The 102675-nt window shown below is 39.8% G+C and overlaps 2 protein-coding genes and 1 non-coding gene across 20 annotated transcripts; all 3 read left to right on the top strand.

The window, feature by feature from the left end:
* The first annotated feature begins 11484 nt into the window (after positions 1 to 11484).
* C4BPB (complement component 4 binding protein beta) lies at positions 11485 to 31480 on the top strand. Of its 7 annotated transcripts, XM_024976026.2 has the most exons (7): positions 11485 to 11671; positions 12122 to 12320; positions 14689 to 14776; positions 15406 to 15582; positions 20712 to 20805; positions 21919 to 22042; positions 23011 to 23221. In XM_024976026.2, exons 2-7 carry the CDS (start codon positions 12318 to 12320, stop codon positions 23152 to 23154), a joined length of 630 nt encoding a protein of 209 aa, XP_024831794.1. In that variant the 5' UTR covers positions 11485 to 11671; positions 12122 to 12317; the 3' UTR covers positions 23155 to 23221.
* On the top strand, positions 15169 to 15241 carry TRNAE-CUC (transfer RNA glutamic acid (anticodon CUC)). The gene has a single exon. It is a non-coding gene; the product is annotated as a tRNA-Glu (tRNA).
* On the top strand, positions 31267 to 77408 carry C4BPA (complement component 4 binding protein alpha). 12 transcript variants are annotated; one of them, XM_059875235.1, is made up of 14 exons: positions 31296 to 31480; positions 36571 to 36689; positions 39059 to 39174; positions 40654 to 40817; positions 41918 to 42100; positions 42786 to 42885; positions 60516 to 60601; positions 60778 to 60972; positions 61215 to 61397; positions 62892 to 63092; positions 64473 to 64664; positions 74804 to 74974; positions 76248 to 76423; positions 76942 to 77408. In XM_059875235.1, exons 4-14 carry the CDS (start codon positions 40676 to 40678, stop codon positions 77143 to 77145), a joined length of 1833 nt encoding a protein of 610 aa, XP_059731218.1. In that variant the 5' UTR covers positions 31296 to 31480; positions 36571 to 36689; positions 39059 to 39174; positions 40654 to 40675; the 3' UTR covers positions 77146 to 77408. The 12 variants fall into 12 exon arrangements, with proteins under 12 accessions (NP_776677.2, XP_059731218.1, XP_005216703.1 ...); XM_005216646.5 differs by having other exon boundaries at positions 39074 to 39174; XM_010813008.4 differs by having other exon boundaries at positions 39074 to 39174; positions 40663 to 40817.
* Positions 77409 to 102675: the final 25267 nt, after the last annotated feature.

The raw sequence follows: 102675 nt of genomic DNA on the forward strand, positions 1-102675 counted from the left end.
GGCCCAATAAACACAGACATACTACTTTTAAAAATAGGTAGAAACTTCAAAGATTATCAGGATGAGAAAATGACTGATTGTAGAGTACTCCAAGTGTTGGGTAATGGTCATCGTTCGCTTTATTTCTGTAGCTGTAACTACTACATGTTTTGAATCTGTCCAAGTCTTCCCTGGGGACTTGCCGTGAGGAGGGGCAGCGTTTGGTTCACTAGCTTGTCCTTCTGGTGACCACCCTACTGGCACTTCTGGTAGTCTGGCAATAGACTGTTACCATGCCATATGATCTCAAAGTATTCTGCACCAACAACCTACAGTCATTGTCTAGATCATTTGACAACTTGATATAAGCTAAGGAGTCTCTCCACAGAAAAATGTTCACACACATAAGTTGTGCATACAGTTTAGGGGTGGTCGTGACCTCCCGAAACCTATTCTTGGACCTCAGAGTAGGAAACCAGGAGGTAGGTGATAATCTCCACACTTACTCATAACCCCATTTTCCTTTCTTTGACATAAAAAAAGAGACATCTACTTGGTATTATGCTTGCTTTTATTTTCTTTAACTGGCCTTTGTGGAATTTGAGTAGACTGTATTAAGATAACCGGAGAAGGCAATGGCAACCCACTCCAGTACTCTTGCCTGGAAAATCCCATGAACCGAGGAGCCTGGTGGGCTGCAGTCCATGGGGTCGCTAGGAGTCGGACACGACTGATCGACTCCACTTTCACTTTTCACTTTGATGCATTGGAGAAGGAAATGGCAACCCACTCCAGTGTTCTTGCCTGGAGAACCCCAGGGACGGGGGAGCCTGGTGGCCTGCCATCTCTGGGGTCACACAGAGTCGGACACGACTGAAGTGACTTAGCAGTAGCAGTAATAATATAACATTGCTCTTCATGGAAAGTAATATTTTCTTTTTCCTAAAAACTTCAAGAAACAAAGTCTTCTTTTATTTTCATCAAGCCAATTGCATTATGGGCAGAATAACTCCCTTCAGAATTCCCTTCTGAATTACTAAAGACACTTAAGTACCATTTTTGGATATATATGTGATACCTCACATTTGAAAACTAGGTTATATTCTATAGGTGAGTTTCTTCTTGCAATTAAGTGAAATAATTTCAGAGGCATAGGTACTCTTGGGAAGAGCATTCCAGATCTAATGGGGCCTTGCCTCAAAAAGTGTAATGCCCTTCACCAAGTACCTAACCCACTTTCAGGGAATAGCTTGTTTATCCATTTGGGTTTTCTTCATTAGTAATCCACTTACCTTATTGTTTTTCTTTTCTTTTTCCTTAATATATATATATTTATTGAAGTATAGTTGATTTACAATTTTCAGGTGCACAGCAAGGTGATTTAGTTGTACATGTATGTACAAATATATTATTTTTCAGATTATTTTTTTATGATAGGTTATTACAAAATATTGACTGTAGTTCCCTGTGCTATATATACAGTAAATCTTTGTTGCTTGTTGTGTATCTATTTTTTTAAAATTAGAAATTTGGCATTCTATTCATCCTAAATGAAACAAGTAGAATCAAAATGTTATAAATTTTTTAGCTAGGCAACAATTTAAAAGTTTTCTAAAGTATATATATACATATATATATATATATATATATATATAATAAATACTATTTATATATCAGTTCAGTTCAGTTCAGTTGCTCAGTCGTGTCCAACTCTTTGTGACCCCATGAATTGCAGCACACCAGGCCTCTCTGTCCATCACCAACTCCTGGGGTTCACTCAAACTCACGTCCATCGAGTTGGTGATGCCATCCAGCCATCTCATCCTCTGTTGTCCCCTTTTTCTCCTGCCCCCAATCCCTCCCAGCATCAGTCTTTTCCAATGAGTCAACTCTTCGCATGAGGTGGCCAAAGTACTGGAGTTTCAGCTTTAGCATTATTCCTTCCAAAGAAATCCCAGGTCTGATCTCCTTCAGAATGGACTGGTTGAATCTCCTTGCAGTCCAAGGGGTTCTCAGGAGTTTTCTCCAACACCACAGTTCAGAAGCATCAATTCTTCGGCACTCAGTTTTCTTCACAGTCCAACTCTCACATCCATATGTGACCACTGGAAAAACCATAGCCTTGACTAGACAGACCTTTGTTGGCAAAGTAATGTCTCTGCTTTTGAATATGCCATTTAGGTTGGTCATAACTTTCCTTCCAAGGAGTAAGCGTCTTTTAATTTCATGGCTGCAGTCACCATCTGCAGTGATTTTGGAGCCCCCCCAAAATAAAGTCTGACACTGTTTCCACAGTTTCCCCATCTATTTCCCATGAAGTGATGGGACCAGACGCCATGATCTTCGTTTTCTGAATGTTGAGCTTTAAGCCAACTTTTTAACTCTCCACTTTCACTTTCATTAAGAGGCTTTTGAGTTCCTCTTCACTTTCTGCCATAAGGGTGGTGTCATCTGCATATCTGAGGTTATTGATATTTCTCCCGGCAATCTTGATTCCAGCTTGTGCTTCTTCCAGCCCAGCATTTCTCATGATGTACTCTGCATATAAGTTAAATAAGCAGGGTACCGATATACAGCTTGACGTACTCCTTTTTCTATTTGGAACCAGTCTGTTGTTCCATGTCCAGTTCTAACTGTTGCTTCCTGACCTGCATGTAGGTTTCTCAAGAGGCAGGTCAGGTAGTCTGGTATTCCCATCTCTTTCAGAATTTTCCACAGTTTATTGTGATCCACACAGTCAAAGGCTTTGGCATAGTCAATAAAGCAGAAATCGATGCTTTTCTGGAACTCTCTTGCTTTTTCCATGAACCAGCAGATGTTGGCAATTTGATCTCTGGTTCCTCTGCCTTTTCTAAATCCAGCTTGAACATTTAGAAGTTCACAGTTCACATATTGCTGAAGCCTGGCTTGGACAATTTTCAGCATTACTTTACTAGCATGTGAGATGAGTGCAATTGTGTGGTAGTTTGAGCATTCTTTGGCATTGCCTTTCTTTGGGATTGGAATGAAAACTGACCTTTTCCAGTCCTGTGGCCACTGCTGAGTTTTCCAAATTTGCTGGCATATTGAGTGCAGCACTTTCACAGCATCATCTTTCAGGATTTGAAATAGCTCCACTGGAATTCCAACACCTCCACTAGCTTTGTTTGCAGTGATGCTTTCTAAAGCCCACTTGACTTCACATTCCAGGATATCTGGCTCTAGGTGAGTGATCATACCATCATGATTATCTTGGTCATGAGGATCTTTTTTGTACAGTTCTTCTGTGTATTCTTGCCACCTCTTCTTAATATCTTCTGCTTCTGTTAGGTCCATATCATTTCTGTCCTTAATCGAGCCCATCTTTTCATGAAATGTTCCCTTGGTATCTCTAATTTTCTTGAGATCTCTAGTCTTTCCCATTCTGTTGTTTTCCTCTATTTCTTTGCATTGATCGCTGAAGAAGGCTTTCTTATCTCTCCTTGCTATTCTTTGGAACTCTGCATTCAGATGCTTATATCTTTCCTTTCCCCTTTGCTTTTCACTTCTCTTCTTTTCACAGCTATTTGTAAGGCCTCCCTAGACAGCCATTTTGCTTTTTTGCATTTCTTTTCCATGGGGATGGTCATGATCTCTGTCTCCTGTACAATGTCACAAACCTCAGGCCATAGTTCATCAGGCACTCTATCTATGAGATCTAGTCCCTTAAATCTATTTCTCACTTCCACTGTGTAATCATAAGGGATTTGATTTAGGTCATACCTGAGTGGTCTAGTGGTTTTCTGTACTTTCTTCAATTTAAGTCTGAATTTGGCAATAAGGAGTTCATGATCTGAGCCACAGTCAGCTCCCGGTCTTGTTTTTGCTGACTTTATAGAGCTTCTCCATCTTTGGCTGCAAAGAGTATAATCAGTCGGATTTCGGTGTTGACCATCTGGTGATGTCCGTGTGCAGAGTCTTCTCTTGTGTTGTTGGAAGTGGGTGTTTGCTATGACCAGTGCGTTCTCTTGCCCTTTGCCCTGCTTCATTCCGTATTCCAAGGCCAAATTTGCCTGTTACTCCAGGTGTTTCTTGACTTCCTACTTTTGCATTCCAGTCCCCTATAATGAAAAGGACATCTTTTTTGGGTATTAGTCCTGAAAGGTCTTGTAGGTCTTCATAGAACCGTTCAACTTCAGCTTCTTCGGCGTTACTGCTTGGGGCATAGACTTGGATTACTGTGATATTGAATGGTTTGCCTTGGAAACGAACAGAGATCATTCTGTCGTTTTTGAGATTGCACCCAAGTACTGCATTTCGGATGCTTTTGTTGACCATGATGGCCACTCCATTTCTTCTGAGGGATTCCTGCCCGCAGTAGTAGATATAATGGTCATCTGAGTTAAATTCTCCCATTCGAGTCCATTTCAGTTCGCTGATTCCTAGAATGTCGACATTCACTCTTGCCGTCTCTTGTTTGACAACTTCCAATTTGCCTTGATTCATGGACCTGACATTCCAGGTTCCTATGCAATATTGCTCTTTACAGCATCGGACTTTGCTTCTATCACCAGTCACACCCACAACTGGGTATTGTTTTTGCTTTGGCTCCATCCCTTCATTCTTTCTGGAGTTATTTCTCCACTGATCTCCAGTAGCATATTGGGCACCTACTGACCTGGGGAGTTCCTCTTTCAGTATCCTATCATTTTGCCTTTTCATACTGTTCATGGGGTTCTCAAGGCAAGAATACTGAAGTGGTTTGCCATTCCCTTCTCCAGTGGACCACATTCTGTCAGACTTCTCCACCATGACCTGCCCATCTTTCACTTCCTAGGTTTTTTCTTTCACACATTGCCTTTTTAGAATTTAGGCATGGGATGGAAAACAGTCTCTGGGCACAATTTGGTGGTATTGACTTAGTCACTAAGTTGTGTCCAACTCTGGCAAACCCTTGGAGCCTGCCTGGCTTCTCTGTCCATGAGGTTTCCCAGGTAAGGATACTAGGGTGGGTTGCCATTCCCTTCTGCAGAGGATCTTCCCGACCCAGTGATAGAACCCACATCTCCTGCATTGCAGGCAGATTATTTACCAACTCAGCTACCAGGGAAGCCCTGGGCACAATTTGGTAAAGTTTATTATAATGATCCCCACCCCCCCAATTTAAATTCTAGGTCATTTCATTCAAACACCAGTTGATCCTTATTTTCTTGTATTCATCAGTATTTCATATTAGAGTTGGTTTTAACTGAAGGTGTCACCAAATCCAAAATAATAGCACCTTACATATGTAGAAGGTTACTCTCACCTCCAGTGTCCTGAATTCTATCTCATAGTACAGTATAGCTACTCAAACTGCCAGAATCATGTCTACATTCAGATCAGCAAAAAGGGAGCATAACTCCCTCTCATAGCTCATGGCTATATGTGATTGCAAGTAGAGTGAATTGTATTTTTTTTTTTTTAATTTCATGTGACCTTATGCCAGCTATAACTGGGGTCTAATTACTAAAGAAGAAAGATGGAATAGATTTTAGGAATGAATAACAATCTGCTTTGGGCTTCCCTGGTGGCCCAGTCAGTAAAGAATCTGCCTGCAATGAGGGAGACCTGGGTTCGATCTCTGGGTTGTGAAGATCCCCTGGAGGAGGGCATGACAACACACTCCAGTATTCTTGCCTGGAGAATCCCCAAGGACAGAGGAGCCTGCGGTCCATGGGGGTGCAAAGAGTTGGACACAACTGAGCGACTAAGCACAGCAATCTGCTTGAGTAGGTAACAGGGACTTTGTGGCACGTCTGAAGGGACAAAACAAAGTGAACAGTAGTCTTTGAAGAGTTATACTGCCATCACTAAAGACACATTAGTTGTCATTCATGAAGTTTGATCTTGCCGTAGTGCATATTTATCATGACTCACAAGCAAAGCTTATTCAACAGTGTTTCATGAACTGTTTGACTTTTTAAAATTTATGTATTTTATTCTCATGTGCATAAAGGATGCTTTACTGACCCAGGTTTTTCTTGGAGAGGCATTCAAGAAGTATCAGCTCAATAAACAAAAAATAATTTGAAGCAATTCAGATATTTTCTGAATTGTCTCGACAAAGACCAAAGGGAATCCATTCATAACATAGTGTAGAAAAAAATCTTTTCCCAGTTCTCTTAAAATCTGTTTCTCACTCACACACACCCATAGGGTGTGTTCCTCTTGTTTAGCTTCCCATAACTCTTCCCACAGCCTAGGCATTGAGGACTTTTGTTTTTCTACACCTCGACCCATATCTCCTAACCTCTTCCATTAATTATTGGCCACCATCCCTTTGTAAATTAATCAAACCAGTAGGAGTACAACTTCTGCACCTGGTTTATTACTCCAGTTTCCAGAAAACAATCTGGATTAAATCAAATTGTTCAACAGTCTAGAAGAGTCTGTTAATGCTCATTTATTAGTTTATTCAAACTTGGACTCTCATCATAAAACATGTAATCCTTTATATGGAATTACAATATTTAATATGCTTTGATGACAGTTTTTTTTTTTTTTTAACTTAATGACCATAAAACCTGACCTGAACTTTGTGAGGATATTTATAGTCTCTACATATCCTACTCAATGTAAATATTTTTACATTTCATGGGGAAATATTAGGAAGACAATATTATAAGCAATATAGTACCTTTCTGAAGTCTTAATCATTCTGAATCTGAAATAAGCCATTGAGATGAAGATTTATTTGCAATTATTTCCTTAATAATACTCTATTTTATACCCATGCTTTTGTAGCAAAACTTCTATACTTCTAAAACTCTTTCAAAAAATTGCAGAGGAAAGAACACTTCCAAATTCATTCTACAAGGCCATCATCATCCTGATACCAAAACCAGACAAAGACAACACATGAAAAGAAAACTACAGGTCAATATCACTAATGAACATAGATGCAAAAATCCTCAACGAAATTTTAGCAAATGGAATTCAGCAACACATCAAAAAGCTCATACACCATGATCAAGTTGGGTTTATTCCAGGGATGCAAGGATTCTTCAATATATGAAAATCAATCAATGTGATACACCATATTTACAAATTGAAAGATAAAAACCATATGATCATCTCAATAGATGCAGAAAAAGCTTTTGACAAAATTCAGCACCCATTTATGATGAAAACTCCTCAAAAAATGGGCATAGAAGGAATCTACCTCAACATAGTAAAGGCAATATATGGTAAGCCTACAGCAAACATTATTCTCAATGGTGAAAAACTGAAAGCATTCCCACTAAGATCAGGAACAAGACAAGGGTGTCCACTTTCACCACTATTATTCAAAATAATTCTGGAAGTCCTAGCTGCAGCAATCAGAGAAGAAAAAGAAATAAAAGGAATCCAGATCAAAAAATAAGTAAAGCTCTCACTGTTTGCAGATGACATGATACTGTACACAGAAAAACCCTAAAGATAGTATCAGAAAATTACTAGAGATAATCAGTGAATTTAGCAAAGTTACAGGATACAAAATCAATGCACAGAAATCACTTACATTTCTATATACTAACAATGAAAAATCAGAAAGAGCAATTAAGGAATCAATCCTATTCACCATTGCAACAAAAATAATTAAATATCTAGGAATAAACTTACCTAAGGAGATGAAAGAACTGTACACAGAAAATTATAAGACACTATTAAAGGAAATCAAATATGACATAAACAGATGGAGGGATAATCCATGTTCTTGGGTAGGAAGAATCAATATGGTAAAAACGACTATACTACCAAATGCAATTTAGAGATTCAATGTAATCCCTATCAAATTACCAATGGCATTTTTCACAGAACTAGAACAAAAAATTTCACAATTCATATGGAAACACAAAAGACCCCGAATAGCTAAAGTGGTTTTGAGAAAGAAGAATGGAGCTGGAGGAATCAAGCTTCCTGACTTCAGGTTATACTACAAAGCTACAGTCATCAAGACAGTATGGTACTGGCACAAAAACAGAAGCAAAGACCAATGGAACAAGACAGAAAGCCCAGAAATAAACCCATGCACCCATGGGTACCTTATTTTTGACAAAGGAGGCAAGAATATACAATGGGGCCAAGAAAGCCTCTTCAATAAATGGTGCTGGGAAAACTGGGCAGCTACATGTGAAAGAATGAAATTAGAACACTTCCTAACACCATACAAAAGATAAACTCAAAATGAATTAAAGACCTAAATGTAAGATCAGAAACCATAAAACTCTTAGAGGAAAACATAGGCAGAACACTTGATGACATAAATCAAAGCAAGATCCTCTATGACGCACCTCCTAGAGTAATGGAAGTAAAAACAAAAATAAACAAGTGGGACCTGATTAAACTTAAAAGCTTTTGCACAACAAAGAAAACTATAAGCAAGGTGAAATGCTTATGAATATCAGAATGGGAGAAAATAATAGCAAATGAAGCAACTGACAAAGGATTAATTTTCAAAATATACAAGCAACTCATACAACTCAATACCAGAAAAACAAACAACCCAATCAAAAAGTGGGAAAAAGATCTAAACAGACGTTTCTCCAAAGAAGACATACAGATGGCTAACAAACACATGAAAAGATGCTCAACATTGCTTATTATTAGAGAAATGCAAATCAAAACTACAATGAGATATCACCTCACACAGGTCAGAATGGCTGTTATCAAAAAGTCTACAAACCATAAATGCTGGAGAGGGTGTGGAGAAAAGGGAACACTCTTGCACTGTTGGTGGGAATGTAAATTGATACAGTCACTATGGAAGATGGTATGGAGATTCCTTCAGATCAGATCAGTCGCTCAGTCGTGTCCGACTCTTTTCAACCCCATGAACTGCAGCATGCCAGGCCTCCCAGTCCATCATCAACTCCCGGAGTTTGCTCAAACTCATGTCCATCGAGTCAGTGATGCCATCCAGCCATCTCATCCTCTGTCATCCCCTTCTTCTCTTGCCTCCAATCCCTCCCAGCATCAGAGTCTTTTCCAATGAGTCAACTCTTCACATGAGGTGGAGATTCCTTAAGAAACTAGAAACAAAAGCACAATATGACCCAGCAATCCTACTCCTAGGCATATACCCTGAGGAAACCAAAATTGAAAGAGACACATGCATCCCATTGTTCATTTCAACACTATTTACAATATCTAGAACATGGAAGCAACCTAGATGAATCGACAGATGCATGTATAAAGAAGTTATAGTACATATACACAATGGAATATTACTCAGCCATAAAAAGAAACACATTTGAGTCAGTTCTAATGAGGTGGATGAACCTAGAACCTATTATACAGAGTGAAGTTTATAAGAAAGAGAAAGATAAATTCCATATTCTAACATATACATACAGAATCTAGAAAAATGGCACTGAAGAATTTATTTACAGGGTAAAAATGGAGAAACAGACAAAGAAAGTAGACTTATGGACATGGGGAGAGGGGAGGAGAGGGTGAGATTTATGGAAAGAGTAACATGGAAACTTACATTACCATATGTAAATAGATAGCCGATGGGAATTTTCTGTATGGCTCAGGAAACACAAACAGGGGCTCTGTATCAATCTAAGGGGTGGGATGGGGAAGGAGATGGGAGGGAGTTTCAAAAAGGAGGAGATGTATGTGTATCTATGGGTGATTCATGTTGAGGCTTGACAGAAAACAACAAAATTCTATAAAGCAATTATCCTTCAATAAAAAATAAATTAATTTTAAAAATTACTGAAAACTTGGAACTAGGGAAAAAGAAATCAATGGAGACATTTTCTGATGGCTTACTGAGTATTCTGTAGCAGACACTCTCTAGGAATTATTGATTCCATAGAGTGTGTAATTTTGATTGTCTTTTTTTTTTTTTTTTAGATTAGGCTTTTTTACAACTGTATAAGAGTAGAGTTAATTTGTAGAAAATGGATGGGAGTGAAAATGATTCCTTTCAGAGAACTATACAAGTGATTCCTGATCACAGAAAGCAAATGAATTTTGTCCAGTAGAGATTCAGCTAATTTCCATCAGTTAGAAAAGCTGATTTCAAATATTACAAGTTGCTGCTCAGCATATTAACCAGTTTTGCCTCTAGTAGAAAAGTCATTTTGGAATGCCTTTGACTGACTGACTATATATTTCATATCTCTGTTCCTCAAATTCTTTAAATTAGTTGTAGCATCTTAATAATGCCCTCATTAAATAATGAATAATGTAAAATCTTTGACACATGTTCATTTTTATAATTACATGCTGCTGCTGCTGCTGCTGCTGCTGCTGCTAAGTCGCTTCAGTCGTGTCCGACTCTGTGCGACCCCATAGACAGCAGCCCACCAGGCTCCCCCGTCCCTGGGACTGTCCAGGCAAGAACACTGGAGTGGGTTGCCATTCCCTTCTCCAATGCATGAAAGTGAAAAGTGAAAGTGAAATTGCTCAGTCGTGTCTGACTCTTAGCGACCCCATGGACTGCAGCCTACCAGGCTCCTCCGCCCATGGGATTTTCCAGGCAAAAGTGCTGGAGTGGGGTGCCATTGCCTTCTCCAATAATTACATGAATGACATGTATTAATTTTTTGAAAATTATACTTTAAAAGATGCTTGCACTATAAGATCTTACATATTAGTTGACCAAAGATAAGGAAACACTACAAAAGCAATATATAATCAATGATGAGCTATCTATGGATTTGAGGAGCTGTGGTAGAGTTTCTGGGTGACTGTTCTTTTTATTTACCCTGCGTTGCTTTTACTTCATTTAGCAGCTGATTCTACTTTGTATTAAGCAATGCAGAGGAAGGGATTGCAAACACAGATGAGGCCACACTCCTGTTCTAGAGTTGTTGACAGTTGTTAAAGGGAGAAACACAGGTCCCAAATGGCGTCATCTCTGTTAATGTCCTGATGCCAAACCTAGATTTAATACTTGACCTAATTGCAATTTTGACCTTCCCCAGGAATATAATTATAATCGGACCACTTTGGAATTTTCTGGTCAGCCCAACTGAAATAAACTGCATGATTAGATTCTCATCATTTCCCCCAAAGAAGGTGACCAACCCTGAAACAATTATTCCTTTTCTTTTGTTAATAACTTCCTTGCCCCACTCTTCTTTAATAAAACTCTGCATTTTGTACAGCTCCTCAGAGGGCCCTTCTGTTTACTAGACGGTGTGTTGCCTGATTCATGAATTGCTGGATAAAACCAACTAGGTTTTGAAATTTACTCAGGTGAATTTTGTTTTTTAACAGTCTAGTGTGGGAGAAAAACATTAATAAATCATTAACAGTATGATAAAGGGTGGGGATGAGACTCACATTTGAGACTTTACTGTATCTTTATGCTTTATATTTATTATGATGTTTTATATTATTTTATTTAAACCTAAAATTTTGAGTAATTTTATCCCAGTTTTATAATTGGTGCACAGACAACGAGTTAATGGCTGTAATCATCATGAACAAGAAACTATGGGAAACCAAAAGCAAATTTACATGCTTTCATTCCTAAGACCAAGCGTTCCCCTCCTTTCTCATTTCATTTGGTTGACTCTGGACTCAGGTCAAATCCTGCTCTAAAGAGCATGGAATGGAAATCTGGTGCGGAGCTGGCCAACAAGGACTGTGTTGTCGCTGCAGGACTCTGGAGTCCTCCTCAAGTTTGGAATCCACCAGGACCCGCTCCTTTCTGGGAGGCAACACTGTCTGGAGGCTGTCAGAGACGGGCAAGGTTAGTTGACTTCCTTGAGCTTTGGGGCTTCAATGTTGCTTGCAGCCTTTGGATACCTGGTATTTGAAGCGGGAGGGTGGGCGGTAGCACCCAGAGTCAGGTTGTGCTCTGGAGATCACCAGGAATGCACTTCTCCCCTCACTTCCCACCTCCACCCACGGTGCTGGAGAGAGCGGCACAAGGTGGACTCAAACACTGGCAAATATTGACAGAAGTGAAGGTCACAGTAGGACCATTTAGCTTGAATCTGTTGAGGAATGATTGGCTTGCAGTTCAAAGGGATGGTCAACTGGATTTGCATAAACAACACAGGCCATTTCTGAAACTGAGTTTTAGAACTAGCAATTCTTTTTATCACCCCCTTGTGTCTTTGCAAAGTCTCTCCTTGTACCAACTTCCTTACAGCTATTCTTATTTCCTATCATAGAATTTTTTTCTTTTCCCTTTCAGGGAAGAAAAAAATCAATACAACCCCGTCTCTAGAAAGGAGTGATTGGTCTGATCTTAAGTGGTGTGAGAAGACCTATTTTGATCCAAACCAGGGTCTTAGGCTGGGTTATTTCTAACCCGGTTCGAACAATTGATTGTAAGATGTTTTTTTGGCTTATGTGCTATCTTGTGGATGTGTGGCTGATTTCTGCCTCAGATGGTATGTATGCTTTTCTTAAGTTCAGACTGTAAGGCATTTTATATCAGCATGTGGATTATGAGGCATTCTGTCTAAGATTTTAATGAAATTGAAATTTATAAAAACATATTTCCTTTATTGAATAATCTCAGGTTACTTGGTGTTATGCTCTGTACTCAACAGTAAATATTTAATGACCTGGTTCTAAGAAGTGAGTCATTTTTTGCTACTTTCCCTTTTTGTTCTGGAAACGAAAAATGTATCAATTTCAAAATCTTGAGAGGTCTTATTTATGATAAACTCTGGTACCACTATTTGGAAAGGGGATTGTAATTTTAGGAGTGGATAACTAATGGCTGAATTTGAGTCAAACTCTTGTTTTTCTTTTGAAAACAAAACTTTGGGAATCCTTGGGGAGGAAAGGATGTGGATGTCCATGGACATGGGAGAATACCAGGAGTCAGAATACAAGGAGTCAAGCAAAAAAGACACTATGATGGGGACTCCAGTAAGTGCTTCCTCAAGGCATGTGACATGTCAAGAGAATCTCGTTTTTTTTTCCTTCCAACAAAGAGCTATCCAAAACTTCCCCCAGTGAATGATAGCATATTCATTGCAAACGAGGGAAAAGGACGAATTCTGGGGACTTAACTTATGTAACGATTTTTCGATGCCTCTAAGGGATGGAATGCCCTCACTCCTGAGTGCTGCTGTAAGTTTGATCTTTCTGCTTCTTTGTTCATCTTGTCATCCCACTGTATACTTTCACATCATACCTCTAGTAGGCCATGGTAAGACTTTATAAGAAAAAAATTCTCAACTTTTAGGAATCCATTTTTAAAGTACTCTAGTGGCAGTCTTTCCTTTGAAGGTATGTAGTCAGCTCTTGCGGAGAAGGCGATGGCACTCCACTCCAGTACTCTTGCCTGGAAAATCCCATGGACAGAGGAGCCTGGTAGGCTGCAGTCCGTGGGATCTCGAAGAGTTGGACACGACTGAGCAACTTCACTTTCACTTCTCACTTTCATGCATTGGAGAAGGAAATGGCAGCCCACTCCAGTGTTCTTGCCTGGAGAATCCCAGGGACGGGGGAGCCTGTTGGGCTGCCGTCTATGGAGTTGCAGAGAGTTGGACATGACTGAAGCAACTTAGCAGCAGCAGCAGCAGCAGTCAGCTCTTGTGTGTGTGTGTGCTCAGTCATGTCCAACTCTTTGCAACCGCATGGACTGTACCCTGCCAGACTCCTCTGTTCATGGGATTTCCGAGGCAAGAATACTGGAGTGGGTTGCCATTTCCTTCTACAGGAGACCTTCCAGAACCAGGGATCGAACCCAAGTTTCCCTCATTGGCAGGTGGATTCTTTAATACTGTGACACTTGGAAGCCCATTCAGCTCTTGAAAGTAAAGTAAGAGTGTTAGTCGCTCAGTCTTGCCCTACTCTTTGTGATCTCATGGACTGTAGCCTGCCAGACTCCTTTGTCCATGGAATTCCCCAGGCAAGAATACTGGAGTGCATTGCCATTTCCTTCTCCAGAGGATCTTCCTGACCCAGGGATCAAACCTGGGTCTCCTGCATTGCAGGCAGATTCTTTACTGTATGAACCATCAGCTTGTAGTCAGAATTAACTTAGCTGAATTAGTAGACCCAGTCACCCGTACAAGAAGGAAAGGATTTCTATGTATTAAAACTACTTTTTTTTTGTGGGGGAATTTTAGTTTATTTAATATCACAGTGCTTTAAAACTTTTAAGTTATGAAAAAATTTAAACATATACAAAAGACAGAAGTATAAAATGAACTCATTTGTGGGGCTTTTGAGGTCATCCAGTATCTAAGACTGTATGCTGCCAATGCAAGTGAGGTAGCTAAACCCCCCAGGCTCCAACTAAGACCCAGTGCAGCCAAATAAATAAATAAATTAAATATTAGAAAAGGGAACTCATATGTATTATCAATACATGACTTTTTTCATCTACAAGTCTGCTTTGCATTATTATTTTGTAGTAAATATATCATACCATTTTATCCATCATTTACTGTTTGAATTGGAAAAATTTATGTTCTCAATTTATAAATGTGATACCTGAAATCTGAGTGATTTGCTTAGGTTCACAAAACTCATTTGTAATGTCTATAAAGATGGAGAATAACTAGTCCACATGCTCTTTATTAATACTGTTTTTAGGAATGGCTAGATTAGTTTTGCTTCTTACCTAGAGTGAAAATTTCTCCTTTATACATAGAGTAAAGCAAACCTGTATATTTGTCCTTTATTCATATTACCAAATTCACATCCCTCTGTATTCTTTTGTTTTTCCACCTGGGGAGAACAACAACAACAACAACAAAAAGTAAAAAAAAAATAATGACTAATGTGTGTATCTGACAGGATGAAAGGGAAGGAGACACTTGCCTTAAACGTGGGCTCAAGAATTTTGAGCAATGCTTAACAGAAGAGAATGATGAACGTGCTATTGGTAATTTCCAGTTACATGCTTAATTTCAGTAAGTTCTAATGTCAGTTGTCACTCTTAGATGTTTCCCTACTTAGGGCAACCCAGTCTTTTCTTATCCTGCACTGATATGGTTTGGCTCCTGGTACCAGTCCGTAATGGGCTCCCCCGGTGGAACTAGTGATAAAGTGCCAATGCAGGAGAAGTAAGAGATGTGGGATTGATACTTGGGTAGGGAAGATCCTTTGGAGAAGGAAATGGCAACAACTCCAGTATTCTTGCCTGGAGAATCCCATGGACAGAGGAGCCTGGTGGGCTACAGTCCATGGGGTTGCAAAGAGTCAGATATGACTGAAGCGATTTAGCAGCAGCAGTAGCAGCAACCAGTCCATAATAAAAGGTGAAGTTTTGGGAATTCCCTGGTGGTCCAGTGGTTAGGACTCTGCACTCTCACTGCTGAGGGCCCAGGTTCAATCCCTGGCTGGGGAACTAAGATCCCACAAGCTGTGTGGTGTAGCAAATAAATAAATAAACAAAAGATGCAGTTTTACTTCTTGTTTTCACTCTTCTTGATGAAGCCTGAGGAAGTCTACCCTTTGCTGTGGTGGGTTTCAACTTTGCCCTTTCAGCTCTCTGACTGTTTTCTTGTTCAGTGGGCCACTGTCCTGACCCCTTGCTGGTGACTGATGAGTTCAGTTCCTTGGAGCCTGTGAATGTGAATGACACTTTCATGTTTAAATGCAATGAGCATTGCATCTTTAAGGGCAGCAATTGGAGCCAGTGTCGAGAAAACCACACCCGGGTGACTCACTCTCCTGTCAGCAAAAGCAGTAAGTATAAGAGAAAAGAGTGAAAATCCCAAAGATACTGATCAGGAGTGAAAATCTAGACATTTGCCACAAATCCAAAACACTGTCCTCTTTCTTGTATCTGGGGGGAGGGTTTTAGGATCTAGCAGGCAGTCAAGAAAGAGTCAAGCCTCAACTCAAGCAATGGATTCTAATGAAATGATTGGTACCCAACAATAATCCTCCTGAAGTAGGATTCCTAGTAGGTCTAAAACAGGGTAGTTTGGGACATCTGACTATGTTTTATTAAAATTTCAAGATTAAGCAGTAACTTTTCTTGAAAGATACACAAAACAGGGGAAAAAACCATAATTCATTGCAAAATTACATAAAATAAAAATTGAGCATATTTTCTTTGTCAGTACAAGTTATAGCTCTTAGAGGTAATTGGTTGGATGTGTTTAATGACTTTTATTCTGTTCACACAGATATTTAAATAAATGCACACACACATGAACAGACATTTGTTGCTGTTCAGTCGCTCATTTGTGTCCAACTCTTTGCGACACCATGGACTGCAGCACACCAGCCTTCCCTGTCCTTCACCATCTCCTGGAGCTTGCTCAAACTCATGTCCATTGAGTCAGTGATTTCATCCAACCATCTGTCCTCTGTCATTCCTTTCTTCTCCCACCTTCAATCTTTCCCAGCATCAGGGTCTTTTCCAATGAGTCAATTCTTCTCATCAGTGGCCAAAGTACTGGAGTTTCAACTTCAGCATCAGTCCTTCCAATGAATATTCAGGACCGATTTCTTTTAGGGTGGACTGGTTTGATCTCCTTGCAGTCCAAGGGACTCTCAAGAGTCTTCTCCAACACCAAAGTTCAAAAGCATCAGTTCTTTGGTGCTCAGCCTTCTTTGTGGTCCAACTCTCACAACTATACACGTCGACTGGAAAAACCATAGCTTTGACTAGATGGACCTTTGTTGGCAAAGTAATGTCTCTGCTTTTTAATATGCTGTCTAGGTTGGTCATATCTTTTCTTCCAAGGAACAAGTGTCTTTTAATTTCATGGCTGCATTAAATGATTTTGGAGTGGTTTTGGAGCCTAAGAAAATGAAGTCTGTCACTGTTTCCATTGTTTCCCCATCTATTTGCCATGAAGTGATGGGACTGGATGCCATGATCTTTGTTTCTTGAATGTTGAGTTTTAAGCCAGCTTTTTTACTCTCCTCTTTCACTTTCATCAAGAGGCTCTTCAGTTCTTCTTTGCTTTCTGCCATAAGGGTGGTGTCATCTGCATATCTGAGGTTAACTGATATTTCTCGCGGCAATCTTGTTTCCAGCTTATGCTTCATCCAGCCCGGAATTTCTCATGATGTACTCTGCATATAAGTTAAATAAACAGGGTGACAATATATAGCCTTGATGTACTCCTATCCCAATTTGGAACCTGTCAGTTGTTCCATGTCTTGTTCTAACTGTTGCTTCTTGACCTATGTCATATGGGTTTCTCAGGAGGTTGGTAAGGTGGCTTGGTATTCCCATCTCTTTAAGAATTTTCTGCAGTTGTGATACACATAGTCAAAGGCTTTAGCATAGTCAATGAAGAAGAAGTAGACGTTTTTCTGGAACTCTCCTGCTTTTTCTATGATTTCATGGATGTTGGCAATTTGATTTCTGGTTTCTCTGCCTGTTCTAAATCCAGCTTAAACATCCGGAAGTTCTCTATTCATGTATTGTTGAAGCCTAGCTTGGTTAATTTTGAGCATTGCTTTGCTAGCATCTGAAATGAGTGCAATTGTGTGGTAGTTTGAACATTTTTTGGCATTGCCCTTCTTTGGGCTTGAAATGAAAACTGACCTTTGCTAGTTCTGTAGCCAGTGCTGAGTTTTCCAAATTTGCTGGCATATTGAGTGCAGCACTTTCACAGCATCATCTTTTAGGGTTTGAAACAGCTCAACTGGAATTCCTTCAGCTCCACTAGCTTTGTTTGCAGTGATGCTTTCTAAGGCCCACTTGACTTCACATTCCAGGATGTCTGGCTCTAGGTGAGTGATCACACCATTGTGGTTATCTGAGTCATGAAGATCTGTTTTGTATAGTTCTTCTTTGTTTTCTGGCCACCTTTTCTTAATATCTTTTGTGTCTGTTAGGTCCATACCATTTCTGTCCTTTATTTTGCCCATCTTTGAATGAAGTGAGCCCTTGGTATCTCTAAAGTTCTTGAAGAGATCTCTAGTCTTTTCCATTCTATTGTTTTCCTCTATTTGTTTGCATTGATCTCTGAGGAAGGCTTTCTTATTTCTCCTTGCTGTTCTTTGGAACTCTGCATTCAGATGGGTGTGTCTTTCCTTTTTCCCTTTGCTTTTCACTTGTCTTCTTTTTAGCTGTTTGTAAGGCCTCCTCAGACAACCATTTTGCCTTCTTGAATTTCTTTTTCTTGGGGATGGTTTTTTATCACTGCCTCTTGTACAGTGTTATGAACCACATATTTACCTACAAAGATGGGATTTTACTATCTGTATTTTTGAATTAGCTTTATTTTTTCATGTAACAATATACATGAGAGCTTTTTCAGATCAGTATGTAAAGCTCTGTCTCCTACTTTTTAAGTATATGTGGCTATGCCATCTCTCATATTGATGAACATTTATTTCTATATCTTATTTCTATTTCCATAGTTTTGCTTTACAGTGATGAAATGAATGTGTGTGTGTGTGTGTGTGTGTGTGTGTATATATATATATATATATATATATATACACACATACATGTGTATACACATACAACTTTATGCTATTATTTTTACAGGATAGATTCCTAGAGTGAGTCACATGATATCATCATTTGAAAAATATACATAAAAAATCCAAGTAATTCTATTAATTACTCATTCTTGGATACAAAATAAATATTGAAAAATCAACAGTTTCACTTCCTGGTAATAGTTATTAGATGAATATTGAAACGTAAAAATAATTCCATTCATGAGACCTTATCAAAATTCATCAAAGAGTGGAAAAGAAGGTATGAATGAAAGAAAAGATCCAAGACACACAGACTCAGTATTACAATGTAATCCTAACCAGAGTTTTCAATTTAAAAATAAAAAAAAGTAATTAAAAAATCTCATTTGGAATGGTACATATCTGACACTGCAAAATTTTAATTCTTTATTTCAACACTTCATGTTTTGGAGCAGTTTTAGGTTTCTAATAAAATTGAGAGGAAGATACAGAGATTCCCCCTGCTGCCCCCGCACCCACACATGCACAGCCTCCCTCCCATTATCAACATCACTCACAGAGTGGTACATTTGTTATAACTGACACATCATTATCATTCAAAATCCAGAGTTTACCTGAGTTCACTGTTGGTGGTGTACATTCTATGGATTTGGACCAATGTTTAAGGACATATGTACATCGTTATAACCTCATGTGGAGTAGTCTCACCACCCTAAAAATCCTCTGTGCTCTGCTTATTTATAACTTCCCCCACCCTTCTCAGCCACTGATCTTTTTGTTGTTTCTCTATTTTTGCCTATTTCAGAATGTCATATAGTTAGAATCATACATTTGTAGCCTTTTCAGATAGGCTTCTTTCACTTAGTAACATCCATGTAAGTTTCCTCCATGTCTTGTCATGGCTGATAGCTCATTTCTTTTTAGTGCTGAATAATATTTCTGGATGTACCACCATTAACTTGTCCATTCACTTTCTGAAGGACGTCTTGGTTTCTTCCAAGTTTGGGCAATTAGAAATAAAGCTGCTAAAAATATCCATGTGAAAGTTTTTGTATGGATGTAAGTTTTCACCTCCTTTGGGAGTTGGATTGTATGATCAGCATATATTTAGTATTTTTAGAAACCACCAAAATATCTTCCAAAGTGACCCCAAAGTGCAAAATACCATTTTGCATTCCCGTCAGCAGCGTATGAAAGATAATGTTGCTCCAAATCTTTCCTAGCATTTGATGTTGTCAATGCTCCAGAATTTGACCATTCTAATAGATGTGCAATGGTGTCTTGTTGTTTTAATTTATATTTCCCTGACATATAATGCAAAGCATCTTTTCATATGCCATCTGTCCATCTTTGGTGAGGTGTCCATTCAGAACACTCTAGTTCCTCAGTCAACTCATTGCAGTTCTTCTTCCTTTCTTCCACATAACTTTGAACTCAGGTTTTGATCTTTTGAAAATTTATTTGCTAATTGCTCAAGCAATACACCTCTGTTGTAGAAAAATATAGAAGATAAAAGAAGAAAATATTTAATTACCTACAGACCTATCACTCTAGAATAACAGAGTACTTTCGTATATAATTTTCAGACTTTTTTTTTCTATTCATAAATGTTGGTATATGACTGTTTTACAAAAATAGTATTATATTACGCATGCTTTTTTATGCCTTGGTGTTTTAGTTATCTTTATGTTTTGAAGACCTTTATTTTTCAATAAACATACCTACATAATTACTATGAATTTAGCCACTAATCTTGATCAACATGTTTAGACTCATGTAACCTCAGAGCTGAAAGTGACCTTAGGAATAATATTATTTAGCCTGCTCATCTTATAGATTAAGGAGGAAGCCAAGAAAGGTGAAAAGGCTTGTTTCATGCCATATGGTTAGTGGGAGGGCCAAAAACAAAACTCATAACATCTAGTACCTAGCCTGATTCTCTCTCCACAATTTTACAGACTCACTCTCTTTCCTCCCAGTTCTGTTCTCTTTTTTCCTGAAGCTCTCATATAGTACAACTGTCCCACAGGGGCAGTCAATCTCCATCTGAGCTCACTCTATTTATCTACTGTTTCAAGAGTTCTTCCATCTCTACCTAAAATCTAATTTTTCTTTCTTGTACACTGACAGTTAGCATCTCTACAACTTAACCTTCCTTTCCTCACACTCCTGTCAATCAGAAAGTACTTTCAGATCTCTAATGACCCAGAGAATGAGCCAGGGTGGGGAGTCTTTCCCATGGGCAAATATGATTTTGACCAGAAAGAAATAAATGGAGAACACGTCCGAGATCCCACGTGGGCTGCTCTGAAGATGGCGGGTGCTGGTCTAGACCATTGCACTGTGGTGGCTGATGTTGTGCTCTGAGCATTATTCCAGGAGTGCTTCACAACTGTCACTCTTATAATCCTGTCTACTAGGAGACTGTGGCCCTCCTGAGACTCCAACTCATGGCTATTTTGAAGGAAGAGATTTCAAGTCAGGATCTACCATCACTTATTACTGTCAAGCAAGGTAAGTGTACTGCAGACTTTTGAACATAAGACTTTGCCCATTGACTGGTAGCCTTGTTTTAGAAATGCCCCAGTCTGTCTTAACCTTGTCCGCTGGTTATCAGGCACATTCTGATTTTGAGAGCTGCTTTACCCACTGCCAGGTCTCCCCAAGTTCTAGAAGACAGTCTAACTTTCCTATTTATCCTAACTTATGTATCACTTTCTTTTCTCTTAGCTAAGACAAAATGGAATGTTAAAAGTTTTTCTAAAAAATAGCAGAACAAAAAACTAAACCACCCCCCCCCCGCCCAGAATATATGAAAGTATAGGAATAGAATTATTTAGATCCTTGCTGTTAGTGTTTAGTCTCTAAGTCATGTCCAACACTTCATGACCCCAGGGTCTGTAGACTGCCAGTCTCCTTTCTCCATGGGACTTCCCAGGCAGGAATATTGGAGTGGGTTGCCATTTCCTTCTCAGGGGATCTTCCTAGACCAAGGATTGAACTCGTGTCTCCTGCATTGGCAGGCAGATTCTTTGCCGCTGAACCACCAGGGAAGCCCATAGATCCTTAGGACATCATAATTAAAGCCTAACCTTAACTTAGACTGCCTGGTCGCCCCTTTAATGATCTCCTAGCCTTTTCTTTTTCTGGCCTCAATCTTATTAACCCATAGTCATGAGGCCTCACAGGCATTTCTATCTCCAGTGGATTTTTCCATCAACTCTCCTGTTTTTCTAGTTGATTTATTTGAAAGCTGTCTCTAGGTTTCTACTGCTTTTTGGAACATAGATGACAGTTGATTTTAAAAATTACTGAATGATGAAGAGTTTCCTCCCTTACCTTCCCCAGCCCAAACTCTGTGTTTAAAAACACATGTTTAGAATTTTTCATTCCTCCATATCTTACATGCTGATATATTTCTTGGGTCCTCTCCATCCCCAGGACAGTGGTTTTACTTTATGATTGTTGTGTGATACTGAGATAACTTAAGAATGCATTAGAGCTCTGGGGCAAGAAAGTAGATTCTAGTATTTCTATTTCACAGTGTGAAATACTATTAACCAACTTTAGTTGCCCAGTTCAAGAAATGGAAGGGTAAAAGTTGTTTCCATTTTACCTTGTGCCCAGGTACCGCCTGGTGGGCACACAGCACCAACAGTGCATTGATGGGGAGTGGACCAGTGCCCCTCCCATCTGTGAGTTGATCCAAGAAGCTCCCAAACCAGCTGAATTAGAGTTGGAGAAGGCATTTGTAAGTAGTGGGCTCTTTTCTGTCTTATTCACAGTGGTGACCCCAGGGCCTGATTTCGGTGCTGGCACATGCTCAGGAAATAGCTGTTCATTTGCAATGCCTTTGAATGGGCTCATCTTGGCCTGTTTGTAGAGTGGGACTCATAAACTACTAACTCATGTTTTTGTATATGAGTTCCCATTCTCCACCATCACCATTAATGTCTCATGAAGCTCTGTTGGTAAGAACTGTTGTCTCATGTGCTTTAAAGAGCAAGATACATGATTTCATGTCTTAGACTTGGAAGTATTGCTATGAAAAGTCTCTAAAATTTTTCCAGACTTTAATAAAAATCACAAAAACACGGAAAGATCTGTTTTCATTGAGACTCCTCTCTTTTTGTTGTTGTTTAGTTGCCAAGTCATATCCAACTCTTTGAGACCCCACAGACTATGTAGCCCACTAAGGTCCTCTGTCCATGGGATTTCCCAGACAGTAATACTGGAGTTGGTTGCCATTTCCTTCTCCAGGGGATCTTCTCAATCCAGGGATCAAACCCACACCTCTTCCCACATCTCCTATGGGCAGGTGGATTCTTTACTACTGAGACACCAGGGAAGCCTGTCTCCTCTCTTAGTCTATATTAATTACTAGGATGATGAGTAAACTTAAATCTCTAGATTTTATTTTTTGCAAATAAAAAATGACCCTAATGGCAGACAGTGATGCCTTCCCCCAAGACACACCTAATTGCAAGGTTTTATATATATCTCTGTGCCCCTGTGGGAGGAGAGTGACACTTGGCAGCATCCTGGAAGGGGCTCAGGCAGTCCACAGCCATCCTGCAAATTTAGATGATTCATCATATTGAAGACCCAGATTCCCACTGAAGCCTTCATTTGGGGACCTAAACACCACTCATTAGCTTCTGAGGGGTAGCACTGGGTCTCAGTTCTTAAACTGTAATTTAAAAAGGTGTTTTTCTTCAGCTTGCCTTTCAGGAGAGTAAGGAACTTTGCAAAGCTATAAAGAAATTTACACAAAGGTTAAAGAAAAGTGACTTAACAATGGAGAAAGTAAAATATTCTCTGGAAAGAAAGAAGGCTAAATTGAAGGCAAAAATGTTGCTCTGACCTTGTAGCTGAGCAGACTGGGTAATAGAAATACTCCCATGAATAAAATTTTCTCTTGGTTCTGAAATTGGTTTCAGATTTTTCTCTTTTTGGACTGAAATGCATTTTCATAGTAACCAGCTGCCGTTGTATAATACACTGTGTGTGTGTGTTTGTGTGTGTGTGTGTGTGTTGAAAGTAGAATGACCAAGTGTGGTGATTGTTTAAGACCAGAATTAACTGGACATGGAACAACAGACTGGTTCCAAATAGGAAAAGGAGTACTTCAAGGCTGTATATTGTCACCCTGCTTATTTAACTTCTATGCAGAGTACATCACGAGAAATGCTGGACTGGAAGAAACACAAGCTGGAATCAAGATTGCCGGGAGAAATATCAATCACCTCAGATATGCAGATGACACCACCCTTATGGCAGAAAGTGACGAGGAACTCAAAAGCCTCTTGATGAAAGTGAAAGTGGACAGTGAAAAAGTTGGCTTAAAGCTCAACATACAGAAAATGAAGATCATGGCATCTGGTCCCATCGCTTCATGGGAAATAGATGGGGAAACGGTGGAGACAGTGTCAGAATTTATTTTTTGGGCTCCAAAAGCACTGCAGATGGTGACTGCAGCCATGAAATTAAAAGACACTTACTCCTTGGAAGAAAAGTTATGACCAACCTAGATAGCATATTCAAAAGCAGAGACATTACTTTGGCAACAAAGGTCTGTCTAGTCAAGGCTATGGTTTTTCCAGTGGTCATGTATGGATGTGAGAGTTGGACTGTGAAGAAGGCTGAGCGCCGAAGAATTGATGCTTTTGAACTGTGGTGTTGGAAAAGACTCTTGAGAGTCCCCTGGAGTGCAAGGAGATCCAACCAGTCCATTCTGAAGGAGATCAGCCCTGGGATTTCTTTGGAAGGAATGATGCTAAAGCTGAAACTCCAGTACTTTGGCCACTTCATGCGAAGAGCTGACTCATTGGAAAAGACTGTGATGCTGGGAGGGATTGGGGGCAGGAGGAGAAGGGGACGACAGAGGATGAGACGGCTGGATGGCATCACTGACTTGATGGACGTGAGTCTGGGTGAACTCCGGGAGTTGGTGATGGACAGGGAGGCCTGGTGTGCTGTGATTCATGGGGTCGCAAAGAGTCGGACATGACTGAGCGACTGAACTGAACTGAACTGAACTGAATGGGGTGTGAAACCACAAGGCTTCCCTTGTGGCTCATATGGTAAAGAATCTGCCTGCAATGCAGGAGACCTGGGTGTGATCCCTGGGTCAGGAATATCCCTTGGAGAAGGGAATGGCTACCCACTCCAGTATTCTTGCCTGGAGATTTCCATGGACAGAGAATTCCATGGGCAGAGGAGCCTGGTAAGGTGCAGTTCTTGGGATTGCAGAGTTGGACACGACTGAGTGACTGACACTTTCACTTCAATGAAGAGGGAAGGGTTTAATTTTCTGTCTAAAAGAGGATGGGAAACTTAGATCACAGCTAAGGTATAAGGTATTTATTTTTTTTTGGCTGCACTGCATGGCTTGTGGGATCTTAGTTCCTTGAATAAGGGTTGAACCCCAGCTCTCCACAATGAAAGCGTGGAGTCCTAATTGCTGGACTACTAGGGAATTCCCACCTCATTTTTCAATATGAAATGCAAATGATGAGGCAAAAATTAACCTCAAATTAACCAAAACTTATGAGGCAAATATTAATGTCTTATTTTAGGAAAATAGGTCAGCACATTTGTATCTTATCAAAACAAAAGTAGAATTAGAACACAAACTCTCACCTGGGCCTCCCCAACATCCTGTTTATAAAACAAGGCTTCCAAATCTTCTGCAGTAACATTGCTTACTGCCTTTTGGATGAAACTTAGATCTATATGGTCAATTTGAGATGCTGCAACACCTATGAATATGTTATCCTTTTTTCAGAGGGTGGAAGAAATAGGAATCCTAAGGTTTTCTTGCCAAGATTTTATATTATCTGATATGACCAGCTTTTTCCATCTCTCACTCTGATCTCTGTAGGAAACATGTAGGAACTCTGGGTAGGATACAAAAAAAATACAGAAGAGAGCTGGTAACCACTAGCTTGTTGTCTATAACTGTGAATTTATTTCCTCTTTATTGTACTCATTCATTTGTTTTAGTTTTTAGATTCCATATACAATTGATGACATAGAAGATTTGTCTTTCTCTGCCTGACTTCTTTCACTAAAGCATAATACCCTGTAGGTCCATCCACACTGTTGCGAATGAAAGTCATAAGCTTTTTAACCAAGTAAATCCACTCCTAGGATTAATCTAACTTGACCAAAATGATTTTAAATTTAAAGTTGTTCATTATATTATTGCCTATATTGTCTATATAGCAACTAGCAAGACCTTGTGAGCTTTAGAAATGTCCAATCTAAGGAAAATTTTTAATAAATTATGATACATCAAATGTAATGCAGTCTTTCACAGTGATAATTATGGACAGAAAATTTAAAAAATATAATCTTATAATCTTAAGTAAAAATAAAGTACAGAAGAGCAAGTACTTATAATAGCATTTATATAAAACCTTTATTCTTATAGAAAAGGACCAGGCAATAATAGGTGCAGATGAAAACAGTTGTCTTAGAATGGTGAAATTCTCTTCAAGTTCTTTAATGTTTTATATTGTATTTTTAATATTAATTTTAAAAAAATGTTGTGCAAAGAGGCAAGAGAAGGGTGGAGCATGTTTAGGGTAACCCGCATAGCCTGGATAAAGCATGAGAGGTGATGAGAGAGAAGGAAAGATATATTAAAGTCAGTTTATGGAGGATTTTAAATGTCAAGTTAGAAAATTTGAACTTTATTTTGTAGACAGTGAGTAGAGATGGAAAACTTTCAAGCAAGGAAGTGATAAGGACAGAACATAGATTTCTCTCACAACAGTATGTTGTAGAGGTATAGGAGGAAAAGGACTAGGACAGAGAAACCAAGGAAAAAGCCATAGCAACAGTCCACCTAAGAGACAATGAAACCCGAACCAGTTTGATGGCATGAGAAATAGAAAAGAAACAGCAGACTTGAGAGACATTGTGAAATCAAAACAACTTGTCAACTTATGAAAACATTGGAAGATGAGGGGAGGAAAGGTTTAAAGGTGAGTCTGAAATTCCATTCCAGGAAGCCTGAATTAATCTTGTGGTCAGAAGGTGAAGTTTCTGGGCAGGAAATGAGAAGTTCTTCCTTATTGTGTATAAAGGTGCTTATAAGATTTCTAATGGGCAATAAAAAAAAAATCAGTTTGAGTTTTAAAGAGAAATGAAAGATAAAGGTGTATTACGGGGTAGTCCCTACAGGAAACAGTTAAAGCCATGAGAACAGGTGAGATAAAAAGATGTAAAGAGAAACAGTTTTAAAAAGAAGAACTTGGGATGTATCTGCATTTGGAGTTGAAAAGTAGGAAGAGAAGGTAATAACAAACAAGGAAGGACAGGGAAGTTTAGGGTAATGGCAGTCGAAGGAGAAGCTTCAGAAAGGAGGTGAGCCACAATTGCTAGAGGCTGCTGAGAAGCCAAAATTGATGAGTTAAAGAAATTTTGGATTTGGAGACAAGGGCACATGTCACAGAGGTGTGTCAGTAGAGTGGGAGGAAGCCAGACTGAAGACCACAATGGGAGGGATGAAGAGTGACTGTAGAGAAAAAGTGGGCTTGAAACATAGGAGATTCTTTTGAGAAGTTCAACATCTCACAACAGAAGAAAACTTGAATTTGAGGTTTGGTAAGACTGAGGGAACATTTCAGGATGACACACATTGAAAATAAGTAAGGAAAGAAAACAAATCTCTTCTGACACAAGAGTAAATAGGGAAGACAATTTGAGGAAGAGAGAAGCTAATGTGGAATGATTTCTTAGTAAAGTAGGAGGCAAGATTATCTGCTGAGAGTAAGACAGTTTGGTAAACTGGAGAGAAAAATTTGGAACAGTCACTATGGAAAGTAAAGAAAAGAACTCAGACTGAGAAATGGAATTTGATGACCCAGCTTTAAAGGTTATATTTCCGCTAACTTCATTGTCAAGACTGCATAATTTTGGATCCTCTTTTATTCTCAGTTCAGATCAGTCACTCAGTCATGGCTGACTGTTTGCGATCCCACGGACTACAGTATGCCAGGCTTATTTTTGTTAAATCCCCAAATCAGCTTCACTTTTGTGACTTGGCCCATGTTCTCTCTCTCTCTTTCTTTTTTTGGCCCCACAACATGGCTTGCAGGATCTTAGTTCTCTGACTAAAGATTGAACCTGGGCCCTGGCAGTGAAAGTGCTGAGTCCTAACCTCTGGTTGTTGTTATTCAGTCACCCAGTTGTGTCTGACTCTTTACAACCTCATGGACTTCAACCTCCCTATCCCTCAGGCCTCCCTGCCTTCTCTGGGAGTTTGCCCAAGTTCATGTTCATTGCATCGGTGATGCCGCCCAGCCATCTCATCCTTTGATGCCCTCTTCTCCTTCTGCCCTCAATCTTTCCCAGCATCAGGGACTTTTCCAATGAATCATCTATTCACATCCAATGACCTAAATAGTGGAGCTTCAGCTTCAGCATTAGTCTTTCCAGTGAATATTCACGGTTGATCTTCTGTCAGATTGACTGTTTCGATCTCCTTGCTGTCCAGGAGACTTTAGAAATCTTCTCCAGCACCATAGTTCAAAGACATCAATTCTTTGGCGCTCTGTCTTCTTTATGGTCCAACTCTCACAACTATACATGACCACTGGAAAGACCATAGCCTTGACTATATGGACCTTTGTCAGCAATGTTTCTGCTTTTCAACACACTGTCTAGGTTTATCATCATTTTCCGGCCAAGAAGTAATTGTCTTCTGATTTCATGGCTGGAGTCACCATCCACAGTGATTTTGGAGACCAGGAAGAGGAAATCTGTCACTACTTCCAACTTTCCCCTTCTATTTGCCATGCAGTAATGGGGCTGGATCATGGAAAAAGCAAGAGAGTTCCAGAAAAGCATCTATTTCTGCTTTATTGACTATGACAAAGCCTTTGACTGTGTGGATCACAATAAACTGTGGACAATTCTGAAAGAGATGGGAATACCAGACCACCTGATCTGCCTCTTGAGAAATCTGTATGCAGGTCAGGAAGCAACAGTTAGAACTGGACATGGAACAACAGACTGGTTCCAAATAGGAAAAGAAGTTCATCAAGGCTGTATATTGTCACCCTGCTTATTTAACTTCTATGCAGAGTACATCATGAGGAATGCTGGACTGGAGGAAGCACAAGCTGGAGTCAGGATTTCCGGGAGAAATATCAATCACCTCAGATATGCAGATGACACCACCCTTATGGCAGAAAGTGAAGAGGAACTCAAAAGCCTCTTGATGAAAGTGAAAGAGGGTAGTGAAAAAGTTGGCTTAAACTCAATATTCAGAAAACAAAGATCATGGCATCCGGTCCCACCACTTCATGGGAAATAGATGGGGAAACAGGGGAAACAGTGTCAGACTTTATTTTTCTGGGCTCCAAAATCTCTGCAGATGGTGACTGCAGCCATGAAATTAAAAGACGCTTACTCCTTGGAAGGAAATTATGACCAACCTAGATAGCATATTCAAAAGCAGAGACATTACTTTGCCAACAAAGGTTTGTCTAGTCAAGGTTATGGTTTTTCCTGTGGTCATGTATGGATATGAGAGTTGGACTGTGAAGAAGACTGAGAGCCGAAGAATTGATGCTTTTGAACTGTGGTGTTGGAAAAGACTCTTGAGAGTCCCTTGGACTGCAAGGAGATCCAACCAGTCCATTCTGAAGGAGATCAGCCCTGGGATTTCTTTGGAAGGAATGATGCTAAAGCTGAAACTCCAATACTTTGGTCACCTCATGCGAAGAGTTAACTCATTGGAAAAGACTGTGATGCTGGGAGGGATTGGGGGCAGGAGGAGAAGGGGACAACAGAGGATGAGATGGCTGGATGGCATCACTGACTCGATGCACGTGAGTCTCAGTGAACTCCTGGAGTTGGTGATGGACAGAGAGGCCTGGCATGCTGTGATTCATGGGGTTGCAAAGAGTCGGACATGACTGAGCGACTGATCTGATCTGATCTGATCTAATGGGGCTGGATGCTATGATCTTAGTTTTTTTTTTTAAATATTTAGTCTTAAGTCAGCTCTTTCACTCTCCTTTACCCTCATCAGGAGGTTCTTTAGTTCCTCTTTGCTTTCTGCCATTACAGTGATAACATCTGCATATCTCAGGTTGTTTATGATTCTCCCACCTATCTTAATTCTGGCTTGTAACAGCCAGTGCGCATTTCTCCTGATGTGCTCAGTGTATAGATTAAACAAACAGGGTGATAGCAGACAGCCCTGTCCTACTCCTTTCTTGATCTTAAACTAATCAGTTGTTCCATACAGGGTTCTAACTGTTGCTTCTTGACCCACAAATAGGTTTCTCAGAGACAGGTAAGATGATCTGGTATTCCCACCTCTCTAAGAGCTTTCTGCAGTTTGTCATGATCCACAGAGTTAAAGGAGTTGGCATAGTCGATGAAACAGAGATAGATGTTCTTCTGAAATTCCCTTGCTTTCTCTGCTGCTGCGTCACTTTAGTCATGTCTGACTCTGTGCAACCCCATAGATGGTAGCCTACCAGGCTTCTTGTCCCTGGGATTCTCCAGGCAAGAACACTGGAGTGGGTTGCCATTTCCTTCTCCATTGCATGAAAGCGAAAAGTGAAAGTGAAGTCGCTTAGTCGTGTCCGACTCTATTGACCCCATGGACTGCAGCCTACCAGGCTCCTCCGTCCATGGGATTTTCTAGGCAAAAGTACTGGAGTGGGGTGCCATTGCCTTCTCCATAATCCATCAAATGTTGGCAATTTGGTCTCTGGTTCCTCTTCCTTTTCTAAACCCAGCTTGGATATCTGGAAGTTCTTGATTCACATAATGCTGAAGCCTAGCATGCAAGATTTTAAGCATGACCTTACTAGCATGGGAGATGAGAGCAACTGTCCAAGGGCTAGCATATTCTTTAGTACTTCCCTTCTTGGGAATTGGGATGAGGATTGACCTTTTCTAGCCCTGCTGCCACTGCTGCTAAGCTCTGGACCACTGGGGAATTCCACATTTATGCTCTCTTTACTTCTAGTATCTAATAATTTCCACTTTTCATTCAACGCCCTGCTCAGATTTCCTATATTTTGTCAAAACCTCTTCCATGGTTCAACTCCTTTTCTGAAAATTTTATGAGATTTTGGGCACTAGTGGTAAAGAACCTGCCTGCCAATGCAGGAGGCCTAAGAGACCCAGGTTCAGATCCCTGTGTCAGGAAGCTCCCCTGAAGGAGAAAATGGCAACTTACTCCAGTATTGTTGCCTGGTGAATCCCACAGACAGAAAAGCATGGGGGCTATAGTCCATACGGTTGCAAAGAGTCAGACATGACTGAAGTGACTTAGCATGCACGCATGCAGAGAAAAAGCGAAATGGTCATGAGAAATTTCTCTTAATAGCAGTCCCCTGAGCACAAAACCTTAATCCTGAGGATTAAGAGCTTAAATGGATAAGGTTGGAGTGCATTCTTAGGACCGCATTTGATAACAAACATGGCTGACCCTTCACTGCATCCTTCTGAGCAGTGCTCAATGGTAGACCAACTTCTGGAGGTCATGCAATTTTGAAGTACTAATTATGTTCCAAGCAACTCTGCACATTGCCGGGAACTCAGTAAGTGTGTTAAGCTCCTCACCTTCTGTACTTCCTTGGAGTGGGTTGGAGACTAGTACAGGGGAAGGCCAGCCATCCCATGAGCCCCAGGAAAGCCTGTTGGGCCTAGAATCTTGGAAAGTGTATCACTTTTGTGGACCTAGTTTGAACCCTGCACTATCCAAAGTTTCCAGGATAGCTGATTTGCATGTTGTATAACCCTCTTTTGTTTACGGGAAAAAAAAAAAAAAAAAAAGAATTCTGGCATCAAATTTATATTACCCGTCTACTTAGGGGAAATGGTTGGCAGAGAAGAAAATAAACAATTGCAACATATTATCAAGAAAGGGCTAGTGAAGAAGAAGGAGATTAGATAAACACTACTGCTTTATTTATGCTGTTAATCATTCACTGGGTCACTAGAGAGTGTCTGCCCATCCATTTCTACCTGGCCGTCCCTGGACAGCCAACCACATGGCTGGAAGTGAGGGAATTTTTGGTGAGGCCAACTTCAGGGTGTTCTTGTAAACTCTTATCTGAGGAGGAACTAATGCTATTTCAGATCAAAGCAGTCTTCCTCCCTAAGAAACTACCCAAGGAACAATGATAGAGTCTTCTTCCTCGGCTGTCTGCAGGTCAGTGGATTATTTGGGGTATTTTGGGGGAAAGGCTGGTGGTTTGGCCCTTTAAAGAGAACATGATTATATGGATAATATAGAGACAAAACTTGGAGTGTTTTCAACAGAAATCTTTTTAGGGATACTGCATTAGGAGACAGTGTGACTTGAAAAGTACTTGTAATTCCTACTGAGCCTTGATTTTCTATTATAAGTGGGGGAATAATAATGCATACTAATAGACTGAAGAGAGAAAGAAGTAAGAAGTTATTCTTATTATTGCTCCTAAAAGTTGAGAGTGTTGGTTTATAAAGCCTTTACCATCACTCCGCATGGGGGAGTTGAGACAGGAGGTAAGCCAGATGTCCCAAAGAGAGACATGGGAGACCGGTTTCCAAAGTCTACATTCTGAAAATTGGTGCAATTTCCTTTAAAGATTTTATGATCCCCTTATCTCCTCCACCAGTGACAGCAAAGACCTTTAGATTTACTCAGAAGGAGGATATTGGTCAGCGTCCAGTTAGTATCTGAAGCTAGAGGTCTGAATTGTCCCGATTTCTTTTCTCTCCCTCAGTTTTTGAATCTGGTTGTTGATTAGCTTTCCTTCTTGAAATTCCCTTCTCTTTTCATTGGGCAAGACATAGTACTCCTCTGGTTTGAGTTTTAATTCTTCAACCACCCTTCTGTTTGCTGACTCTTGTTCTGTCCCTAAATGTAGTAGTAGACGAGAATACAAAGTAGAGTGCCCAAAAGGGGAAGAAAAATCAAAGAGGATTTACATTAAGTTTAGAGATACATTATAATATGGCTCAGAAAGAAGGAGCTGATGAGAGTTAAAGAAATTCTAGGAAAGAGAAAATTGTGGAAGCAAGTTCTTTCTGGAGTCTGCAAGGAATGTAGGAGACACTCACTTAGACTGGAGAAAAAAAGTTATTTTTTCCAGAGGTATCTGAATTTTTAAAAAGGGAATTTTAAAGAAATAAAATTTAATATTTAATACTTAAATACATTAATAATAAAAAAATTAGTTAACTTAAAAAAGTAATCTCTAATGAGAGGGGAAATTTGGAGGCTGAGGATTTTCCCAGAGCCTCTCAAACTGTACTGCCTTGCAAATGCCAATGGTATTTTTCACGAGACCCTCCATGGTGACCATAGTGCTTGAGTTGGTTTCATTTCTATAGGAATTTAAAAGGTGATAGTGAAATATCAGGGCATTTGCTAAGGAAGTCTTAGCTTTTCAGTGGGTAATTCATAATTCTAGGGTTTGTAGGGAATATAAGGAAAATCTAAGTTTAATGTCATCATTTTAAGGATGAGAAACTGAGACTGGGCAGCTGATATAGCTTCTTCAAGATCACAGAAATTGACTGGCACTGCTGGGACTCAAATCAGGTCTCCTCAGCTCGTAAGTCCGAGCCTCCATCTCCATACTCTGTGGTTTGCTGAGTCCTGTGCAGGCTCTGCTGAGGGACCACAGTGAGTCATGGTGATGAACTGGAAGTGCTCCGCCGGGCCCAGTGAGCCACCACACACCCTGGGAACCGGCAAGGGGAGAAGAATCACTGAATCATCTCTTTAAAATTTACAAAGCACTTCCGCACAGATTATTTCATTTGGTCCTCAGTAGGTGTTTAGTCATTCTCACTCTAAGGACAAAACTAATTCGCATTTCATTTGTTTCACATTTATCGGATAACTATTATTATGCCAGTTAATATTAGGTTAGAAACTGGAAGATTGGGCAACCGGCAACTGGGTAAACACCTTTGCTTTCAAGGGTCCTACAGTCAAGGGGCAAACGCGAATAGATAGTTACAGTACAATATAGTGTTACAATTAACATATCAGCAAGGTAATTAGGGAAGCATAGCAAAGATTGATATTTCTTGGGTGTAGGGGTTGGGCAATTCTTCACCAATGAGGTGACATTTGATCTGGATAAGCCACAGTTATCAAGACAGTATGGTACTGGCACAAAGACAGAAATATTGATCAATGGAACAAAATAGAAAGCCCAGAGATAAATCCACGCACATATGGACACCTTATCTTTGACAAAGGAGGCAAGAATATACAATGGATTAAAGACAATCTCTTTAACAAGTGGTGCTGGGAAAACTGGTCAACCACTTGTAAAACAATGAAACTAGAACACTTTCTAACACCATACACAAAAATTAACTCAAAATGGATTAAAGATCTCAACATAAGACCAGAAACTATAAAACTCCTAGAGGAGAACATAGGCAAAACACTCTCCGACATACATCACAGCAGGATCCTCTATGACCCACCTCCCAGAATATTGGAAATAAAAGCAAAAATAAACAAATGGGACCTAATTAAGGAACGCGGGTATACCTGTGGCGGATTCATTTCGATATTTGGCAAAACTAATACAATATTGTAAAGTTTAAAAATAAAATAAAATTAAAAAAAAAATTAAAAAAAAAAAGCTTCTGCACAACAAAGGAAACTATTAGCAAGGTGAAAAGGCAGCCTTCAGAATGGGAGAAAATAATAGCAAATGAAGCAACTGACAAACAACTAATCTCAAAAATATACAAGCAACTCCTACAGCTCAACTCCAGAAAAATAAATGACCCAATCAAAAAATGGGCCAAAGAACTAAATAGACATTTCTCCAAAGAAGACATACAGATGGCTAACAAACACATGAAAAGATGCTCAACATCACTCATGATCAGAGAAATGCAAATCAAAACCACTATGAGGTACCATTTCACACCAGTCAGAATGGCTGCCATCCAAAAGTCTACAAGCAATAAATGCTGGAGAGGGTGTGGAGAAAAGGGAACCCTCTTACACTGCTGGTGGGAATGCAAACTAGTACAGCCACTATGGAGAACAGTGTGGAGAGTCCTTAAAAAACTGGAAATAGAATTGCCTTATGATCCAGCAATCCCACTGCTGGGCATACACACTGAGGAAACCAGAAGGGAAAGAGACACATGTACCCCAATGTTCATCGCAGCACTGTTTATAATAGCCAGGACATGGAAGCAACCTAGATGCCCATCAGCAGATGAATGGATAAGAAAGCTGTGGTACATATACACAATGGAGTATTACTCAGCCATTAAAAAGAATACATTTGAATCAGCTCTAATGAGATGGATGAAACTGGAGCCTATTATACAGAGTGAAGTAAGCCAGAAAGAAAAACACCAATACAGTATACTAACACATATATATGGAATTTAGAAAGATGGTAACAATAACCCTGTGTACGAGACAGCAAAAGAGATCAGTCTTATGGACTCTGTGGGAGAGGGAGAGGGTGGGGAGATTTGGGAGAATGGCATTGAAACATGTATAATATCATGTATGAAATGAGTCGCCAGTCCAGGTTCGATGCACGATACTGGATGCTTGGGGCTGGTGCACTGGGACGACCCAGAGGGAGGGTATGGGGAGGGAGGAGGGAGGAGGGTTCAGGATGGGGGACGCAGGTATACCTGTGGCGGATTCATTTCAATATTTGGCAAAACTAATACAATATTGTAAAGTTTAAAAATAAAATAAAATTAAAAAACAAAACAAAACAGGAAGTTCAAAAAAACAAAAAACAAAAAACAAAAAAAAACAATGACACAGGGTGGAGTGAAGGAAACTCTGAGAACATAAACCCTGACCATGGAAGTAGGTAGAAGAGAGAATGACAGATTCTTAGTGTTTCTGCAGCCAATGTGACAAGACTTGGTGACTTTGCATATGGAAAGGTGACAAGAGAGAGGAAGCTGGGTTTCCCAGGTTTCTAGTTTGGAACACTGAGTGGTGATTATTATCTTAGTTGAGACAGAAAGCAAAGATCAAGCAGTGTTGGAAGGAAGATGGTATGTTTAGTTTTGGATATGTTAGATTCAAGATATCTGGGAGATACAAATAAATCAGTTGGAAATACTGAGCTGAACCTTGAGATTTATTAGAACAAATTTTAAAAACATTTTTTTTCTTAAGAAATCTAAGAAGTGGTTGCCAGGGGCTCGGGGATGGGAAAAACAAGGAGAGTTTGGTAAAAGGGTATAAATTTTCAGCTATAAGATGAAGGTTTAAGGATTTAATGTAAAACATGGTGGTAATACTGTAACATACAATTGAAATTTGCCAAGACAATAGAACTTAAATGTCATTCCTAGAAAGAAAAGGTAGACTTCTTTGTGGAATCTAAAACAAAACAAAAAACCAAAACCGTCCAAAACAAATTTATAGAAAAAGAGATTAGATTTGTGGTTACCAGAGGTGGAGGGCATGAATTGGGTTGGGGGGAGGAGTTGGAAGAATGTGATTAAAAGGTGTGAACTTCTATTTATGAGATAAATAAGTGCTAGGCATGTAATGTACAGCACGATGACCATGACTAACTGCTTCATGATGTACTGGAAAGTTGTTGAAGATTCATCATGAGTTCTCACCATTAGGAAAAATTTTGTCTTTTTTTCTTTGTTTTCTATTTATTGTATCTATATGAGAAGATGAATGTTACCTGGACGTAGTATGGTAATTATTTCACAATTTGTGTGAATCAAATCGTCATGCTGTATATCTTAAACTTATGCAACGATGTATGTCAATTATTTTTTAATTACACTGTGGGGAAAAGTCAAATATGTGATATAATGGATGTGTTAATTAATTAGAAGGGGAGCAGGGAGAAATACTTTCATAATGTATACCTTTGTCAAATATCACGATGTACACTTTAAGTATCTTACAATTTAGTCACCTATGCCTCAATAAAGCTGAAATTTAAAGAAAAGAAATCCAACAGTCAAAAGTGTTAATTTATGTTCAGGATTGCAAGTGAAGAAAGTGTAACAGTTTATTTTTGGACTTGCTAAGAAGTTCACAAGTATTTATAACTTTCAAAACCAGAATAATTAATTTAAATATTATCTAAGACAAAAAATAATTTTCTAAGATAACCAGTTACAATTTTAGACTTTAAAAGGTTAAAAGTTATGTTCAAGTGTCGGAAACCATCCCTTTGTTAGATATAACATTTGCAGCTCAATTTATGATGTAGATATCTGCTATTCTGTAATTTCAAGGGAAGAGAAAAATAATTCCTCCTTATTTTGCAGAGATTTTTTTCACAGCCTTTTGTAAAACTCCAGTCATAAGGCTCAGCACAGGAATTTTATAGTTAGCAACAAGAATAAAGGAGGCACGCCTGAAAGGCTCAAAATTGACGTGACATGTGGTAAGTAACAGTGCAGAGTTAGATTTTTTTTAAATTAATAATTGAGTTTATGGTACATATAAGTTTTTGTACCCATAGGAGACAGTTGGGCCCAGAGGTCTGTGAGTGATTCATAGGTGATGGTCATAGAGTGAATGAGTTCCTTCCAAGAAGAGAGTTAAGATGAGGGAAGCAGAAGTCTAGGAGGGACCCCTGGGGATGCCATTGTTATTGCTTTGGGTGTGGTCCTGGGTCTCACTTCCCGGGTGGCTCTAGTGGTAAAGAATCCGACAGCCAATGCAGGAAATAGACAAAAGTTAGATCCCTGGGTGGGGAAGATCCCCTGGAGAAGGAAATACCAACCCACTCCAGTATTCTTCCCTGGAGAGTCCCATGGACAGAGAAGCCTAGTGGGGTATGGTCCACAGCGTTGCAGAGTTGGGCAGGACTGAAGCGACCTAGCATGTAGCACGCACTGGGCCTTACTATTACCATGGGCCACAGTGGAAACCTGACCAAGACTTCTGACCCAAGTCCAGAGTGTTTTCCTCATTATCAGGGCTTAGCTAAAGTCTCCTGGAATTGTAGCCATTATGATTTTATGTCATTTTTGTGATGATGTTTTGACTCTAGGAGTTCTGGTTCCGTTAGAATCACATTCCAACACCAACGCTGTTATCCTCTTCCTTAACATTTCTCATGGATATTTACTATGTGCTGTCCATGCACCAAACCAAACCCTCCCAGCAATTTTGGGAGATATGTATAGTTATTTTCCATTTATAAATATGGAAATCGAGAGCATAGGGGGAACCAGGACTGAATCCACATGGCCTAGGTCTGACTTCAGTGTTCATACCCCAGGGTCTGGCCACATGCTGTCTTGCTGTGTCACAGCTGTGACTGTGTCACAGTCCCCAGCCCTGTGTCTGTGGCCATGCCATTAATCTCACCACAGTATGGGGTCTGTACGTGTATGTGGCTGCCTTTTAGCTCCTGTCATAAACTGTGGAGTTTGTTTATTCTTTCCTTCACTACTAACCTATGTTTTATAGTTGACGATATGGTAACTTTGGGTTAAGGATGGGGAACAGCCTAGAGTAAAATCACTAGGATCTGCTGTCATTAAGATAGCAGATGTGCCTTGTTTTAAAATCAGCTAAAATCTGACCTTGACAAAGCAAGCACTGTAAGAGTAGACATGGAATGGTATTATTTTTCTTGAAAACATACTTTTAGCGTTTTAGCACTAGGTACTTTTGAAGTAAATGCAACAAACATTTTTTGAGCATTTTGAGTGAGGCACAGGGCTAGGTATCTTGGAGGGCCAAGATGACTAACAGCCCACCTTCTGACTTCAAAGAACTTGTGGTCCAATGGGGAAGACAAACCTCAGCTGTCAGTTAAGCCGAGTCAGAATCGGAATTATAAACACTCAGTTGTAACTGGAAGCTGGAGACTGGTCTGGAGGACAGGAGGGGACCCTGGAGAAGGGACGGCTAGAATGAGTAGGAACTAAAGAGGAAATGGCGAGAGGGAAGATGATATGGGCAGGCGTAGAAGGTAAGAACATGTTTAGAAATGTCAGGGATCTGGGTTGTCCAGATCAGCTGGTTTATGACTAAAAAGTTAGTCATCAGAAACCAGTATGCCCATTCCTGAAGGATCAGTTCACTGAAATCAATTTGCTGAACTTACCACATTATCAGTTTAGTTAATATCATTCTAAGAAGTATTCATTTTGAATGTATTCAATGGTTATAAATATATAGTTTGAACATAACTAATGAATATTATCTTTGAAATAACATTTTAAGTATTGTTCAATTTCCTGAAACTAAGGATTCAATCTATGGCTATATCTTTATAAATATACTCACAAATATTTTTCTGATTATGTTCTATGTGTACATTTTTCTTGTGAATATTGTAACAACTACAGCAATTCATGTGGGAAAAATTTTACTCTATACTGTTATCCTCTTGATTACAGTCAAATTCTATTTTGCCAACACATTGATATTTTTAAATCTCTTTAATTTCACTGAAATTCAATAAACATGACACATTTACTGACATCAAAAATGAAAGAAACTGATTCTTATGGTTTTTGGGTGGGAGAAATTTGTGATATTTTGTAAATTTTGCAGATGATTTAGCGGACTGGTTTTCATCATTTGGACCCTGCTCTACCCGCAATTGTCTCCAGTCTCATCAGCTTGCTTGGAGTAGAGACTAGAGATTAGGAGGGAGGTATTAAGAAAACAGAGAAGGGAAAGCAAGAAAAACAGGGGCTCAGAACTCTGGTCCTGACTCTTTTCAATTTTTCCAATACAAATTCTGCAAGCACATTTTAAATAACTAAAGATATTTGATAAATTCTTCAACAGGTATTTTTTTTGCAGAATTTTCCTAGTGGCCAAGCCCAGAGCTCATGGGGTAGGGGTGGAGTTACCTGCAGCTGACAGCAGGTGGAGGCCTGAGTGTCAGAACTGAGTTTGCAAAGGTAAGATTAGACGAGTCTTTGCTCAGTGAAGAAATTGGAGCCCTCCGTGTCGTGTGAAGGGCCACTATGAACTTTTTTCCCCTAAATGTGGGACAGAAACATCTTTGAGGCAAATATTGAGGGGACCCCTTTTATCTAAATGGATATGCAATTAATATGAATTATGGACACATGGAGAGAGTAGAATCATATGGATCAAACAGAAGAATCAGAATAAAAGAAATTCAGTATTTCATTGGGGCTTAACTTCGTGTGTTCCTTTGAAGACAAAGACTAATTCTAATGTAAATTTAAGATACACTTTTTTTTTTTTCCAATGGAACAGGAGTGTGGTGAAGAGAAAATGTTCTTCATGATTTAGCTTTAAATAAGTCTTTAAATAGTCTAATTAAATAATGAAAGTACATTTGTCACATATATTTTTATTTATATACCTATATATATATATATCTACATATATCTATGTTGTTATTGTTTAGTTGCTAAGTCATGACCATCTCTTTGCGACCCCATGGACTGTAGCCTGCCAGGCTTCTTTACCCATGGGATTTTCCAGGCAAGAATACTGGAATGGGTTACCATTTCCTTCTCCAGGGGATCTTCCCGACCCAGAGATGGAACCTGTGTCTCCTGTTTGGCATGTGGATTCTTTACTGCTGATCCACCTGGAAAGCCCCTACATATATCTATAAATAAAACCATCTTTTCCCCCCAAAACTGCAAATTGCTTGGTTTATTGTTTCAGTTGATAGTTGTCATGAGGAACTGCCAATGTTATACATGATGATCCAACTCTTTTTTCTCTATCTTATAATCTTCCTGCTTTTTGTTTTGTTTTAAATTTATTTCATTTTCTCTAACTCCTTTGCCATTTCCTTGGTCTGATCATCTCTGTGGCTCACCTGGCCAACTACAATAGTCTTCTTAATCAATCTCCCTGTTTCTCCTCTGTTCATTTCAATCTATCATGTATATTTAATACATCCACTCTAGTGATATTAAGATACAATGATGTATCACTCTAAGGACATATTAAAAACAAACACACCAAAAACAAAACCAAATCAAAACAAAACCGAGAAACACTGGCTCTTTACTCTCTAAAGAGTAGCGTCCATAAATTCCTAACCTTGGCCCTTATGTCCCATTCAGACACACCTGTGAGCTGCCTCCTGCTTAACAACCATCTGTAACACCTTACTTTCCAGCCAAACTGTAGTGCTATGTACTGTTCCCCAATATGCCCTGCCTACATTTTCTAACTTTTGCAGAATACCTAACTCAGATTAAGCTACCTCCCATCTCTCCACTTGGAATGAATCTCTCTCATGAGCAGAGTGCTTCTTCAGAGGCTAACACCTGCTGTTTCGTGTCTTTTCTTCCAATTCTAGGCTGTAATTTCTTCAAGACATGGATCCCATAGCATGATCCTAGTGCTTTATGACAAGTAGGAATTCAATGATTGTTTTTCAAATTGAGTTCTTTCAGCAGAAAAGTGTCAATGAAGCATCAGCGAGTTCCAGTTATGATCCTTCATAGCAAGGGGACAATGGCATCCTGGCCCTTCTCTAGGCTGTGGAGTATCTCTGATCCAATTCTGTTCCAAGTGACCTTGGTTGCTACTCTGTTGGCCACTGTTCTTGGTGAGTAATAGGGAGAGAAGTTCAAATTGTCAGCAAAGTTTCAAGATCATTTGCTCCTTCACTTTCAAGACTAACAAAGAACTGATTAAGCTTTTAGCAGAAATTCAGCTTTAGCAACAAAGGGTTTATTTGATGAGGAATTTGGAACTTAAGGGGATTTGGAATAATTTGAAATGTAGGGGTCATTTGCTTTACACATAGCCAGTTTTGTAGACATTTCCTCCTAGAATTTCTTCTTCAGGGATTTCCAAAACAATCTGTCCCCAACCATGACTTGAAACAAATCTGTGTTATCTATTAGCCTGACTAAACAATCTTCACTGCCTGTGGGTTTATCCAGAATGGACAGGAAAAGTATAAACTTCTAAAGTGGCTCCTAAAGGGTAAATCAGCCCTATATTTTGTTCTTGCAAGTAAAGCAGGATTAAGATTGTTATGCTTCAAGGGCTGCATGTTTCTTCCTTCAGACAACACAAAATCCAAAGGATGCAAAAAGGACAAATTAGGAATGTTATAGTCATCCTTCTCCTAGCCACCAAGTTTCTGTTCTCTGAAACAATCAATGTTATGTAATGTTCAGTTCTGTTCAGTTCAGTTGATTAGTTGTGTCTGACTCTTTGCGACCCCATGAATTGTGGCATGCCAGGCCTCCCTGTCCATCACCAACTCCCGGAGTTCACCCAAACTCATGTAATGTTACTATTAATTAAATGGTAAGTTTCTGTTATTATTAATGAGGTGATATACTTCTGTTGAAGAAAACTGTTGGACTTTGGGATTTGCATGGATGCATATGAGTCAGCAGATATGGGCAATCTGCTAGGCTGATGAAATCCTGTCTGCCATCCTTTTAAGATAAATCATTTATAGGAGAAAAGAAATGAAAAATTTATGGCTTTTATCTTTATCATTGTCGTTAATCAACAAACATGTATTACGAATTACTCTTTGGATTCATTGAACAGTGGGGATAATAGGAGTTATTACTTTTCTTGATTAGAGGAGAAAAGAATGGTTCCTGCCCTAAAGTAATGCTACTGAAACTTTAGGATGCTGTGTCTCAAGCTCTAACTTGAGTGTTTTGTCATTTTGGTATTCAGGCAGTTGTGGTATTCCACCCTATTTAGACTTTGCTTTTCCAATAAATGAGTTGAATGAGACAAGGTTTGAAACTGGAACTACTCTGAGATACACCTGTCGTCCTGGCTACAGGATAAGTTCAAGAAAGAACTTTCTTATCTGTGATGGAACAGACAATTGGAAATACAAAGAGTTTTGTGTCAGTAAGTATGAACATTCATTTCTCTTATTTGTGCTTTGTCCTTCTTTGCAAAGTTGCCTCAGGAACTAAGCTTTATAAATGCAAATGAGTATCTCTGATCACTGAGGAACAATCCAGTTGGTCAGTTACTGATTTCAATGTACACGTGTGCCACTTTTTGAAAAAAAACAAATGAATAAAACAAACAAATTAGGAGCCACCTAGTTGCACTGAAAAATAAATCTATCATTTACAATCTATTCACTAAGTACTTTTTTTCAGAAGTGAACTGCAAATTCATTTTAATACACTGAAAACTAGATTCACTGTATAAAATTATGAAAATTACGTGTCTAGAAAATGATGATACAGTTTTCAAAGAAACCTCATCCCAAATACTGTGTTTGGAAGAAGATGCTGTTATTCACTCTTAATTGAGAATAAATTCTGTGATGTTTTTCTAGTAGTATGGGTATACACAAGCAATCTATACTTTTTTTGTACCTTTTGTGACCAAGGACATGTATTTTGAGTGGCTTAAGTTCCAAGTACACACTGGAGATGTAGAATGGAGCTGAGTTCCCTGGTCAGTATGTTAAATTCTGGACCATAGACTTCATTACCACAATGATCCATCAGCTCTCTTTTCTAATGCCATATCCTTGAGTGCATGGAATCGCTAATCATCATTTTAACTTTTCTCGCAGAAAAACGATGTGAAAACCCAGGAGAATTACTTAATGGGCAAGTGATAGTTAAGACAGATTACTCTTTTGGATCAGAAATAGAATTCAGCTGTTCAGAAGGGTGAGTGTGAGGCAATCTAGAGATACTTTTCTTTTAAATTAAAAATTTTAAAATAGCTAATGTATAATATAATCTTTATTTCAAAACCAAACATGATATAAAAGGTATCTACTGAGAATTCTCACTTTCATTCTATTTCCATCACCACATTCCTTTCCATCTTTAAACAGGGATACACTTATATTGGCTTCTCATGAATTTTTCTAGTGTTTACTTTTATAAATACAAGTTAAGAAATTATTATGTATTCCTATTTGACAACTTTCCGATAGGAAAATTAGTCTTAAATCTCTTAAATCTCGCTTTATATTTTATTTATCAATATAAACAGAAGGTGTCTCTATGTTTGTGCATAGAGAGGTTTCTCATTAATTCCCTTTTACGCCTGCACAGGATTTTATTGTGTGATGTATTGTGGGCTGATAATCTCTTTGATGGATCCATGAATTTTCCAATCTTTTTCTGTTCTGAACTATGCTCTAATGCATTACCTTGTATATATAAATTATATCTGTAGGGTAAATTTCCATGGTAGGAATCCTGGGTCAAAGAGCACATATATTTGAAAATTTGAAAACTATTTCCAAATTGCTCTCTGTAGGAGTTACATGGTTTTGCAGAATATACAAATGTTTATTTCACCATAAACTTTCCAACTAAGTTTGCTGTCAAACCTTCAATGCTTGTAAAAATGTTGAAAATTTCCCAATTTAAGAGGTAAAAATGAAATCTTACTATAGTTTAAATGTATATTTCTCTTATTATGAGTAAAATTCAGCATGTTTTAATAAGAGATGTTTGTATTTATTCAATATTTGTGAATTATTTGGCATATCCTTTGCCTATTTTTACTATTAACTAGTTGGGCATTTTATTCTTAATTTTTACGGTATATGGATATATATATTCACATGGATTTGTGTCTGTTAGGGTTCACACCTTGCTTCTGATGTGAGCTGCAACTTTGCGTTCAAAGTTTTTCTTTTGACTTGGTTTTGCTGCATGCATGCATGTGTGCTAAGTTGCTTCAGTCATGTCTGACTCTTTTTGACGCTATGGACTGTAGCCCGCCAGGTTCTTCTGTCCATGGGATTCTCCAGGCAAGAATACTGACTGGATCTCCTCTTCCAGGGGATCTTCCCCACCCAGGGATTGAACCCGCGTCTCTTGTGTCTCGTGTGTTGCAAATTCTTTACCCACTGAACTACCTGGGAAGCCCTTAGGTTTGGTATATGTTGTCAAATTTATCAGTCTTCCTTTTAAAATGGCTTCTGAATTTTAAGTCTTAATTTAAAAGGCCTTCTCAAATACAAGCTTTTGAACTATTTGCCTAGCTTTCTTCTATACTTTTATGTTTTCATATTTTTTAATGTTAAAAGCTTTGATCCATTTGTAGTAAATATATAGTATACAACAGAATGGGAAAGACTAGAGATCTCTTCAAGAAATTAGAGATACCAAGGGAAAATTTCATGCAAAGATGGGCTTGATAAAGAACAGAAATGGTATGGACCTAACAGAAGCAGAAGATATTAAGAAGAGGTGGCAAGAATACACAGAAGAACTGTACAAAAAAGCTGTTCACGACCCAGATAATCACGATGGAGTGATCACTGACCTAGAGCCAGACATCCTGGAATGTGAAGTCAAGTGGGCCTTAGAAAGCATCACTACGAACAAAGCTAGTGGAGGTGATGGAATTCCAGTGGAGCTATTTCAAATCCTGAAAGATGATGCTGTGAAAGTGCTGCACTCAATATGCCAGCAAATTTGGAAAACTCAGCAGTGGCCACAGGACTGGAAAAGGTCAGTTTTCATTCCAATCCCAAAGAAAGGCAATTCCAAAGAATGCTCAAACTACCACACAAGTGTACTCATCTCACATGCTAGTAAAGTAATGCGCAAAATTCTCCAAGCCAGGCTTCAGTAATATGTGAACCGTGAACTTCCTGATGTTCAAGCTGGCTTTAGAAAAGGCAGAGGAACCAGAGATCAAATTGCCAAACATCCACTGGATCATGGAAAAAGCAAGAGAGTTCCAGAAACACATCTATTTCTGTTTTATTGACTATGCCAAAGCCTTTGACTGTGTGAATCACAATAAACTGTGGAAAATTCTGAAAGAGATGGGAATACCAGACCACCTGACCAGCCTCTTGAGAAATCTGTATGCAGGTCAGGAAGCAACAGTTAGAACTGGATGTGGAACAACAGACCGGTTCCAAATAGGAAAAGGAGTACATCAAGGCTGTATATTGTCACCCTGTTTATTTAACTTCTATGCAGAGTACATCATGAGAAACGCTGGGCTGGAAGAAGCACAAGCTGGAATCAAGATTGCCAGGAGAAATGTCAATAACCTCAGATATGCAGATGACACCACCCTTATGGCAGAAAGTGAAGAGGAACTCAAAAGCCTCTTGATGAAAGTGAAAGTGGAGAGTGAAAAAGTTGGCTTGAAGCTCAACATTCAGAAAACAAAGATCATGGCATCTGGTCCCATCACTTCATGGGAAATAGATGGGGAAACAGTGGAAACAGTGTCAGACTTTATTTTTCTGGGCTCCAAAATCACTGCAGATGGTGACTGCAGCCATGAAATTAAAAGACGCTTACTCCTTGGAAGGAAAGTTATGACCAACCTAGATAGCATATTCAAAAGCAGAGACATTACTTTGCCAACAAAGGCCCGTCTAGTCAAGGCTATGTTTTTTCCTGTGGTCATGTATGGATGTGAGAGTTGGACTGTGAAGAAGGCTGAGCACCGAAGAATTGATGCTTTTGAACTGTGGTGTTGGAAAAGACTCTTGAGAGTCCCTTGGACTGCAAGGAGATCCAACCAGTCCATTCTGAAGGAGATCAGCCCTGGGATTTCTTTGGAAGGAATGATGCTAAAGCTGAAACTCCAGTACTTTGGCCACCTCATGCGAAGAGTTGACTCATTGGAAAAGACTGTGATGCTGGGAGGGGTTGGGGGCAGGAGGAGAAGGGGACGGCAGAGGATGAGATGGCTGGATGGCATCACTGACTCGATGGACGCGAGTCTCAGTGAACTCCTGGAGTTGGTGATGGACAGGGAGGCCTGGCGTGCTGTGATTCATGGGGTTGCAAAGAATGGACATGACTGAACAACTAATGCATGTGCTAGTTTCTGCTGTACAAAAAGTGAATCAGTTATATGTATACATCTATCGCCTCCTTTTGAGATCTCTCCCTACCATCCCACCCATCTAGGTTATCCCAGAGCACTGAGCTGAGTCCCCTGTGCTTTACTATAGGTTCCCACTAGCTAGCTATTTTACACATGGTAGTGTATATATGTCAAACCTAATCTCTTAATCATTCCACTCTCCTTTTCCTGCTGTGTTGTATGCCAATTCTCTATGTCTGTGCCTCTGTTCCTGCCCTGAAACTAGGTCCATCTGTACCATTTTTCTAGATGCCACATACATGCATTAATATACCATATTCATTTTTTTCTTTCTGACTTCCTTCACTCTGTATGACAGATTATAGGTCAATCCACATGGGCCAATTTTGTTCCCTTTTATGGTGAATAATATTCCATTGTATGTATGTACCACATTTTCTTTATCTATTCATCTGTTGATGGACACTTAGGTTGTTTCCATATCCTGGCTACTGTAAACAGTGCTACAATGAACATTGGGGTACCTGTGTCTTTTTGAATTATGGTTTTCTCAGGACATATGCCCAGCAGTGGGATTGCTGGGTCATAAGGTAGTTCTATGTATACTTTTTCAAGGAACCTCCACACAGTTCGCTATAGTGGCTGTATCAATTTACATTCCCAGCAATAGTGCAAGAGGGTTCCCATTTCCCCACACCCTCTCCAGCATTTATTGCTTGTAGATTTTTGATGATGGCCACTATCATCAGAGTGAGGTGATACCTCATTGTAATTTTGATTAACATTTCTCTAATAATTAGTGATGTTAAGTATATTTTCGTGTGCCTTTTGGCCCTCTGTGTCTTCCTTGAAGAAATGTTTATTTAGGTCTTCTGCCCATTTTCTTTTGGGTTTTTTTTCTTTGATATTAAGCTCTGTGGGCTGTTTATATAATTTGGAGATTAATCTTTTGTCTGTTGCTTGGTTTGCAAATATTTTTTCTCATTCTGAGGGTTGTCTTTTTGTCTTGTTTATGGTTTCCTTTGCTATGAAAAAGTTTTCTAAGTTTAATTAAATTCCATTTGTTTATTTTTGTTTTTATTTTCATTACTTTAAGAGGTGTGTCCAAAAAGATCTTGCTTTGATTTCTGTTGGAAAAAAGTGTTTTTCCTGTGTTTTCCTCTGAGAATAACTGTACAGTCTTGCAGTAGGTCTTTAATCCATTTTGAGTTTATTTTTGTGTATGGAGTTAGGTAGTGTTCTAATTTCATTCTTTAGCACATATCAATAGCTGTCCAGTTCTCCCAGCACCAGTTATTGAAGTGACTGTCTTTTCTCCTATGTATGTTCTTGCCTCCTTTACCATAGATTTGGTGACTATATGGGTTTATCTCTGGGCTTTCTATCCTGTTCTATTGATCTATATTTCTGTTTTTGTGCCAATACTATACTATCTTGATTACTGTAGCTTTGTAATATAGTTAGGGAGCCTGAATCTTCCAGCTCTCTTTCTTTTTCAAGATTGCTTTGGCTATTCAGGATATTTTGTATTTCCTTACAAATTATAATTTTTTTTGTTCTAGTTATGTGAGAAATGCCATTGTTAATTTGATAGGGATTGCATTGAATCTGCAGATTGCTTTGGGTAGCGTCCTCATTTTCATGATATTGATTCTTCTCATCCAAGAACATGGTCTGTCTCTCCAACTGTTTGTGTCATCTTTGACTTCTTTCATCAGTGTTTTATAGTTTTCTGAGTACACACCTTTTTCTCCTTAGGTAGGTTTATTCCTAGGTATTTTATTCTTTTTGTTCTAAATGGGATTGTTTACTTAATTTCTCTTTCTAATCTTTTGCTGTTAGTGTATAGGAATGCAAGAGAGTTCTTTGCATTAATATTGTATCCTGAAACCTTATCAAGTTCATTGATTAACTCTAGTATTTTTCTGGTGACATCTTCAGGATTTTCTATGTATAGTATCATGTCATCTGCAAACAATGATAACCTGGATTCCTTTTTTTTTTTTTTTCATTTTTCTTCTCTGGGTTCTTTTTCCAAACTGGACTCCACTTTTTTTTTTTCTTTTCTTTTTCTTCTCTGATTACCATGACTAGGACTTCCAAACTATGTTGAACAATAGTGGTGAGAGTAGACTTCTTAGTCTTGGTCCTGATTAGAGGAAGTGTTTCCAGTTTTTTTGTCACTGAGAATGATGTTTGCCGTGGGTTTGTCATATATGGCCTTTATTATGTTGTGGTAGATTCCCTCTATGTCCTCTTTCTGGAGAGTATTTTTTTTTTTTCCCACAAATGGGTGTTGAATTTTGTCAAAAACTTTTTCTGCATCTACTGAGATGATCATACTGTTTACATTCTTCATTTTGTTAATGTAGTGTATCACATAAGTTGATTTGCATGTATAGAAGAATCTTTGTATCCTTGGGATAAATCTCACTTGACCATGGTTTATGAGCCTTTTTGCATATTATTGGATTCTATTTGCTAATATTTTGTTGAGGATTTTTGAGTCTATTTGTATCAGTGATATTGGTGCACAATCTTTTTTTGTGATATCTTTGCCTGGTTTTGATATCAGGGTGATGGTAGCCTCATAAAACAAGTTTTGGAGTGTTCCTCCTTCTGCATTTTTTTGGGGGAGGTTTGAGGATAGGCATTAGATGCTTTCTAAATATTTGATAAAATTTGCCTGTGAAGCCATCTGGTCTTGGAAGATTTTTAATTACAGTTTCCATCTGGTTACTTGTGATTGGTCTGTTTATATTTTCTAATTCCTCCTGATTCAGTCTTGGAAAATTGTCCTTTTCTTCCAGGTTGTCTATTTTGTTGGCATATAGTTGCTTCTAGCAGTCTCTTATGGTCCCTTGTATTTCTATGGCATCAATTATAATTTCTCCTTTTTCATTTCTAATTTTATTGATTTGAGTCTTCTCCCTTTTTTTCTTAATGATTCTGGATAAGGGTTTATATATTTTATTTATCTTCTCTATGAACCAACTTTTAGTTATATTGATTTTTGTTACTGTTTTATTCATTTCTATTTCATTTATTTCTGCTCTGACCTCTTCTTTCCTTTTACCAACTTTTTTTTTTTTTTTTTTTGCTGTTGTTGTTCTTTCTTTAGTTTCTTTGGATGTAAGGTTAGATTGCTTGTTTGAGACTATTCTTGTTTCTTGAGTTGAGGTTGAATTGCTATAACTTCCCTTTTAGAATTACTTTTGCTGTACTCCGTAGGTTTTGAATTGTTCTGTTTTTGTTGTCATTTGTTTCTGCGTATAAATTTTTTCTCCCTTTAATTTCTTCAATGATCTCTTGTTATTAAGTAGGGCACTGTTTAGCCTCCATGTGTTTATGTTTTAGTTTTTTTCCTTGTAATTAATTTCTAATCTTGTACTGTTGTGGTCAGAAAAGATGCTTGATACAATTTTGATTTTCCTAAATGTTCCAAGGCTTGGTTTGTGACCAAAGATGTGATCTATCCCGGAGAATGTTCCATGTGCACATAAGAAAAAATTGTATTTTGCAACTTTCAAGTGAATGTCCTATCAATATCCATCAAACTTATCTAGTCTATCATGTCATTTAAAGCTGTATTTCTTTATTTACTTTGTGTCTGGATGATCTGCCTTTTGGTGTAAGTGGGGTGTCAATGTCCCCACTATTATTGTGCTACTATCAATTTGCCCTTTTATGGCAGTTAGCATTTGCCTTATATATTGAGGTGTTCCTATGCTGGGTGCATAAATACTTATAATTGTTACATTTTCTTCTCTGATTGATCCCATGATCAATATGTAGTGTCCTCCCTTATCTCTTGTAACTCTATTTATTTATATGAGAATTGCCACTCCCACTTTCTTTTTATTTCCATTTGCATGGAATATCTTTTTCCATCCCCTCACTTTATGTCTGTATATGTCCCTAAGTCTGAAGTGGGTTTCTTGTGAGTGAAGAAGTGAAGTGAAGTCGCTCAGTCGTGTCCTACTTTTTGCGACCCTGTGGACTGTAGCCCACCAGGCTCCCCCGTCTATGGAATTCTCCAGGGAAGGACACTGGAGGGGGTTGCCATTTCCTTCTCCAGGGGATCTTCCCGACCCAGGGATCGAACCCAGGTCTCCCACATTGCAGGCAGACGCTTTAACCTCTGAGCCACCAGGGAAGCCCTTGGGTTTCATGTAGACAGCATATATGTGGGTCTTGTTTTTGTATTCATTCAGCCAGTCTGTGCCTTTTGATTGGAGCACTTGGTAATTATTGACATGTATGTTCCTATTACCATTTTCTTAATTGTTTTTGCTTGTTTTTGTTCTTTCTTTTCTCTTGTATTTCATACCTAGAGAATTTGTTGTAAAGCTAGTTTGGTGATGCTGAATTCTTTTAGTTTTGCTTTTCTCCACCAAATCTGAATGAGATCCGTGCTGTGTAATCTTGGTTGTAGGTTTTTCCCTTTCATCACTTTATATCCTGCCATTCCCTTCTCGCTTGAAGAGTTTCTGCTAAAAAATCAGCTGACAACTTTATGGGAATTCCCTTGTATGTTATTTCTTACTTTTCCCTTTCTGCTTTTAACATTTTTTCTTTGAATTTACTTTTTGTTCACTTGATTGATACGTGTTTTTTCTTGGGTTTATCTTATATGAGACTCTCTGTGCTTCATGGACATCAGTGGATATTTACTTTTCCATGTTAGGGAAGTTTTCAACTATAATGTCTTCAAATATTTTCTCAAACCCTTTGTCTTTCTCTTCTGGGACTCCTACAATTTGAATTGTTGGTGCATTTAATGTTGTCCCAGAGGTCTCTGAGACTGACCTCAATTCCTTTCATTCTTTTTTCTTTATTCTGTTCCTTGGCAGTTATTTTCACTCTTCTATTTTCCAGCTCACAAATTGATTCTTCTGGTTCTGTTATTGTTATTAATTCCTTCTAATGTATTTTTCATTTCATTTATTGTATTGTTCACCACTGTTTGTTCAGTCCTTTAGTTCTTCTAGGTCCTTGTTAAATATTTGTTGTATTTTCTGGATCTATGCCTCCATTCTTTTTCCAAGATTTTGGATCATTTCTACTGTCATTATTCTGAACTCGTTTTCAGGTAGGTTGCCTATTTCCTCTTCATTTATTTGGTCTTGTAGGTTTTTAACCTTGTAATATATGTTTTTGTGGTCTTATTATTTTTTTTTTTTGGTAGGTGAGGCTGTGTCCCTGTCTTACTTGTTTAGCCTGAGGTTTCCAGCACTGGAGTTGCTGGCAGTTGGGCAGAGCCAGGTTTTGGTGCTGAGATGAGGCCCTCCAGGATAACTCACTCTGATTAATATTCCCTTTGGTCTGAGGTTCTGTGTTAGTCCAATGGTTTGGATGCAACTCTGTCACTACAGGAGCTCACTCCTGACCCTCAGAGCAAAAAAAAAAAAAAAAAAAAAAAAGGTAAAAGAAAAAAAATATAACAATAACAAAGAACAAAAGGTTAAATTAGAAAATTAAAAATATATTAGAAAAAATAAAAACATAAATGAAACAAAAATACAGCAAAACAGAAGCACAACAGCAAAAAAGAAAAGAGAAGGAAAAGGATGCTGGAAAAGGCTTTGGCTGTAGGGGGGCAGGTCTTAGGAGAGAATGGGGCTTAGGCAGGTGTGGGGAGGGGGCTCAGTACCAGTCCTGAGGGGTGATGGAGGCAGGACTTAGGGCTCAGCAGAGCTAGAGGGTACCTCAATGCTCCAAGGTTCAGGCAACAGGACCCCAACAGGCATTCCAGGGTCGAAACTGGAGGGGGGAAACAATGGTTCCATTCCCTTCCAATCCAATCCCTGGAATGTTTCTCCTTATCTCTTCTGGGCCCCTCACTGGATGGTCCTCACTTGAGTGTGGAAACCCTTCCCCTCCCCCACATGCATCTCAGGAGCACTGGGTCTACTGGCGTCTACTTTTCCTTCCTCCTTCCCTCTCTTCCCCCCAGGAACCCTGCAGCTAGAGGGGGCCTCAGAGGGTGAAAGTTCAGGTCTGAGATCCCAGTAGGCTTCCTAGGGTTTGAGTGGGCAGGGGAAATACTGGCTGTGTTGACTTTTGATCCTATGATTCCCCAAGGTCTCTCCACATCCCCACTGTGGGTGGCCCTCTCCCAGCTTGGGAATCCCTTTTCTCCCCCAAGCTGAGCCTCAGGGGTGCCAATTCCTCCCGCTTCCACTTCTCCTCCCCCTTCCCTTCCCCCCATGTCCTACCTGGTAACACAGGAGTTCCTCCCATCCTTAGGTGTCTGAGGTCCACCGCCAGTGCCTGGTAGATGCCCTAGCCGTGAGGAGATGTGAGCTCCATGTCCTCCTACTCTGCCACATCTACCCCACGCTTTATATATTAGATTGTGCAAAGAATAGTATTTGTGGATCACCTGGAGAAGGAAATGGTAACCCACTCCAGTATTCCTTCCTGGAAAATCCCATGGACAGAGGATCCTGGTGGGCTACAGTCCATGGGGTCACAAAGAGTTGGACACAACTTAGTGACTAAACAGCAATGACAGCAATGAAAATATATATGGTGGCTAAAGAGAGATAAGCATTATTTTTAACATGATCTTTTAGTACACACTTCTCTTGGCCTCAGTACTCTTATTTTAGGTGATAAAAATGTTCTTTCCTCCTGGTATAGAAAAGTCATCTTTCACATGGGAATTTGGTCTGCTTTCTTGAAGAAAAGGGGAGGTCAGAAGTTTCTTGCATCTGCTAATTTTTGGGTACCTTTAGCTAAAAATAATACTGATGCCAAAGTGGCCTGTTTTGGGGTGCTATACCCTATTTATTTTAGTGTTTTTCTCATTTCTTTAGAAGTGTTTCAATATTTTCTTTCTGCACTTCTTGAAGTGATTAAACCTAGGTATTTTAGTTTTTCTATTTTATTTATTTATTTTTAATTTTTTACTTATTTTATTTAATTTTTGGCTGTGGTGGGTCTTTGTTACTGCAAGAGCTTTAGTCGAGTTGTGGCAAGTGGAGCTACTCTCTAATTGTGGTGCACTTGCCTCTCACTGTGGTGGCTTCTCTTGTTGCAGAGCACAGGGTGTGTGGGCTTCGGTAGTTTGATGCATGGGCTCAGTAGTTGTGGCCCCTGGGCTTTAGAGTACAGGCTCAATTGTTGTGGCGTACAGGCTTAGTTGCTCAGAAGTATGTGGAATCTTCCTGGATCAGGGATGAAACTCATATCTCCTGCATTAGCAGGTGGATTCTTTACCACTGAGCCACCAAGGAAGCCCCTAGTTTTGCTACTTTAAATGGATCATTTCTTCCATTAAATACTGTAATATTATATGTGTATTTATACACAAATATGCTTGATTTCTGCATGTAAACTTAATGTCTAAGCTAATTTTCTAAATTATTTTATTATTTATATTAGTTTTTCAGTTTAATTTTCTAGGGATTACCCAGTTTGCAATCATATCCTCTGCAAAGAGTGATTATTTTACTTCTTAATTTCCATTTTCATACTTTTTTTAATTGTAGCTTTTTTTTTTCTATATCAGTTATATTAGTTAGGACTAACTCAGGTGTATATATATGGATTTGCTATAGGAATCTGACTTGATAACAGTCTGGCAGCTGGCGAAAGTGTACAGGAGGCTGTTTCTTTTATGTTTGCTACCGTGACCTGAGGTCAGCAGGGCAGGCAGTCAAAAAGGGAAGGTGGATTTGAAGTGGGAGATGTAAAACCAAAAGAAGAATCACGTGGCTGAGTGGAGTATAGACTGGAAGTCATAGTATGCACTAGAGTATACCCATGAGTATAGACTGGGGTTCATATTGTTCTTTCATTACCTCTTAGCCTTCGACTTCAAAGATGAGAATGTCTTGTAGAAGTTGTTGCCCTTCTCTGCAGTGCTAATGTACTTGGATCAGAAGTTGGACTATATGAAGGAGGACATCCTTCAGGAGCTGGGTTTGCTGTAATTCTGGCTGTGTGTTATGGCACCAAGGTGATGGAGCAGAGAAGTAATAATATGTGTTAACTGTAGGCACATCTTATGTTGTGATCTGATCTTTTAAGCATATACAGAACTTGGCTATTAATTCACTTACAGACCACAATAACTTGGCATTATGCATGAAAGAAAATTCTGGAGTGTTTCTCCTTAGGTTCAGTTCAGTTCAGTTCAGTTCAGTTGCTCAGTTGTGTCCGACTCTTTGCGATCCCATGAATCGCAGCACGCCAGGCCTCCATGTCCATCACCAACTCCCAGAGTTCACTCAGACTCATGTCCATCGAGTCAGTGATGCCATCCAGCCATCTCATCCTCTGTCGTCCCCTTCTCCTCCTGCCCCCAATCCCTTCCAGCATCAGAGTCTTTTCCAATGAGTCAACTCTTCACATGAGGTGGCCAAAGTACTGGAGTTTCAGCTTCAGCATCATTCCTTCCAAAGAAATCCCAGGGCTGGTCTCATTCAGAATGGACTGGTTGGATCTCCTTGCAGTCCAAGGGACTCTCAAGAGTCTTCTCCAACACCACAGTTCAAAAGCATCAATTCTTCGGCGCTCAGCCTTCTTCACAGTCCAACTCTCACATCCATACATGACCACAGGAAAAACCATAGCCTTGACTAGACGGGCCTTTGTTGGCAAAGTAATGTCTCTGCTTTTGAATATGCTATCTAGGTTGGTCATAACTTTCCTTCCAAGGAGTAAGCGTCTTTTAATTTCATGGCTGCAGTCACCATCTGCAGTGATTTTGGAGCCCAGAAAAATAAAGTCTGACACTGTTTCCACAGTTTCCCCATCTATTTCCCATGAAGTGATGGGACCAGATGCCATGATCTTCATTTTCTGAATGTTGAGCTTTAAGACAACTTTTTCACCCTCCACTTTCACTTTCATCAAGCGGCTTTTGAGTTCCTCTTCACTTTCTGCCATAAGGGTGGTGTCATCTGCATATCTGAGGTGATTGATATTTCTCCCGGCAATCTTGATTCCAGCTTGTGCTTCTTCCAGTCCAGGGTTCTCATGATGTACTCTGCATATAAGTTAAATAAGCAGGGTGACAACATACAGCCTCGAGGTACTCCTTTTCCTATTTGGAACCGGTCTGTTGTTCCATGTGCAGTTCTAACTGTTGCTTCCTGACCTGCATACAAATTTCTCAAGAGGCAGATCGGGTGGTCTGGTATTCCCATCTCTTTCAGAATTTTCCACAGTTTATTGTGATCCACACAGTCAAAGGCTTTGGCATAGTCAATAAAGCAGAAATAGATGTTTCTTTGGAATTCTCTTGCTTTTTCCATGATCCAGTGGATGTTGGCAATTTGACCTCTGCTTCCTCTGCCTTTTCTAAAACCAGCTTGAACATCATGAAGTTCACGGTTCACATATTGCTGAGGCCTGGCTTGAAGAATTTTGAGCATTACTTCACTAGCATGTGAGATGAGTGCAATTGTGCGGTATTTTAAGCATTCTTTGGCATTGCCTTTCTTTGGGATTGGAATGAAAACTGACCTTTTCCAGTCCTGTGGCCACTACTGAGTTTTCCAAATTTGCTGGCATATTGAGTGCAGCACTTTCACAGCATCATCTTTCAGGATTTGAAATAGCTCAAGTGAAATTCCATCACCTCCACTAGCTTTGTTTGTAGTGATGCTTTCTAAGGCCCACTTGACTTCACATTCCAGGATGTCTGGCTCTAGGTGAGTGATCACACCATCATGATTATCTGGGTCGTGAAGATCTTTTTTGTACAGGTCTTCTGTGTATCCTTGCCATCTCTTCTTAATATCTTCTGCTTCTGTTAGGTCCATATCTTTTCTGTCCTTTATTGAGCCCGTCTTTGCATGAAATGTTCCCTTAGTATCTCTAAAATTCTTGAAGAGATCTCTAGTCTTTCCCATTCTGTTGTTTTCCTCTATTTCTTTGCATTGATCACTCAGGAAGGCTTTCTTATCTCTTCTTGCTATTCTTTGGAACTCTGCATTCAGATGCTTATGTCTTTCCTTTTCTCATTTGCTTTTTGCTTCTCTTCTTTTCACAGCTATTTGTAAGGCCTCCCCAGACAGCCATTTTACTTTTTTGCATTTCTTTTCCATGGGGATGGTCTTGATCCCTGTCTCCTGTACAATGTCATGAACCTCAGGCCATAGTTCATCAGACACTCTATCTATCAGATCTAGGCCCTTAAGTCTATTTCTCACTTCCACTGTATAATCATAAGGGATTTGATTTAGGTCATACCTGAATGCGCTAGTGGTTTTCCCTACTTTCTTCAATTTCAGTCTGAATTTGGCAATAAGGAGTTCATGATCTGAGCCACAGTCAGCTCCTGGTCTTGTTTTTGCTGACTGTATAGAGCTTCTCCATCTTTGGCTGCAAAGAATATAATCAGTCTGATTTCAGTGTTGACCATCTGGTGATGTCCATGTATAGAGTCTTCTCTTGTGTTGTTGGAAGAGGGTGTTTGTTATGACCAGTGCATTTTCTTGGCAAAACTCTATTAGTCTTTGCCCTGCTTCATTCCGTATTCCAAGGCCAAATTTTCCTGTTACTCCAGGTGTTTCTTGACTTCCTACTTTTGCATTCCAGTCCCCTGTGATGAAAAGGACATCTTTTTTGGGTGTTAGTCCTAAAAGGTTTTTTAGGTCTTCATAGAACCGTTCAACTTCAGCTTCTTCAGCGTTACTGGTTGGGGCATAGACTTGGATTACTGTGATATTGAATGGTTTGCCTTGGAAACAAACAGAGATCATTCTGTCGTTTTTGAGATTGCATCCAGGTACTGCATTTTGGACTCTTTTATTGACCATTATGGCTACTCCATTTCTTGTAAGGGATTCCTGCCCACAGTAGTAGATATAATGGTCATCTGAGTTAAATTCTCCCATTCGAGTCCATTTCAGTTCGCTGATTCCTAGAATGTCGACATTCACTCTTGCCACCTCTTGTTTGACCACTTTCAATTTGCCTTGATTCATGGACCTGACATTCCAGGTTCCTATGCAATATTGCTCTTTACAGCAACAGACCTTGCCTCTATCACCAGTCACATCCACATCTGGGTATTGTTTTTGCTTTGGCTCCATCCCTTCATTCTTTCTGGAGTTATTTTTCCACTGATCTCCAGTAGCATATTGGGCACCTACTGACCTGGGGAGTTCCTCTTTCAGTATGCTATCATTTTGCCTTTTCATATTGTTCATACTCTGATGCTGGGAGGGATTGGGGGCAGGAGGAGAGAAGGGGATGACAGAGGATGAGATGGCTGGATGGCATCACTGACTCGATGCACTTGAGTCTGAGTGAACTCCGGAAGTTGGTGATGGACAGGGAGGCCTGGCGTGCTGTGGTTCATGGGGTTGCGAAGAGTCGGACACGACTGAGGGACTGAACTGAACTGAACTGAACTGTTCATGGGGTTCTCAAGGTAAGAATACTGAAGTGGTTTGCCATTCTCTTCTCCAGTGGACCACATTCTGTCAGATCTCTCCACCACGACCTGCCCATCTTGGGTTGCCCCATGGGCATGGCTTAGTTTCATTGAGTTAGACAAGGCTGTGGTCCTAGAGTGATTAGATTGACTAGTTTTCTGTGAGTATAGTTTCAGTGTGTCTGCCCTCTGATGCCCTCTTGCAATACCTACTGTCTTACTTGGGTTTCTCTTACCTTGGGCGTGGGTTATCTCTTCACGGCTGCTCCGGCAAAGCGCAGCCGCTGCTCCTTACCTTGGATGAGGGGTATCTGTTCACCGCCGCCATTCCTGACCTTCAACATGGGATAGCTCCTCTAGGCCCTCCTTCACCTGCGCAGCCACGGCTCCTTGAACATGGGGTTGGTCCTCCCGGCTGCCACCCCGGGCCTCGGGTGTGGGGTTGCTCCTCCTGGTCGCCGCCCCTGGCTTCGGGCGTGGGGCCATAGGGTAGCTCCTCCTGGCCACTGCCCCTGACCTCGGACGTGGGGTAACTGCTCTCGTTGCCACCCCTGACCTCGGATGCGGGGTGGCTCCTCTTGGCCGCCCCCCGACCTCAGACGCGGGGTGGCTCCTCTTGGCCGCCCCCCCGACCTCGGACACGGGATAGCTCCTCTCGGCTGTTCCTGCACCGTTGCAGCCTGGCACTCTCGGCCACTGCCCCGACCTCGGCTGTGGGTAGCTCCTCACAGCCGCGCTTAGTGTGCCGGTCGCAGCTGCCTGCCTCCTTGTCTTTTAGCCACCGCCATTTTGGACTCTGCTGCACTCAATATGCCAGCAAATTTGGAAAACTCAGCAGTTGCCACAGGACTGGAAAAGGTCAGTTTTCATTCCAATCCCAAAGAAAGGCAATGCCAAAGAATGCTCAAACTACCGCACAATTGCACTCATCTCACATGCTAGTGAAGTAATGCTCAAAATTCTCCAAGCCAGGCCTCAGCAATATGTGAACCGTGAACTTCATGATGTTCAAGCTGGTTTTAGAAAAGGCAGAGGAAGCAGAGATCAAATTGCCAACATCCGCTGGATCATGGAAAAAGCAAGAGAGTTCCAGAAACACATCTCTTTCTGCTTTATTGACTATGCCAAAGCCTTTGACTGTGTGGATCACAATAAACTGTGGAAAATTCTGAAAGAGATGGGAATACCAGACCATCCGATCTGCCTCTTGAGAAATTTGTATGCAGGTCAGGAAGCAACAGTTAGAACTGGACATGGAACAACAGACTGGTTCCAAATAGGAAAAGGAGTACCTTGAGGCTGTATGTTGTCACCCTGCTTATTTAACTTATATGCAGAGTACATCATGAGAAACGCTGGACTGGAAGAAGCACAAGCTGGAATCAAGATTGCCGGGAGAAATATCAATCACCTCAGATATGCAGATGACACCACCCTTATGGCAGAAAGTGAAGAGGAACTCAAAAGCCGCTTGATGAAAGTGAAAGTGCAGAGTGAAAAAGTTGTCTTAAAGCTCAACATTCAGAAAATGAAGATCATGGCATCTGGTCCCATCACTTCATGGGAAATAGATGGGGAAACTGTGGAAACAGTGTCAGACTTTATTTTTCTGGGCTCCAAAATCACTGCAGATGGTGACTGCAGCCATGAAATTAAAAGACGCTTACTCCTTGGAAGGAAAGTTATGACCAACCTAGATAGCATATTCAAAAGCAGAGACATTACTTTGCCAACAAAGGCCCGTCTAGTCAAGGCTATGGTTTTTCCTGTGGTCATGTATGGATGTGAGAGTTGGACTGTGAAGAAGGCTGAGCGCCGAAGAATTGATGCTTTTGAACTGTGGTGTTGGAGAAGACTCTTGAGAGTCCCTTGGACTGCAAGGAGATCCAACCAGTCCATTCTGAATGAGATCAGCCCTGGGATTTCTTTGGAAGGAATGATGCTGAAGCTGAAACTCCAGTACTTTGGCCACCTCATGTGAAGAGTTGACTCATTGGAAAAGACTGTGATGCTGGGAGGGATTGGGGGCAGGAGGAGAAGGGGACGGCAGAGGATGACATGGCTGGATGGCATCACTGACTCGATGGACATGAGTCTGAGTGAACTCTGGGAGTTGGTGATGGACAGGGAGGCCTGGCGTGCTGTGATTCATGGGATCGCAAAGAGCCGGACACGACTGAGTGACTGATCTTATCTGATCTGATTTTGGACTCCTGTTTTCTATTCTAACTACCTAACATAGGTTTTTTATTTGATTCTTTCTTGTTTCTTGTGGTAAGGTTGTCTTGCTATAAACTTCCCTTTAGTACTGCTTTTGATGCATCTCATTGGTTTTGGGTTGTGTTTTCATTGCCATTTGTTTCTAAAGATTTTTTTCATTTCCCTTTTTATTTCTTCAGTAACTTGTTCATTACTTAGAATGTATTATTTAATCTCCATGTGTTTATTTATTTTACAGTTTTTCCCCCCATAATCGACATCTAGTCTCATAGTATTATGGCTGGAAAAGATACTTGATATGATTTCAATTTTCTTAAATTTACTGAGACTTGATTTCTGACCCAAGATGTGTGAACCTTTATTCTTTAAGGACAATTTGCAGTCCTGCATGTATTGGGTTGTTATAGTTTTCACTGGCTTTAATTAGAGGGCATGGAAATAGTACAAGGTGGTGCCCAGGAAATCTCCCTACTTTTCAGATATAAACACCATCACCACTCTTGCTTTAAGCAAGCCAATGTCCCATGGCTAATCAGGATTAATCATTTCACTTAGGAAAGTAACATGCTTCTTTGTCTGTTTATTCATTTACTTGAGTACCCAGATTTGATGAGATCAAGTTTAAAGTTTAATTTGCCAGGATAGTATTAAATTATAGAATAAAAGAACAAATGAACAGATACACATCTCATTGCAGTGATAGAATTTTACAGAATGGCATTCTTAATGGAAAGTATTATGTGATAAAATATTATTTCTTCATTTTTAATATAGAATAGTAAGTCTATTTGTTCAGACTTCTTTATTCAACTTAATTTATACTAGGAATAATTTCATTAAAATCTTCAATCCTGTCTTATTCAGGTATGTCTTAATTGGCTCAGCCAACAGTTATTGTCAGCTACAAGATAAAGGAGTTGTCTGGAGTGATCCTCTCCCACAATGTATAAGTAAGCAAAGACTCTTTTTGACTTGACTATGAACTTAAACTTTATTACATGTTAGGTAATAATAAAACTCATGTCCCTCATTGTTGCTTCTTATACACTTCATTAGAATTTGCATCATGAATATTAGATTTTAAGGATGACTTCCCTCATTTTTTCTTCCTCTTCACTCATCTCAGTTGCCAAGTGTGAACCTCCTCCAACCATTAGTAATGGGAGACACAATGGTGGCGATGAAGACTTCTACACATATGGCTCTTCTGTCACCTACAGCTGTGACCGTGACTTCTCAATGTTAGGCAAAGCCTCCATTTCTTGCAGAGTGGAAAATAAGACAATAGGTGTTTGGAGTCCAAGCCCTCCTTCTTGTAAAAGTAAGTCATAATGATGAATTTTGGTTTGAATTCTTAGTTTAAAAGAAAAAGGAAGGGAAAGGTATTGGGGGAGGTGAAATTATTCAAAGAAAAACTAATTATTTTAATGACGCAGTGGTTAATTTGGTAAACTGATATTTATGCTGTACCAGTTTGTGGTAACAAATAGCACTGATATGATGGAATCTCATTTTACTGAAGCTTTTAAAAGTTGAAATTTGTCTTTTCTTGTGGATTTTTAGAAGTCATTTGTGTTCAACCAGTGGTTAAAGATGGAAAAATAACCTCTGGGTTTGGACCCATCTATACTTATCAACAGTCTATTGTATATGCCTGTAATAAAGGTTTTCGGCTTGAAGGCGATAGTTTAATCCATTGTGAAGCTGATAATAGCTGGAATCCTCCTCCTCCCACTTGTGAACTCAGTAAGTATGGACCATGAAAGAGTTTCAATGTTTGGCATCTAAAGATATCCAGAAATATTATTGGGAGCATACTTACATGCCTAAGCACATCTGAATCACACTAGAAGTTTAAATTTAGATCAATCCCTCTTTTTTTTTTCTTGTTGAAAAAAAGGATTACAGTATACTGTGCAAGACCATATAACATCACAAAAAGCTGTCACACACAGTTGTAAAGGTTGTGCATACTCCACCCCTAAAGATAGAGTTTAGCATTGTAGAGGTTGCTCTACAATAAACTGTTTATTGTATGTTTATTTCAAAATATAGTATGTTTATTTCAACAATTTTCTTGAACTTGATAGAAAATTGCTTTGTTCTAACAAAGATCATATGATAATTGTTTTAAAGATAAACAGTAAAGAGCCCTGAGGGAAAAAGGTCTTTTTCTAACTTACACAAAATTTTGTATGGATTAACTATCAATGTAATTCTCATACTCTGAAATTATAAACTCATGTGGATCCCTGAAAATTATCTTAATAGTAATAATAATGACTTGATGCTAGTATAGGTTTATAGCAAGAATTAATTCAATGGATTCTGTCCAGAATTGTGGGCACTAGTATTATCCTCATTTTAAGAACCAGACATCCATTATTTGAAATGTCCAGGTTAGGAAAATCCATAGAGAGAGAAAGTCTTTTAGTGGTCTCTAGGACCTGGGAGAAGACAAGACTAGGGGGTAACTGCTAACAAGTACTGAATTTATTTTTGGGTTGGTAAAAATATCCAAAAATTGGATAGTGGTGATGGTTGGAAAACTCTGTAAATATACTGAAAACCACTGGATTGCATACTTTAAATGGATGAATTTTATGTTATGTGACTTGTCTCTCAATAAAACTGTTTAAAAAGACCTTTACCCTTGAAGATGAAAATATAATAAATGTCCAAATTGACGTGTTTGTATTATATTTCCATATTGTGAACCTGTATTATCAGGAAAGAGTGAAGATGATAAGACACAGATTTAGGCTCAAAAGTCACTTGGTATTTTATTTGTTCTTGACAAACCCTTCAATGATAAAGCTCCTGATGTCATCTGAATAAGAGGAATGGCTCTTGTTTATTTTCTTCTATTAGTCAGGAAACAAGAAAGTTTGATGTGTTTGCCTGAAACATTTCTCCAGCCATACCTACCTAGCAAGCCCAATGTTTCAATTCAGAGACTAAAGTTTGTGATATAAAATGAAGATGAAAAAGAATTCACATTTAAAAAGTTGGCACAACACACAGAAATCACTTGTCAGTGCCCCTAGTAAGAACTTCTCTGATGCCTTCCACATTTGGATGCCTGTCCTGTGTGTTTTCTGGTATGGCTGATTCATCAGCCATGGTAGGCTGGCTCCCGGCTGAACGAGGACTTGCCACCCTTTTATATGACAGGCTCATTGATCATTGTTGCATCCCTATTGAGAGTGTACTTTTCCCTTTTTGTTTCTTTATGAGCAGATGGTTGTCTTGGCTTACCACACATCCCTCATGCCTTGTGGGAAAGATATGACCACCAGACACAAACAGAACAGCAAGTGTATGATATTGGGTTTGTATTGAGCTACAAGTGCCATTTTGGCTATAAGCCAGAGACAGATGGACCTACAACTGTGACTTGTCAGAGCAATTTGGAGTGGAGCCCATACATAGAATGTAAGGGTGAGTTTCTTTTTTTGTAAATCTTTTTGTATATTAAATATTCAGTATGAGCTTGATTTTTCATCTTAAATGGATGTAATTTTTCCCTCAAGATAAATTTGACATTATATTAATTGAACTGTATATGAACTATTATCACCAGAAGGGACCATAAATTTCTTGGAGTTTGAGCTGAGAAATTATAATCTTATCCTGATTCAGAATCAAATGAGATACAAGCACAGAAGTCAAATATTACACAGATTAAGTATTAGCTCCAATATTGGTAAAGGTAGAATGTAGAATACAACTCAACCATTGCTTGAGTCAGACCTCCACAACAGCCCTTTCCTCCCCAGTATAGGCTCTGGGGTGCTTTGCAGAGGAAAGTCTGTGAAGTAGTCATGAACTCAACCAACTTCAGCGTGACTTGTGTCTCATGTCTCTTGAGTGATGGGACTGTGGGCTGAATGACCTGCCTCTAAAAGACAGACTCTGATCCCTGACTCAGTGTTTTTGCCTCAATAGGACAGGAAGGAGACTGTCTCTAGTCTCACTTGAGAGTAAGTGAGGGACTGAGAGACATATGGATGCAATTTTATGGGACTCTGCAATTGACAACATGCATTTTTATACCTATCTATGGGAGTCTTGCCATTTTAGAGGTGAAGACACTGAGGCACAGAATACAGGGAACTTTATTCTGTAGATTGGAATTGAAAAAATATGTGAAATGCACAAATAATGATAGCTCAGTTAGTAAAGAATTCACCTGCAATTCAGGAGACCCCTAGTTCAATTCCTGGGCTGGGAAGATCTGCTGGAGAAGGGATGGACTACCCACTCCAATATTCTTGGGCTTCCCTTGTGGCTCAGCTGGTAAAGAATCCGCCTGCAATGCAGGAGACCCGGGTTTGATCCCTGGGTTGGGAGTGATTACCTGGAGAAAGAAAAGGCTACTCACTCCAGTATTCTGGCTTAGAGAATTCCATGGACTATATAGTCCATGGGATCGCAAAGAGTTGGACATGACTAAGTGCCTTTCACTTTCATAAATAATGAAAAATGGTAGTTCACATATTGAAAGATTATTTGTTTCACATTAGGAGTTAAAGTTTAATTGCAGTCATTCAAACTCATTTTGTGGAAATAAAAAGAAAGACCTTAATATCATGGAATTAAAATATCATTAATAAAATCTTTTACCACCACTTAAATAAGGTATTGGAAACAAATGAGCTGGAGTGCTTTAGCAAATCAGGGACTGGGAGAACAGACTTGGTGTCCCTGTTATCCCAATCTCTCTTCAGTGATGAGATCTTCTAAAGGTAGAAATGGGATTTAGCCATAGGAGCCTCCTCATAGTGATTTTACTATTAGTCTTCTTTTATTTTTTTTTAGAGGTATGTTGCCCAGAACCAAACCTGAATAATTATGGAAGCATCACTCTACACAGAAGACCTAGCACTAGTACTCACTGTACCTATATCAGTGGAGATAAGATTTCATATGAATGTCATAGTAAATATATGTTTGATGCTTTATGTACAAAACATGGCACTTGGAGTCCTAGAACACCAGAATGCAGACCAGGTAAGACCTTATGGAAACACATTTTTTAAAAGAAGTTTTTCATGTCAAATTGATGGAGATTATAATTCTTTGCATTTTATTTACCAAGTTTTTAGTGAATATATTTGTTTTTCTATCTATATTAAAAATCTTTTTTTTTGTTTTTTGTTTTTTTTTTGAAACTTTTATTTTGTTAACTGTGTAACCAATTAACAATGCAGTGATAGTTTCAGGTGAACAGCAAAGGGACTCATGTCTGTATATCCATTCTCCCCAAACACAATTCCCATCCAGGCTGCCACGTAACATTAAGCAGAATTCCATGTGCTATGCAGTAGGTCCTTGTTGGTTATCCATTATGAATATAGTAGTGTGTATGTGTCCATCCCAAACTACTTAACTATCTCTTCCCCCATGATTCCCCCTGGCAACCGCAAGATCATTCTCTAAGTCTGTTGGTCTGTTTCTGTTTTGTAAGTTCATTTGTATCATTTCCTTTTAGGTTTCACATGTAGGTGATATTATGTGATATTTCTCTTTCTCTGTGTGACTTACTTCACTCAGCATGACAATCTCTAGGTCCACCCATGTTGCTGCAAAGGACATTATTTCATTCTTTGTAATGGCTGAGTATTATTTCATTGTATTTATGTACCACATCTTCTTTATCCATTCATAGACATTTAGGTTGCTTCCATTTCTTGGCCATTGTAAACAGTGCTGCAATGAACATTGAGGTGCATGCATCCTTTCAGTCCATGTTTTTCTCCAGATATATGCCCAGGAATGGGATAGCAGGGTCATATTGTAGTTCTATTCTTAGATTTTAAGGAACCTCCATACTGTTCTTCATAGTGGCTGTACTAATTTACATTCCCACAACAGTGTGGGAAGGTTCCCTTCTCTCCACATCCTCCACAGCATTCACTGTTTGTGGAGTTTTTGATAATGGCCATTGTGATTGCTGTAAGGTGATATCTTATTGTAGTTTTGATGTGCATTTCTTTAATAATTGGTGATACTGAGCATCTTTCCATGTGCCTCTTGTCCATCTGTATGTCTTCTTTGGAGAAACGTCAACATTTAGGACTTCTGCCCATTTTTGGTTAGGCTGTTTGTTTTGATAGTGCTAAACATCATGGCAGCAGCAGCAGCAGTGACTGTTCTTGCTTGGAGAATCCCAGGCACGGTGGAGCCTGGTGGGCTGCCATCTATGGGGTCGCACAGAGTCGGACACGACTGAAGCGACTTAGCAGCAGCAGCAGTAGCATCAGCAAACATCATGGGCTTTTCATAAATTTTGGAGACTAATCCCTTTTCAGTTACATCATTAACAAATATTCCAAGCTGTGGGTTGTCTTTTGTTGTTGTTGTCTTTTCATTTGTTTATTGTTTCTTTTGCTGTGCAAAAGCTTTTGAGTTTAAGTAGATATCATTTGTTTATTTTTGTTTTTATTTCCATTATTCTGGGAGATGAATTGAAAAAGATGCTGGTGGAATTTATGTCAGAGAGTGTTCTGCCTATGTTTTCCTCTAGGAGCTTTATAGAGTCTGGTCTCGCATTTAGGTTTTTAATCCATTTCGAGCTTATTTTTTGTCTATGGTGTTAAAGAATGGTCTAATTTTATTTTTTTAAATTTGTAGCTGTATATGATTTTCCCAGCATCATTTGAAGAGACTGCCTTTCCAACATTGTGTAGTCTTGCCCCCTTTGTGTATGTGTTTTATCTGGGTTTTTTATCCGGTTCCATTGATCTATATTTCTACTTTTGTATGAATATCATACTTTCTTGATGACTGTAGCTTTTCAGTATAGTCTGAGGTCAGGGAGGCTAATTCCTCCAGCTTTGTTTTTTTCTTAAGATTGCTTTGGCTAATCAGGATCTTTGTGTCTCCATTACAAATTTTAAGACTTTTTGCTCAAGTTCTGTGAAAAATTCCATTGGTAGTTTGATAGGGATTGCATTGACTCTGCTTTGTGTAGTATAGTCGTTTTAGCCATATTGATTCTTTTCATCTACAAACATGGTATTTTTTAATCTGGTTGTGTCTTCTTTGATTTCTGTCATCAGAATCGCATGGTTTTGGGGGTGGAGGTCTTTTGTCTCATTGTTGTTTAGTTGCTCAGTCATGTCTGGCTCTTTGCGACCCCAGGGACTGCAGCATGCAAGACTTCCCCGTCCTTCACTATCTCTCAGAGTTTGATCAAACTCATGTCAGTGATGCCATCCAACCATCTCATCTTCTGTTTCCCCCTTCTCTCCCTGACCTCAATCTTTCCCAGCATCAGGGTCTTTTCCAATGAGTGAGCTCTTTGAATCAGGTGTCCAGAGTATTGGAGTTTTACCTTCAGCATCAGTCCTTCCAATGAATATTCAGGATTGATTTTCTTTAGGAATGACTGGTTTGATCTCCTTGGTGTCCAAAGGGCTCTCAAAAGTCTTCTCTAGCACCACAGTTCGAAAGCACCAGTTCTTCAGAACTCAGCCTTCTTCATGGTGCAAATTTCATATCTGTACATGACTACTGGAAAAACAATAGCTTTGACTAGACAGATCTTTGTCGGCAAAGTAATGTCTCTGCTTTTTATTTTTTTCCTATTCTGAATTATTATTTATTTTAAAATATGTATTTATTTATTTTAATTGGGGGCTAATTACTTTACAATATTGTATTGGTTTTGCCATACATCAACATGAATCCACCACGAGTGTACACGTGTTCCCCATCCTGAACCCCTCCCACCTCCTTCCCCGTACCATCACTCTGGGTCATCCCAATGCACCAGCCCCAAGGACCCCGTATCCTGCATCAAACCTGGACTGGCGATTCATTTCTTATATGATATTATACATGTTTCAATGCCATTCTCCCAAATCATCCCACCCTCTCCCTCTCCCACAGAGTCCAAAATACTGTTGTATACATCTGTGTCTCTTTTGCTGTCTCGCATACAGGGTTATCGTTACCATCTTTCTAAATTCCATATATATGTTTTAGTATACTGTATTGGTATTTTTCTTTCTGGCTTACTTCACTCTGTATAATAGGCTCCAGTTTCATCCACCTCATTAGAACTGATTCAAATGTATTCTTTTTAATGGCTGAGTAATACTCCATTGTGTATATGTACCACAGCTTTCTTATCCATTCATCTGCTGATGGACATCTAGGTTGCTTCCATGTCCTGGCTATTATAAACAGTGCTGCAATGAACATTGGGTACATGTGTCTCTTTCAATTCTGGTTTCCTCAGTGTGTATGCCCAGCAGTGGGATTGCTGGGTCATATGGCAGTTCTATTTCCAGTTTTTTAAGGATTCTCCACACTGTTCTCCATAGTGGCTGTACTAGTTTGCATTCCCACCAACAGTGTAAGAGGGTTCCCTTTTCTCCACACCCTCTCCAGCATTTATTGCTTGTAGACTTTTGGATCGCAGCCATTCTGACTGGCGTGAAATGGTACCTCATTGTGGTTTTGATTTGCATTTCTCTGATCATGAGTGATGTTGAGCATCTTTTCATGTGTTTGTTAGCCATCTGTATATCTTCTTTGGAGAAATGCCTATTTAGTTCTTTGGCCCATTTTTTGATTGGGTCATTTATTTTTCTGGAATTGAGCTGTAGGAGTTGCTTGTATATTTTTGAGATTAGTTGTTTGTCAGTTGCTTCATTTGCTATTATTTTCTCCCATTCTGAAGGCTGCCTTTTCATCTTGTTTAGAGTTTCCTTTGTTGTGCAGAAGCTTTTAATTTTAATTAGGTCCCATTTGTTTATTTTTGCTTTTATTTCCAGTATTCTGGGAGGTGGGTCATAGAGGATCCTGCTGTGATGAATGTCGGAGAGTGTTTTGCCTATGTTCTCCTCTAGGAGTTTTATAGTTTCTGGTCTTACGTTGAAATCTTTAATCCATTTTGAGTTAATTTTTGTGTATGGTGTTAGAAAGTGTTCTAGTTTCATTCTTTTACAAGTGGTTGACCAGTTTTCCCAGCACCACTTGTTAAAGATATTGTCTTTATTTTTTTTTAATTTTATTTTATTTTTAAACTTTACATAATTGTATTAGTTTTGCCTCCTTTGTCAAAGATAAGGTGTCCATAGGTGCGTGGATTTATCTCTGGGCTTTCTATTTTGTTCCATTGATCTATGTTTCTGTCTTTATGCCAGCACCATACTGTCTTGATGACTGTGGCTTTGTAGTAGAGCCTGAAGTCAGGCAGGTTGATTCCTCCAGTTCCATTCTTCTTTCTCAAGATTGCTTTGGCTATTTGAGGTTTTTTGTATTTCCATACAAATTGTGAAATTATTTGTTCTAGCTCTGTGAAGAATACCGTTGGTAGCTTGATAGGGATTGCATTGAATCTATAGATTGCTTTGGGTAGTATACTCATTTTCACTATATCGATTCTTTCGATCCAAAAACATGGTATATTTCTCCATCTATTAGTATCCTCTTTGATTTCTTTCACCACTGTTTTATAGTTTTCTATATATTTAGGTAGATATATGCCTAAGTATCTTATTCTTTTCGTTGCAATGGTGAATGGAATTGTTTCCTTAATTTTTCATTCTATTTTCTCATTATTAGTGTTTAGGAATGCAAGGGATTTCTGTGTGTTGATTTTATTTCATGCAACTTTACTATATTCATTGATTAGCTCTAGTAATTTTCTGATGGAGTCTTTAGGGTTTTCTATGTAGAGGATCATGTCATCTGCAAACAGTGAGAGTTTTACTTCTTCTTTTGCAATTTGGATTCCTTTTATTTCTTTTTCTGCTCTGATTGCTGTGGCCAAAACTTCCAAAACTATGTTGAATAGTAGTGGTGAAAGTGGGCACCCTTGTCTTGTTCCTGAGTTTAGGGGAAATGCTTTCAACTTTTCAGCATTGAGGATAATGTTTGCTATGGGTTTGTCATATATAGCTTTTATTATGTTGAGGTATGTTCCTTCTATTTCTGCTTTCTGGAGAGTTTTTATCATAAATGGATGTTGAATTTTGTCAAAGGCTTTCTCTGCATCTGTTGAGATGATCATATGGCTTTTATTTTTCAATTTGTTAATGTGGTGTATTACATTGATTGATTTGCAGATATTGAAGAATCCTTGCATCCTTGGGCTAAAGCCCACTTGGTCATGGTGTATGATCTTTTTAACATGTTGTTGGATTCTGATTGCTAGAATTTTGTTAAGAAGGTTGCATCTATATTCATCAGTGATATTGGCCTGTAGTTTTCTTTTTTGTGGCATCTTTGTCAGGTTTTGGTGTTAGGGTGATGGTGGCCGCATAGAATGAGTTTGGAAGTTTACCTGCCTCTGAAATTTTCTGGAAGAGTTTGAGTAGGATAGGTGTTAGCTCTTCTCTAAATTTTTGGTAGAATTCAGCTGTGAAGCCGTCTGGACCTGGGCTTTTGTTTGCTGGAAGATTTTTGATTACAGTTTCAATTTCCGTGCTTGTGATGGGTCTGTTAAGGTTTTCTATTTCTTCCTGGTTCAGTTTTGGAAAGTTGTACTTTTCTAAGAATTTGTCCATTTCTTCCACGTTGTCCATTTTATTGGCATATAATTGCTGATAATAGTCTCTTATGATCCTTTGTATTTCTGTGTTGTCTGTTGTGATCTCTCCATTTTCATGTCTAATTTTATTGATTTGCTTTTTCTCCCTTTGTTTCTTGATGAGTCTGGCTAATAGTTTGGCAATTTTATTTATCCTTTCAAAGAACCAGCTTTTGGCTTTGTTTCCTCTGCCTTTTCTAAACCCAACTTGCAATCTAGAAGTTCTCAGTTCACAAATGCTGAAGCCTAGCTTGGAGGATTTTGAGCAAAATCTTACTAGCATGGGAGATGAGTTCAATTGTCTGGTGGTTTGAACAGAAGATCCAGTACTGCCTTTCTTAGGAAGTCGGATGATATTGACCTTTTCTAGTCCTGCGGCCACTGCTAGGTTTTCCAGTTTTGCTGACATATTGAGTACAGCACTTTAATAGCATCTTCTTTAAGGATTTTAAATATCTGCTGGAATTCCATCACCTCTGCTAGCTTTATTGGCAGCAATGGTTCCTAAGACCCACTAGACTTTACATTCCAGGATATCTGGCTCTAGGTGAGTGATCACACTATTTGGTTATCTGGGTCTTGAAGATCTTTTTGTATAGTTCTGTGTATTCTTGCCACCTCTTCTTAATATCTTCTGCTTCTATTAGATGTCAGTGGGAAGCTGACATCTTAAATAGTTTAAAGACATTGTTATGTATCCTTGAGGCAGACCAAGACTGCCTCAAGGCTCTATTGTTTCTTGGGTGCCCCTCCCTTGTCTTTTCATCCCTTCCTTTCCTAAATTAATATTTGTTAGAATCTGCCCTTTGGAATTAGGGGAATGTCATGGAGGTTGAAGGTGTGTTCCTTACAAGAAACCAGGGATAGAAGGGCTTCTGTGCCCAGGAGCCCCACAGGATCCTGATCAATTTCATGCAGAAGAAAAAAAATGCTTATAACTGTGCATTCATATGGTCAGATCCAAATCCACACTTTAAAAAAGAAAATGTTGAATAAAGCTGGCACAAATTCTATAGCTCCTGACTTCTTCTCACTAAAGCCAACTGCTGACTTCTTAAAGATAGGGAGGGGTACAAAGCTCAGCACCCATCAGCTTTCAGTCTCTATCTGCTAAATGAATGAAAGGATAGAAAATCAGATCTTGAGATGAGTGTCATTTTTCCCCTCCTTACATTTTTGCAGTTTAAGTGTTGGAACATTACTAAAGAAGGACAATCTAGAGGCAGATGAAATTACTAAATTTAACTTTGATTTCTCCTCTTGGAAATCTACTTAGTTCTTCTGAAGTGTGTGTGAACTGAGAAAAGTTTCCAATACTAGAAATTTCTCTTATACTTTGGCACTTTTTAACCTAGAAGTTCCCATCCACTGCTCAGTTGTGAGTATGTTGATCTCAGGACGCACTGGTTGAAACATTTGGGCACCCTCCCAGGACACTTGGTACTAGTGAAATGACCCTATTATTGTGCTGCTTATGGATCAATCACTTGGTCAGAGAACAAGCTTGTCTTTTGTCCCAATATCAAGGATGCTTCTAATATCATAGCATAATAGGGTTTTAGATATCCTCAAGGACAGATTTCCTCCTTGGAAAATGGAAATTAGAACAATGAACTTCACAGGGGGATAAATATTAGTAACTGTTGTGACTTCCATCAAGAGAGAGGAACTATACCATTGTTCATTCCCTACCACGCACGCCTTTTTCATAATTTGCTTTTACAATGTAAGTTTAGAATTTAAGAAATGTGTAACGGTGGTGATTTGTCTGATCTGATGTTTTTATGTGTTGTATTTTTTTTTACCTAGCTTCGTTTGTACAATTTGAACAAAGGAAATGAACTTGCAGTGAAAATCCTTTCCTGAAGCATCATTCAGTTGGAAAAATGAAACAAAACACACGCACACCAACAAAAAGCATATTAGGTTAAAAACGTGTATATACTGAATGTTTTTTAAGTGGATAAGTTTGTTAAAAAATACTGCTCATTAGTCCAACTTTCTCTTTATCCCCCATTATTTGTTCCCATTCTTTGACTTTGCTGGTTTCCCTCCATTTTCTGAATCAATGAAAATGGTCCACATCTAATAGATAAGCTAGACATTTCAATTATTACCTTTTGTTTCTTGGTATTTATTCTTTTTTCTTCCTTTCTTTCTGGTCCATGTGCCTTCACCTACTACGTTATAAAACCTGCTCAAATCTATTTGAACCTGCCTTTCAGAGTTACATCTTTTCTTCCTTCTCTACCTTCCTTACTCTGGAACATCATCATGCCACCTAGTCTTGCTTATTCAGTAGAGTTAACATGATGCCATTGATGTTCTGTATCAATGTGCTGTTCTATGGGTGCCTGCATGGCCATGATATTTTTAGACTCTCTTATGACAAGGACAGAAGTGTTATCACAGCCAAGGACTAAAAATGCAGATGGAGGATCTTGACCTTTCCATATGTATGCACACTTCTTGTGATGTTCTTTTCTGACAGGGATGGCAAAGAAGGCCTCTGCTGAATCAGTGGCCTCATCTACCAGAAGACATGTTAATCTGCTCTAGCAAAGATACCACATGTGGTACAGTGGCTGCAATGCTGTTGCGTTTTTAGTAGTCTACTGTAATTCTCCAGAATCCGAATTTTTTGTAGTAGACAGACTTATGAAATACATGGGGATACGATGACCACTCTTGCATCTTCAATTATTTAAGACTGGCACATATTTCTCCGTTTCCTCTACACATTGGTAAATGATATTTAAAAGAACTTATCTTCTTTGCCTCTAAGGGGAAGATATAGGTCATATCAATGACTTCTACTTGGTTTTCTTGGATAGGACAATCTTAACCCATAGGCCAAGGATGAATATGGGGATTATGCCAGTGACCAATTTTGTCTATCTGGCCCACACTTTCAAAGATAACGGAAATGCCCACCAAGTGGTTTAATAAGGGAGCCTTGATGGTTCCAGGTATCTATGTCAACTCAAACTCTATGTCCAATAATACTTGGATTATTATGCACTTGTCATCTGTGCATAATTGCTTATGTAAATGGACACAGGTCCTCTTGGAAGACTGGGGAACTCATTACTGTGCATATGTCTCAAGTTGTTGTAGTCTCCTTAGTCATGGAAACTTTTTTCTTCAGTTAGTGATCTCCAGACCTGAGATTATTAATAGTACAGGTCCAGAAACTAAGCAACAGATTGTAATTTTTAATGGACCAAAGGCCATCAGCCTCCTGATCATCCATCCTTTATTTCTTTCCATGGTACAGATTGAGTAGTATCTAGTTGGCTGCTCATCTGTTTTCACCCTAAGGAATGTCATGTTCTATTAACCATCTTCCTAATCTCAGTCTGGTTGTATCTCTAACTTGCCACTCCTTATGATGATTACATTTACTTAGCTTCTAAAGCCTATGAGCACCACTCAGATTGTGACTGCTAAGAGTGAACCTTGTTCTTAAACAGTCTTCCCATCATCAGCTCTGGTCTCTGATACAGTGCTCCTCTCATTATGATATTCCTTCTGTCCTTGGTAAATGTATCCTCCAGGTCTTCCCAGACAACATGGTCACTTGGTGGGGTTTCCTGCATGTGTGTGGCACATCTACTCCAGCATACTCACTCTTCTGAATCACTTAATCACTCTCTCTACCACTTGCCACAGCAACTCCAGCATTTGAACCTCATTGTTGGCATCACATTTTCCATGCCTCAAGGAGGCATCTTAGGATAGTACTGTAGATACTATTGTCCATCAGTTTAACATTTTACTGACATTTCCAAAAGTGTCAAGTGTTAGTTGCTCAGTCATGACTGACTCTCTGCAACCCCACCAGGCAGCCCACCAGGCTTCTCTATCCATGGATTCTCCAGGCAAGAATACTGGGGTGGGTTGCCATTCCCTTCCCCAGAGGATCTTCCTGATCCAGGGATCAAACCCAGGTCTCCCTCACTGCAGGCAGATTCTTTACCATCTGAACCACCAGAGAAGGCATTTCCAATGACCTGTTTTATTTAAACTCCTCATGCAGTGTGTGTGGGTCCTGACTGTTCTCTTTCACACAGGTGCTCAGCACTGTGTCGTGTCCATTGTTCCAACATGCAAGCCATCATTCTTATTCTTTCTATGAGCTCTTTCTGAACTATTTTAGAGGACAGTGAGTATATTCTTGGGAAGATAGATGGACTGGTCTTATTGGGAGAAATGAGTCAGAGATTGCAGATTTATTTTGCATCTTTAGTTTCTCCCAGAAATACATCTCTGCATTTAGCACAAAAGCAGTGGAATGTGACACCAGCACAGTGTGACTTTGACTTAATTCCGTCTTCCTGTCAAAATGGCTCCTAAATAGTGTCAAGTTTAGTGAATTTTCAAAAAAATGAAGCCAATCCTAAGTGCTTGTCAGTCCATTGTAACCTTTCTGTGGTTCCCCAGCCTCAGGCCTTCATGAAGGCAGCTCGAGTCCTGCGTTTGGCTGAGTGATTGGATGGGTAGGGAAGACAGAAGGAGGAAGCCTCCTTTGAACCACACAGATACTAGGACGTGTTATATGCATTCTACATGCTGACCTTCTTTTACTTTTATGTCTCACCTCAAGATTGTAAATCCCCTCCTGTCATTGCCCATGGACAACATAAAGTAGTCTCTAAATTCTTTACATTTGATCACCAAGCTGTATATGAATGTGATAAAGGGTACATCCTGGTTGGAGCAAAAGAACTCTCCTGCACATCTTCAGGCTGGTCACCTGCGGTCCCTCAGTGTAAAGGTAACTCTGGCTCCCTCTTCATTTTAAGGGGGCGGGGGTGGGACTATCATCAAAGGATTGAGAGCACAGTTTCTTTCCTGTGAGAGGCAGCAAAAAAACCATTTGATTTGATTTATTGAAAATAATTACTATGGTCTGATGGTATCCAAAGCAAAAAGTACAGAGGGCACACAGAACATTAATTTCCCCTTCTTTTCCAGGTACAAAATTCAGCCTTTGTGAGGCATCTCCATTTGTCAGTTTCTTGTATAATTCCAGAAATAGTCTACAGATGGTACATTCTATCTGCATGTAGCTGTGGCTTGCAGGAAAATTTTCATGAAAAGTTGGTCTAGAATGTAAGCCCTAGTGGACTAATGCCAAGCATTGTGAAATCACAAGTATTTCTATCAGTGCCAGTGCAGGGCACCAGCTGCTCACAATGTAGCTGTGTGGTGAGGGACTCCTAATTTTCCAGCTGTTATGGGGACATGAGGTCAAAATGAGGTCTGATTATTGCATGCACAGAGGTTTAATATCATTTCATCATCAACAACTTCGGGGATGATTTGCCACCATCGTCTCCTTTGCACACAGGAGAATAATAAGCAAGAGGGAAAAATTTTCATCTATTGTCTTACAGGAATCAAGATACAAGAGACAGCTGATTTGATAGTTGAAGATTTGGGGTCACATGCCCTTTTTATTGGAGAAGGCAATGGCAACCCACTCCAGTACTCTTGCCTGGAAAATCCCATGGACAGAGGAGCCTGGTGGGCTGAAGTCCATGGGGTCGCTAAGAGTCGGGCACGACTGAGCGACTTCCCTTTCACTTTTCACTTTCATGCATTGGAGAAGGAAATGGCAACCCACTCCAGTGTTCTTGCCTGGAGAATCCCAGGGACGGGGGAGCCTGGTGGGCTGCTGTCTATGGGGTCGCACAGAGTCGGACATGACTGAAGCGACTTAGCAGCAGCAGCCCTTTTTATATTGTTAGGCTATTTAAAATAGTTTTATGTCCTTCAGCAAGTCACTTAACCTCTCTGTATGTCACTTAACCTTAGATAAAATAGTGAGACTTAAATAAGACGATCACATAAAGATCTACCCCAAAGTCTGATAAAGTACTATCCCAATGCTCAATAAATATGCTAATGAATATTATTTTTCTTCTCAAGATTAAAAAAAAGGTAAAACAATTAGCAACACTTAAATACAGTTCATTCTTAATACCCTAGGCTTGCATGTTTTTTCTTAGATCTGTGTATTGCTTAAAGTTATGTTTCCATTGCAGCATTGTGTCTGAAACCAGAGATAGAATATGGAAGGTTATCTGTGGAGAAGGTTAGATATGTTGAACCTGAAATAATTACTATCCAGTGTGAGTCTGGCTATAGTGTGGTTGGTTCTGAAAATATCACTTGCTCAGAGGACAGAACCTGGTACCCGGAGGTGCCCAAGTGTGAGTGGGTAAGTCACACAATTTGAGGTAATTTTTGTTTTATTAAACCCCAAAGCACTGTCCTGCCAGCAAAGGTGGTACCTGACTTGTCAAGATTCATTCATTCAAAGGAACTCTCATTTTCGCTTTGGAGCCTTCTGGTCCGATAGGAGATGCAAAGTTTTCCTGCTCTCACTTGTGATCAGAGAAAACTGAGCCCCTTTGGAGTGGAGGGTCTCAGAGCTGGTAGTAGTGACTCCCAACTTTTCTAGAGGATTTGATATACTCTTGTCCCATTTCTGGATGGTCAGAAGTAGTGTCTGTTCCCACAGAAGCTTTCTGGGAGGCTGTCTCAGAGCAGAGTTATATTCCTCTCAGGAAGATGATGGTGGGAAGCAAGGTGTTTCTGGTTTTCCTGCTCCCCCACCAGTCCTGGGGTGTGTCTTGGTCCTGAATCTGTAACCCTGCCTGTTTCTACATGAACTGTGCCCCCTAACAATCAGGAGAGAAGTCTTTCAAGCATACTCATTATGTGTTTCTCCTTTAGGAGTATCCTGAAGGCTGTGAACAAGTAGTCACAGGAAGGAAACTCTTGCAGTGCCTCTCAAGGCCAGAGGAGGTGAAATTGGCCCTGGAAGTGTACAAGCTGTCCCTGGAGATTGAAATCCTTCAGACAAATAAACTAAAGAAAGAAGCATTTCTCTTAAGAGAGAGGGAGAAAAATGTGACTTGTGACTTTAATCCAGAATAGATCACTTCAGTTAATCACCTTTACCATCTCTTTATGCCATCAATTGTGGTAATAGTTATCTAGAAAGAATAATTTGTTAACATTTAGTTATTTGAGATTGTAGAATTGTTGATCATTTTCTGACTCATTGTTTTTGCTTTTCTGTCTACATTGTACATATTTTTTTTCCACTAAAAATTAACATATCCAACAGTATTTTGTTTTCATGGTCATTAGGGCCTCTGTGAAATGAGGTCTGAGAATAAACCCATGCATAAAGTTTATACATTTATTTTACTGTAGAGACCCTGGACATAGGGACTTGGGTTTACACCAATACATTTTTCTGCATTGCCTTTACTCAACAGTTCTGCATATAGGTCACTTAGGCACTCAGTATTTAGATTAAACATCAACACACCCCGAACGCCTTGTTCACTGTTGCCCATTTGAAGCAGCCATGCCTTTTTCTAAGTGCCATGCACTTGGCCTCTGCCCCAGTAATGCACGGGGCATTGCCTTATGAGAAGGGGATTCTCGTCTGTGTCCATCTCCTGATTCCATCCTCAGCAACAAGCTCTGAAAGTTTGACGAGTGGAAGCCAACATTGCAGCCACCTTTATGCTCCTAAGTCCTTGATCTGGTTTAGTCCTTATTTTCCTTAATAGAAAGAAAAATAGCCTGAGCAATTGTTTCCCATCTGAGGAGAAACCTCATATCAATCACTTTTATGTCTCAGGGTGTTCGGAGACTTTTATCCTTTGCATTAACCACTTCCTCCAATTCTTGCATCCTCTGAAATCTCTCTGTTACTCATATCTTGGCTTTTTTGGCTATTCCATCTGTTTTATACACAGAACTCTATGTGGGAACAGGGGCTTCTTTAATTCCCCTCATCATACTCCAATGAGACAATGTTGTATAACAGACTTTCACTAAAGCTTCAATAAGTTTGAATTCGCTGTAGTTACCTACTTGACACAGAAGGTATCTATTCATGGTCTTAAAAGCCATTTGTCTGATCCTTTTACTCAGAATTTCTTTTGATTGGTATTTGTTTTGGTTTCTCCTGAGACAAGTGAGGAACTACTTTCCTTGGGAGGCACCCCAGAAAGTGCTGTGATTGAGTGGAAGAAGTGTGAAAGGGAGGATTGCCTCAAGAGGCCATTGCTGTGGCAAGCAGAAGCTCAGTCATGCTGATGGCTTTCTGGGAGCAATACTAAGTTGTCTTTCCAAGGAGGAGGATGCAGGGTATTTATTGCCAGTTCTCTCCTTTCATTGGTAAAGACTTGCTCTGGTAGGACTGACACTCAGTCACATCTGACCTGCACTGTGGGCCAGTGCGGGCAGAAATGAGACTTCAGGGCAGAGAGACACGCATAGCCGATGGTTCCATGGGGCTGCTCATGGTAACCTCCAGAGCAGGTATGTGAGCAAAACACAAGTCACGTCTTCTCTAGTTGCTTTTTCTCTGTTGAAGTGCTGTTCCAGTCTATCCATTTTTCTCCCTACTAAAATCTCTTGTGCTTATGCTCAGCCATTTCAGTTGTGTCCAATTCTATGATCCTATGGACTGTAGCCTGCTAGGCTCCTCTGTCCATGGGATTCCCCAGATAAGAGTACTGGAGTGGGTTGCCATTTCCTCCTCCAGGGGATCTTCCTGACTCAGGGATTCAACCTGTGTCTCTTGTGTCTCCTGCATTGGCAGGTGGATTCTTTTACCACTGGGCCACCTGGGGAGCCACTCACACACTGTATAAAACAGTACAATTCATACATTTACTGTAACAAATATTGATTCCTCCTCTTTTGGTTTGGGATATGAGGATGAAGCATGAGCCTCAGTGGTCCTTTAGACACTCTGTGAAGAGGATTTCACCATCATCTTCTATAATTGTCCAAATTTCTAGTGTATTATAACTATCTTCACATTCATCATCTAAAACACAATCTAAGAAAGTAGAATATCCTGTTAAGTATGCACATGAGCTGAGAAAGCTTTAGTTCAGTTCAGTTCAGTCACTCAGTCGTGTCCGACTCTGCGACGCCATGAATCGCAGCACGCCAGGCCTCCCTGTCCATCACCAACTCCCGGAATTCACTCAAACTCACGTCCATCGAGTCGGTGATGTCATCCAGGCATCTCATCCTCTGTCATCCCCTTCTCCTCCTGCCCCCAATCCCTCCCAGCATCAGAGTCTTTTCCAATGAGTCAACTCTTCGCATGAGGTGGCCAAAGTACTGGAGTTTCAGCTTTAGCATCATTCCTTCCAAAGAACACCCAGGGCTGATCTCCCTTAGAATGGACTGATTGGATCTCCTTTCAGTCCAAGGGACTCTCAAGAGTCTTCTCCAACATCACAGTTCAAAAGCATCAATTCTTCTGTGCTCAGCTTTCTTCACAGTCCAACTCTCACATCCATACATGACCACTGGAAAAACCATAGCCTTGACTAGACGGACTTTTGTTGGCAAAGTAATGTCTTTGCTTTTCAGTATGCTATCTAGGTTTGTCATAACTTTTCTTCCAAGGAGTAAGCATCTTTTAATTTCATGGCTGCAGTCACCATCTGCAGTGATTTTGGAGCCCAGAAAAATAAAGTCTGACACTGTTTCCACAGTTTCCCCATCTATTTCCCATGAAGTGATGGGACCAGATGCCATGCTCTTCGTTTTCTGAATGTTGAGCTTTAAGCCAACTTTTTCACTCTCCCCTTTTACTTTCATCAAGAGGCTTTTTAGTTCCTCTTCACTTTCTGCCATAAGGGTGGTGTCATCTGCATATCTGAGGTTACTGATATTTCTCCCAATAATCTTGATTCCAGCTTGTGCTTCTTAGGAAACTTTATTAGAAGAATTTGCAAGAGATTAATTTGTTCAATTTGGTGCTTCCTGAGGGTTTGAGTAAGAGGGAGAAAAGGGACTTGGATATTTTATCTCAGAAATTTAAAGTTTAGAGCAGAAAAAGATAATGGAGGAGTAAGATGGGGAGATCACCTGCCTCCCCAGAAACATCAAAAACTCATCAAGATATGAAACAAGTACAAAGCAACCTCTAAATGACAGCTGAAGACCTGAGATCTCCAAAGGGGCAAGCTAAGCTCCCTGGAATGAGGTAGGACTAAAGATAAAGACATTAAAAGAGAGAGAAAGAGAACTTCAGGACAGGAGCCTGTGCCCCAAGGGAGGGAGGGAGTCATGAAGAAGGAAAAGTTTCCATGCACTGGGAAACTCCCTCACAGGTGGGACCAAGAGGGAGCTGCAGAACCTCAGAGAGCATGCAAAAGTGGGAGCCCAGAAGGCAAAATACAGAGAAAGCTGCACTTCTCGGCCCATAAGCAGATCACAAGTCTTAGCCCTGACCAGAGGGTGGAGGCGGGGAGCCAAGAGAAGTGGCTAACAAGCCCCAGCCCTGCCCAGAAGGAGGGGGCAAGAAGCTGAGAAAAGCACCACATGAGCCTCACCCTAGCAAGCTCCACCTGCAACAAAGAGTAGGATCAGGGTCAGAAGCTCTGGCAAAGATCCCAGGGAGAGGTAGTGGGCTGTTGGCAGTGAGAATGTGCTGAGATGCTTCAATGTGGTGCGGAAACAGACTTGTCTATTACTGCCAAAGCCAGGAGGGGTGCCAGAGACAGTGGACAAAACAGCACCGATCTGGTCCTAATCCCATAGGTTACAGCTACCACAAGGCAGTGAGCAGGCACAGGTTACTGCTCGCATCTTGCTGGGAGCTTAAACAGCTGAGCTCTTTCTAAGAATCCTTTTCCTCTGGGAGAACTCACGACCTACCTCAGATGGTATCAACTCCAATAGGTCACTACTGCCACAGGCACTCCCGGTACAACCCATAAGTGGTGGCCATATCCTCCCTTCTCCCCAGCCCAAGAGAGCAAGTGAACCCCAATGAGATTTGGCCTTTGCCCCCTCATGTCCAAGGCAGGAACAGTGGACCAAAGTGGCAACTCTAAACATTGGGAGCAACTACAACCTGGAATAAGGCCAGATCTGACACTGAAGTCACCCTACACGGCCCACAGCAGGTCCAGAGACCTTTCTAGAAACATTAGAGGCCTTTGGTGTAAGCCTCACTGGATGTTCTGGGCTGCTGAGTGTTGCCTTCACCAAGAATATTGGTAATTTGTCTTTTGCGCTGTGTGGCTTGTGAGGTCTTGGTACTTCAGTAGGCATCGAGCCTGAACCCCTGAGGTGAGAGACTCAAGCCCAGGACTTTGAACCACCGGAGAACTCCTGACCCCAGAGAACATTAATAGATGAGAGCCTTCCCAAAGGCCTCCATCTCAACACCAAAACCAAGCCCACCCAAAAGCCAGCAAGCACCAGTACCCAGATACTCCACACCAATTCTTCAATGAGACAGGAACACAATGCTGCACATTAGCAGACAGGCTGCCTAAAGCCATACTGAACCCATAGACACCTCAAAACCTACTACTGGACATGGTGCTGCCTTCAGAGAGATAAGATATAACTCCAGACCAGAACACAGGCACAAGTCCCCCCAACCAGGAAGCCATCACAGGGCACTCGTCCAACCACACCCACAGGGAGCAGAGTCCACAACTAGGAAGAACTGTGACCTTGAGAACTTTTTCATTTCCTTCTTTTAAATTACACTTTTTATTCTTCCTATACACTCTACTTCTACATCGGACTTTTGCAGTGCTGTGGACTTTTCCTTTTTAAAATCTTTTTAAAAAGATTGTTTCTTCCTCTTTTGGAATTTTTTGTTGTTGTTCTGTTTGACTGTTTTTCTTATTGTTTTTCCTGCTGTAGCTATTCCTTAATAAATACAAATCTTTTTCACATACATCTTTTTATCTTGGATTTTCTATTTTTCTTTTATCTTTTCTTCTGCCCCCACCTTTTCTCTTTTATTTCCCTTCTTCTCTTTTTTTTCCTTCACTCTTTCTTTTTTCACCAGGTATGTTAATTTATGTTTTCTTTGCTATATTCCCCAGTTGACACTCTACTCTGACTCAATTTTCCAGTCTGAGTTTTAGTTAACCCTGTTTTTAATTGGTCAATATCATTTTTGGTTTCCTTTGCTCACCAAGTCAATCTCTTGTACTTTCTTTTCTTTGGAATATTCTGGTTATATTTGTGTGTGTGTAAGAGTGTCTAGTACTTTGGCCACCTCATGCGAAGAGTTGACTCATTGGAAAAGACTCTGATGCTGGGAGGGATTGGGGGCAGGAGGAGAAGGGGATGACAGAGGATGAGATGCCTGGATGGCATCACTGACTTGATGGGCATGAGTTTGGGTAAACTCCGGGAGTTGGTGATGGACAGGGAGGCCTGGCGTGCTGCAGTTCATGGGGTTGCAAAGAGTCGGACATGACTGAGCAACCAAACTGAACCGAACTGAAGGGTGTGTATATGTCCCATTGCTTTTGTAATTATCTACCTGACCTTGTATTTACCATTTATGTAGGTTCATCTTTTATCTCTTGTTATGTTTTGCTTTTTGTCTTGGTATGTTTGTTTTAATCCTCTTTAATCCCATAAAAAAATGACTTATGGAGTCTCCTATCCAGGGATTTGGCCTGAACCATTGAAGTGGGAGCCCTCAGCCCAGGAACCCAGACTGCCAGAGAACTCCTAAACCCAGGAGATATTAATAATTGAGAACTTCCATGAAGTCCTACACCTGTACACAAAGCCTGTATCACACCCAATTGCCAAGGCACCCAGTGCAGGACATCTCACCCAAACAACAAGCAAGACAAAAACACAAAAACAATCATCACTGACAAGATTCCCAAAGACACACCAAAATATACCTCCTCACACTGTCCTGCCTATCAGAAGGAAAAAAAAAAAATAAACAACAACAAAAAAACCCCAACTCACCTCCCCCCACTAGAATGCAGGCACAAGTCCCCCCTAACACGAAGTCAACACAGACAAATGAACCAACCTTAACCATTGAGGGCAAAAACCAAAAGGAAGAAGGAACATGACCCTAAAGCCTGGGAAAAGGAGATCTCAAATGGAGTCAGCTGGGGACAAAAAATGAAAAGACAGAAATATAGCACAAAGGAATAAACAAAGTAGAAACTCACAAGATCAAATAAACAAAGAGGAAATAGGAAAACTACCTGAAAAAGAATTCAGAATAATGATAGTGAAGATGTTCCAAAGCCTCTAAAATAGAATGGAGTAAATATAAGAAGCAATTAATACAATTACAATGACATAAGAGAAGTAAAGAATAAACAGAGATGAATAACACAATTACTGAAATTAAAAATACTTTAGAAGGAACCAAGAGTAGAATAACTGAGGCAGAAGAACAGATAGGTGAGCTGGAAGATAGAATGGTGAATTCTGCTGAAGAGCAGAGTAAAGGGAAAAGAATGAAAAGTATTGAGGACAGCTTCAGAGACTTTTGGGACAGTATTAAATGCACCAACATTAGAGTTATAGGAGTCCTAGAGGGAAAAGAGAAGAAGAAAGGCACTGAGAAAATTTTTGAGGAGATTATAGCTGAAAACTTCCCCAACATGGGAAAGGAAATAGTCAATCAAGTCCAAGAAGTGCAGTCCCATACAGGATAAACCCAATGAGAAACTCGTCGAAACACATACTAATCAAGCTAACAGTGATTAAACACAAAGAAGAGGGCAGCAAGGGAAACAGCGATATAGTATATTGATGCATATATATGGGATTTAGAAAGATGGTAACGATAGTCCTATATGCAAGGCAGCAAAAGCAGTACAGATATAAAGAACAGACTTTTGAACTATGTGGCAGAAGATGAGGGTGGGATGATTTGAGAGAATAGCATTGCAACACATATGTTACCATATGTAAAATAGATGACCAGTGCAAATTCAATGCATGAAGTAGGTCACTCAAAACCAGTGTTCTGGGATAACTCAGAGGGATGGGGTTGGGAGGAAGGTGGGAGTGGGGGTCAGGATGGGGGGAAACATGTGCACCCATGGCTGATTCATGTTGATGCATGGTGGAAACCACCACAATATTGTAAACTGATTATCTTCCAATTAAAAAAAAAAAAAAAAAAAGAAAGCAGCAAAGGAAAAGCAACAAATAACATACGAGGAAAAACCCATATGATTAACAGCTAATCTTTTGGCAGAAACTCTGCAGGCCAAGAGGGACTGGCAGGATATATTTAAAGAACTGAAAGCAAAAATTCTACAACCATGGTTACTCTACCTAGCAAGGATCACATTCAGAATTGATGGAGAAATCAAAAGCTTTACAGACAAGCAAAAGTTAAGGGAATTTAGCAACACAAAACCAGCTTTACAACAAATATTAAAGGACTTATATAAGCAGTAAACACAAGAGAAAGGAAAGACCTACAAAAACGAACCCCAAACAATTAAGAAAATGCCAATAGAAACATATATATCAACAATTATTTTAAATGTAAGTGGATTAAATGTTCCAACCAAAAGACACAGACTGGCTGAATCGATACACACACAGACACACACAAGACCCATATATATGCTGTCTACAAAAGACCTACTTCAGATCTAGAGACATAAACAGAATGAAAGTAAAAGGATGGAAAATGATATTGTGTTCAAATGGAAATCAAAAGAAAGCTGGAGTGGCAACTCTCATTTCAGATAAAATACACTAAAAAGGGTTTCCACTCTTGCTTCTATTATTCAACAAAGTTTTAGAAATCCTAGCTATGACAATTAGAGAAGAAAAAGGAATAAAAGGAATCTAGATTTGAAAGGAAGAAGTAAAATTCTCACTATTTGCAGATGACATGATACTGTACGGGCTTCTCTGGTGGCTCAGAGGATAAAGCGTCTTCCTGCAATGCAGACCACTTGGGCTTGATCCTTGGGTCAGGAAGATCCCCTGGAGAAGGAGATGGCAACCCAATTTGGTACTCTAGCCTTAGGCTAGTATCATGTACTATCATGTACCTAAAGATACTATCAGAAAATCACTAGAGCTAATCAGTGAATTTAGTAAAGTCACAGGACACAAAATCAATATGTAGAAATCTCTTGCATTGCTATATACTAACAAATAAATACCAGAAACAGAAATTAAGCAATCAATCTCATTAACCATTCCAACAAAAACACTAAATACCTAGGAATAAACCTAACTAGAATCTCAGGGATGGGAAGCCTGGTGGGCTGCTGTCTATGGGGTTGCACAGAGTCGGACACGACTGGTTTTGTGTTGCTAAATTCCCTGATGTAGCAGCAGCAGCAGGAAGACAAAAGAACTATATACAGAAAACTATAAGATACTGATGAAAGAAATCAAAGAGGACATAAACAGATGGAGGGATATTCCATGTTCCTGGGATGGGAGAATCAATATTGTAAAAATGACTATACTACCAAATGCAATCTACAGATTCAGTGCAATCCCTATAAAATTACCCATGACAGTTTTCACAGAATTAGAACAAAAATTTCACAATTCATATGGAAACATAAAGGACCCCAAATATTCAAAGCAATCTTGAGAAAGAAGAATGGAGCTAGAAGAATAAACTTACCTAATTTCAGACTATACTACAAAGCTACGGTCATCAAGACAGTATGGTACTGGCACATAAAGAGAAGTATAGACCAATGAAATAAAATAGAAAGCCCAGAGATAAACCCTGGGATTTATAAGCCCAGAGATAAACCCACACACCTATGGGCACCTTATCTTTGATGAAGGAGTCAAGAATATACAGTGGGATAAAGATAGTATTTTCAATAGGTGGTGCTAGGAGAACTGGACAACTCTGCGTAAAAGAATGAAATTAGAATACTTCCTAACACCATACTATGCTGTACTGTGCTGTGCTTAGTCACTCAGTCATGCCTGACTCTTTGTGACCCCATGGACTGTAGCCTGCCAGGCTCCTCTGTCCATGGGGATTCTCCAGGTAAGAATACTGGAGTGGGTTGTCAGGCCCTGAATCTTCCAAACTCAGAGATCAAACCCAGGTGTCCCACATTGCAGGTGGATTCTTTACTGTCTGAACCACCAGAGAAGCCCTTTTAACACCGTACATCAAGATAAACTTGAAATGGATTAAAGACCTAAATGTAAGACTAGAAACCATAAAACTCTTAGAAGAAAATGTAGACACAACACTGTATGACATAAATCATAGCAAGGTCCTCTATGACCCACCTCCTAGAATAATGGAAATAAAAACAAAAATAAACAAGTGGGATCTTAATTAAACTTAAGAGCTTTTGCACAGCAAATGAAACTATAAACAAGGTGAAAAGGCAACCCTCAGAATGGGACAAAATAGTAGTAAATGAAACAACTGACAAAGGATTGATCTCTAAAATATACAAGCAGCTCATACAACTCAATACCAGAAAAACAAACAATTCAATCAAACAGTGGGAAAAAGACCTAAACAGACCTTCTTCCAAAGAAGACATATGGATGGCTAATAATCACATGAAGAGAAGCTCAACAGTGCTCATTATTAGAGAAATGTAAATCAAAACTACAATGATATATCACCTCACAGTGATCAGAATGGCCATCATCAAAAAATCCACTAACAATAAGTGCTGGAAAGTTGTGGAGAAAAGGGAACAATCTTGCAAAGCTGGTGGGAATGTAAATTGATATAGCCACTATGGAAGACAGTGTGGAGATTCCTTTAAAAACTGGGAATAAAACCACCATACAACCTAGCAATACCACTTCTAGGCATATACCCTTGAGGAAACCAAAACTGAAAAAGACACATTTATCCCATTGTTCATTGCAGTACTATTTATGATGGCTGGGACATGAAGTAACCTAGATGCCCATCAACAAATGAATGGATAAAGAAACTGTGGTACATATATACAATGGAATACTACTCAGCCATAAAAGGAACACATTTGAGTCAGTTCTAATGAGGTGGATGAACCTAGACCCTATTACACAGAGTGGAGTAAGTCAGAAGTGAAAGTCACTCAGTCATGTCTGATTCTTTGTGACCCCATGGACTGTACAGGGGGTCTGTACAATTCTCCAGGCCAGAATACTGGAGTGAGTAGACTTTCCATTCTTCAGGGGATCTTCCCAACCCAGGGATCGAACCCAGGTCTCCCACACTGCAGTCAGTCTTCACCAGCTGAGCCACCAGGGAAGCTCCATATATATTAATGCATATATATGGAATCTAGAAAGGTGGTACTGATGAGCCTATTTTCAGGGCAGCAATGGAGGCACAGACATTAGAAAACAGACCTATGGACCAGGGTGGGGGAGAGGAAGGATAGAGGAAGGAGAGGATTAGATGTATGGAGGCAGTAGCATGGAAGTATATACACTAATATATGTAAACAGATAGCTAGTGGAAATTTGCTGTATGACTCAGGGAGCTCAAACTGGGGCTCTGTAATAACCTAGATGGGTTGGAAATGGTGGGAGGTGGAAGGGAGTTTCAAGAGGGAGGTGACATATGTGTACTTATGGTTAATTCATGTTGATCTGTGACAGAAATCAGTCATCAATCAATTAAAAATAAACATAATTATGAAAATTTTAAAGTGTAGAAGATATGGAAAATAATTGCCTTTGCCTTATGAGGAGAGGGTAGGGCAGACATATCATTTTTATTTTATTTATTTTTTTAAAAATTTTATTTTATTTTTAAACTTTACAAAATTGTATTAGTTTTGCCAAATATCAAAATGAATCTGCCACAGGTATTCATATGTTCCCCATCCTGAACCCTCCTCCCTCCTCCCTCCCCATACCATCCCTCTGGGTCGTCCCAGTGCAAGGTAAAAAGGCAGCCTTCAGAATGGGAGAAAATAATAGCAAATGAAGCAACTGACAAACAACTAATCTCAAAAATATACAAGCAACTCCTACAGCTCAACTCCAGAAAAATAAATGACCCAATCAAAAAATGGGCCAAAGAACTAAATAGACATTTCTCCAAAGAAGACATACAGATGGCTAACAAACACATGAAAAGATGCTCAACATCACTCATGATCAGAGAAATGCAAATCAAAACCACTATGAGGTACCATTTCACACCAGTCAGAATGGCTGTGATCCAAAAGTCTACAAGCAATAAATGCTGGAGAGGGTGTGGAGAAAAGGGAACCCTCTTACACTGCTGGTGGGAATGCAAACTAGTACAGCCACTATGGAGAACAGTGTGGAGAGTCCTTAAAAAACTGGAAATAGAACTGCCTTATGATCCAGCAATCCCACTGCTGGGCATACACACTGAGGAAACCAGAAGGGAAAGAGACACGTGTACCCCAATGTTCTTCACAGCACTGTTTATAATACCCAGGACATGGAAGCAACCTAGATGTCCATCAGCAGATGAATGGATAAGAAGACATATCATTTTTAAAAATTGAACTCCAGTATAGTCTCATGTTAGAAGGAACTGTAAAGTTTGTAAGCAAAGGAAACCCAAACAGACGTTCATTCTGTTTGTGTCTGTGTCTTCCTGCGATGGTTCTCTCCGCTTCCTACATCAGTAAGCACCGGAGGAGAAGACGCTGACAATTCCTTGGGATTAGATGTGAATAAATAGCCAGCAATTGTTTCACTCACTGACTTTCACTGCTTCTCACTCATCTTTTCCCACAAGCAGGAGTGATTACATTCTCCTGTGTTTCTCCTTTGCCAACAAACCTCCCTCAGAAGAGTCTTCATTCATTAAGTACTGTAATAATTTGAAAACCAAGTCTTTATTTTATTTTGTTACATAATGGTGGAGTTAACTTTCTATTTCATTATAATTTATATCATTTATTATTTCTGTCACATTGTTTTTTTTTTTTTTTTCTTTTTTTACTATGGCACATGTTTTCTCTACAACAGAATAAAAACATGGTTTCTATTTCATACTATATAGTTTCATTGAATATTGCTTGCAATTATACTAACTAATGAGTTCAATGATTATTGGATAAATAGATAGTTGGTGTCTTTCTAAATGCATTCAGTTCAGTTCAGTCGCTCAGTCGTGTCCGACTCTTTGCGACCCCATGAATCGCAGCACGCCAGGCCTCCCTGAGGCCCAACTCCCGGAGGTCACTCAGACTCACGTCCATTTAGTCCGTGATGCCATCCAGCTATCTCATCCTCTGTTGTCCCCTTCTCCTCCTGCCCCCAATCCCTCCCAGCATCAGAGTCTTTTCCAATGAGTCAACTCTTCGCATGAGGTGGCCAAAGTACTGGAGTTTCTATATACATAGAAATCCTTGGTAGATTTTTGTAGCTGTGTTTAAGAATGAATGCTTTGCTGATACAGAGAAATTAGGTGGGATCCAGGGATGGGTTAGGAAAGGATAATTTTTCTTATTTTCATCAATGAAATTAAGATTTCTACTACCTGGTTCCTACTTCCACATCATTTTATTAGTGGATTAGAACTGAATAGCTAAGTATGCTTATGGTTTTATTTACATGCTTAGATAAAGAATTATCTTACTCAAGCTTCATTCTTTAGCTGTACAGCAGAAATAGCTGAGGCTTTTAAATTCCAATACTTCATGTTACCTTCCATACGATTCTCTGTGAGTATGAAGGTGTAATGCAGAGACTATAATTCACACTGATATGAATTATTCCTCCATTCCTTTTTCTTTTATTTAATTGACTCTAAAATATCTAAAATAAATGCATGTGCAATTAAACAAACATTAAAATAATAAAGATGGCTGTAAGCCACTCAACTCTGTTAACATTTTTTGTTTCTCATTTCATTTTAAATTTAAATTTCACATTTAAGTTTTTAATTCTTATAAAATTATAATTACATATTTAAGTTATAAATTATATAAAGGTATACATTGAGTTTGAGTGAGCTCCAGGAGATAGTAAAGGACAAGAAGCCTGATGTGCTGCAGTTCATGGGGTGGCAAAGAGTTGGACATGACTTAGTGACTTAACAACAAATAAATTATATAACTTATAAAATTATAAATAGCAAACCACATTACAAGTGAAACTATTTCTTGGCTTATTATTTTGGGGGAAATATCAATAACCTCAGATATGCAGATGACACCACCCTTGTGGCAGAAAGTGAAGAGGAACTAAAAAGCCTCTTGATGAAAGTGAAAGAGGAGAGTGAAAAGTTGGCTTAAAGCTCAACATTCAGAAAACTAAGATCATGGCATCTGGCACCATCACTTCTTGGGAAATAGATGGGGAAACAGTGGAGACAGTGTCAGACTTTATTTTTTTGGGCTCCAAAATCACTGCAGATGGTGACTGCAGCCATGAAATTAAAAGACACTTACTCCTTGGAAGGAAACTTATCACCAACCTAGATAGTATATTGAAAAGCGCAAATATTACTTTAACAACAAAGGTCCGGCTAGTCAAGGCTATGGTTTTTCCAGTGGTCACGTATGGATGTGAGAGTTGGACTGTGAAGAAGGCTGAATGCCAAAGAATTGATGCTTTTGAACTGTGGTGTTGGAGAAGACTCTTGAGAGTCCCTTGGACTTCAAGGAGATCCAACCAATCCATCCTAAAGGAGATCAGTCCTGGGGGTGTTCATTGGAAGGACTGATGCTGAGGCTGAAACTCTGGTACTTTGGCCACCTCATGAGAAGAGTTGACTCATTGGTAAAGACCCTGATGCTGGGAGGGATTGGGGGCAGGAGGAGAAGGGGTCAATAGAGGATGAGATGGCTGGATGGCATCACTGACTCGATGGACATGAGTTTGAGTGAACTCTGGGAGTTGGTCATGGACAGGGAGACCTGGCGTGCTGTGGTTCATGTGGTCACAAAGAGTTGGACATAACTGAGTGACTGAACTGAACTGAAAATTAATTTAAAATAGACGAACATTTAACATATGATGCGCTAACTGAACCCACACAATTCCTTTTCCCTGGTCTCAGAGAAACATTGTCACCTCTTGCAGCATTTTTTTTTTCCTGGTACTTATCACCATATTTTTAAGTAACTTGTTTGTTTTTTCTTCTACTTTTTATTGAATTTTCCATTTGTCTGTTGAATACAGACAAAGCTTCAGTCATCTTCTAGCTTAATCATCTACATTTCCTCCTTTTTCCAGGGTAGTTATTGCACAATTTCAGTTAAATCAATAATAACTTCTAAATGTCATGACTGAAATAAATCAAGTAGTGTTCTGTAAGGATGTTCCTCTCTTTACAACTTTCTTTTGTTTTATTCTGGTGTTGTTAGTGCCCTCTCTAGTGATGTTGTTTGCTTGCTAGCTTAGTTTTTTATATATCTATTTTCAATTCTTCTCAAATACTTCAAGAGATTTTTCAGTCTACCAGCATTGTTCCAATGTTCAGAGATATAAGATGCTTATCTACTCCCTTCTAGACCATACAGACCTCCCTCTCAGAGCCCTCCATCCTCCTACATATTCTTAATTTGGGTTCCACTAGAAGCAGACCCTGAGATAAGAATGAAAGGATAAGTAGTTTATTTGGAAGGTTCAGGCAACACCCTATTCAGGAGATGAGTAGGGCAGTGAAAGGAAAGACAGCCAGTAAGGGATGTGTCAAGCCACTTAGGATGCCAGCAGCCTAATGCCAGGGGAAACTGGTAAATAAGTTGAACTCACACCTCAGGAGAATCACCCAAAGGAGAGGGAGCTGGGGTAGTGATACTAACTTCCATCAGTTGTTAACTGAGAGCTGCTTCTGGGAGGTGTTCAGTTCAGTTCAGTCGCTCAGTTGTGTCCAACTCTTTGTGACCTCATGAACCACAGCACACCAGGCCTCCCTGTCCATTGCCAACTCCCGGAGTCCACCCAAACCCATGTCCATCGTGTCAGTGATGCCATCCAACCATCTCATCCTCTGTCATCCCCTTCTCCTCCTGCCCTCAATCTTTCCCAGCATCAGCGTCTTTTCAAATGAGTCAGCTCTCTGCATCAAGTGGCCAAAGTATTGGAGTTTCAGCTTCAACATCAGTCCGTCCAATGAACACCCCCAGGACTGATCTCCTTTAGGATGGATTGGTTGGATCTCCTTGCAGTCCAAGGGACTCTCAAGAGTCTTCTCCAACACCACAGTTCAAAAGCATCAATTCTTCGGCGCTCAGCTTTCTTCACAGTCCAACTCTCACATCCATACATGACTACTGGAAAAACCATAGCCTTGACTAGATGGACCTTTGTTAGCAAAATAATGTCTCTGCTTTTCAAAATGCTGTTTAGATAGGTCATAACTTTCCTTCCAAGGAGCAAGCATCTTTTAATTTCATGGCTTCAATTACCATCTGCAGTGATTTTGGAGCCCCGCAAAATAAAGTCAGCCACTGTTTCCCCATCTATTTCCCATGAAGTGATGGGACCGGATGCCATGATCTTAGTTTTCTGAATGTTGAGCTTTAAGCCAACTTTTTCACTCTCCTCTTTCACTTTCATTAGAGAAAAGGGAACCCTCTTACACTGTTGGTGGGAATGCAAACTAGTACAGCCACTATGGAGAATAGTGTGGAGATTCCTTAAAAAACTGGAAATAGAACTGCCTTATGATCCAGCAATCCCACTGCTGGGCATACACACTGAGGAAACAAGAAGGGAAAGAGACACGTGTACCCCAATGTTCCTCGCAGCACTGTTTATAATAACCAGGACATGGAAGCAACCTAGATGTCCATCAGCAGATGAATGGATAAGAAAGCTGTGGTACATATACACAATGGAGTATTACTCAGCCATTAAAAATAATACATTTGAATCAGTTCTAATGAGGTGGATGAAACTGGAGCCTATTATACAGAGTGAAGTAAGCCAGAAGAAAAAACACCAATACAGTATACTAACGCATATATATGGAATTTAGAAAGATGGTAACAATAACCCTGTGTACGAGACAGCAAAAGAGACACTAATGTATAGAACAGTCTTATGGACTCTGTGGGAGAGGGAGAGGGTGGGATGATTTGGGAGAATGGCATTGAAACATGTAAAATATCATGTATGAAACGAGATGCCAGTCCAGGTTCGATGCACGATACTGGATGCCTGGGGCTAGAGCACTGGGACGACCCAGAGGGATGGTATGGGGAGGGAGGAGGGAAGAGGGTTCAGGATGGGGAACACATGTATGCCGGTGGTGGATTCATTTTGATGTTTGGCAAAACTAATACAATAATGTAAAGTTTAAAAATAAAATAAAATTAAAAACAAAAAACAAAAAACACTTTTAGAAAAAAAAAAAAGAAAGAAGCTCTTTAGTTCTTCTTCACTTTCTGCCATAAGGGTGGTGTCATCTGCATATCTGAGGTTATTGATATCTCTCCTGGCAGTCTTGATTCCAGGAGCTTTTGGGAGGTATTACTTATCTCCATTTTTCCTGAAAATCAGAGTGTTTCCCCATCTATTTCCCATGAAGTGATGGGACCAGATGCCATGATCTTAGTTTTCTGAATGTTGAGCTTTAAGCCAACTTTTTCACTCTCCTCTTTCACTTTCATTAAGAAGCTCTTTAGTTCTTCACTTTCTGCGATAAGGGTGGTGTCATCTGCATATCTGAGGTTATTGATATCTCTCCCAGCAATCTTGATTCCAGGAGATTCTGGGAGGCGTTACTTACCTCCATTTTTCCTGAAAATCAGAGTGGCTTTAAACAGTCCTGGAAAAGCCTGGGCTTAAGGAAGCAGACTGACAGGTGGAAGTTGTCTAGGCTGAGCTGAAGTGGTAAGGCCTTAGTGATGGGACAGGATACTTAATGGTGTGCTACACACTTCAGCACATGGTGGATGCTCTCAGACCTGCTTTTGTTACTTTCTCTGGTTCTTGGATCCCTATTTTCCTCTCTCTTGAATTTTCATTTTACAAAAGCCCATCCTTTTGGAACTGCATGAGAAATGATGCATAGAAAGTAAAAATTTGGAACTTTGCATGTTTGAAACTGTCTTTACTGTCACATGTGATTTAGTTTGATTGTGTGTAGAAGGCTGGGCTAAAAATAATTTTTCCTCACATTTTAAAGGAATTTTTCTCTCATTGTAAATGAATTTCTCCTAATACTTGCAGTGTAGCTGTTGAGAAGTCAGAGAACCTCCTGACTTCTGACCTGATTTTCTACACTCTCCTCTGGACTCTTTTAGGATACTCTCTTGTTGTCCGTGATGTTCTAAACTATCATGTTGCTGCAGTTTGCTGTATTTTGTCTATTTATTCATTTTCCCCATATTTGACTAATCTTTTCAGTCTATAAACTCATGTTCTTCTGGTCTGAGAAACTGTCTTATATGATTTCTTCTATAATAGTTCTTCACTCTTATCTCTGATTGAAGTCCAATTTGTCTGATAATTGGATTTCTTTGTTGATTGGTTGGTGATCTACCTCTGCTATATTTCTGCCTTCATTCTTACACACCCAACCCTTTACACACTTCTTAGGAGATTTGCTTGGCTTTATATTCCAAACCTTTTGTTGATTTTCAGTTTCTTTTAAGAACATATAATAACGTTTTTCAAAGGATTTCTATTCTCTTTTTAAAAAAGTACTGCCTGTTTTTTCCTACCTAGATTCATTCTGTCTTCATGCAGCTATTTGTAATAGAGAAGTGTTATTTTTCTCCCTGAAAACTTTTATTAATGAACATGGTCTTTGAAGACTGACGCTTGAAGAATCTCATTTAAAGTTCTGTGTATATCAACAAATTTTGCTGACTGTAATCTTGCTTGCAGTCTGATGGTACAGGTGAGGTATTTACAATTCAATTGTTGTCATAACAGAGATTACTAAATGTTTTTCTATTTTAACCACCATCCCCCCCCCTTTGATTTTAAGAAACAGAACCACTTCTGGTTCATCATTTTAAATATCAGCTGGACACATCACTTTTCACTAGGGCCTACCTATCTTGGAGCAACTTTCTAATGAATGCAACTTCCTAATCAGTTACTTAGAAAAGAAACTGCTTGACAAAGTCATAGATACAGAGACTAAATAGGTGGTTACCAGAGGGGAGAGGGGTAGGGGAAGGAAATAAACAGATGAGGGGGATTAAAAGGTACAAGGGTTTCCCTGGTGGCTCAGTTGGTAAAGAATCCCACTGCAATGTGGGAGACCTGGGTCCGATTCCTGTGGTGGGATGATCCCCTGGAGATGGGAATGGCTACCAACTCCAGTTTTCTGGCCTGGAAAATTTCATGGACAGTATAGTCCAGAGGGTCACAAAGAGCTGGACACAGCTGAGCGACTTTCACTTTCACTTTTAAAAGGTACAAACTTCCAGTTGTAGAATAAATTAGCCATCTGTATGAAATGTATAGTGTGGGGGAATATAGTAACTATGTTATATTTTTGTATAATGACATTTTCTAATTCTACTTATCATGGTGATCATTTTGAAATGTTTCAGTTCAGTTCAGTTGCTCAGTCATGTCCGACTCTTTGCAACCCCATGAATCATAGCAGCCAGGCCTCCCTGTCCATCACCAACTCCTGGAGTTCACTCAGACTCACGTCCATCGAGTCAGTGATGCCATCCAGCCATCTCATCCTCTGTCATCCCCTTCTCCTCCTGCCCCCAATCCCTCCCAGCATCAGAGTCTTTTCCAATGAGTCAACTCTTTGCATGAGGTGGCCAAAATGTTTAGAAATATTAAATTATCATGTTGTGTAACAGGAACACTATGATACATGTTGTGTACCATAATGTTGTTCTAAATCAATATACTTCAGAAACTAACAAAGAAAAAGAGATCAGACTGAGATGATTGGATGAAAGCAGTCAAGAGGTACACACTTCTAGTAAAAAGATAAATCTGTACTAGGGATGTGATGTGGGCTTTGTCAGTTGGCTCAGTGGTAAAGAATCTGCAGGAGACTCAAGAGCCACAGGTTCAGTCGCTGGGTCAAGAGGAAGAAATGGCAACCTGCACTGGTATTCTTGCCTGGAAATTTCCATGGACAGAGAAGCCTGGCAGGCTACAGTCCATGGGGTCACAAGGACTGAGCACATTCACACACAGGGATGTAAAGTACTACATAATAAATATAATGCATGTTGTATATGAAACATATGTTACATTGAAAGTGTTATATGCTATCACATATGCTGTATGCTATATATGAAAGTGTTAAGGGAGTAAATCTTCAGGGTTTTTACTCACAAGAAAACATTTTTTCTATTTAATTTTGTATCTATATGAGATGATGGATGTTCATTAAACTTACTGTGATAATCGTTTGGTGATGTATATAAATCAAATCATTATGCTGTACACTTTAAACCTACGCAGTAGTATGTGTTAATTATATCTCAGTAAACAATGTGAGAGTTGGACTGTGAAGAAAGCTGAACGCCGAAGAATTGATGCTTTTGAACTGTGGTGTTGGAGAAGACTCTTGAGAGTCCCTTGGACTGCAAGGAGATCCAACCAGTCCATCCTAAAGGAGATCAGCCCTGGGTGTTCATTGGAGGGACTGATGCTGAGGCTGAAACTCCAATACTTTGGCCACCTCATGCGAAGAGTTGACTCATTTGAAAAGACCCTGATGCTGGAAGGGATTGGGGGCAAGGGGAGAGGGGACGACAGAGGATGAGATGGCTGGATGGTATCACCGACTCGATGGACATGAGTCTGAGTGAACTCCGGGAGTTGGTGATGGACAGGGAATCCTGGTGTGCTGTGATTTATGGGGTCACAAAGAGTCGGACACGACTGAGAGACTGAACTGAACTGAAACTTGGGAAGGGGTGGGGAGTAAGAAGCTGCTTGCTCTTCACTTCCTTTGTCCCCAGAATCAGGGCTGAAATGCAGACATAGTGCTGGTGAGCGAATTTCCACCATGTTTAGGACAGCATCCTGTGGGATGCTGAAGCAACAAGGAAGAAGGAATCTGGTCTTTGGTTGAAGTGCTGCTCTTCATCCTGTTCACAGTGCCAGATGTCTTGTTGCTCACATCGTCTGCACTGTTTGCTGAACCCAGGGTGGGCAAGGTGCGAGCTTGGAGGATGCAAGAAGATGTGAGAACCGCAGGGACTGCAGGGTTTTTTTTTTTTTTTTTTTTTTGCAGAGGTGTTTATTCTTTTCTGGCTGGCACAGCAGCTGTAGCAGCAGACATAACATAACACAGCTGCTCTCCTGGCTGACACAACAGCCATAACACAGTGTTCTCTCCTGGCTGATGCAGCAGCCCTGGCAGTATTCACACTATATTCTTTCCGCTTGTGCCTGACCCAACAGACACAGCCATGGCGCAGCAGTAATTCCTGCCACTTTATTGGTGGAGCTCATATATCTGCGCAGCACAAGGTAGTCGTGTGCAGGGCTATAAATGATCTCACTTCAAGTTTTCTATTTACAAAACTTGGGGCGAGAGAGCCTGAACACGCCATCTTGGCTAATTTCCCCACTGTTGATCATGTGGTCAGAACAGCTGACCATCCTAAATTCCTTTAATGCCTCCTCTTTCATGAAAGACAAATAAACTTCTGTCTACTTTGAGCCACTGAGCTTTCTGATGTCCTATTTCCTGACAAGTACAGGGTGAAAGTGAAAGTGGAAGTTGCTCCGTCGTGTCCAACTCTTTGCGACCCCATGGACTTTACAGTCCCTAGAATTCTCCAGGCCAGAATACTGGAGTGAGTAGCCTTTTCCTTCTCCGAGGGATCTTCCCAACCCAGGGATCGAACCCAGGTCTCCCGCATTGCAGGCAGATTCTTTCCCACCTGAGCCACAAGGGAAGCCCAAGTACAGCGTAGGGACTCCCCAAATATTAGTGCTTATTAGTGTTTTCTCTGTTGCTGTCCCGTGTCTCCAGAGAAGCGGTTTCTGGTCTTCTGCCTACTTGGTTACTTGAACTTCTATCATGCAAAATGAAAAGGTTACTGCTTCTATATTCTCTTTGAATTCTGTTTTCTCCCTCCACCTCCTCGGCCTATTTCCATCACATTACTTTTGCACTATCAATGCTGAGAGAACTTTCAGTCTTTCCTGAGATACTTGCTCCTTTTCTTAGAATGTAGAGGATTTGCATTTATCTCTTTGTTTTAACAGCGTTTTCCCTTCCACTATGATTAGTTCATCTTTGTATTTCACTCAGAGGTTTGCTCATAGTGGTGCCGAATAATTATATTGTGAGTAAAAAGTGTATACAGTTATGTGAAATGTTAATTTGGTGCTAAAGTTTAGTTCAGCCTAAGAGAAGTTAATTACAGAGCCTCTGCTGCCAAATATTTTCTGACCACAGGAAAATGAATTACAACAAAGTGAATTATTTCTGTTTTAGATTTAATAATCTTGGGGAGAAGTAAATTGGTAAACCATAGGTTCTGTCAAGAAAAATTTTAGCTAAAGGGAGACTATATTGATTGTACTGCCATTTTATATTTATGGGAACCAAAAAAAAGGCATGTTATTTTCTAAAATTCATCTGAATTCAGGAATTATTCTTCCTAGTTCTTTCACCAATTTTAGGCAAATAATAAATTTTCTGGTATGATAACGAGTCTATTTGCATAATTAAAAATTTGATGAATTCTCCTTCCTATGTTCAAAGTATATTGAAATATTCTACATGAGTTTACATAATTTAAAATTTTTATTTCTGAAAATACTTGTTTTTCTTAAAACCATTAGACGTCACCTAGCTCACCTGACAGGAGTTTGGGTATTATAAGTTTTAAATTATATCCATTTTTATTGTGTACCAAAATGTACATGTATCCATCTGGGTCTGATCTGGAAAGAAAGAAACGACACAGTGATTTAAATGGGGAAAGTTTAATATAAGGAATGGTGAACTTTTGATACAAGAGAAACTTTAGGCTTTAAGAAAACTCTATATGTTTTGCTAGGGCGGCAGGAAGGTACTCAAGCAGGACAAACGTCAAAGGTGGCCCTTTTCTGATGTTTGGGTTTAGATCTTGTTGGAAAAGGCATAATTATAACCTACTAGATGCCAGAGAAGTTCAGTAAGTTGCCTGAACCGGAGCTGGTCTGCAGAAACCAAACCTTGGGAGTGCAGGCAGATTGTAACTGAGCTGCAGCTGGTGACTATGCTTGTGGGCCTCCAGCTGGTCCGGGGCAGGACAGCATTCTTTGTTTGTGCAGGGGCTGCCCGTGGTAGCCAGGAGCATAGGTGTCCATAGTGACAGGGAACCCAGTTGCAAGCCTACAAGACAGAGATGGGTGTAGGCACATAGCAACTGGCAGCCAGGTGTGCAGACATGCATCAGAGTGCTGGTATGGCAAAAAGTCTGGCATAGCATCCCTGTCAGGAGAACCTATAGGAAGCTTGTGGCCAGGCCAATTCATGGCTGCAAAATTACCATGAAATTCTGCTTTCTGAGCAAGGACCGGGGCTGACTGCTGCTAGATAACCTCACGCTCACAATGCTAACCTACTGTGAAGCAGCAGGAAACAGCTGGAGATACCTTCTTCCTACAATGTTCCTTTAGCACCCTCTGCTGAGAAAGCTTAGCATCATGCTCACTGCAAAGGGGAAATACTCATCACAGTTGTCTGTAATTGGAGTCAAAGGGCAATATAGTGATAACTGGCAGAGAATTTATACCTTAAAGTTGCTAAAACAGAAATGTGAAGTCAAGACACTCCATGATTGCTTCAGAATTAAATCTATAAAGAAGAAAATGCTAGAAGAGAAGCAGAAAATTCATTAAAACTCAGGTTTATTTATTTATTTTAATTTTTGACTGCACCACACGGCATGTGGGATTGTAGTTCCCCAACCAGGGACTGAACCCATGCCCCCAGCAGTGGAAGTGAGGAGTCTTAACCACTGGACTGCCAGGGATGTCCCAAAACTTAGATTTATAATCTAAAGGTTCCATCAAGGGAAAAATGAGAAATGGTTATATATTTTCTGTTGGTTGATAAAACTAGACATATTTCTGACAGAGGGCCTTATTTACTCTTACTAAAACAGGTAATATTAAATAGAAAATTAAACTTGATCTCAGGTTACTTTATAAGAAACTGAACAACAGCGTGGACAACACCATCACCAACTGCAAAGCTCTTCTTTCAATAGCCAAATGTATAGCCTTTATAAGAACTGAGTTGGTTGATCTATTAAAGCATACGTTGAGATTGATGCATTTGAAAGGAGGTAAGCTACTGATATTCAGATAAATAGCTACTAAAGCTCTATTTTGAAACAAAGATAGACCATGGAATACATAGAGAAATGAATAAATAGCATCTCCGTTAGATTTGTGGTTCCCCAATTTGTTGCATAAGAGAATCACTAGGGCCATTTCAGGAATGTTTCAGATCCTTGAAGCCTTACCAGATGTATTTCTTTAGGGGATAGAGCCTGAGAATCTGGATTTTTAACCACCATAAGGCATTTTGGGGGAACACCTGAGTTTTAATGAATAAAATAATAAATAATAAATGAATAAAATAATAAATAAACCTGAGTTTTAATGAATTTTCACCTAAATTTGCAATCTCTCCTTGAGGGCATCTGATAATTATTCACAGGTTGATACAGTGTTTCAAAGGCTCACCTCCCTTGACCTTGATCTTCCATCTTTTGAGTGCCCCGGGGGATCTGCTGTAACTTCTGATGCAACTGCTTCTCAGGTCAGCTTGTCCCTGCACCCAATCCTGTCCCCATCATGCCTTTAAGGCAATGTTCCTGAAAGGACTCCTGAATGACCCATCTGCGTGCAGCCTCCATCTTTGAATCTATTTCTCAGGGAATGGAATGTATGAACTATTCATTGGTTAACCCAACCTATGAAATATCTCCTTTTCTGATTTACTTGTTCTTTGTCCATATTTTTATGTGCTAGTTCTATTTTTGGAATGATTTGTAAAAAAGTCTTTTCTCTTTATAGTGTTAAGTCTTAATTTGTTATATATGTTTTAATTATTTTATTATCTTTTCTACTGTTTGAGGTGTGAATGGTGTAAAAATTATACTTGAGTTAAGCATTTTCCCCTTTGTTTTCACCTTTGATATTGTGTTTAAAAACTTTATACCCCCCAAAATATGTGATTCTCCATGGACATTGAGAATGCTCCCAAAATAAAAAAAATCCATAGATAAAGGAAAAAACAAACAATTCATAGATAAAAGCAATCTTCAAGGATTGCCTACAATTAGATCCATAGAAAAGGACATGTCAGAAAAGTAAATAGTGAACAAAATGACAAAGGGATAGAGTGAGAATCAGAAGGAACAGACTGGGGATTCTAACTGTTACTTCTGAAGTTTTGCTATAAAGAAGAAAATATTAAAGATCTCATCAGCAAACGCATAAATGCCCTCACACTGAAATTACAAAGCCCTGAGAGGATCTGGCTCCAGCAAGAGGGCACTTATAGTCAGAACACCTTTGTCATGGGTAATATTTGAGGATACAAATGTTTAGTGATGACATTTGTATCATGCTTTAATCACGAGCAACAAATTTGGCCTCAGACAACAATCGATGTACCTATGTGATGGTTTTAATCAAGTCCTCACTTTCGAATCCAAATCTTTCAAGAGTGTTTGGGAACTAAGACAGTATAGATGCTCCTACTCAGCATGTAGGAGCTGCTGCTGCTAAGTTGCTTCAGTCGTGTCCGGCTCTGTGCGACCCCATAGACAGCAGCCCACCAGGCTCCCCCGTCCCTGGGATTCTCCAGGCAAGAACACTGGAGTGGGTTGCCATTTCCTTCTCCAATGCATGAAAGTGAAAAGTGAAAGTGAAGTCACTCAGTCGTGTCTGACTCTTAGCGACCCCATGGACTGCAGCCTACCAGGTTCCTCCGTCCATGGGATTTTCCAGGCAAGAAGTACTGGAGTGGGTTGCCATTGCCTTCTCTGAGCATGTAGGAGACTCTGGTTCAATATCATAGTATTTCTTATCTATTCAGTTTCTATCCACCTCCGAAATATATCTTCAATTTACTTCAGAAAGGCTCCAATTCTGTCTGCCACAACTTTGTCTTACATGATTTCGTTATGCCTCCATCATTGTCCTATCACTTCCCCCTAACCCCAAACATCACCACTCTCTGGATGTGTAGTGGTCACTCCCTTTATGTTATTTATGAAATAAGTATGCATCCTTAATTACTAGCTTGCATGCTCAGTCACTTGAGTCATGTCCGACTTTTTGCAACCCCACGGACTGTAGCCCACCAGGTTCCTCTGTCCATGGAATTTTCCAGGCAAAAATACTAGAGCGTGTTGCCATTTCCTTCTCCAGGGGATCTTCCCAACCCAGGGTTCAAACCTTCGTCTCCTACATTGGCAAGTGGACCTTTAACCACTGAGTTACCCAGTAAGTCCAATTACAAGCTTGGGGTTGATTTATTTCTTTTTATTATTGGGATCATACAATATGTATTATGGACTCAGGTGGCTCAGTGGTAAAAGAATCCACCTGCCAATGCAGGAGACACAAGAGACACAGGTTGGATCCCTGGGTCAGGAAGGTCCCCTAGAGGAAGCCATGGCAACCCACTCCAGTATTCTTGCCTGGAGAAACACATGGACAGAGGAGCCTGGTGGGCTACAGTCCATGGGGTCACAGAGAGTCAGACATGACTGAAGCGACTTAGTACACACATTCATGCACTATCTCAATTGCTGCTGGTGAGATGAG

The sequence above is a fragment of the Bos taurus genome, chromosome 16 (genome assembly GCF_002263795.3).
Source record: "Bos taurus isolate L1 Dominette 01449 registration number 42190680 breed Hereford chromosome 16, ARS-UCD2.0, whole genome shotgun sequence".
NCBI classification, from domain to species: Eukaryota; Metazoa; Chordata; class Mammalia; order Artiodactyla; family Bovidae; genus Bos; species Bos taurus.

What these genes read in the sequence shown, in the direction of transcription:
- C4BPB (XM_024976026.2), top strand. An exon ending in CTCTCCTGTCAGCAAAAGCA is followed by an intron (nt 15,583 to 20,711) that starts GTAAGTATAAGA and finishes CCTGTCTACTAG; the next exon opens with GAGACTGTGGCCCTCCTGAG. An exon ending in ACTTATTACTGTCAAGCAAG is followed by an intron (nt 20,806 to 21,918) that starts GTAAGTGTACTG and finishes CCTTGTGCCCAG; the next exon opens with GTACCGCCTGGTGGGCACAC.
- C4BPA (XM_005216644.5), top strand. Translation starts at nt 31,449, where the DNA reads ATGATAGAGTCTTCTTCCTCGGCTGTCTGCAG. An exon ending in TCTTCCTCGGCTGTCTGCAG is followed by an intron (nt 31,481 to 40,653) that starts GTCAGTGGATTA and finishes TTTCAAATTGAG; the next exon opens with TTCTTTCAGCAGAAAAGTGT. An exon ending in AAGCCCTCCTTCTTGTAAAA is followed by an intron (nt 60,973 to 61,214) that starts GTAAGTCATAAT and finishes GTGGATTTTTAG; the next exon opens with AAGTCATTTGTGTTCAACCA.